We start from the raw sequence: 144,179 nt of genomic DNA, 5'->3' as shown, positions 1-144,179 counted from the left end.
CTGATATTTCATAGATCTATGGGGTGGGAGTGGTTTTGTCGAACTACCAGTTCGTCGAACTGATCTTATAATACGGGGAAGTCAAAGACCGGGCTCGCGAAGCGGGTTTTGGCTTGCCCGGCTATAGACTTCACGTGTATATTTAAAAGAAAATGAAATAAAAAACAATTAAAAAATATATAGAATTCTATACCTATCAACGAAATTTTCAGTGTCAGTTCTAGTCGGGCGCCGCCATTTACAATGTAAGTCAATGATAATAGGCGGGGTATTCCGATAACGGAACAAATCTCAACTTTTCGGATAAATGATAATCGTCGAGTGTTCCGTGTGAAAATGGAAGCGGTGCATATAATACCGAATGACACTTTTAAAACGGAAAGAATGAAAGGAATTTTTAACAACTTCCCCGTTCATAGGCTTTGCCTAATTTCATATTATGAAATAAGGCAAAGCCTATGAATGGGGAAGTCGTTAAAAAATCCTTTCATTTTTTCCATTGTAAAGGTGTCATTTGGTATTTCATGCACCGCTTCCGTTTTCACTCGGAACACTCCACGTTTATTATTTATCCGAAAAAGTTGAGATTTGTTCCGTTATCGGAATACTCCGTCTTTTATCATTGAGTTACATTGTAAATGGCGGTGCCTAACTAGAAGTGACACTGAAAATTTAATTGATAGGTATAGAATTCTATATATTTTTTAATTGTTTTTCATTTGATTTTCTTTTAAATATACACGTGTAGTCTATAGCCGGGCAAGCCAAGGCCAGGCCCGCTTCGCGAGCCCGGACATTGACTTCCCCGTATAATAAAACAGGTAGTGGTTTCGGTGATTTTAATTTATATAGTGAACAATAGCTATTGTATAATGGGCACGTCAATTATCGCGGGTCTAAATGTGTGGTTTATCACACATTTTCATGCAATTAAAGACAAGATGTTGGAAATTTAAACCTATTATTTATTCTTTTCTTTAGCATAATAATGATATTTACATAAAAGCATAACACAATACAAAAGATCTCAGTGAACAAACAACATCATAGAAATATATATACATATAAAAGTACAACCTGAAAAAAACCTAAAGAGTCAACATTTACACAAATTACATTTCACACAAGTTTGTATTTATAATCTATGTCAAACTATATACACAAGTAGTTAAAGCTGAATAAAAAATGCTTTTCATCAGAATAACATCGACATATATACACAGAAAAAAATAAAGCTTGAAATTAAGTTATATGATAAGTGTTAACTTTCTCTGTCATCAATTATAAACAATTGATTTATTTCGTACACCAAGCCCTAACTAAACAATTAATTTTGCAAACAAAATAATATTGTTTGTTTTTTTGTAATTTATTCTTGACTCAAAAATAATTTATCAAATAACGAAAAAATCATTATCAAAATAAGTATAATAAACATACTTCTACAAAATATTATATTCATTAATGATATTTGCGTCATAATTTAATTATAACAAAATATTGATGATAAAAACACTATATATATGAACCACGTCTACTTTGCCTTTAATTACTATATAACATCAGTTCGACGAAACCACTTTCGCACCTCTTCATAAATTTAGTTCGCTGAACCGGTAGTTCGAAGAAACCACCATAATTCTCATAGATGTCTGTCTTTAAATTTTTTGGTTGGGTTTTATGTCGCACAAACCCAGTCTACCCGGCATTGTTTATTTGGCGACATTCCAGCAATCAGAGATATTATATTTCGGACCCTTAAAGATCGTTCAGCACGACATTATTGGTGTGCTTGTGGTATTTCTAGTTTTAACTTTTCGGCATTTTCTAGTTGGGTGGTTCCAATATTCCTTCTTGAATAATGTTGAATCACCCTTTGGATATGCTGCCTGCCTTTTAACTTTGTCTTTTGATGTCTTATCTGTGATATGCAGCCTTCATAACCTCTGATCCCCTTTCAAAATTCCATTTTATTTAGTTCCGCGTTTTCTCGTTTAGGGCACACGCTATTACTTGGGGACCATCGCCGCTTTTGGTGGAATGGCATGAAAGTGTCACATTGAAGGTTCCATGATAACCGCGGTATGAACACATCTGCAGATGTTTCTAAATTCAAAATTTTACCATTTCATGTTTAAATTTTGAATTCTGCTTAAGCCCGTGCTAGGGGGCGTGGGCTGTAGTTTGCATTTGACAGTACCGTCCATCAAAAGGTTCAATCAAACCAAGCCTGCAACATTTTCAATTTTGCCGTGTTGGGCTTTCTTTGGGGATTCAAATTTTCTCTATTTTACTGATGACAGAATATGTCAGGTGCCCATTGTTGCATTAATGATTATTTCAGATACAAACCGGCATTTGAGTAGAAAACACTGATGTCCCATAAACAAACTGAATAGTTCCTCACATGAAAGAATCCAAAGTTCCTGTTGGAATTCAAACTCACAGTGGTGAGGGGCAAGCAGTTTGATGTCAACAACCTTAACCGTTGTCCACGAATACCCCGGTAGCTCTAGTTATACCCCCGCACAACAAAGTTGTAAGGGGGTATACTGGAATCAGCTTGTCCGGCCGTCCGTCCGGCCGTCCGTCCGTCGGTTTTTTTCTTGTCCGCCCAATAACTTAAGATTCCTTTGACCCTTAGTCTTCATATTTGGCATGGAGGTTAGTCATGATTAGTAGATGACCCCCATTGATTTTGAGGTCACTAGGTCAAAGGTCAAGGTCACAGGGGCCTTGACTACGAAAAGCTTGTCCGCCCAATAACTTAAGATTCCTTTGACCCTTAGTCATCATATTTGGCATGGAGGTTAGTCATGATTAGTAGATAACCCCCATTGATTTTGAGGTCACTAGGTCAAAGGTCAAGGTCACAGGGGCCTTGACTACGAAAAGCTTGTCCGCCCAATAACTTAAGATTCCTTTGACCTACAGTCTTCGTATTTGGCATGGAGGTTAGTCATAATTAGTAGATGACCCCAATTGATTTTGAGGTCACCAGGTCAAAGGTCAAGGTCACAGGGGCCTTGACTTCAAAAACCTTGTCTGCCCAATAACTTAAGATTCCTTTGACCTACAGTCGTCATATTTGGCATGGATGCTGATCATGATTAGTAGATGACCCCTTTTGATTTTGAGGTTACTGGATCAAAGGTCAAGGTCATAGGGACTTTGACTTCAAAAAGTTTGTCTACCCATTAACTTAAGATTCCTTTGACCCACAGTCTTCATATTTGGTATGGATGTTGATCATGACTATAAGGTGACCCCTATTGATTTTGAGGTCACTGGGTCAAAGGTCAAGGTCACAGGGACCTTGACAAAAAAAAGCTTCTCTTCTCAATTGCTAAAGAATGTCCTGTCCGCAATGTATTGATTTTGACATTTTCACATTTGAAGCATGTAGAATACATAACTTAGCAATGCACTGGCTTAGTAACCTCAGATTTGGCAGGGAGGTTGTCCTTGACCTCTAAATGGCCACTGTTGATTCTGACAAAGTGGTATGCGGGGGTATTCACGCCATGATAGTGGCAGTTCTAGTTAAATTAAATTATAAGAAAGTTATTTTAATAATTTGTACTAGTTAATAGCCCATAATTATTTGCCCAAAATTTTTTCGACGATAATGTTATACCTGATAGTCCATCAATCTGCCAATCTGTTAGCTGGTTTTTTTTGTCTGGTCTGTATGTTTTGAACCGGTTGGAGGAAAAAACTACTTGGCAGAAATGTTAACCATAATGAGACAATGTTCAGAGCACAGGTTTGACCTTCCACAGTTTAAGGTCAAGGTCACACTTAGTCACTTTGTTTTAAATCATACATGCCATAATGTCCCAGACATCCGGAAAAGTCCCGAAAATAAGGTGTCTGTCCCGGAGGCGTCCTGGAGATGATTTATGTCCCGGAAAAAAAAATTCTAAAATAATCTACTTTGTAGATAAAGATGTTACATTTTTAGCTCGACTATACGAAGTATATGGAGAGCTGTCCTACTCGCCCCGGCGTCGGCGTCCAGATTTCAGATTAAAGTTTTGGTGCAGTAAAATATTTTTTACTATAACTTTGTCATTTCTTAAGGTATCAACTTCAAACTTCAAATATATGTTCCTTATCATCAACCACATCTTATGTAACAAGGTTCATAACTCTAGCACCAATATTTTTAGATTTATCTCCCCTTGAACTTAGAATTTTCCTTAAAAAATACTATTTTTTACTGTAACTTCTTTATTTCTTAAGGGATCACCCTCATACTTCATATATATGTACCTTATCATCATCCCCATCTTATGTGACAAGATTCATAACTCTAGCACCAATATTTTCAGATTTATCTCCCCTTGAACTTAGAATTTTCCTTAAAAAATATTATTTTTTACTGTAACTTATTTATTTCTAAAGGGATCAACTTCATACTTCAAATATATGTACCTTATCATCATCCATATCTTATGTGACAAGGTTCATAACTCTAGCACCAATATTGCAAGAATTATCTCCCCATAAACTTAGATTTTTTTACTAGAAAAATGTTATTTTTTACTATATCTTTTTTAGTTTTAAAGGTATCTACTTCAAACTTCAAATACTTATTCCTTATCATCAATTACATTTTATGTGACAATGTTCATAACTCTTGAAGCAATTTTCACAGCTTTATCTCTTTTTGAACTTAGGATTTTCTTTAAGAAATATTATAACTTCTTTACTTTTTAAGGTATCTACTTCAAACTTCAAATATATATTACTTATCATAACACACATGTTGTGTGACAAGGTTCATTACTCTAGCGTGACTATTTCTAGAATTATTTCCCTTGGTCTTGGAATTTATGTTAACAATTGTTATTTTTTTACTATAACTTAATACATAATAATACATAATTGATTTTTCTTTCATAGTTTTGTCCTCCTTACCGCGTCCAGTATTTTATTAGTTGAGCTTGGCTGTCTCCTGTGACAGCTCTTGTTTTTATATTATTGTCAAGTTATTATTAACTATTCTGGAACGCTAATATGAACAATCATCCCCGTACAGCATATTGTAATATACAGTAAAACTAATCCTTTGATTGGTGATTCTATGTACCCCTTCCAACTAACAATTATCAACAATAATTTTGATCAATTAAAATATAAAATTTTAACCCCCTGTGGCTTCCTGACTGTAATTAACAACTGGCAAACATAAAAATAATCCGCCTGCATCCATTTATATTTTGTGAAAATGTTCGTAAACTAGTGCTACTGATTTCATTATTGCCTTTTACTTATATTGAGAGTTAAGTACAGAATTTACAAGGAAATTAATTTGAAAACAACTGATATATTATTTTACTGAATGTGGTAGATAATGCTGTTTATTTTTTCAAGGTCTTCCACCACCAGTAAAGCTGTAAAGTTGCTATAGGACCTTTTCTGTGTTGGTGCAACTTTAAACCCAACCAAAAGAACATAACCTTTCTCATTGAGCTTTCTATTTCACTAAGTCAAACTTCATACTTTTATTTTACTCAAGTCTCCTTATAAATTAAAGATTTTATTACATTCTGTTAATTGGTAGAAGTAAAACGTATGTGATACAGAGAAAAGATACAAAGAAGAGATTTAGAGAAAAGATTTAGAGAAGAGATGTAGAGAAAATATGTAGAGAAATGATGTAGAGAAAAGGTGTAGAGAAATGATGTAGAGAAAAGATGTAGAGAAATGATATAGTTTGATATTTTTTCAGGATGACAATAGCATTTTTTGCAATATCTGGACTAGATATGCTCAATGCATTAGATGTACTTGAGAAGGAGAAGAATGATATTATAGACTGGATATATTCATTACAAGTCCTACCTAATAATGATGGTAACATACAGTTTGCTTTATTTTATTTTGAAAAAAGTTGAAGTATTATTACAGTCATTAGTGTTGTTTTCCAAAAACCTTTAAACATTGATCAAAACCTTTGTATTTTTAAGATTTAGACACATTTTGATACATTTGTTATTCATTCGTAAATTTGATTCATACTTTGATAAATACAATATTTATAACAAAAACTACCATGTTATATAATTTTAATGTGAACTTGGCCCTTCACCATAATGTTCTTTCCCTTGTCTCCCTTGTGGTGGCTCTTGTTATATGAATAAAGTGACCCAAATCAATTATTATAATTTGATAAAAACATAGAGTTTTAAGCCTTTACAAACAATATAGGGCAACTACATCAGAGCTCCAGATAATTTTTTTGGCCAAGGGGTTTTTACCCCTCAAAATTTAGAGTGAGGGGTAAAATGCAAATTCTGAAAAACTTAAGGGGTAAAATCTGTCAAAAAAGCATTTTGCATTTTTTATAAACAAATTAAACTTATGTCAATAAATGCCTAAACAAACTTAATACTGTGTTAACTCCTACGATGATTATCTGGCACAAATTTCATCAATAATTTCACAGGTTGATAGATACGTGAGTTACCTCCCTTCTGTATTTCCTGCTACTTTCGTTTTTAACATGCGTTGTTGACAACAGAATTTTTAGTTTTCAATGCAATTAAATGGAAATATATTGTATTTTATGCTCAAAACATTTTCTTTCTTATATCAAATGTTTACACTTCTATTCTTTTACGCATAAATTTTGACATACTAGCGTATTTTCATTTTGTTGTGCGTAACTGTGACGCACGAATTTTGAAAGTGATGCGTATTTTAGATTTTCTATGCGTATTTTACGCTGATACGCACGCTATCTGGAGCTCTGCTACATGTTTAGTGTTTTTCTGTGCTGAGTTTACCTACATTTAAATGACACAACCTTTAATTTAGAGAATGAGAGATAAAGTAAACATGTTACTATTTCAGAATCCAACATTAATCACTGTGGTTTTAGAGGCTGTTCAAGTATGGGAAATCCCTATGATTCTAAAAAGGTCAGATCTTTTGCATTTTTATAACTTTATTAAAATTCTTACATAGAAGTTATTTAGTTTTGCAATAAAATATTTGTAAGTTGCCTGTGACACCATTTATATATCAGTGTCCTTTAATCATGAATTAATTGTCCAGGTAACACTCATTGCGGCAGCTATATTGTGCATAGAATTAGTTTTTAGAATGAGCTTGTTTTAGAATAAAGCAAATAAGTTAAAAAAGTGACATTGTTTATAAAAAAGAGCATAATTGGTTTACTAAGCTTGCTTGTATTAGAATTGGTTAATTATGACATATTTCAGAATAAAGAGAAAGGAATTCCATATGATGGTGCTCATATAGCTATGACATATACAGCTCTAGCCTCATTATTGATACTTGGTGATGATTTATCAAAGGTCAACAGAGAGGTCATACTGCTGGCACTGCGGAATTTACAGCAAAAAGATGGAAGGTTTGTTCCTTTAACTATTTCAAGACTATACACAAGTTCTTCTTTTGTACTGGTTTTCCTGCAAACAAGTTGGTTAATAGATTGCGCTCAATCTTTCAGAAAACTTTTGACATCATTAACCATGGAGAATATTGTCCTCGTTTTTACAACCTTTATTTTAGTCAAAATTGCATGTATGACACTGTTTTATTTTGTTGTCGTTTTTCTCACCTATGTAATATATAGATGACACTCTGTGTGAAATTCTGACAGTTCTTAAGGAAGTTTGTTAAATTCCCACAGAACTTTTGTCATCAAGTGCCTTGGAGCATAGTTCTGTGATTTAATTTAGTAGAATTATTGCCCTTCTTTATATATGTACATGTAGTACATTAATAATCTTTCTGTGCCCCACCCCTCATCCATTGATTTATGGATTTCAAGCATAGAACTGGTGCCCTCAAATGTTCGGATGCATAAATTTTCTGGTCCACTAATGAATCATTTAAATTTGCTTTGTCAAAATTTGGCGTTTTTTTCTTCTTCAAAGAAGTGAGATATTTTTTTCTTTATTTGGTTTTTAATGATCGGTAGATAATTTACATCTTAACAAAGAGATATATTTATCTGTATTTCAGTTTTCGTCCAGTGTGTGAACCTTCAGAAGATGACATGCGTTTTGTTTACTGCGCCTCATGTATATGTTATATGTTAAATGACTGGAGTGGTATGGATGTTGATAGAGCTGCTCAGTATATCAAAAACAGTGTGGTATAAACTTATATATCATATCTTATTACACTCAGTATATCAAAAACAGTGTGGTATAAACTTATATATCATATCTTATTACACTCAGTATATCAAAAACAGTGTGGTATAAACTTATATATATCTTATTACACTCAGTATATCAAAAACAGTGTGGTATAAACTTATATATCATATCTTATTACACTCAGTATATCAAAAACAGTGTGGTATAAACTTATATATCATATCTTATTACACTCAGTATATCAAAAACAGTGTGGTATAAACTTATATATCATATCTTATTACACTCAGTATATCAAAAACAGTGTGGTATAAACTTATATATCATATCTTATTACACTCAGTGTATCAAAAACAGTGTGGTATAAACTTATATATCATATCTTATTACACTCAGTATATCAAAAACAGTGTGGTATAAACTTATATATCATATCTTATTACACTTAAATTTAAAGTAATGCAATATACAACATTATTTTTTGGCCAGGTTACACAGGTGCAAACCGGGTTAAGTATGGTGAATGTTTGGTGGCGTGCGGGGAAAAACTTTTCGTAACAGTTTTCTCAGCAACTACTTACCACAGCCTTTTGATATTTGGTATATAGCATCAACATGTGGTCCCATACCCTGGGATCTGATTTCAGGTCTGTCGCTCATCCACATCCTGTTTGCCGACTTAGTTAAATTTACAACATCAATGGCCATGGTAGAAAATTTTAGTAACATCACAGCCTCATCATATTTGGTATACAAATGCAACCTGGCCTTTTCTGTCTTTGACCCATTTTTTTTTACTAAAACATGCAGTTTATTCAGGGCAATATATGATGTATTATATGTTAAAATTTGTTTAGCTATACATGTATTAGTAACTACAGTATATAAGATTAATCACAGGTACACAAATGTTTCAGTTGTTCATAACCACTCAGAATGACTCTGCCATAGTTTTGTTAATTTTCACTTTGTTAAGTATAATTATGTCATGATATTCAACATGTAAAACTTTGTTTTGATTTTTATTCTACAAAAGTGCATGTGTATCTCCCGGATTGAAAATGTAGATTAAATCACAGTTTATGATACAATATCAGATGATGTATATACTGTAACTGTATAAGTGCTTAATTTTGTGACATGGAAATATTTGCGATTTTTGCGAATTGAAATTATGAATTGAATTGAAATAGAATGATTACAATAATGGCATATTCTTGACTTGTACCTGCTTAATAAATATCACAAAAGCAGCATTAAATTCAAGAAATCATATTTTCGCAAATATTTCTGCACACAAAAAATCCACTTTTTGACATTCGCAAATTTTTTGTGACACATAAATATCCACTTATGCAGTAGTTACAATAGAAATAAGAAAATGTTGTAAATAGGAAATAGGGCAGCAAAGTTTATTTGTCCAAAATAACATATAATTGTCTAGGGAAAATATAAATGATTAATGTTTGTATATAACAATATTTAAATAAAATATTTTTCTATATTTAGTCATACGAGGGAGGTATAGGGCAAGGACCTTATCTCGAGGCACATGGTATGTTATTTTATCATACTTTCAACCTAAATGTGTGTATTATTCTTGTTATGTTTTATACACCACCATTTACTATTTTAATATTGTACATATACTCATTATCATACTTAAAGGTGATTACAAATTTTCTTTTAAATATTTTTTTTTTACATTGACTGTGACAAACATGTATGTGCTCTGATCTGATCTGATCAATGATTACACCCATGCTTTAGACTGTGGAACATTTTGGAATTTTTTTATATTTCAATCCTTATACATCTGAAGTTTTAGTTGGATTAGCAAGGATACTTTTAGTTATTTTACTTGTATCAAATGTATATAAAAGGGAAATACAAATATATCTTGTTGTGTAGCTAAGGGAGACAAATCTGCAGTGCATAAAATACTCCTGTAAAAAAAATGGAGAGTTGTCCCCCTTAGAAGTAAAAACCTGTAATTCTATTTTAGTATTTTATGTTTGTATTGTATATTTTTAATTATATGTTTAGTTGTTTACATGTATAGATGAGACTCTAATAAACAATAAATAAATATAATAATTGTATAGATGAAACATATTATGTGATTTTTTAAATTATCCACATACTGCCAGTTTTCAATCACAACCACTTTTCAATCATCCCTAGAAATTCTTTATTTTTTACCTGATTTGTCATGTAACCAAATTGTAAGCACATCTTGCATTTACCTTGACTACATTTATCAGCAGCAATGTCAATTATGGCAATAAAAAAGAAAATACCAGTATTTTAGTTCAAAATATGTAAAATGTGTGTTTTCCACTAATCCTTTATTTACCCAGTTACAAATCGCAATAATTTTCGAAAAATAATTGATTTAAAGACTCAGTTTTTTGTCAGTCTGCAGAAATGAATATTTAGTTTGACAACTGTTTCAATGTCATTAAGTCATAATGTATACTGCACTTCAAAAGCTATAATTTTAATATGTACATATTTAACCATACAATTCTTAATTGGAATGTAATATGTCAGTAAAGTAACAGTCACTTAACCAAGGAAAAACATTCTCTCTGATAACTTTTCAGTAAGCTTTCACTAGAATGGGGTCATATAGACCCTAAGATCTTAAAAATTTCACAAGAACAGGCTTTTTCTGTAATGCACATTGAGATGTACATCCATACCCCAATTGTGACAGCTTTACTACTGCAAATAGATATCAAGATTGAAAAATGGCATTATAAATAGGTTAAAATTGTTTATTACCATTTATCTGAAGTTGAGTTTGTCAAAATTTCTTCAAAATACATAACTGGTTATATTTTAACATTGTATGACAATTTTTATGTGGTACAGTTTATATTTTGTTAACTGATTGAAAAGTGGTTCTGAAATTTTGAAGAACAAGAAAATGGGTCAGTAATGATTTGTCCTCGATTCATAATAATAATTCAGGTAAAATTTTAAAAAGTTGTTGCATTTATTAGCTGAAATGATAATATTTGCAGAATTGTAAGAGAAATTTTATTTTTATAATTTCACTGTCAGTTATTATAGAAAAATCTGTTAGCTGATCGGAAAGAGGCAGTACGGGGATAATTATTGATGTCTAACCCGTCTAAGATTTACACACAAAAAAACAACAACAAAATAACAATTCACTTCATAAAATGTAATATAAATAAACAATATAAAGCACCAACAAAGTGATCTAAATATTCAATATGATCTGAATTGTTACTATTTATAAATGATCAAGAAATGTGTACATAAAATATGGCAGAATTGTGTTAAATTGTTCATATAATCAAGGTCTTATACTCAGATTAAACTAGTCATGTATTTGTCAACAGGTGGATCAACATTCTGTGGAGTGGCATCTCTTGTACTTATGAATAAATTAAATACTGTATTAAGTGAGAAACATGTGAAACATTTAAAGAGTTGGTGTATATTCCGACAACAATCAGGATTTCAGGGTCGTCCAAACAAACCAGTTGATACGTGTTACTCTTTCTGGGTTGGTGCTACCTTAAAGGTAATTTTCCTTTCTCAATATGTTACCTTAAAAGGTGATAAAAGAAAAATGGAAGCACTTAAGGCATTACTTCAATTTTGTATTTAAATCACAGGTCTTAAGTCATAATTGTTCAAGTATTTTTGTGATTTGGGTTTAGGTTTGCTTAGTAGATTGCTGTTATATAATAGATGTGGTGTTTTTCTGTGATTCCTTCAGCACAAGTAATTTATTAAAATCTAGGGAATTAGGTTCTATGCAAATAGATATGCTGCTTTGGATAGTTTTTGTAGAAAATTTATTGCAACATACTTTAAGTTTTGCTCTTTAATCCTTACAACTCTCTTAAATAGACATTAGATGTTGGTATTTACTTGTTGCATGGGCAGATTCTGTAGTCGTTATGGTTAAATATATTGAAAAAGAAAATCGTCTTCCATTTTTTTTGTCACAATTGAGATTTGATTATGACTCTCCATTACTTTACTTAGGTCAATGTAGTATGTTTTATCTTTTCACCAAAGTTCAGTTTGTTTATTTAAATTCAATTTATTTGTCAATCTTTTCTCCCAAATTTTGCAGTTTTACAATATTTTCCCCACTTGAATATTAAAAACTTGGTGCTTATCATTTTTACAACTAAAGTGATATGTTTATATACTTCTTGTGTTACTAATGATTTACATCTATTTACAGTTACTGGACAGTTATAAGTTTGTTAATTGTCAATTTAATCGTGCATTTCTAATGGATACCCAGCAAGAACTTACAGGGGGTTTCTCAAAGTGGCCAAGTCATAATCCTGGTAAGACATTTGTTAACAATTGGTTTTCTCAAAGTGACAATTTTGTTATTAAGATGACTCTTTTTTTTTCCTTCAAAATTACACGTTTTTCTTGTGTTGTACAAGTGACAAGTTTTCTATACATTTTGACCATTCTTTAACAGAGACTCTATACAGTTTGACAGTCTGTCCTACTTTCAGTCCAATAAGAACACTTAAATTTGTAAATTTCTGAGTCTTTTTTGCAAATACTGTCTTCAATAGCATTTATTTAACTGTTCATTTAAACATGTCATATATCTGGAAAAACAAAGGATGTGTATATGAAAAGTAGGTAAACAATTAAGTTTGAGGCTAACCGGAAAGAATTAAATGTCTTAAGCAGCTATAGTCACTCCTACATTGGTTTTTTGTGCTGTTTCTTTTCACAGTGATAATTCAAGTTTATCACTATCATAGCACAAAGCTGAATAACTTAAGTTTATATTGTGTACTTGTTATCGTGTATATCTAATTACAGATGCTCTTCATGCATATTTTGGTGTATGTGGTCTATCATTGATGGGTGAAGAGGGTCTACAGCCGATGCATGCTGCATTAAACATCAGTAAACGAGCTGCCGACTTTCTGACTACAGTACAAGTCACATGGTCTCAACAATCATGATACTCATCTAATCTCTCTAGTCTACCTTACAATATATTCCTACACTAAGTGTGAATAGTTGGTTCCATGCATTTATCATTTAATGTTTTAAACATGATATTTTATTCAAGGATATTCCTACATTATTTATAACATATTTGTTTTTCTGCAATTGGATCATATAGCTCTCTACACAATAAAACTAAAATAAACTCTGTAATAACTGAAGAAAAATGCCTAGAATAGCTAGGTAAATGTAATAAATTTATTTCTACTTAAGTTTGTTGAAATATTATAAATTGTTGTTAAAATCAGGGCAGAGTAAACATAAGTGTTTAAATGATAGGTTTGTAACATTGGCATTTTTAGGCTTGTAATTATTAACCAGAAGTTAATAATTATGTCTCCCCCACCTCGGGGGGAGACATATTGTTTTTGCCCTGTCCGTCCGTCAGTCCGTCCGTCAGTCCGTCCGTCCGTCAGTCCGTCAGTCCGTCCGTCCATTCTTCGTTTCCGGACGATAACTAGAGTTCCTTTTGACCTACAGCTCTCAAACTTCATAGGATGAATGGTCTTATTGAGCAGATGATCCCTATTGTTTTTGGGGTCAGTAGTTCAAAGGTCAAGGTCACAGTGACCGTTGGTCAATTTCTTGTTTCCGGATGATAACTAGAGTTCCTTTTGACCTACAGCCCTCAAACTTCATAGGATGATTGGTCTTATAGAGCTGATGATCCCTATTGTTTTTGGGGTCAGTAGGTCAAAGGTCAAGGTCACACTGACCGTTGGTCAATTTCTCGTTTCCGGATGATAACTAGAGTTCCTTTTGACCTACAGCCCTCAAACTTCATAGGATGATTGGTCTTATAGAGCAGATGATCCCTATTGTTTTTGGGGTCAGTAGGTCAAAGGTCAAGGTCACAGTGACCGTTGGTCAATTTCTCATTTCCGGATGATAACTAGAGTTCCTTTTGACCTACAACCCTCAAACTTCATAGGATGATTGGTCTTATTAATCAAATGATCCCTATTGTTTTAATGGTCAGTAGGTCAAAGGTCAAGGTCACAGCGACCGTTGGTTAATTTCTCCTTTCCGGATGATAACTAGAGTTCCTTTAGACCTACAACCCTCAAACTTCATAGGATGATTGGTCTTATTGAGCAGATGATCCCTCTTGTTTATGGGGTCAGTAGGTCAAAGGTTAAGGTCACAGTGACCATTGGTCATTTTCTCATTTCCGGATGATAACTAGAGTTCTTATCAGTGAGGACATTTAACTATTATTGATATATCAGTGATATATCAGTTGTCTGGTTTTATATACTCTGTTCTTTTATCTCCATTTCCATTCCTGTTTCCATTCACAGTTATTCTCAGCAGTGGGGGAGACATGCGCTTTTTTACAAAAGCATCCTTTAGTTTAATATAAGCTTATTCAATTTTATTACCTGTTGAATATCAATACTAACTGCTCATTTTTGTCCAGTAGTCTATACCGATATTTGATGATCTGTGTCTTTTAGATGAGAAAAGATAATTAACTGGCATTTGCTTGCTTTAATTTGAATTGTTGACCTTTCACATTAAGTCATATTTTTGTTACTTATTTATATTAAAGTAATATTTTCAATGTTTGAAATCACTCTAATAGCCTTCATATTATGTTTCAGTGATTAAAGTAGCGACATTTTGTTATGAATACTTTAAGACAATTACTTACAATACTTGTCTACATGTTAAATGGCTATATGTAACCTTATGGTAAATCTATTTATTTTATGTTCATCTATTCCAAATATGTATATTTATATATGTCTTAAATGATTTATATTTTTGTATTGTATACATTGTTATTGTAGCCTGATATTGATCAAACATTATTTCCATGTCAATGGCAAAGTACATGTATATCTGTATGTATTGGTTACCTTGCTAAATTTTGAGATGGACTTCTGTGTTTTTATTTTAGAGGAGTTTGGTCAAAATGAATGTGCCCAATAAATTAACTGTTTGTAGAGTTGTTATTGCTAGAAGTATACTATTTTATATAGAACTTCACATGTTTTATTCACCAACTACATCAATTGTCCAAGAAAATCTCCATGATTATTGTATACATGTAGCCAAGATTTCAATGTTGTTATCATAAATGTAGCCTGTGTTCAAATTTATTATTGTTTTTATATACAATATTTCTATCATATCTCTAATCTTTACAAGGAAGATATAGTACAGACAGAAGATTGTTGATGCCACATTTTCTGGATTTTAAAATGTCTATCATCTTGTTATAATTTTATTATTGTTACAATTTCTGATGAGACAAGGTGCATAATAAGTCTAGTGTAACTACTTTGTTCATACAATCTGTTTTTACTCTTGTGTAATAAATCTCTCTGACAATAAAGAAATTACTGTATATTTTTGTTATTGTAAAATTTGAATAACTTACATGAACTCTTCTGAAATAAAAATCTGAGTCTTAACTATTAAGCCCAGGTAATATTAATTCTATAGGAAGGTCAACATATGTTTAATAATTATTTAACGATTGATCTAGACAAGTTAATTACTGAACAACTGAAGGACAGCTGAACATGCAATAATGTGTCACAAATGTAGGCTAGCAAAATGTTAACAAAGTTGTATTTTGACCTCCATACAAAATACGAAAACATTAATTATACCAATTGCCAAAGAGCAAAATAAGCAAAAGATAGTTGATCTATATGGCCAATGAGTAACTTTTTGGAAACTGAAACTAGATACCAAAAGCAGAGTTTCGGCGGAATTGGCATTTAATTAAATTTACATGATGAACTTACACTCTGTTGAATCTGAATGTGTCTATTATGGATTTTCAATACCTGAACATAATGAAATAGAGTGACCAACAGTTGTTTATAAATGTATTTTTATTTTAAATATTTATCTAAAAGAAATAAAATACTAGTCATTTTAAAACATACAAGAATTGTCAATTTTCCAATGTATCCATTAATTGTTCTTCTGTCAGATCATCCTCCTCAAAAGTGATCCATGTTACAATGATCACCTGTCATATCTACTTGATCTTTTATTTTATTCTCTTTATCTATCTTACTGTCAGTATTTAACTTATCTACAGACATTGTCACATCTAATTTCTCATTTGTAACACTCATTTGTTTACTGTCTGTTTTCCCACTTGTTATATTGTTGGGTTTTTCCTTCAGAACAATTGTCTCATTTTCTACTGGTTCAATAATCTCTGACATAGCTTGTGAGTCAGTAGAATTTTGGCTCAATCTCTGCAAGCATTTATCAGCATTTTGATCAGATATTTGAACAGAATTACTACAATCATCAATTATCTCAGTATTTTCAGTGTCCATGTTCTCGGTGTCTAGCTGTATACCAGAGTTTGACTGTACTGGGGCACCTGTATGCCAATGTTGAGCATCCTCTTTCATCCCTCCCTTTACACTTATATTCTGACTCGGACCTTTCTCTATAACTTCTGACATCTCATTATCATCATCAGCAGCAGCAGATAGTTCAGTGTTGATATCTCCGGTTGTAACCTTGGAAACTTGTTCTGTCTTTACAGAGTCAGCTGTGGTGATATTTTTACTATTATCTACATCAGTTTGTTTATCTTGTGCAGGACTTGGTGTAAGATTGTTTACAGTTGTCATCTTTGTAGGTGTCTGGGAAGATAATTGGGAACTTCCCAATTTAGAACCTGAATAAAACAAAAACATCCGTAAAATCTCAAAGTTTAAGACAGTAACAATGAATGTTATACACAATGGCATTTTTATCATATGCTATAATAGAGAAAATCGATATTTTACATCATTCAGGAAATAAACCTTGCCAATATTAATTACCAACCCACCACTAGCTATTCTAAATTTTAAAAAATGTAAGTAGATTGTAAGATTTACAGTTATTAATTATCTAACCCTTATCATATTAAATGGACACGCCCAGCTGGACAAAACCATTCATCATTTTTAAGGAAAATTTCAATATATATACCAACTGCAAACAGTGCAGACCACAAAAACAGATGTTATCATATATTACCTGGGGTGAGATGACCCATTTTCTTAAGTCGTTTTTCTAAAGCCAGTTGTTTATTCCTCTCAATTCTCTCCAACATTTCTGGAGTCATACCCTACAATATATAATGGTTGTTATTAGATATAACATATCTCCTAACTTCTTAAATTGCACACACACATATATATATTATAAAGCTAGAACCTTCTTTATTCTTTTTATATGGATAAATTTAAATTCCATAACTGAATAACAATTACCCTCTGTTATGTTTTTAACAGTATCTATCTAAAATATAGGAACAGAAAACATTTTTTCACTTGGTCTGATACTTAGTTTAAAACTAGGGCAATATATGTTTAGCACCCCTTTATTACTGTACAACTTAGTGGTGACTTTGGACCAGGAGAAAGCTAAAATGTACTAGGGACAAGTACCAGGGACCAATATAAAGCTTTATTTTTGTAAAGTCTACTGGATAGGTTTTATTGAAAGACAATGTGGTTCAATTTGTTTATTCAACTCATAGTTAATTTTTGCCTAAATTTCTTATACATACATCAGGTTTTGTTTTCTCTACATTATGTACAGGTGTAGTTGGGATTTTTGTGGCAATATAATCAGCTTGTGAAGAAGTTGTGTGTGCAGTATTGCTGGGTAATGTCTCCATCTGGGACTCTGATATCTCAGCTTCCTCTTTCAGTAACTCGTCCCACATGTCCTCAGCTCGTACTTCACCCTGTACAGAAATATATATTATAACTTACTTCACCCTGTACAGGAATATACATTATAACTTACTTCATCCTATACAGAAATATATATTATAACTTACTTCACCCTGTACAGAAGTATACATTATAACTTACTTCATCCTGTACAGAAATATATATAACTTACTTCACCCTGTACAGAAATATATATTATCACTTACTTCACCCTGTACAGAAATATATATAACTTACTTCACCCTGTACAGAAATATATATTATCACTTACTTCACCCTGTACAGAAATATATATTATCACTTACTTCACCCTGTACAGAAATATATATAACTTACTTCACCCTGTACAGAAATATATATTATAACTTACTTCACCCTGTACAGAAATATATATTATAACTTACTTCACCCTGTACAGAAATATATATTATAACTTATTTCACCCTGTACAGAAATATATATTATAACTTACTTCACCCTGTACACGAATATACATTATAACTTACTTCACCCTGTACAGAAATATATATTATAACTTACTTCACCCTGTACAGGAATATACATTATAACTTACTTCACCCTATACAGAAATATATATTATAACTTACTTCACCCTGTACAGAAGTATACATTATAACTTATTTCACCCTGTACAGAAGTATATATTATAACTTACTTCACCCTGTACAGGAAAATACATTATAACTTATTTCACCCTGTACAGAAGTATATATTATAACTTACTTCACCCTGTACAGAAGTATACATTGTAACTTATTTCACCCTGTACAGAAGTATACATTATAACTTACTTCACCCTGTACAGAAGTATATATTATAACTTACTTCATCCTGTACAGAAATATATATTATAACTTACTTCACCCTGTACAGAAATATATATTATAACGTACTTCACCCTGTACAGAAATATATACAAGTATTATAACTTACTTCACCCTGTACAGAAATATATATTATAACTTACTTCACCCTGTACATAAATATATATTATAACTTACTTCATCCTGTACAGAAATATATATTATAACTTACTTCACCCTGTATTCATCCTGTACAGAAATATATATTATAACTTACTTCACCCTGTACAGAAATATATATTACAACTTACTTCACCCTGTACAGAAGTATATATTATAACTTACTTCACCCTTTACAGAAGTATACATTGTAACTTATTTCACCCTGTACAGAAGTATACATTATAACTTACTTCACCCTGTACAGAAGTATATATTATAACTTACTTCATCCTGTACAGAAATATATATTATAACTTACTTCACCCTGTACAGAAATATATATTATAACTTACTTTATCCTGTACAGAAATATATATTATAACTTACTTCACCCTGTACAGAAAATATATATTATAACTTACTTCACCCTGTACAGAAATATATATTATAACTTACTTCATCCTGTAAAGAAATATATATTATAACTTACTTCACCCTGTATTCACCCTGTACAGAAATGTATATTATAACTTACTTCACCCTGTACAGAAATATATATTACAACTTACTTCACCCTGTACAGAAATATATATTATAACTTACTTCATCCTGTACAGAAATATATATTATAACTTACTTCACCCTGTATTCACCCTGTACATAAATATATATCATAACTTACTTCATCCTGTACAGAAATATATATTATAACTTACTTCATCCTGTACAGAAATATATATTATAACTAACTTCACCCTGTACAGAAATATATATTATAATTTACTTCACCCTGTACAGAAATATATATTATAACTTACTTCATCCTGTACAGAAATATATATTATCACTTACTTCAACCTGTACAGAAATATATATTATCACTTACTTCAACCTGTACAGAAATATATATTATCACTTACTTCACCCTGTACAGAAATCACAACTTCCCACCACCGTTAGGCTACAAAACTGATGAATACAATGATCCCCTTAGTTTCCTAAATATCTAATTGACAACAGTGAGAAGAACTTTTGATAAGAGTGACAAATAAAAGCCAAACATACTTCTAATAAATGTTCTGAGCTGTAATTAAATGTGTTTTCCATATTTAAGACTATTTAAGACTAAGATTTACAATTTATTGTCTGAACAGTTAAACTTTCAGTAACAGTAACTATACTTCTTAAATCATTTGCTAACAAATTTACTAATAAAGTATGACAACAAACCTGAGCACTGGTCCCTGGTTCATCATCACTATGTCTAACTACATCATCATCACCACGTCTGACTACATCATCGTCATCATTATCCTGGTCAGAGCCAACAAAATCCTCCGTTAATATCGGCATATCTAATCTTATTTTCTTTATACAAGTCTGTACTTCCTTCTTACTGCCTAATCTCTCGACTCGTTCTACGACCTCGTCAAACGGCATCTTGGGAAATAAACGATGTGCCCAATGTTCCATCTTCTTCATCAACACGGCCAGGTCATGTGACTATAAACCAGAAACTATTGTCAATACATACAGTTAAATAATTAAATACAAATAAACCAAGTTCATTGGAGTGATACACTGTATAAATTTGTGTTTTCACAAATTACATTCAAAGGCCGATTTAAATTAAAACAAATAGGCAATAAAGGTGATAATTTGTTATGTAACATACTGAATCTAATCCTAGAAACTTAACAATTTTGTCTTGAATGTATCATGTAACATAGACATGCTTCAGATCACTATATTTTTGTAGTGTATTTTGTGTATCTTGTTTAAATCAATGTTACATACTCGAGTAGCTACTTTAAGATTCAACTTGTGATCATTAGAACATCTGAATAATAGATGATATGGTTACAATAATTTACATGTAGCATAGAACATTATAACATGTACAGACCATACATTTCAGTGGAGACTGTATATGAACTTATCACAAAACTTACTTCATGCCCTTTCCCCTTGAATTTTACATCTTTAAATAAGTTAGGTAAGATTGGTATTCCTCTTTCTCCAGTCAGTCTGTGAAAATAGAGAAGCAATTAATGTAAACAGTGAAAATAGAGTAGCAAGAACTGTAAACAGTGAAAATAGAGTAGCAATTAATGTAAACAGTGAAGAGAATAACAATTACAGTTAACAGTGAAAATAGAATAGCAATAATTGTAAACAGTCAAAAAATAGAGTAACAACAACAGTAAACAGTGAAAATAGAGTAGCAATAATAGTAAACAGTGAAAATAGAGTAGCAATTAATGTTAACAGTGAAGAGAATAACAATAACAGTTAAAAGTGAAAATAGAGAATCAATAATTAAAAACAGTGAACATAGAGTAGCAATTTATGTAAATGGTGAAAAGAATAACATTAACAGTGAAAATAGAGAAGCAATAATTGTAAACGGTGAAAAATAGAGTAGCAATAACTGTAAATGGTGTAAATAGAGCAACAATAATCGAATAAATGTAAACTGTGAAAATAGAGTAACAATACCTGTAAACAGTGAAAACAGGGTAACAATAACTGTTACCAGTGAAAATAAAGTAGCAGTACTTGTGAACAGTGAAAATAGAGTAGTAATAACAATTACAGTGAAAATAGAGTAACAGTGACAATAAAGTTACAATAACTGTACTGTGAAAATAGTATAGCAATAAATGTAAACAGTGAATAAGTAGCAATAACAGTTACAGTGAAAATAGAGTAACAATAACAGAAAACAGTGAAAATAAAGAGCTATAATAACTGTTACAGTGAAAATAGAGTAACAATAACAGTTAACAGTGAAAAGGTGTAACAATAACTGTAAACAGTGAAAATAGAGTAGCTATAACAGTAAACAGTGAAAATAGAGTAGCAATAACTGTCGACAGTGAAAATAGAATAGTTATAAATGTAAACAGTGAAAATAGAGTAGCAATAACTGTAAACAGTGAAAATAGAATAGCAATAATCCTTGAGAATAAAGTAACAATAACTATAACAGTGAAAATAGAGTAGGAACAACAGTTAACGGTAAAAAAGTAACAATAACTGTAAAATGTGAAAATAAAGTAGTCATAACAGTAAACTGTGAAAATAGTGTAGCAATATTAACTGTAAACAGTGAAAATAGAATAGTAATAAATGTTAACAGTGAAAATAGAGAAGCAAAATGAATAAATGTAAGACATGTACATCAGTGCACTTTGCAAAAAAAAATTATGTCTTGATCTGAAAGTGTGACCTTAAATTTTAAGCTAGGGACCCAATTCTTGTGTGTCACACATTTATACAAAATGATCTGAAAATTCATCCATAAATGGCAAAGTTATGGACCAGACAAAGTTCAGACAAAAGGACAGACAAACGCTACAACATCTATATGCCTCAACATTTTCTGGGGCATAAAAGTAATCAATAAAATAAGTTTTATTTTGCTGTAAAATTTACCTTGTTGGGTCTAATTTAGGTTGAGGTTTCCTCACTATTTTCTTGGCTGCACCTTTTGACAGATCTTTCAATCTGGCCAATACTTCAGCATTCTCTGAAATAAAAAAACCCAATCAACTAGGTGTAACCTCCATTGTTACACGGCTATAAATATAGAGCATTTTATAAGTAACACTACATGGCTTACATTCATGTTTACATCAACAGAGCAAAACCTGAAATCAAGCAGATATTTGAAGGTAAAATGTTAACTGTACTTAATGATGGAAGTGTGATTTTGGACCTGCCTGTCAGTGGTTTATAGTGTACATTTTATACATATCTCCAAACATCAGCTTTGCTTCTTGTTTTCCTTTGTGAAATGTAAACATACTATATGGTAAATAATTTCATTCTAGCTCATGTCTTCTACTTTGTAGATTTTACACTTTTGGAAAAGCAGCTGCATTTCCTACTCCCCCTGCACAAGATTCTACTTGTAATACAAGTGGAAGAGTGCAATTTTTTAAGTGATGCAGAAGTTATGGTATAATGATTAAGTAATGATACTGAACAAGTTGTAGCTACATGTATGTTATACTTATATTTACTTTGAACTGAGTTTATCTCTTAATGTCAAAACACTGAAATGTAAACAGAACAAAACTACACAGTCACTGGTAGGTTTATTGTGTTAATATTACTGCTATTATTCAGATTTATGGTATAACATATATCTAATTCTTTACAAGCATCTTGCATCTTACCATCTTCGTCATTGTCCTGTGATTGTGTAGGTTCAAGGTCAGGTAAAACCCCAGTGGCACCAATATCCTCATCTATATCATTATCATCAAATATTTCACCCATATCAAGGTCAGTTGATTCCATCTTTACCTGAAAAAAATACAATGAATTAAAACATCTTCTAATAAAAGATAAACCATTACAATATATCTACTTTTGAAATAGATAATTACTGAATACCGTATCATGATAATCCCCAAAAATTCAAGTATAGAATAGATGTGCCAAAATCTTCAAATTAAGTTGTAAAAAACTTTCAAAAGTTAAATTGCTATACAACTATAGGAACAGACTTCATGGAACACAGTGATTAATCTAGATGTGCCACCCACATCAGATGCATGGTGTCAAACTAGTCTATGTTTGTCCCAGTGGATGCATGCAAATCTGGTAGTTTGTAACCCAAAATGTCACGGTTAGTGGTTTGTAAGTACTGCCTTATCAGTTTAACTTCATCAGTTGAATGATTTAATCTCTGTCGATTACAGACACAAGGCCCATCCGGAAGAGAATCACGTTAGTGTCAAACACTATTTATTTGTATTCAATTTCATTGCAACAACAGTGACCAACTTGATTTTTTTTGTTTCAATTTATGAATACACAATACTCAAAGAACATTTAAATATTGTGAATGTTTCAAATATGACAATTGTAATTTTTTAGAAAAACATTTACTTGGCCCCATTTACTGCATGTTTCATATCCTGACATTGGAGCATTAATTGGCTTATCAACTGTAAATTTAGGGACAGGAGGTGTTGAAATACTGTTTTTTGTAATTTTAATGCTCTGATAGAAATTTAAGAAAATAACTTGTTTTTGTATCGACACCATGTTATCATAAAACAGGGCTTCCAGTACGTTTCAAAATTTGGAAGACAGCGACTGAAAATGCCTGACATTGGAATTTGCATTATATAGGTAAAGAAAGAAAATCATTATATTTTATGAAGTCACAAGCCAAATTCGGGAGTAAATGACTCCAAAACTTCCACTAAAGAGGGATTTGAGACACCCGTATAAAACCCAGTTATTCACTATGGTTTTGACTGGATGACATCATGACAAAATAACCTAAAGGTCGGGTTTTATTTTTGCAGATTTAAGATGCACTCATGGCCCTTTGCTGCAAATTTTCCTGCACCATTCTCATTTTTTTTAATGCCAATGATGCAAATTCGGGTCCAAGGCAGATCTCTGGTTAAGAGATGCGGATTCGTACCTATTTAGTGGCTTCTCACTATTAAGCAGGGATAAACAGTGGCTGCAATTCTGATGCCTCAATCCTTAATGACAACCCCTCAGTAAGGCCCCCACGATTACACGTTTAAACGGATTCGTTTCGATTTTTATTCATAAACGTTTACGATATTGGAAAACCGTTTAATCGAAATGACCATATTGTCTTAAAAAATGTCTTAATCATTGCCTGTAATCATGGATTTTATCAATTCTAGTGGTTTATTCCAAAGTAAAGAAATGGAAAATGGGTGTTTACAACCCTCCACACAGCATTACCGTGCAAAATTGCTCGTGACATAATACATATTTGGTAAAAAATGGGGTTACAATGCAAAAAATGTGTGCTGACTCAATCGTGATGACCCTTGCACATTCTTTATTTGTACATGTATTAAAAATAGAAAGAAAGACATCATTTGGCGACTCAAATACATGGTGTGTATAGAACATAGAGGTACCACCGTTTAAACGGTATCATTTCGGTTCTTAGCAGTCGTGTAAACGTTTACAAAAAAATTGTTAACGTGGGAGCCTTACCCCTCAGCCACAAGGGTGTCTTTCAGTCTTATTCTTTGTTTCTTAGGAATTATCAGACATTGAAATATGTTGTATATTTTTCTTCAGAACAGCATATATTACATTTATGGAAATATATGATCAGTGTAAGTGTTGGGATTGATAAATACACATTTTATTGGATTTAAAGGCGTTAGCAGTTCCACACCCAAAGTGTCTCACTGTCACCGTATGCAGTCACAGACACTTGGTGTATTGACCCCGCCCTTCTCCGCCCCTGAATATTAAAAACTAAAAGTATTGTTTATTACAAGAATTAGTTTTAAATTTGTGCTTATATTAGTATGAGACGGTTAAGTGTCTAACACGTGAACAAGTTTGAATAGAATTTCATAACATTTTAAAAAAGTCAATTTTTTACCAACGCTTCAATTTCCTGAAAATACCAAGCTTCGAAATGTAAACACAACTGACCTACATATATTTCAGGTATTTATGCAATCGCATGCCATTTATTTCTGGTGTAAATCAGTCTATGCATATATTCCTTTAATAAATAAATGCATGTTATTATCAGATCGTACCTTTCTTCCAAGCTTTCCACATTTAATTACATTTTCCTAACCTTGTCACATGCTTCTTTACGAATTCACGACGACTGGAATGTTTTTTCCGTAAATTACAGCGGGAAAATAGCTGGGAAAAAGAAATTCAATCGGAACTACTCGGCCCTTTTCATCAGTCTTCTTGATTTGATTTCTGTACTGATTAGGGGAAGTAACCGCTGCGGGGATTTGGTTCTCGGCATGAAAATGACAGCACAAAACAGTGCCGAAACTCATTCCATTCGTCTCACATCAAAGGAAAGCGTACGTTGTTATCTTTATGAAATTATGATATTTTAGATACTTTTTAAACGTGGTTAAAATAGCGGAAAACAAGTTTTATGTTCAAGACATGTGACCAGGTCGTAATACTATGCAAAAATATCCCAGTGTCTGTGTATGCAGTTACCATATGAAAATATTAAAAAGAGGTTATAAAAGTTTTAGAAAAGCCATAAACACTATAAATAGGGATACAAATATATTATGTGGTTGCCAAGCTGCGTATTATACCTGAAGAAAGAACTACACAAATATGCGTCAGTAAATCTGTTTTTGATGGTTCGCGCGTATTTTTCCCTCATAAAAAGCACACGTCGTATGATTTACTATTCGTAATACCGTACCGTTCCGTATTCACTCGGGAGTTTTAGGCTGTAAAGTACTAAATTGTTATTATTCTTTTAGGCGGTTAAAAGAATTCGTACTTACTTAAAAGAAATAAACAATCTCGTTTTTAGATATATTTACTTACTAACATTTGATTAATTTATAGAAAAATAAAGAGTAACACGAAAATGCAGGCTAGAGTTAGGGACACCGTATATTAAGTCACAAATAGACGATATATTCTATAAACACATATTTTCCCAATGAGGTCATTAAGTTAATGATATAATCTTTATGTCTCTTTAGATGACTTAGGACCTAAAAGGAGGCTAAATTTTCTTATTGGAATGTTAATTTGATCATCCAGCATGATGTTTGTTGAAAAGTAAATAATTGGAAAATATATATCTTTTGTATTATTTAATTGTTTCCATGACTTTGTATGTTTGCGATTTTTGAGAGAAACGAGAGCAAAAGAGTTTACAATACGTTTCTTTCAATATTTGTAATCACATACAGCCCTATCTGTACTTTTTTCAATGGACTATATAGAGGGAGATAGACAACCAGCAGCAATCACGTGATATAATGTTACTGAGCATTTTTATCAATGACGTCATAACACACACTTTTTGACATCCACGTGTAGAGGAATTTGAGACAAATTCAATGGAATAAAAATCTCATTTTTGCACAAAATCTTCAAGATTTAAGCAATGACTTTTCCATATTTCGGGAATTTGCAAACTTTGAAACATTAAAAAAATAATCTAAAAGAATATATGATATTAAGAAGGAAATTCAATTTCATTTTGTTTTTCAATCTAAGAGGATAAAGGGGGTATCTGTGGGTCGTTGACTTCCAACCATTTGCAACTAAAAACTGTCTGTTCGATTCCTGTCAGGGACTTTGAATTCTTTCATGTGAGGAAGATATTCATCTGGCTTACAGAATGTCGGTGGTTCTACTTAAATTATGTGCCCGTTCGAGCCTGAAACAATGCACAGTGGGGCACCTGAGGTCTTCCTCCACTAGTAAAGGTGGAAGTTGGTGCGACGTGATACTCAATAACAACAAAAATAATAATAATAAAATAAAGTAGGAAAAATAAAGGAGGATATAAAAGCAATCAGATGCCGGAAAATTACAGACTGTTCCTTCTTTCAAGTTTTTCACTTAAAATCGAGTAATCATCTAGCAATGGGGTTAATCTTTAATTTCAAAGTATAGATCTATCGTAGATAGATACAATGATACAATGATCAAACCTATTCTTTGTTATGGATCACAGATTTGGGGGTATGAATTTAGTCCAACTATAGAATTTTTTCATAATGTGTTCTGTAAGGGTTTATTAAATGTTCGAAAAAATACAAATACAAGCATGGTGTTAGGTGAATGTGGTAGACTCCCACTTTGTATTACTTTTATTATACCAATTGCATCCGTTATTGGTGTAAAATATTAGTTATGACACCATGCCGTTGTCCAAAACAATGTTATTTAATTTTAAAATCACTAGATGAAGCTGGAAGAACTTGTTGGACTAGCAAAATACGAATACTTTTGTACTATTACGGATTTGGTTACATTTCGATTTCTCAAGAAATAGGAGATGTGAATATTTTTGTTAGCATTTTTAAACAACGCATAATAGATTGTTATACTCAAAATTGGCATGATAATATTAACAATGCAAGTAGATGTCACCATTATTGTTATTTTAAAAGCTTATTAAATGTAGAACGGTATCTTCTAATAGAAATCCCTGTAAAACATAAGAAAGCATAATTTTTAGCATATGCTAAATTTCGATGTTCAAATCACAAAAATAATGTTGAAATCGGTAGGCATTTAAATATACCTTTTCAAGAACGCTTTTGCAACTTTTGTCTTGAAAATCTTTTAACTTATCACATTGACTGTGAATATTATGCTTTTTTCATTGTAAAAAATATTTAGAAATAAGAAATACCTATTTACTAAACTGGTATAATTACGGAACTAAATTACATAACTTTTATGAATTACTTTCATCAAATGATGATTTTATAATTAAGAAAATCTCTACTTATATTTACCACCTCATGATCTCTAAAGCACAGTAGTATTCAAATGTAATGAGAATCAAAACTTGTAAAAGACACAACCTTATAATGTTAACTATCATATTTTGTATGACATGTATTTTGGGCTGAATAAATCTTTTGACTTGACTTGACTTGACTTGATCTCTATAGGAAGGACACTCATGCTCTAAATGGTTTGATGCTTTCTTGTTCAGCTGACTTTACATTTGAATACATGTAATGAAGCATACATTGTAAACAGAAATTATCGTAAAAGTACTGTGTGCCAGTTAAATGATATTGAAGATGAATTCCATCGTGTACTAGCTAGTTCAGCATATGATGTAGGTCAATGAGGAAGATATAATGTATAATGATAATATAATATAATAATGTATAATGATGTGAAATATACATATACATGTACATTACATTAACAAAGTATAGCAAATACTTCTTCGCAAATAAGATAATATCATATACCTCCAAAGTACGATGAAACTGTAACTTATTGATAAAGTCTGTTAATTTAACTGTTGTAATTAATTACATAAAGTAGCTGTAAACTGTTAGACAATGAAAAACTCACTTGAGTACCACATCATTACTCTAAGTTAGCAAATGTTTAGTAAATATCTCAGAAATTTCTGTTCTAATGATATCGATCTTTTTTTGGAATTTCTTTGTAAACTATTGTCTACGGTACAATTTTACAAACACAAGCAGGAAAACAGAGTATTTAGAAAAATATCAATATGTGAGTTGACTAGTGTATAAGCAGTTTTATGTTTACATTGACCTATTGTAAATAAATAATTCAACTAGTTAGTGAGATAGTAACGAGAACGTTGAGTCACTAGAGACATCAACTAGATCTATATCATCGCTGTACAATTCCAGTAAATTAACTTTTATATAACCTTCGTTACCATAGCAGAAAAATTTGGATCACTGCACAATGTTACAAACCACGTATTACATGGTACTTTATGTTTTCTCTACTGTTTCATTCAATGCATTAATAAAATATTGATTGTCTAACTTAATACTTGCTATAAACAAGAACGATTTTATAAGAGAAGAACCAGAATCGAAATGTTAGTTGTATTATTATTCTACTGGCTTACTATATCAATTAATCAAGATTCATATATGAAAAAATGATTCATAAAAAATACATGAACACAATACGCGTGGCTTTAATGTCATTTACAGAGTAAAATATATGTGAATAATTTAGTCATGTATGTAAGTATGGAATCACTATAACCGACACGATTTCTATAATTTATTACCTCGATCCTATAAGATTAATCCATATAAAATCAAATCCGCAGGATGAAAGTTGACTTTCCTGTAAAGTATACTGTTCAAACCATTACAAGAAAATCTATGTTTAGTTTGTAGGTTTCAAACATTTTAAAATAGTTTTAAAAGTGTGTTTATGATTGCTATATAATTATATCTGTTAGAATAACATGTTTCTGATTGCTATATATCTGTTAGAATAACATGTTTCTGATTGCTATATATCTGTTAGAATAACAAATTATTGTAATATACACCAACCACAAATAACTGAGATTTTCACTTAAAGGAAATTTTCTGAGGTACAAAGATCTAGAATCTCTTCTATAGAACAATTAATTGGTGCACTTAAAATGTTCAAAATATGCCAAAAATTATTTAAATTATTTACATGCGCTAAATATTTAATTGAATAATTAATACCAAATATGTATTTATGTATCATATAAAGAAGTAATAAACTAATAATGTATGTTGTTTATGCATAATTAATTTGACAATGTATATACATGTAAATGTAAATATGTTTTGCTCTCCATATATGGAGGAAATAAAAGTACAGCTGTATGTATATATCTATATACTAAATACATTATACATATGCATACATGCCTATTTAGTTTATAAATCATTCAAAACACATTTTATTTAGTGTGTGCATGAATCTAAAGAATGTTATTGTTGTTGTTGTCGTTGTAAGAACTCTATAACTCTATAAAGAACGGTTCACGAGGGTAAAAAGAATAATAGAGAAACAAAACATCAACGTACAAGGTCGGATAATGAATATATATATCGTGAATACAGACGAGACCATAGACCCAAAAATCTGATCACTACTGATCTGGCCAGTACTGTTATTTACAGAATTACCGTAAAGACATTAAGTGGTCAGTGTGGCTGATTCACAGCATGGGGGGCAATTAATATCCCATTTCCATCTGATAAGCCCAAACCAGAAACTAATGATGGTACTTCTGTTTACATAAATACTAATACAAATAAATTGCTGGCCTCTTGTTCATATTATTTTGTTGAATAGCAGGTTTAAGTCTGTTTTCTTTTTATATGATAATTGTTTTCATTTTAAAACACAGTGGAAGGCAAATATGATAAGGTAAGATACTTATTTATTTACTGTTCGAATTAAAATGTATACTCAGTAACAAGCATTAGTTTATACATGTCCAGATCGGAGAAATAATTCGGTCATTTAAGATAAAACATACATTGATAGTAAAGTGCTGCATTTGTATTTAAGCAGTTTTGAGTGCTCATTATATTTACGTTAATGAATAGATTTAAGGCTAACAATTAGTTTGAAATTTATTTCCATTGAATTGGCAGTCAGTTTTACAATCAAGAAAAAAGTACATATATAAAAAAATCATTTGTTTAACGTTTACAATTATGTGATAAGAAACTATTGAAATTTAGCCTTGTACAACAACCTATTTTACTGAATCAAATTATTGTAGAACCTTTCAAACTATCTATAGGTCACCGTTTCTATCTAATTTTATTAGAACTTGTTCAGAGTAGGAGCTTTGTTAATAGACCATCTACATCTATTACATTTACCATAAAATATTATTAATGAAATATGTATAAACATTCAATTCAGTCCAATGTCACAACAATGTGTCTGTTGTTAACGGCATCAGTCTATGTGTCCATTTAGGCACTACTTCTTATCAACCATAGGTTATAACAAAATATAAGTTATTGAAAATAGTCGCTTTTAAGTTTTACTCAAACTTTAAGGTTTCTTTTACAGGTTCTCATCAATGGGTTATCATGAAATTTTCTCAAACCTTCAAGATCAACAAAGATCAGAATACCAATGAGAATTTTATATTCATTGAGGATGTTTATAGTGTCCTTAGCAGAAGTGGAGACAATATTCAGAAAAGTAATTTAAAACGCGCTCTCTAATCTTTTCAGGGTGGTTCAAGAACATTTCTAGGCAAAGAATGTGCCACAGTATTGACAGTTTTTAAATATTTATGCCAACATAATACAACCAATTCCTGTAAGAAGATTCTTAGAGATATTGAACAGCAGCTTGTGTCTGAAGAGAGTACATTTCAAACAATGTCATTAGAACTTTACAAACTGATAGCCAAAACACAGATATTAAGAACATCAATATTATTTGACTCTTTAAATATCAATGAAAGTGATATTCCAACATTGGTAGTAGATTATAAGCAGAATTTCAATCAGTTGGAATGGAAACAAATATGCTGGTTTGAGAATGACTTCTCAGAATTCATATACAGTTCAGAGAATTGTCATATGAAGACATAGTAAACCTTAAGTGTTCAAGATTCCAGTCTCTCCTGTCACTGAATGAATGTAGCAAAGAGTGGAGCCGATCCTCACAAGCACAAATTAGAAAAAACATACTTCGATACAAATCTTCAGAAAAAGATGATGAAATAAGAATTGTAGCTGGTCAGGTCCACATTGCGTCAGCAATAGACAATGACATAAAATCACTTTTAGATATTTATTGCCCAGATAGCATAGGAAATGCAGTCAGTTTTGATGTGACAAACTCTAAAGAAATAAACTGCATCTGGGCTGTTTTTGTTCAAACAAGTGGTCTCGAAACTGATTTTCATGATTTGTGCACAAGGGTTTTTTACAGCTTAAAAAGGCGTCATTCAAATGTTTCCTTCGATGATATTCAAGCTATCACCATTGGTAAAAAGGAAGACGCCAGTCAAAAGGCAGGTTTTAAAACGGCTAATCCAAAGAAATGGCTCCCACCACAGTCATCAATTGAAAGACTCGCTGAACTTATGCAGTTACAAATTTCGTATATGGAAACAGTTGGAAGTCATAGCAGTGTGCTACCCAACTTTGTTGAAAGTGGAGTTTTGAAAAGGAACTCATGTGGTGAAGTTGAGTATGACTTTGGGCCTGAAACACACTTTGTGTCTCTCTGTGACCTCCCAAATATTAAACAGAAGAAATCAAAACGTCAGCTTGATGACACACCACAACACGGTGCACGTAGAAAGAGACCACTTACATCAACCCCAAGGTCAAAATAAAAACATCTATAAAACAAATTGATTTTTTTCAATTTGTCTGTATGCTTTACTTAAATGCAGTTATTTTTGTTTCCTGGTTTTGGGATTCATTTTTTCATGACAAATTAAATTCTTCAAAAAGGTTAAAAATGTAAGAATACGAGTCACGGAAAATCATCTCGGTTTTACAAAAATGCTATTTAATATAGCATACTTTCAGTTCTTTGAATTATCTGGCAAGCTTATTTGTGTGGTGGTTTAAGCTGCTATTAATAACAAGCTTAATATTTATTGATGATGTACATGTATTTATTATAAATTCATGATTAAATTCATGATTTTCACACAGGTTGCGAAAATAGTTTTATTGTGTTGATTTGAATTTTCAAAGAAGAATCAATCAGGTGTAGTTGCAAACTCTTCAGACATAGACATTAACATTTGTTTTACTACATTTGTTTGGAATGCGGCATGCAGTACTACTGATTTATTGATTTGTTATATCAGTTTCCTTAACTGCATCTTTGTTTACTTATTCTAAACTGTAAAATACTTACAACTTTCTGTATTAAATCATGCATGTATTTTAAAACTTAATGTAACACTATGACAATTAATGGCTTTGTTATTATATTTGTAATCAGTTGTTAAATCTATATAAAACATATTTCACAGAATCAACATTATTTTCATTCCTTAGACCTTATCTAATGTTGAGGTGAAATCAATCCACACTGACCACTGGTAAATGGCCATATTGTTTCTGATAAGAGTTGTATCGCTAATGCACCATGGACAGTTTATAGTTCACGCCAGTGTTATAATAAGATATCCTGCAGAGAAGTAATTTAGATAAACAGTTACCTTCTACTAGGGAATTTCTGGCAAATGTGGGCCTATATTACAGAGTGACTAGGGAATTTCTGGCAAATGTGGGCCTATATTACAGAGTGAATATATCGATTAATCGCATAATTTAGGCTGACACCCCTGAGACCAGCTCTTTCCAATTAATTAAGCAAACCAGCAGCTATTTATATATAGATGAACAATAATTGATCTCTTACAATTAACCTCATGATTCTTTTATAGTAATTATAACGTGTGATATAGGAGTATCATAGGACTCGTATACACAACAACCCAAATCTTGTTTCTAGGTCAGCTTAATGATTTCAAACTTCTATAAATAAGGCATATCCGTGGTCTTTTTCAAGCTGAACGCCACAATAGTTTACATGTTTCTAAAACATCATATCATATTATATACATGTAATCAGTCTGAAATTCTTCTTTATTAAACTATTCTTCTTCTGGGAAAATCACGTAAAATGTATATACAGAACTTCAACCATTTCACTACTTACATTATTATCTCAGATGTCTCATAATTTCAGTTTCTTAATCTAAATATACTTTCAATGCAAAATATATTCATTAATAGAGTAATTAACAAACATGTGACCTTTGAACTTGCTGTTGTAACATTCTTAATTTTATAGTATCTCCAAATCATCTCTCTGGCGATATTTCATACTTTGAAGAAAGTTATTTAATACAAGGACGCAAAAATTGTTTGTTAAGTTAACAGATAAATTTAGAATACACATTTGTGTAGCTTATATATTGAATATTCACCAAGACACTTATATATAAAGCAATGAATATAACTTTATAGTGAAAACTAAAGGGAGATCATGAAATATCATAAAGAGCCAAAGCCTGTTTTTGACAGAAAAATATTTAAGTTCACACATATATAACACGACAAATATGATATATGGCTCATCACAGCCTGCGTATTATAGTAATTTATGATGTATGGCTCATCACAGCCTCCGTATTATAGTAATTTATGATATAAAAACTAATTATGTCAGAAGCATCTCAAATATAATAACATGTAAGTGACTCTATATAAAACATAAGTTGACAGATAAGTTGTTAAAAGCGCGCCTGAAAAAAGAACAGAGTTGCATAAATGAATTAAGAAAAAAGCGGGATTCGCCGTATAATAAAATTACTTGTGAAAAGAACTCATAATGCTGGAAACTGCTGTACAGTGTCCCATTTATTAGAAACTGATCTGTCTTATAACCAGAGGTCAACTTTTGTAAATCTTAATTAGAAAACGCTTGTAAAAAATCTTGTAGCGCTTATTACTGGAAATCTCTTTCATCTTTAGCTTATCAACTAAGAATTCCTAAATTTTGTAAACATTCCACTGCCATCAATAATTTCATGGTGCAAACTATACTTATACCAACAACACACATTCCTTATAGGTTAATTACATAATTTGTATGACAACATTAGACTCCTTATATTTGCACATTTGCCAGACATCTAAAAAAAAGTTCTATTATTCTAGATTTCATTATACTTCATACATAATGCTTGAGTATCCAGCGTTCAAACTCGAAAATAAATCCTTCGGGGTAAAAGGACAAAATTATTTAATTCAAATGTTTCAATTTAAGCAAAATTGATTTAGTGGAACAGAACAAAAATGCCGCAATAAATAACGATAAGTACAGTTTTACTTACAGTTGACTTTTTGTGCCCCCACTATAGGGGGGGGGGGGGTTTAGATTTACCCTTGTCCGTCCGTCCGTCCTTCCGTCCGTCCGTTCCCTTTTTGTGTCGCACGTAACTCAAAACATATTTAACCTAGTCATGAAACCTTACAAGAATGTTAATCAGCATGTGTTGTTTTGCACCTGGATATTTTCGTGTGGATATATTAAGTATTTTTAGAGTTATTGCCCTTGAATTAGTAAAAATTTCCAATTTTCAACTTGTGTCGCACGTAACTCAAAAAATATTTGACCTAGTATCATGAAACCTTACAGGAATGTTGATCAGCATGTGTTGTTGTGCAACTGGGTATTTTCGTGTGGATATATTTAGTATTTTTAAAGTTATTGCCCTTGACTTAGTAAAAATTTACAATATTTAACTTGTGTTGCACGTATCTCAAAAAGTTTATGACCTGTAGGCCTGAAAGTTTACAAGAATGTTGGTCAGCATGTGTACTTATGCACCTTGGGGTTTTCTTGTGGCTTTAATCAGTATTTGTAGTATTTGTCCTTTACTTAATAAATACTTTTAGTTTTCAACTTGGGCACATGTAGCCAAAAAAAAATGACCTAGAGACATAAGATTGACAAATCGGTGGAGTGTGGGGACACCCGTGTCCTATGAACACATTTCTAGTTTTTTAATTATTTTTAGGTATTACTGCATTATCCCGAAATCCGCTGAATTTGTATAATGGATTCGCTATGCTTTGCATATGGAATAGTCTATTCAAAGTTTTAGGGAATTCATTGTCGAAAATACAATAATTGAGGTTCCGGCAGTATAGAGCCTGGGCAGACTGTACGGATGTGCAAGCTGGCCTGGTTCTTACTGGTGGTAAAAGTTAGTTGCCACATAGTCGACTTCTGTTCCAGCAGGTTAAAGGGTTAACAGTAAGTATATAGATAGTTAGATCAATATGTAATTGCATTAACTGAGACAATATTGATAAGTAGATAATGTATTATGTATGCACGGAATCTGTGTGATCAATATAGAAGTATTCCATCTGGTGATTACCTAGTCGATACTGACACGTGCAATATGTTCTAGAAAAACAATTTACAGATTACTGCAACACAGACTTGTTTGTTGTTGTTTTTTTCGAAAGGAATGAAGAAATTTTATCTCAGTACCAAGAACGCAATGTATATTTCTATATGTTAAAAGTATATATATGTATTAACGACGTTGAGCGCGTGCGTGCGTGTTTATAATATCAAGGATGGTATTAACAACAACATTAGAGTGGCACTTAAAGGCTCCCATATATATCAAGCAAATATTGTTTGTGTTAGTTACACTGTGAGCATTGTCTAAGTGGTACTTACATATTGTTTACATCATTACACTCTATAACAAGCAATGATAATTGATCAATTACAACACTAGTACATTGTAATTCTAATTTTTAACTTCATTTTGACGATACGATCCTGCTGTATTCTATATAAAATGATTACAGTAATTGGAATGTAAGGATATAATGCCAGTTTGGTATCTCAGGTCTGTGAAACAGATATCAGCTGTTGTTCTACACGTGTTGTCAATTATCAAATGAAATAATGACGCGGGTTTAATGGTCGTCAAACTGGTGTTCTTCCTTCGTAAATACCATGTGCTCTATTGTAGTTAGAATTGTACCATTGGTGTTTCGCGTATAAACAAAATGTTTTCTATTTGTAGTATACGTGTTTTCTATATTTGTTGCATATACGCGTATTCTACATGTGGTATACATGTTTTCTATATTTATGGTATACGCGAATTCTACATGTGGTATACATGTTTTCTACATTTGAAACTCATGTTTTCTATTTGTGGTATACATGACCCTACATGGTACACATGTTTCTTAGTGTGGTATTCATGTTTCTATTTGTAGGATACATAATAAACCAATAGAGTATTGTAAGACAGGATGTCATTTTTAAAAATGTTAATACCAAGATGAAACATGGTGATCATTACCCGGATATGGGATAATCAAATAGCTACATGTCTCAACAGTTCTAGTATGTAACATTAAGTGTAACATAATGTATACTTATCAATTCTTTGTTAGTCAGCTTTTAATTTTGGGTGTTACTAAAATATGGACAACATACCCAGCTAGAAGGCATACTTCAGATGTGTTGCGACAACACGTGCAAATTACACACATAAAAGGTGTTCCGAACGGAAACGTTACAGATCTATACGGTGGCAAAGAGGTGACATGCTTGTGTAGGTTTTTATTTATCTGTGCGCATGAGATACTAGGTCGTGGCCACGAGTTCCTAAGTCGTGGCTTCGAGATAATTAAGAGGTGCGCACGAGATACTATGTCGTAGCTACGAATTACTAAGTCGTGGCTACGAGATAATTAAGTGATGCGCACGATATACTTTGTCGAAGCCGCGAGTTACTAAGTCGTGGCTACGAAATAATTAAGTCGTGGGAACGAGATACTATGTCGTGGCCACGAGTTACTTAGTCTTAGGCACGAGATAATTAAGTCGTGGGAACGTGATACTATATCGTGCACGGTGGCCACGAGTTACTAAGTTGTGTGCACGAGATATTTAAGTCGTGGGAACGAGATTCTATGTCGTGGCCACGAGTTACTTAGTCGTGGACACAAGATAATTAAGTCGTGCGCACGAGATACTATGTCTTGGCCACGAGTTACTTAGTCGTACGCACGAGATAATTAAGTGGTGCGCACGAGATACATGTCGTGGTCAAGAGTTACTTAGTCGTGGACACTAGATAATTAACAAATCAGAGTAAAAACAAACACATGTCACCTCTGTGCCGCCGTAATTCAGCTCAAATAATGACAAAACTTCACTTAGATGTAAAGGAAGTTGCAATTTACTTTGCCATTTTTGCGAAATTATATATATATACGTAATTATTTGAATCAGAAGTATGATTGCGAAAAAATAATGAACGAAACGAAACCTTTATTAACAAAAGATAAAACATGAACACAAATCATAACATTTTTATAACCTCTTTTCCGGTTTCAAAATAGTAATATTTCAGTAGTAACTAAAAGAGAAGGGAAGATAGATATGAATTTGAGATTCTGTTTTACAATAAATCTGGTTTTAAAATAATAATTTGGTCTGCATAATAATTTTTCTTGGGTTTTACGTCCACCATCACAGTATAGGTAATATGTTTACAGATGGAGCCGATGTCCCTCCGTGCGCTATTTCAGGCACAAACGGGCACCTGAGTAGAACCACCGACGTTCCGTATGAGTCTGTATAACATAGTGTCTGAATAAATATAATAACATTGTTTCCTTGTTACACACATGTATAATGTAAGACATTGTCCAAAAAAGGATTTTATACACGGCACATATGATGGACTCAGAGTCACGTGATGTCTATGTATAGATAATGGCACTTTTTATCTCACAAAATTGGCTTGATATATTGTACTGATAAGTTTACATGACGGACAGACTAGTAAACAGTGAATCAAACCCTGTACATGTACTGATGATCAAATTAATAACACTTAAACTGAGAAATGTCCATCTAAAGTATGTATAAAACAAAAGACACCAAACTGTCACTATAGTAACAAATGCCCAGAAAAGTATTGCACCTATAGAATACAGAATTAAATCTCTCTCAATATCAAGATTTTGATTAAAATCATAATTATTATCGTCTGTTTGTTGTTTATGTTCATAGAAAGTTTTCAGAAAATTCTCCTTTTCGCGCCATCTTCCTTCAAGCCAAATTACCAGATCGTTGTCACTGGTGTCAGGAAGCTCACTGGCTTTATATGTCTTCACTGTGAACACAATTTCTCTAGGGATATTTCCATTTAGAAGATCGGATTCATTTTGAAGTATATTTTGGGGGTATGCTATTGTAACATCTATTACTTGTTTTAAATTGTTATATAATTTCATGTAACCAAATACAGATGTAAATCCTGTTGTCCTTGGGTGAAGGACGTACTCATACTCCGGAAGATCGTTTTTCTTTGCATATTGTTTACTTTTATTACGCGTGTACGGGGTAAAGTCCGTTCCTTCTGGAAAAAATAACAATTGTGGGTAATAATTTACGCACTGGAAATGTTTCAAAGATGTTTCGATACGAATTTTATCAAGATCCCAATTCCTTTTCAAAAATAGAAACTGCTTTGCTTGCATAGCCCATCCTGCACCTGGTGCGTGACGTAGTTCATCCTTTAATGATATTTTAAACCTCCTTAATGTGCTATATCTGGCTTGTACTGCGAAATAAAACAACCAATCAAGTCTCGTCCGATGGTTCATGATAATAAGAGAACTACAATATTTGTCTATATTAGAAACATCACCATTCACTACAACTTTAACACCATACAAAAGTTCAAAAGCGGCTACAGCGAGCGCAAACCACGTGCTTATAACGGTATCAATTATCCAGCGTGCACTTGACAATCTTAGAACAAATACGGTAATAAACAGCGGTGAAAATACAACAAATCCAAGAAATGCGGTCAAAGTGAGCACCATAACAAACGACACACCACGACACCGCTGTTTCAGTACAGATAAATAATCCATTGCTGTTTCTATTAAACTCATCTTTATAGTAAACACCACTATAATAAGTTAAATCTATTCCATGTCATACAATGTTGTGATGCGAAGTTAATTAAGCGATACTTCTAAAATACAGTATTTATGCACACGTGATACATTCGCTGTACACGAACTTGAAAATGTGTGTATACAGTTTAATAGAGTGAATTAATTAAATCCGTGTCACACACTCCTTCCGGCAATATGTAAACAAATGAACATCCTGCACTATGAATTACTATAACTTGTGTTACGTGTACAAGGTAAATCCCTCAGTATCTACTTGAAAATCTATCTATAACAACCCATCTAACATCATATACACGCCGTACAGTTTGTCTGTATCGGGACGATTTTTTCGTTATCAACAGGTTGTGTAGCGTGTGTATACTTTCCCATGCGATACTTTTATTACATTTTAACTAAAAATAACTGTTTCCTTGGTCGCCAGTTTACCGTATCAATTTCTTAATCGACCATCTTTTACATGAATATCTTGCCAAGTTTAAATTTATCTACAAGAAATACGCAGCGACGTCATAAATTACAATTAATCAATTTTCTAAACAGCAGCTGCTAGACACTGACCTAGCATTTTGTATTCTATAGTTCTGATAAGTTATCTAAGTTTTCATTTAAAGTTATTTAGTATCCTCGTCTGTTGCGTTAAAGAGATAAACTTTTCTCATCTTTGGCTAAAATACTTTAATTACGGAAATTTAATGCTGCAATGACTTAATCTAGAAAGTTCTCAGATTTGATTGAGAGAATATATAACTCTATGAAAATTACGCTAGATATAGGCTAGCTATATTTATTGCTAAAAAGATTGAATGGTTCCTTCATTTGAACTCGACCTGACGACGACTTAAGACAATTCCGATTAAAGTTCAACATTGCAGCATTAACAAATGTCGTAAAATACTTTCAAACAATAACTGGTTAGCGGCTGCGCCAGTCTTGACCAATTTAATTTTGTAAATGCTTACTGATTATCACTAACCTCTGCATGGAAACTGAATATTCTTGAACACACCAAAAGCATTTATCTAAACACTGTATTATATAAAAAAAAATCTAGTGTGCAAAATTTCTCGATACCTTATAAAAGATAAAGATAGAACATAATTATACATATATTTGTCACAACTTTTCATTTGTTGTGATGACGAAATAAAAACTATATATTTTCTGTATTTTTATTTTGTAGCTTTTACTGTGTTTTAAAACATTAATCTGTTGAAAGTTTTGTTTTAAATAATTTAAATTAATGCGAAACACTGACGTGGATCCTACCACGACATATTTTAGACTGTTTATTTTAATGAGGGAAGATGGTCCTGACCCGAGTAGAGCTCGAACCCATGATCCCTGTGTTGTGAGGTAGACACCTTAATCACTTTGCCACCGATCAACTTACATTTTATTAGACGTAGCGTGCACATCCATAATTTAATGATATTAAATTGGTTGTTTCCGTACTCCTAGGTCACTTATATACGTGATAAATCAAACTAAATATTAACATTTAAATTTAGTTAATTGTTTTTCGAAGGCATATTGCACCTTAAGTTATATAATTACATGTGTGTGGATATTGCCGTTGAATAGAAACCGAACAATCCGAAATGAACTTGAAATAAATTAGGAAAGCCGACGTTACTTTATAGTTTATATATTTAGTATCACATTTGTATAATATTATAAAATTACCGCACTTACTTAAATAATTTAAATGTTTTATATTAAAATCAAATTTAAAGTTATATCTATGTCATACACCAAAGTTCATGTATTTAAGAAGGTTAACATCCATTTTCCGCCAGCTATCCTTTTTTATTTATTTATTTATTTATTTATTTATTTATTTATTTATTTATTTATTTATTTATTTATTTATTTATTTATTTATTTATTTATTTATTTATTTATTTATTTATTTATTTATTTATTTGGAGGGGGGGGGGGTAAATTTGAGATATTGTTCATAGGCCAGATTCTCCTTCACTATGATTATACAGACATTATAACATTATGTGACGAGTTAAACCCCGTTCCATCTGTACTTGAAGTTAAAAGAATTAATGTTTTGTTCTATTGCGATGATATGAAAATGAAACTTTGAAAGAAAGAAAAAGAAAAGTAACAAAACTAGGGAAGGGAGAGCGGGTTTTTTGGACGGTATTTCAAGGGAGACAAATACACCATGCATATTTAATTGTAAGTTCATAGTTATCTCTCTTTATTAAAATAACTTGCGGTATATAACAGTAACAGAAATAATTATGTTGACAGTTTTTCATATCATACATGAAAAGTAAACGGAAGAACTATATACTATTTTGAATGTAGTCGGTAAGTGTGAGATACATGATATGATATGACATATAGCTGATAATAAAATGTTCTAGAACAAAATATTGTTATTTGACATATAAATGTTCATACTTAATCAATTTAGAAGTCTATGATTATTTTGTTTTCCATAAACATTTCATAAGAATATCTAAATGTTATATTTCTTTTGTTTTAAATATTTCCACTTTAAATCCATTTTGTATCATGTTTATGTAGCGCTTCTAATGGTCATCATTTCAAACTTATATATTACTTTAATAGTCTGTATAATATCACGGTTTTTATTCAAATTAAGTGCATGCAGCTTTCTATATGTATACAAAATATCATGATTTTTATTTTCTAATAAAAAAACATCCCCCATTTTATCCATTTTTTTCCTCATTTTCTTTACCTCTATGTTCCGGATCTTTTATTTAATGAAACGAAAGTCACTGGGGCGCTAGAAATAGCTCTCGGATGCTGTTTTGAAGAAGGCTTTAAAGCGATATGATGCACTTTTCCCAGCTGAAATATATACATCACAAGGGATTCAACAGCCATTCTTAACCAAAGGTGACAGTATCAGTGTTTGGAAACCCCACCCTACCCCTGGACCCCTTCTACAACCCTGAATAAAATAATTCAACACTCTAAGGCTTACTATAAGATACCAAAAAACAAAACCACATACATTGTATAAAATACATGTAATAATAATAAAAAAAAATTCCACCATCAAAATTATAGTTACAGAAAGATGGAAAGTCTACTATATACTCGTTTGCCAAACAATGCGAAAGACGGTTGTAGCAGGGGTCCAGGGGCAGGGTGGGGTGGGGTATCCAAACACTGATAATATCACCTGTGTTCTTAAAGGGACTCCACTGAGGTTTTTTGAAGTGAAGGGACCGAAAATATTTTTTTCGAGATTTTTGTATAACTAGATGTATGTCTAGACCAATAACTCATGTACAAAATTTCAGATCATTCGCTCACTCCGTTTCCCAGAAATAATCAATTTTATTGTGCAAATTGGCCCAATAAATGAAAACCGTTTAAACGCCTTTCACTCAAATCGGCCAAAAATCGCATAAAAATCGATTATCAATTTAATGCCGTGTATATGTATGTATCATCTATTGCTTGGTTTCAAATTTAAATATACCAGTTGATTTCAGAAAGAATTTTAAAATTTATTATTTTAGGCTATTGGACCTCAGTTGAGTTCCTTTAAAATGGTCACATCGTGTAGTCAGAATATTAACCATGCAGATAATATTTTGTTAATCTTCCCTGAAAGATGATCTTAGTGTTTTAGTACTTGACCAGTTGCCTGTAAGGTGGGAGATTTTACAGTCTATTCTTCTACCACTCCTGTCGCTGTCTCCCGTTTGTAATAATCAATTATTTAATTCTATATTACACTTTAATATATCAGTTTATGTGTGACAGCTTAAACGACTTCTTCTGATATGTCGATATTTTTTGTGAATAATTTGAGAACATTTGTTTCGGGATAGAGGGCTCCAGCCAGGTTGATACCACTGTGCTAGTTGAGCTTCTTATAGAATACATGTAATTATAAGATTTTCATTTGAACTGAACACGTTTTTCTGTCATCAACTATCTGAAAATTAAGTTGTAAGGTTATCTTGTTTTGAAATTATCAAGATATTAGCAGGGTGATTATAGCATACACTATAAACTCATGCATCTAGTTAACCTATTTAACTGAATTATTTCACAAACTGAAATAGTTAGAATGACAAGTTAATGTGATACGCTAGTCACGTTCATTCTCAAAATGTTCATTATTCTGTATAAACACAGGTTGAAAATTGACTGACCGAACTGTTTGATTTGATAGATTAAATGAACAACCTTTCCAGTCAAAATGACACAAGTTTGATATAAGTTTTGTGTTCATTTTTATAATGTCAGGTAACATTTAACGTATCTTTATGACTATTTTAGTCCTATTGTTTAGCCCCTATAAAATAAAATTGTTTCTTAAGGTATTTTAAACCTTACAAAAATGTAATAATAAGAGGATATTTTTTCGTTTGAGTGAAATATGGAATATATTTTCACGAAACATGATAAAATGCCACATATTTTCACGAGCCGGGACGGCGAGTGAAAATATGTGACATTTTATCATGTTGAGTGAAAATATATACCATATTTCACGAAAAACGAAAAAATAACCTTTTTATTTAATTTCATTATCAAAGAAAAATGGTTACGAAACCTATTGCTTGCTACGCAACTGCAATTGTACAGCAAAATATTATTGCGTCTTGTCTTGCACGCGATATTTGGCGCTACATTGTGACGTCACGTAAACAACTGTTTAAACGTCTGTACAGCGTTAATAACTGAATTAAAGATATTGGTGTTCGGATTTATTTTCTTAGTTAGACCATTTTCTATCATTCTAGATAGTTTTCAAAGCAAAATTCAACAAAAATTTGTTTTGTATTTATCAGATTTTTCGAACAAAATGGCGAAAGAAGTCCCTAAGAATAAATATGAGTTTTGACTCCGCCCACTTTCATATTTATATTTCATATTTATTTTTAAAAAATATGAAATATATTTGACTGATATAGCACCATATTTCATGGGAAAAATTAAATAATACCTTGCATTCTGCCTTAAAAAATAACAGAAGTCTACATAACAGTCCAAATAACTGTAATAACTGTAAGGATTTTATTTATGAACATGTACTTACTAGTATATAAAAGACGAATAAAATAATAAAAATATTGTTATACTTACAAGCTCTCCATCATATCGTTTGATTTGTCTTATTGATTGTTTTGTTTGTTTGATTGGGTTTTACGTCACACCGACACAGTATACTAGGTCATATTGCGACGTTCCAGCTTTAGTGGTGGAAGAAGACCTTCCGCACGAACGGGCACCTGAGTAGAACCACCGACGTTCCGTAAGCTAGCTGGATAGCTTCCTCACATGAAAGAATCCAAATTTAAGTCGGGATTCGAACCCACAGCGGTGAGGGGCAAGTGGTTTGAAGTCAACGATCTTAACCACTCGGGCACAGACAGTGTCTTATTGATACATGTAGACATTTAATTTGACAATAGAAAGAGTAAAATGTTTATGTAATAATTTACATTGTTGCTATAATTTGACAGTATATATAGTTAGTATGGAAAGTTTGCGTTATCATTCACATTATCATCTTGGTGTTATCAGTATAATAAGTGCTGAGTGTAATGATAATTATAAATATTTACCTAGTTAAAAACAAGAGGTTGATGACTTTATGTTACCGTATAATCTAGTCAGTTAAATTATTGACCCCACTACCGTGTTATATAAAACAATTAAATATAAAACTCGCCAACCTACATAGATATTTGTTATAATGACTACCTTTGAAGCATTACATTCTTAAAATAGAGATGGATATAACACACAATTATAATCTAGCATTTACAAAACAAACAATTATCATATAGTATTTATAATACACCAAATTATCATATAGCATTTAATAAACACACAATGATCTTTAAGTATTTATAATACAAATAATTATCACATAGCACAACTAAGTACACAATTAGAACCAAATTGAATCTCCGTGTTGGTTCCTCGGGAAGATTGGTTCCACTACAGTGCTGAAGTCTGAATACTGGTTGAGCGGTGCTGGGGGGATATGTTGCATTCCGAACATTATCTCATATGAGCAAACGCAATCAAACTGAGTCTATTAATGATTTTGACTGACCTGGTGTTTATTATTCACGTATGTAATTTGTTATAATTGATGTAAAAATGACATGGTAATTTATAAAAATTAACATAACATAAGTAAACAACGAGCTTTTAAACCTGAAAACATTTAAAAGAAAATACTTTGTAAAATATATAATAATACTGTTTAACGTTGGCGTTCTCTTTGAATGTACTTTTCATATTTTTTTTACTGATATTTTAGTACGATTGGTTAAAAAACAACAAAGTTTTATTTGTTTTCTATAGAGTATTATTTTAATTGTAAAACTATAGTCCCTTTCTTTTTACTATATTTCGACATAATAAACGTACATTGACCAATGGTCATTTACTTCAGATACCAATATTAATATAAAACAACATTTTCATAAAACGCACAGTCAAATTAAACTTTTCACAGTCATAATTATAAAATATTTATAATAAAACATCACCATTTAACAAAGAAGTAAACACGTATTAAATGTTCGTGATAATTTTATTATGCGTAACTACATAATTGCAATATACATATATAACGAATGGATGAATAAATAAATGAAATAAATAAAAATGTTTATGAATTGAACAGAATACTTGCAACAATAAGCTAAACATTTCATACAACAAGAAATGTTCATAATTAGTTCTTTCTTGGTATCGTGTACTATCAACAACAAGCTTGCTTTGTCTATAAATTATTATTCAAAGTTTGTTCCTGTCTTTTCCACACAATATTGTAGGTATGAAAGCAAAGCTCATATGTAAATTATAGTTTATTAAATATGTTGTTGAATCCAACAAATGTACTTAGGAAAACACCTATCACACAACCGAACAAATATGTCATACGGAACATGTAGAAAAACGACAAATAATACAATGTTATGATAGCAAATAATGTCCAAAAAATTATAGCACCAATCATATATAACTTGGTGTCTCTTTCAATTTCTGTGTTCTGTTCTTTTGTATATCCATTGTCATTACTATATTGTTTGTTGCTATAGAAACACTTCAGAAATTCTTCTTTTTCATACCAGCGTTCCTCCAGCCATCTGGTCAGTTTTGGCTCGTTGTCTGTCGGTACTTCATCAATGTCATAACAACGTAACGTAAAAACCACCTCTCGTGGAATGTTTCCAGTCACGAGATCAGTTTCTCGTTGAAGCATCGTGCGAGGATAGGAAATAGTGACGTCAACAATCTGATCAAGGTTATTACAAGTTTTCATATTTGTTACAACTGACGTAAAACCAAGCGTCCTTGGGTGAAGAACATAATGGTAATCGTCAAGTTCATTTTTCTCCGCATAATCTTTGCTCTTCTGTCTACTGATGCCCTGTAAATCAGTGCCTTCTGGAAAGAATAATAACTGAGGCGGCAAACAGTTCTGTTTGAAATGTTTTAACGTTGCTTCTACACGGTTTTTGTCAATATGCCATTTCCTTTTCAGGAATAGAAACTGGGCTGTCTGCATTGCCCAGCCTGCTCCCGGTAGATGACGAATCTCATCTTTGAGCGCTATCTTGAACCGTCGTAGAGATCCGTATCTCGCCTGGATAGAGAAGAAAAACAACCAGTCCAGTCTGGTTCTGTGGTTCATGATAAATAAAGTACATCTGTTCTTGTTTAAATTTCTGACATCTCCTTGAATCACGATCTTCACACCATAAATAAGTTCATATATACCAACAGCAAACGTAAACCATAAACTCGTTAGTGTATCAAATATCCATTGTGCAGACGAGTGTCCAAACAGGAAACCCGGCAAGTACAAAACACTTAGTACAATAAAACCGCTGAGAGAAGTGAACAATAGTGTCAGTACAAACAAAATACCTCCTCCCAAACGTCTGTACTTTTTCCATTCCTCCATAGTGATAATGTTCATTTACACTTATTTCGCAAGTAACGAATATTTTAACCTTGCATTGTTCCACTTACAATGTTAAATTGTTTCATATTCACATATATAGTTTAAGCACTAATACAGTAAATCGAGTAAATAGTTCAACGCAATTGAAGTGCACTATGACCGTTTATTTTTCTCTAAATAAATCATAACGATATAGGAGTGACTAATTTTATCACTGTTCAAGTTATCTTATTGTTAATACCGACCCCTATCAACAGATAAATCACGTGACATCATATATATATACATGTATACAATTAAATCTTAATTCAATATAGTTTATTGTCACGAATGCATGTAATATAAACCATGTACAAATGTATTATATAATAATAATAATAGGAAGATAATTAATACAAATAAATGCGATGCTGTTTATTATTCATAATCTATTAACTAACATGAGATGGCGGACCAACGTGACTTTTGGCAAAAGTACTAACATAGCACCGGTTCAGATGAATGGATTGCCTTGAAATAAAATGCATAAACTCGACATATAGCATGCAAGCTGTAACCGATTTTGTTTGATGTCGCTTTCACTTCTACTATCTTTTTCCAAATGATTCAGTGGATGAAAGAGAGAGAGAGAGAGAGAGATTTCACACAAAGTCTCTCTAATATATAAGTATAACAGTTTGGTTCAAATTGTAAAATAAAAATGTAAGATCAATAAATAAAAACATGAAGAGAGCACATGTCAGTCACGAAAAACAATTACCACACAGGATTAACTTATTTCATTTGATTAAATTACTTCCAGGGGGAATGATTTATCCGTTTATCTTCAACTAGTATATATTAAAGCTCATCATGTGCCATGTTCTTATCTGTTCAATCCTTAGAGAATATAACATTCATTTACTCTAGTAAAAGGTTGAACTTAGGTAAAATTAAAGTTTTCCGACTAAATACTTTACAAGTAATTAAGGCAGCATAGAAAAGCGATGATGTGACAGTGAAAGTGCTGGTTAATGAAGATTGAATTTTGATTGAAGCTTTCAGTGAGAAGCAATTAGTAATATGTAATTAATGTGGCCCTGCTGCTACTCTAGAGACAGTCTTGATGTTTCTACTTCATCAAATAAAAAGCATAAACATTCATATACACAACACAAATTACAAACGTTCTTGGAGTAATGAGCAGATGAAATAATTGAACGTTTTAAAGTAAGTAAAAAAGGTTAAACTAACTAACAGAGGAACAATTACCGGAATTAATTGAACAACAATATAACAAGTAAATTTCCCTAGACATCGAGAACATGCTCGTCTAAAGTAAGAAAGGACTGAATGAACATTTGTGAACATAAAGTCGCTGAAAAGAAAGTTACACGGTGTTTTATTGTATTTTCTTTATCACGGAAATAGCCGCGTAGTGCGTTCCATAGACGATGGTGAGCAGTACAAACGACCCGAGTCTTCAAGATTTACCATTCTTGTCAACTTCCAAATCTATTGGACCAGTAACCTGGGACGATGCTACATGGATTCTTACCAGTTCTTTTATCATATTCACCATGCAATCAGGTAAAAGCATTCTTTTTCTGTTGAAATATTCACTAAAATTTCATGTCAAATTGTTTATGGAACGTGTGATTACTGTAAAAGAATGGCACACTACATAATTCTAACAAATATATGACAACTTCTAGGTGTGTGTAAATTTATTCAATTATATTTCATTCATATTATGGCTTCAAGTCTAATTAAATATATGAATATCAAATATATGAGTATTTTTTCTCAGCTTTGTCGATCATGACTCACGGTACAAAACTGTTCACGGTATGGAAGAACATACGTTAGCGTCAGTATGACTAAGTTTGTAAAGCTGCGGTACCGCGTTCGAGTCCCCGCCAACCTGCACACTATTCCTATCGTGTGACATTTGGCGCCGATCATTAAAGCACGGAGTAATGTAAATTATTTTCTCTCTGTGATAGATGTATTTATAATAAAACTACAAAAAAATCATATCCATACAGCTGGCTTATTGTTATTCAACAATTCATTATATTCCACATATTGTGATCTTAATATATTATAACACAAAATGTATCTATCAGAACTTCATTGCATAATGTTCATGTGTAAATAGCGAGAAATTTTGACATTTCTTGTATTAGTTTGGTAACTTTCTTCTTTTCTCCCCACAAATCAGCTAGGATAATACATGCGCCATTCTCTTCTAAATTCACTTCAATCTTATTGTGATATATTGATGAAATATATTTGCACAAAAATAAAGACTACTAGAATTTTTTATGTTATGCTATCAATGTATTTGAGGTCATAATTAATTTTGTCTTGTAAAAGGTTATAAAAACACATGGCCGCTCTTTTTCATGAGAAATTCACACATTATTCTATTAAACATAACAAATGTCCGTGTCTTTTTTCACTAGAACATTAATTTTAATGGACTTAATCATTTTAGATATGCGTAGAATAATTTTTGTAATAAAGTCGAGATGTTCAAGTCTATCATCATAATTAAATGATTTAATTTTCCGACCGAAGGAAGTCTAAAATCAGTTTGGCTGCCCGTTAAATTTATATAAAAAACGAATTATCATTGGTCATTTTAAAATTACAAACTGAAATCAAGGAATCCCATTGGCCATTCTAAAATAGAAAGGATTTTTTTCATCATTCTGAATTTCTGAAATAAATTTTTAAGGATAGTTTTAAAATAAAATATAAAGGATATAAATTGTTTTTGCCATTATGAAATAAAATGCAAAGGATAGTTCTATAAAATGTACAGGATAGCTCTTTAACAGTCTAGTTAAATTACTCAGCTATTTAAGTTCTTTTTAACCATACTTCCTTCCAAACTTTGTTTAGATCTCATTACATTTTCTAGTAAACAGTTTATTTTACACAAGAACTTACATACTGGGTTATTTACACAAGAACTTACTGAGTATAATAAATTTTACCCAAAATAACGAGACCACCAATAACGTTCACGATCCTGTAAGTTAACTCATGCATATTAAAATAACGGAACTTTAAGGTACCCTCAATTTATGATATTTAATAAGTGTCTAATATATTATATGATCATTTTTGTGTTCAACTGATATAATGTTTATGATGTTCATATAGTTTTGCATAGTAATCACGTATTCATAAAATTTAAATGCCAACTGACTGCGTAAATGTTGGTGTTAGAAATTGGGTTCACTTACACTAACACGACATATTCCTTTATTTTACAGTGTTCATTTTTTTCAATATTAAAAACCATACAAGAAAGTATTGATATGTCACTGCCATTGCAAGCATTGCTAACATTTCTATATGTATGGAAAACTTAGTAATAAAATGTGCAACTTAACCAGTTTCATTTTTTTTTCACAATAGAATAATTTATATTTTGAAAAACGGAGTGTACGAATGATCTGAAATTTTGCTCACAAGTAATTGGTCTACATCAAATGGAACATTGGTCTCGAAAACAGGCCCTTCATGTGAAAAAACCTCAGTGAAGTCCTTTTAATATGGAAGACAAACATATAACGGAATTATCCCCGTTTCTCGTATAATCAAGGTTTCTCATATTATCGGGTCATGCTTAAAACAAATTGAATTGAAACTCCAGGTTCTGAAAAGGTGTCTTTTGCAGTACTGATATATACCAAGTCAACCCTCAGATTAAAACGTTCACAAAAAATATGTTTTATATGAAAATATCAGTGAATGCAGAAAACTGTGTTAAAATTTCAACTATAATATTGATAATACTATAGTTAAGTTTTGTTGAATAATAAAGAATTAACAGTGTTATCAATTATTTGAAATGATGTACAGTATAGATTAAATTATCATATAGCGACCAGCCTCTAGCAACAAATCAAATTCCCATATAATACGAGAAAGTACAAAAAATGGTTCATCCAGTAGTTGAGAGCTTAGTATTAACTAAAACTGTTTTCAGATATGATGTTTTCTTTGTTCATAATGTCTAATAGGGGTATTTTTCTGTGTATAGGGCAAAACATGGCCATCTTAAATTTTTATGTAAAGTTCGTCTATGCCAGTTTAGGCCTTAGCCCCACGACAATACGGGAAAACAGGGTATATGTCATACATAAGTACTAGCACACTTCACCTTCACTAGACTGTGCCTGTTTGTCACCTTCTTGTGTAGCATTGTTTAACTTGTCTTACAAGTAGTTATCACATTTTGATTGAGTTCTTTGCCAACTTTTGGCAGTTATATTATCTATGCGAAAAAAATCTCTTTAACAAATTTGGATATAAATATAACCTTTGCAATGCAAAACCTATTTAACAGATTTGACCGTTCATATAACCTTTGTAATATTAACATATTTACCAAACTAATATCACGTTTTCAATATTAACCTATTTACCAAATTTGACCGTTAATATCACCTTTTAACAAATTTACCAAAACTTGGCCGTAATATTGTTCATATCTTAAAAAAGCAAATTCCTGAATATACTTATTGTTCTTTAATTTACCAGAGTAATATATCCATTAAAGATTTGTATTAAAATGCTTAATATGTACAATGTATTTTATTTTATGAGTTCACAAATTACATTTTGTTTTTATAAGACATGAATAATATTAATTAAATAAGACAATATTTTAGAATGTTTTTGTTAGACATTTAGTTCTCCGTGTAACCATGAAAGGTATTGGAACATTTAATGTTTTTTTCTGGCGACTTAAGTAAATTAGTCGGTGAATGATGAAGAGGTTTAACCTGTCATTCTAGAAATATCCATTACAGGGACCAGTATGATATAATTATATAGATTTAATCAGCTAATACTTAACGGAGAGCCAGATTATAAGATAGGAGAAAGTATGAAAGTTAACACAACCCTCGAGCGAGTTTTACAGAATATACGTGTTTCCATTAGTGACATCCATTAAAACTCTTTAAAACATTATTTGATAATGAAATAACTGATGCTATTTTATTAATGCTGCTTGGGGATATAGCTTTAAATTTCCTCAGTTATGTTTGAATAAGTGTGACTTACATTTAACTATTAATTGATGAAAATTAATTGAAAAATTGTCAGCATATTTTTCGAGCATGCGTGTTATAATAAAATGAATCAATCATCAACATCTTCTAAAACAACGGGATTTAAGAGTCACACCGAGATAACATGGGACGATGCCACCTGGATTTTATCCTGTTCCTTCATGATATTCACCATGCAAACTGGTCAGTAAAATTATTACCTTAACCAATTTATATGATATGGATTATACCATTCTATAAATCTAAGTTAAATTAAAATTTAAGTTAAAAATAAATATTAAAATAAGTTATAATAATTTATCAACAAAAATATCAAATAATCATCTGAACCAAATCTTAAAAAACAAATTCGGAAATGATTTTATTGGTGTATTTGAAGTACCATTGAAGAACGTTTGTTTCACCCTTTTCCCTTTGAAATTTATAAGGCTTAAATTAAATTTACACTGAATCTCCAAAATAAGATATATTATATGCATTTCAAATAACAGTATGCAGATTACTTGACAAATAATAGAATTTAAATTCAAAACCACACAAAGTGCACTAATATAAGTACACTAATATAAGTACAATAATATAAGTACAATAATATAAGTACAATAATATAAGAGAGAATGTGTAAGTTATAGATTTATTCTTGTAAAAACATGCATCCATATTAATTCCCCTTAACTGATTTATGTTTAATAATATATAACGACAGAAGTATATCATTTTGTGAAGACACATGCACAATGTTCATTATTTCTATAACATTCAATTCTCATTACTTATATAACATACTAATTAAGTTCATTCAGTTCTTTAGCACCCAAATACTATCATTGATCATTCTTATTTCTCAAAAGCTTTTTATTTTTCATGTTCTGTTACAGTGTCCAAAACCATCTTTTAATTGGCGACAAGGTTTTGTATTGGCGACAAGATTTAGTATTTTGTTTTGGCGACAATATTTTGTATTGGCGACAAGATTTAGTATTTTATATTGGCGACAAGATTTAGTATTTTGTATTGGCGACGATATTTAGTATTTTGTATTGGCGACATGATTTAGTATTCTGTATTGGCAAAAAGATTTAGTATTTTGTATCGCCGACAATAACTAGTATTCTGTATTGGCAAAAAGATTTAGTATTTTATAATGATGACCAAATGCCTCTTTGTTGACATTTTACTTCTTTTATGTCAAGTTACCCGTCATTCAATGCTGCCTTTTTTCAGATAATAAGTGTTTAACATGATCTACAAACCATTTTATAATATATAAAACACTCATATTTAAGTACCAAAATCAATGCTCAATATTCCTGTCTTGCAGCAAAATTAATTAAACATACAAAATGTACATAATTTGCCAGGTTTATACGGTGAAGGTAAGAAATGACAAAGACGGCAAAGTAGATATAGAAAATAAAGGGCATATGTCAATTTAACTATGGTTATTGTGACAAAGGATGTTTATTGTTTTAGGGTTTGGACTGTTGGAGGCCGGGTGTGTATCTAGGAGAAATGAGGTTAACATCATGGTCAAAAATGCAGTGGACGTTGTTTTTGGTGGCATCACTTACTGGGCATTCGGTTTTGGGTTAAGTTTTGGCAACAGTCCAGGTACAAACCCATTCTGTGGAATTGGGTATTTCTTTGTAGATGCGCCACATGCAGACATGGGAATAATTTTCTCCACTTACGTTTTTCAGTTGTCGTTTGCGACAACAGCTACAACTATTGTTTCTGGCGCGATGGCTGAAAGAACAAAGTTAATAAGTTACATTGTGTTTTCATTTCTCAATACTATAGTCTATTGTATACCAGCTCATTGGGAATGGGCGTCAAATGGATTTTTGAGAACACTGGGTGTTGTAGATATCGCAGGGAGTGGGGCTGTTCATTTAGTTGGCGGAGTGTCGGCATTCGTTGCAACATTCCTTCTTAAACCTCGACAAGGGCGATATAGGGAGGGGCAGAAAGTGACAGACAACCCGCTACCGATGGGCAATCCAGCAAATGCCCTCATAGGAATGTTTATGTTATGGTGAGGGTTTTTTATCTTATGTATTTTTCTTTCATTTCTGGCAGAAGGTATATTAAATGTCAACTCTTTTAACGTTGCCACTGAATTTATGAGTCTTGCCTGTATATTATGTACATTATAATTTATAATGTATTCAACATATTGGTTCTTGTAATACATTGTATTTCATATATAGTTACATTATGTTATAGAAGTTTAGCAACAGAAATTAAAATCACATGGATACATTATCAAGATTGTCATGTACTGTACATGTTTTTCACATTTTTCATGAAATATAGCTCAATCTCAGTTTTACTACTTGTATAATATACACGTGTTGCGATATTGTATTAAATTAACATATAGGTGGGGATGGCTGGCATTTAACTGTGGCAGTACGTTTGGTATATCTGGTGGAAAATGGAAATTAGCAGCAAAGTAAGTCGTCAACCATTTTAACGCACCAGTATATAACTTTAAATATGCTATATTAACCTAAATCAAAACACGATACAAAGCTATAAAAGCAAACTGAAACTTTGATATGCATTGTTCATATGAACCATTGATGACTTGATTGCCAAACACGTTTCTTCTAAGTTCTAGTAAACCATGAGCTTTGCCAAAGCTAAACGAACCACACGCTGGTGATCATTTAGTTTTGGTATACCTCAGGAATATGTAAAAGTTTGATTGTTGGATACTCGAGTGATCATTTTTTTTTGGTATGTCCCGGGAACGAACGACAGTTATCATTTAGTTTTGGTATACCTCGAGCATACTCAAAACATCAGCAAAATAATTGTTATATCTTGTTTGAAAATTAAAAGCGCTATATTTGATCAACTCGTGTTTTTGTCCTATTATAGCTGTGGAATATGAATTAATTATTTTTTTCAGGGCAGCTATAACAACATTGAATGGATCAATGGGTGGAGGGATTGTTGGTATAATATTGTCGTACGTTTTTTATCTTTACCTGTTATAATACTATTTACATTAATTGTTGTTGTTGTTTTTTCAGAATAAAGTATAAAATAATTCAGCGTTAATTCAGCCTATTCACAATGCTCATTATTGTATTCTAGTAATGACGGGATCTGTATATAGAAGCATGCTACCGTTACATTAGAATATTTGGTTTAATGTAAATACATATCTTACTATTTCAAAGTTGACAACCATTGACAAGATGGTTTTGATTTTAAAACTTTGTTTTTATAACTATATCACAAATGATTATTTTATTACAAATTAAAAGTTACTTTATAGACATATTCTTTAAAAAACGAATCATTTGAATGCATGTTAATACATAAATAATACATAAAAGTAAATTACTTTAATTCGCCATTGCATCGGCTATTTGTCAGAATAAACTACAAATCTATATTTAAAAAACTTATGGTTAATCATTTAAATTATATCAAATGGTTAATGAAGATGTTGAATATTTATACAATCTATTCTTTCGTCTTTGCATTTTTGCCCTTCGCGGAATGCGCATGCGTGAAATGCTACTTCCGTTTCTATGGAAATATCATATTGTAAAAGGGTCTATGTTGCTTGGAAGTGGTCGTCGGAACCCATGGGTATTGAATTCGTTGAACAGAGTGAATGAAGTGTATACGTAACGAGTACGCATGGGTTACCAATAATGCTTGGAAGTGTACCTCGGGCATGTTGTTTACCTCTGGACAATGGATCGTTTTGTAAAACATATTTACTGTTTTCTGTTTCAGTTATGTGATAAAAAAAGGAACTTTTGATGTTGGTTATTTGATCAACAGTATACTGGGAGCTCTTGTTGGCATAACAGGTAAAGATGTACGATAATTTCTTCTTGGTTGAACAAGTTGATTATTACGTTGACAAATATTGTGTCGTATAATGATTAATAATTATTTTCTAAATGAACCGTTGGCACAAATAAGCATGCTTTCATTGAACGAATGAACGAGGTCATGACAAAACATTGATAAGATATATAAAATATTTTCATTAAACTATTATTTCTAAAGTCGCATTTATAAGAACTATCCCCTGTTAATCCGATGGTACGGAAAAAGCAGGGTTTGAGAACTTTAGAGATGAATAAATCTACGTGCTGTGGTTCTAGATAGATTTATCTCATTCAGGGTTAATGATTCGATATTAAGTGCAAATGTAAAACTCGCGTATGGTAAGCAGATTTAACATGTTTCTTATATGTAATTCTAAAATGCAATTCTATGTAATTCTAATAGGTAGTTCTAATGTGTAGTGCTCATTTTAATTAAAAAGGTAATAGAATGTATTGGCAATGAAATTGGACTTACAATATGTAAATCAATATGTAAGACACCGATGTCAGCTGCTTATATCTGTCTCCTGGCGATATAAATAACATACCCAAAGATACAAAAAGAGACAAAATTACTTTAAAGATAATTAAAGAATAAGTTAACACATATCATGTTGTTACTATGAAACAGTAAGGCATCATGTATGACTGTTTGTCAATTTTACATAAAATATATAATACAGTATGTGTAATCTTGCTTAATCTAAGACAAATCAGTGTCACATATATTTCTTTCAAATTCCACTAAACGTGAAAAGCTGCTGTGAAAGCCCTCCTTGTGTTATGATCAGGTCGTGGGAAGCTTATACAGGTCTTATTTTAGTTTACGTCGGATGTGATATATAGTTTGGTCATTCAAATCTGTTACTATACGTGTTATTTAAACCGTGATTATAGATGCTTTTTGGTTCCTATTTTATTTTAGCTGGCCAGGCGTAGGAAGTTTTGATTATAGGACTGGTGTTACTAATATTTTGCTTTTATTTTATTTTAGCTGGATGTGCCGTGGTCAGGCCATGGGAAGCTGTGATAATTGGTGTCATTGGGGGACTTTTAGCCATTCTATGTATTATCTTAATCGATAAAATCAGAATAGATGATCCAGTAGGAGCTATTGCTGTACATGGTGTTTGTGGCGCATGGGTCAGTATTTAAATGCATATATATTTCATTTCAATTTCATACTGTACGTACAATGTACGTAATTGGTTAAAAACATGTTTATTTAGGCTCCAATGCTGAACGAGTTCTTGCAACCTAAATAAATCACTTTCGAGTCCGCTCCCTGAAACCAACCAGTACTGGGTGTCATATGAAGAAACACTGTCGTGACCCATAGGGTTCGAACCCATGATCTAAGAGTTAATCACTATAGGCCGCCGCTCTCCTATATAATTATACTGACATCATATAAATGAAATCTTTTCAGTACACTGTTTCTTTTTTTCCATCGCAGAATAATTTTTTTAAATGATATTTAGGGTATGTTGTCAGTTGGGTTATTTGCTGCACATGATCCTCTAGAGAACACAACACAGGGTCGGGACGGGCTGTTTCACGGAGGGGGCATGTATCTTCTGGGTGTACAGACACTAGCTTGTTGTGTTATCATATCTTGGAGTGCTGTCGTCAGTGCCATGTTGTTGTTGGTAATGTTAGCAGTTATTATACCAGATTACGTATCACTGTTTATATGCAATAGAAGCTTTAACATTTATGTTATATGTGGCAACGCGTAGTTCTAATAAAAACATATATTTTCTGTTCCGTTTTATCGATAGATCAAAATAAGAATTAAGCGAGGATATTATATCAAGGAAGGATCTTTATATCAAGCGAGGATCTCATATTAAGCAAGGACATTATATCAAGCGATGATATTATATTAAGCGATGATCTTATATTAAGCGATGATATTATATTAAGCGATGATCTTATATTAAGCGATGATATTATATTAAGCGATGACATTATATTAAGCGATGATATTATATTAAGCGATGATATTAAATTAAACGAGGGCATTATATTATCAACCTCCAAGCAATAGAAGTAATTTTACTACATGAATCCGTGACTAAGAAACGTAATTTCTGTGAATTTTATAAGTTATGTAGTTGTCAACTAAGTTGTCTTTCATTGATATTGGCTTAAGCCGAAATCTCTATGAAGAAAATACGGGCTATAACGGAAAATGCCGAATCTCACAACATATGGACCTTAATTGATACACAATACATAAAATATCAGTTTGTTCAAATACTTCATGGTGATTTCATTTTTCTTAGATTTATCACTCATCTTTGATAAATTTGTTTCTTAATTACAGGGAATTAAATTTACCATCGGTCTTCGTCTGAATGAAGAAGAAGAATTGATAGGAGCCGATTACACTGAGCACGGTATTGGAACACCAAATATTATGAATTATAGTGAACGCGGACTAATGTCACCCCCAGCAGTTACCAGGACACAATCAGTATGTTCTGCTAGATCTATATCAACTGCTACAGTTAAATCAATGACAGAAACTTGTAACAACGATATTAACCTTATCTCACGACAAACAACAAAGCGATTCCGTTCTGACAGAGTTGTCCCTGTAAATAATATCCCTGGTGAAGTTAATGCTAATTTTTCATCTCCAGTTGACAATTTATGATCTTAATGATACAAACATGTGAACTGTAAAATGTGAAATTTCTTGATGATTTACGTTCGTCATGAAAATCATTAACGTATGTAACACTTGCCTACGAGTGTGTGAAAATAAGATGATTCAGCAAATATTTCTCTGCAATAAAGATGGCGTCGGCCAGTTTTATGTGATACATAACAGTGACAGGAGCATGTGGCACTATAGCGGGAACTCCTCGTTTAACCTATTATTATAGAAGATGAACTATTATTTAGTAAAGTTGAAGAGACATGTTTTAATCTTTTCAGATATCACCAGAACAATATGATAATAACATTGTTGTACAGTACGTTTATATGTTATACTTTGTCACGTCGTGTTGCTTTATACATTTTAATATTCATTAGTCGATCGTTGTATCAAATGTTACAGAAAGTTGTTTTTATGAACGTACAATTATTTTCTTTGAATCTGTTCAATATAATCCATACATGTTCTTGCCAAACAAATGTCAATTTCCGAAAGAAAATATATCTAGAAATGATCAGTAAAATACTTTGTGTTGTATCTTCCATAAATATGTAACCCTTTTCCATTTACCTTTTCCATTTACCGGCACAAAATTAACTAGATATAAATTTATAAAAAAAAATATTGCTCGTTTTATAGTCCACTTACTTTTTCTGAACATTTCAAAAGTGCTGGAGTACAGATGAGCAGTCACCCAGCTGACACTGTCTTAAAACTGTGCGGGATTATATATTTATTCGTAATAAATGACACCCATACAGTAATAAAAAATACATAAAATGAATAAAAAAGTGCAACATTGTAAGATATGTTAAATAAATAAATCTTTAATATTGCTATGAAAATAGTGCAGTGTAAGAAAATAAATCTGGTCAAATGAATATCTTTGAATTCATAGAACATATAATATTTTCGTAAATCTTTTGAATCTCTAAATCAGTGTGAGCAGCAATTATAAAAAATGACTGACACATATTTGAAATGTTGTCATACTGACGTGAAATAAAAGATAAAAATATGTTTAGAATGGCAAAATGTCTTAAGTAAAGCAGTAACAGGTTTTGATAGCTTACGATAAATAATATTTTTCACATACTGTTCACGTGAATAAAGTTATAACAAATACCGGTAGTTTTTATTCTTAGGTTAGTAGATATATTGTCCATATATAACCCCAACCATATATAATATTAGCGTAAAGTATCAAGCGTTTAAAATGTCGGAAATATAACTATAGGTGACGCATTCCATTTTGAAACTTTCCCAAATAAAGTCATTGGGCAGTCATTGGGCAGTTTAAAATGAAAGAGGTGTTGTATTAGTCAATGATACAAGATTACAATGACATTTTTAAGAATTTAAATCAAATTGAATGATTAAACAAATTTTCTAAACTATATTTAGAAGTATTCTCCGGAGTCAATCGTCAATGGCATCAATTAGCAGTGACGTCAATTAGCAGTGGCGTCATTTAGCACTGAATGGCTTTTAGAAAGCTCATCTTTCAAGCTTTATATATAAAATATAGGAATGATATAGTCTCAGAAAAAACTTTGGTTGTCACAAAAAGGAAAGTGGCCCATGTTAATCACAGAAACAGTCTATAATCTTGCTAAATATATGTTTCCTTCAAATGTTTACATTCTTTTAGAGTCTGTGATTGACCTGTAGAGTCTGCGATTGCCATGTAGAGTATGTGATTGTCCTGTAGAGTCTGTGATTGTCCTGTAGAGTCTGTGATTGTCATGTAGAGTCTGTGATTGTCCTGTAGAGCCTGTGATTGTGCTGTAGAGTCTGTGATTGTCCTGTAGAGTATGTGATTGTCCTGTAGAGTATGTGATTATCCTGTAGAGTCTGCGATTGCCATATAGAGTATGTGATTGCCATGTAGAGTCTGTAATTGTCCTGACAAGTCTGTATTTGCCATGTAGAGTATGTGATTGTCCTACAGACTCTGTGATTGACCTGTAGTTTCTATGATTGCCCTGTAGAGTCTGTGATTGTCATGTAGAGTATGTGATTATCCTGTAAAGTCTGCGATTGACCTGTAGAGTATGTGATTGTCCGGTAGAGTATGTGATTGTCATGTAGAGTCTTTGATTGTCATGTAGAGTCTTTGGTTGTCATGTGAGTATGTGATTGTCATGTAGAGATGTAGAGTCTTTGATTTTCATGTAGAGTCTGTGATTGTTTTGTAGAGTTTGCGATTGTCCTGTAGAGTCTGTGATTGTTTTGTAGAGTATGTGATTGTCATCTAGAGACTGTGATTGTCATGTAGAGTCTTTGATTGTCATCTAGAGACTGTGATTGTCATGTAGAGTCTTTGATTGTTTTGTAGAGTCTGCGATTGTCATGTAGAGTCTGTGATTGTTTTGTAGAGTTTGCGATTGTCCTGTAGAGACTGTGATTGTCATGTAGAGTCTTTGATTGTCATGTAGAGTTTGCGATTGTCCTGTAGAGTTTGTGATTGTTTTGTAGAGTTTGCGATTGTCCTGTAGAGTCTGTGATTGTTTTGTAGAGTATGTGATTGTCATCTAGAGACTGTGATTGTCATGTAGAGTCTTTGATTGTCATGTAGAGTCTGTGATTGTCATATAGAGTATGTGATTGTTTTGTAGAGTTTGCGATTGTCCTGTAGAGTCTGTGATTGTCCTGTAGAGTCTGTGATTGTCTGTAAAGTCTGTGACTGATCTGTAGAGTTTGTGATTGCCATGTAGTGTCTGTGATTGTCATGTAGAGTATGTGATTGTCCTGTAGAATCTGTGATTGTTTTGTAGAGTGTTTGATTGTCATGTAGAGCCTGTGATTGTCCTGTAGAGTCTGCGATTGTTTTGTAGAGTTTGCGATTGTCATGTAGAGTCTGTGATTGTCATGTAGTGTCTGTGATTGTTTTGTAGAGTTTGTGATTGTCCTGTAGTGTCTGTGTTTGTCATGTAGAGTATGTGATTGTCATGTAGTGTCTGTGATTGTCATGTAGAGTTTGTGATTGTCATGTAGAGTCTGCGATTGTTTTGCAGAGTTTGCGATTGTCCTGTAGAGTTTGTGATTGTTATGTAGTGTCTGTGATTGTCATGTAGAGTATGTGATTGTCATGTAGAGTCTGTGATTGTTTTGTAGAGTTTGCGATTGTCCTGTAGAGTCTGTGATTGTCATGTAGAGTCTGTGATTGTTTTGTAGAGTGTGCGATTGTCATGTAGAGCCTGTGATTGTCCTGTAGAGTCTGCGATTGTTTTGTAGAGTTTGCGATTGTCCTGTAGAGTCTGTGATTGTCCTGTAGAGTCTGTGATTGTCATGTAGAGTCTGTGATTGTTTTGTAGAGTTTGCGATTGTCCTGTAGAGTCTGTGATTGTCCTGTAAAGTCTGTGACTGATCTGTAGAGTTTGTGATTGTCCTGTAGTGTCTGTGATTGCCCTGTGTTGTCTGTGATTGTTTTGTAGAGTGTGTGATTGTCATGTAGAGCCTGTGATTGTCCTGTAGAGTCTGTGATTGTCCTGTAGAGTCTGTGGTTGTCATGTAGAGTCTGTGATTGTCTTGTAGAGTTTGCGATTATCATGTAGGAGTCTGTGATTGTCATGTAGAGCCTGTGATTGTTTTGTAGAGTTTGCGATTGTCATGTAGGAGTCTGTGATTGTCATGTAGAGCCTGTGATTGTCATGTAGAGTCTGTGATTATTTTGTAGAGTTTGCGATTGTCCTGTAGAGTCTGTGATTGTCCTGTAGAGTCTGATAGTCCAGCTAGTCGTACATTCTATTTGGCAGTCTTCAGAACTTTCTTAGGTTTTTAAATACAAAATATATAAATGAATTTGATTGTTTCATTTTAACTAGCTGGTGTTCAGGAAAAATTTACACCGAAAGTAGTATTTTTCAATTAAAGGTATGAAATATATTGAAACATGTTTGAAGATATGCATGCATGCCCTTTCAATAAGTAGAAATTTGCATATATTGTTAACCCTTATGATGCATCATATTTCATGCCAAATTCGTTCTTTTAGATTTCTAAGTTAAAGCATGCACGTATTTAGATAAATTATTTTATTTTAACAGTAGTTTTGGATACCTTCTTCAGTAGATTCCCTATCAATGGTGAGATTCTCTTAAAATCACTTCCGACTTGCACAAATCCACATTCTTGCAGGTAATAAGGAAATATAAACAAAACAAACAATGTTTTCATTCAATTGATATGGATGTTTAATAATCAAGTATTTACTATTTAGGGGTGTTAAGCCTTATAATGCTTTAACCGGAAAGTTGCTATACCGTATTCGAGAATTTATCCTAGTCCCCAGTTTCCGTGACGTAGTACGCACTTCAGTTTCAAGATGGCGGAGGCAGCTGTCGAAAATCCAGATCAAACTGCAAACAATCGATTTTATTGTCACCAATGCTCAATAGAAATAGAACCAAAGCTTCCAGTAATATTTTAACACAACCTATTTACGTACAATATGTTCGAGTTTTTAATAATTCTGAATTAAGTTAATGAAAGATAGCATTAAATATTTCATCATAGTTCTATGAATCAACACTGCCCTGTCAATTCCAGTTCAGAATCTGACAATCTCCTGGGTATATTTGAGGAGTAAAACTTGTAAATGATTAACTAAATAAAACAGAAAAACCTTATCTATATTGCTGTTTATACCCCAGGGTCTATTCCAAGATACAGGAATGTCAATATATGTTAGTCTTGCTTTTAGGTAGTCAAAATATATTGACGTGCCAAAGCTTGATTCTGAGATATTTTCGTTCTGGGGCAGAATCTCGCTTTAACGTCAAAACCAAAAGGAGACCTTTCTGTGGTGAAACGTGGATTTCGATGTAAATGTGAAAATGCAGACAATTTAAACTAAGAATTTATTCAACAATACAATTTTAAGGAATTAACAGCACAAAAAGTGCCAGACTATCAACTTAGAATAAAGTAAACCACGTTAGTTTCATTTCACCGTCTCATTTGTGTAACAACGCCGCCATATTGTGATGTTGCTACAGTAATGTAACATGTACGCTAAAAATCGATATTGTTCGGTACCGTGCGTGAATGTTGTCATTTTTTTTTGCGTGGCTAAAAAAATATGTAAAACTATTAAAAAGTGGAAATTTTTCTTAAATGATGTTATTATTAATTATATTTATTGCTACAATAAAATAAATCGCCAGGAAATTATCTTTAAATATTTTTGTAATTCATGATAGAAATCTTAAAAATGATGCGGGGGAACTTTTAATTTAGTCCTCTTTTTTATAAATATGTTTATTAAAGGTTAAGGATAAGCAAAATACTGTATTTCATTAAAATGTATATAATCATCACTCTGTAGTATTATCTATGTTAGTATAATTATGTTAGTCACAACTTGCTGTGTATTAAAAACAACAAATCCTTGCCTATAGGAAAGTTTTGTTTTTCAAACGTGCATTACGCTATGAAAGAATTCAAATGGTAAATTCTTGCGTTAATTTTTCATTCCTCAACTGTTTTCAGAAAAATAAAACTCTTTACTCCGAGCACCCATTTTTCGTTTGTCTGTATCTGAAAGAACCTGTGTACATGTACCATTTATCCGTGTAATAAAAGACTGTTATCATAGCATGCCGTAATGGCCTGGATATTTCGTGTTGTTTAAGCGATGTTCCAGAAAAGTTTTGCAGAAAAGTTTTGTCCCGGTATAGAAAATATATTCAACCTAATATTTATTTTTAAAATGTGTCAACTACATGCATTCCACAACGCCGACACCGGTACGCTGGCCAATATACACTTCGGAAATGTTGACACTATTAATAATTGATGCGCAGTCCTGTTTCTTCCTTACTTAATTTCTTTGTGTCAACTATAAATTTATAAGATTAAGTTTTAAATAAATAAATTAGATTTTTTTAATTCGAGCCGTGATTCCTTTCCGGAATCAGTTAAACAATTTTCCATGCTGACACGGTTCAAATTGAGAAGAAGTTATTTTTAGATTGTCTTAGTAACATGTATTTATTTTTCAATTTATAATTATAAATATACTTGATGATTTATTTCAAAGACGATATTTTTATGCTTAAATTTCTTTCTATAATACATTTATGAAAGTTGTTTAAACGGTGTTAAGAATTTAAATGTGTTACGGTCCCGAGTTTCCTCAGTACATTTTCCCGGCTTACCAATACGCTTTGAATTTACGCAAGATATGCCAACTTTTTAAGTTTTGAGTTGTGGCATTTAATTATTAGGAACTTTATTTCTGGTTTTCTTTCTAAATTTACTGGAAGGTTAAAATCTTAATTTTCGTTCTTTATCAAAAACTCAAAAAAAAAAAATATATATATAAAAAAGAACTGAGGAGGCGCCGTGATTTATTACCGATTTTATAAGTTCGTTTTCCAAAGCAACACCTTTTATATTTGGGCAGTAACAATCTGTATCATAGTATGTTTAAAATGAGTAATAGTGTTGAATAACCCTTAAATCTTATAAGATTGGACAAGAATCAAAGAAATCACAGAGGCTTGGGGTGTGGAGCTCAAAACGCCTTTAAAATCCAAATGAAATGTATATGGAGCCACGTTTGAATTTGTCGAAGGATTTTGTAAATGGAGTAAAACGGCGATAATCTCGATTTTTATTTTGCCAGTTGCGTTGTTTATATTACCGTTGAAGTTTAAAATTGACCATCATCTTGAAGATTTATATCTTTTGTGTCGATGGACCAAAGGATTTTGTGAAAATATTGGAAACAGAATAAAATACATGGTGTTTTTGACGGCAGGTGTGCGGATTTTTTCCGGCGAACATTTTTATCTTGTGTAATATTATAGACGTTGAAATATATTTTTTTTTTCAAAACGGCTTATATTTAGTTTTTTATATATATATGATCAGTACATGTGCTGGTATTGACAAATATACATTTTATTTGGATTTTAAAGCTCCACACCCAAAGTGTCTGTGAAAGAAATTAGCGGCGCAGCGTTTTGTTTATGTAACATTGTAAAATAACCGCGTTGATTCTTCAAATCTCACCTCGCCATGCATGTATTTTATAAAAGAAAATAATTTCTTAGCATAAAAGTCAATTGTATGGGATAAATATTTACTGTATACCAACATTATGAAAGTCTTTTGCAAAACAAAACAAAAAACAATAACAACAGCAAAATAAGGCGGGGCACCTGTTTCATGAAATAAATTTCCGAGTATTTTTTCTCTGCTACCCCGGTCATTTTAAAACAATTTTCATACCTTCGTTTGTGTGTGTCTTTTTCTTTCTAAAAAACATCTTCAGAAAGCTTTTTGGAGAAAACTATCCAGAATTATGGGCCTGCGTGGATAAGATATAAAAAAAGAAATTTACCTGGAATTTTGTTTTCGCACATACATGTATAATGTCGAGGCACCGCGTTTGACGCATATTCGTTTTGTTATTGATAAAAATTATTTTGAACATTGAAAGTATCGTTTAATAGTTAATCAACCTGATTATAAATAACAGACTGTTAAATTCCTTAGAATGATGTTTTCTCGTAGTCGCAAATTAAAGGCGCAAGGAATCCGTACGTTGCTGTTTAAACATATAAACCTCATATGTTTCTGCTCTTATCATATCCCTATTTCCATCATAATCGTGGAAAAAAATTCTATAGATACCAATAGGTCCCATGTCTTATATTTACTTGGAAAGCTGACCAAAATATTTTTTTTATAAACAAGAAACGGTTTAGTGAGGAGTCCATTTACAGAGTAGCTTTTCTATAAAAGATAATAATGATTTTGATATTTCTAAGAACGCTCTGACAATAACGAATAAGTTGTGCATCTGCTCCAATAAAATAATATTTTCATCCTATCATAATTATTAATTTTTGCATAAATAAATGTCTTAAATATAACATTAAACTTGATATTTTACCAAGAGTGTTTCGTCGTTTCTCAGTAACGCAGTACCGCATACACACCAGTGTAGTTATCAACAGTGTATTTGTCACGTGACATTAGCGGCGATGTCTTTATTTTGATGGTGCGTGTGTTTACTTTTCTATCAAAATCTTTATGTTAGGAAGATTTTCACAAATAAAACATGAAATTGATGTAGAAATGAATAATCTTTAAAGGTATCGTAACAAATTTATTCAAATATGAATTCTAATACGATTTTACACGGTCCAAAGCTTGCGCTCAAAATCCCGGCGCAAATTTCACCACAGAAAAGGTACTTTTTATGTTGTACGTAGAGGCGAGATATTGCCCAGACACGAAAATAGCACAATATCTCGTCGCGCAGTACAATTAGTTGGACTAGCTTTTAGGCTACCGTCTTTATTAAATTAGGTGATAATTTTCTATAACGTGGAAAGCAGTTATGATGTTATAGCGAGCTGGCCCCAAGGGTCTGTTTGTAAAGCGAGCTTTACGCTAACGCATGTTCCTGCTACAAAGTGATGGTTTTGAAAACTTTCATTGAAAGTACTGAACTGACACATTGAAACTTTTCGAATTACAAGATAATGATAAAGACCGCGGAATTCTGATTGAAAACGATTGCGTAGAGTGGTATCCTGCGCACTTTTATAGGAACCATAATGGGACAGGGAACCAGAATACACGGAAGCAGTGTATAAAATACCGATTGACAGATTTACAACGGAAAATGTAAAATAAAAATGATCGATTATTTTATACTATTCACAGTAAAAGTAAATCGAGCTCGCTTTGAGGCTTTGCCTTTTCCATATTAACAAACATAAAATGTTCAATATATGAATCAGATATTTCCCGGACCTAGGTAATAAGTAAATAAACTAAGTTAATTAGTACCGTTCAATGTATATGAATGAAAATAAATTGAATGGGGTATTTCACTGTACTGTACCTTGTTTGCATAGATATATATTTTTTGTTTATTTCAATGTTATTTGAATTTACCTAACATTGTAATTTGTATTTAGATAAATTTTTTTAGCATTGTATTAAGAGTTACACTTTTAAAAAATTATCTGACATCAGTTGACTTATTATTTATATTTATATTGTTTACGACAAATAAGGGTTCAGAATGATAGTGTTTACCACAGACATAAAGCACACCAGTTGCTTGCCCTGTTATATTTTTTGCTGAGTTAATTCACAAACCATTGCCTGATTCAGAAATTCTAATGTTTTGACCTGTATATTAGATGGTATATTTCCAGTTGTTAATAGTTCTGTTAATATTTTAAAATATACTTGTCCAATACGGCTTAATTATTTAATATGTTGAAAATATTTTTGCAGGATTTTACGTGTCCAGAATGTGACAATGGTTTTATAGAAGAAATATCAGAGTAAGTTATAAATAATGACTTGATTTTCAAAATACACATATTTGTATCTGTAATGGAATTTGTTTATCCTTATATTAGTGTTTAATCAAGATTATTTTTTAAAAGAAAGTTGTTATAGATATAAAGCTTCTTTATTACAGTTAATATTAATTATTATTTTTAGATTTTTTTTTTAGTTTTTAAAGAAAATCTTTCAAATACATGTTAGTAAAAGCCTAATTAAGCTTCCAAAATGCTATAATTTTCATTTCTCAAAAGTTTTGTTTTTTCAATACAGTTCATGTTCTGTTACAGTTTCTGAAACAGTCATATTTAGTTGAACCATTGTTTATTTTTATTTTGATATAGAATTTTGCTGTGATGACAAAATAACAATTTGTTCACATTTTGCTACTTTTTACCTGAACATCGTTTGCTCTGTTGCTTTTTTGGTATTTTAGTGATTTACATTGTAGTGTTTTGTATGGAAGTCAGAATTTACAATTTGCTACTTTTATGACAATTTCACATTCAGCGCTAGTTCAAGTGAAAAACTTACATGCTCAAAAACGGTCATTTAAACGTTATAAAAACCATCTTTTGCTTTTTATGAATTTATTTGTTTCTGAGGTATGAATGTAATTTTAATAATCATCAAGACCTTTATTATGACAAATGAAAGCAGTTTGGTAAAGTAGCATTGTTATATATCTAAAGGTTATGTGTAACGAGTATATACATATATACATACAGATGGTCGTTTTATGAGAATTAAACTGATAAATGAAAATGAAATTCTTTTTTTTTTGTCTTGGGTTAAAATTAAGTTGTCTTAATTGGTTTGAATTAGACATTGAGGTTATTTTAGTGAACCTGTATTTGTAAATTTACCAAATTTGATGATCATGTTGTAGGGGTGCAAACACAGCATCTGGTACAAGTAGTAGTACACCACAGCAACAGCCTGTTCCTGATCCTGCAGCAAGATTTGCAGAGGTACATTTGTATTTGGATATTTAATTATTGTTGTTTTATAGATCATTTAATTTTTGATTGTTAACTTTATGACCAAATTCTTGCCACATTTCCTTTTTGAAATATTTTTCTTGTTCTGAATTTCATACAAAAACTTGAATAAATAAACCTGCATATCAAAAAGAATATACATACAAATAAAACCATTAGATAGGTTTTACTGTTCTTATCACAAAATATCAAATTGTTAGTGATAACATAAGAAAGATATTGTGTTAGGGTAATTTATGATAATTTTGTGATAGATACATGTTAGGATCTGCTGTTTCTACTTTTATTCAACAGTAACTACCACTGGAAGTCTCAGAAGTGTACTTGTAAATGCTTGTTTTGGCCAAGCAAAGAATTCATGTTAAAGTTTCATGATTTCAGCTATGGGGTCGAGCATTTTTAGAAAGTTTTAGCAATCATACAGCAGAGCGTGATGAAGGTGTAGCCTGGGCTCGCGACCGTGACTCTGATGATGATGAACAAGAAGGCTCCTCCCGGCGGCAACACAGAGCTTTCCAACCATCACGTGTCTCATTTAGAAGAGCACGACCAATAAGAAACCAATATTTACAAGGGTCAGTGCCCAATGTCTACTAATTTTCTACTATCTTTTTTTGCTTTAAAACAGTATTAATTGAAAATTCTCATGTAGCAGCATCTCAATGTAGAAGATATTTATGTAGTTGAAGTTGATGTAAAATGTTAATGTATAAATAATAACTGATTTATAATTGGAAAATAAAAATGTTATATATTTTATTATTTCAGGTTATTTCAGTACTTTACAGATAGATTAGACAATGAATTAGGTGCCGGGGGTGGGGGTTCTGGGGGTTTCACCATGCAAGGAATTCCAGTGTAAGTTTATACAGCAGTTTTATGTTATTTGATTTTACAATTAGTTTATATATAGCATGCATTTTTATGCATTATTTTCTGTGGCTGCCATTCTTAATATATTATCAACTTCAATATTATATGATCTTTATTTTGATGATCTTTTTTGTACTCAAACACCATCTTTTCATCTGTTTGGAAAGTGTAACAATTTGACAAGGTAAATATTTTAAATTTGAATGTTAAAAGACAAGTTTACTTAAAGTATCGTGACATGAAAGATACAAAAAAAACCTCAGGTAACTTGCCATTAAATTTCCTCTTGTATAAAAACTGAAACATATATCAGAATTAAGAAAGCTAACCAAGAATTATATTTCCTTTCTGTAAATTGATATATAGGTGATTCATGGACAGTTTCAGTTGACCTTACCTTCCCTGATTGTAATTGGATTATGTTATTTTATCTGTTGATGATATAAGGGTATTTATGGCATTAGTCATCTCCAGCTGCAAAATGGCTGCCGGGGGAGGTAATAATGGCTATATGAAAAGCATCTATAGGAATAGCCTCAAGTTGTTCGTCCATCTGTATTATTGTCATGTCTGCTCTGTCAATTATAAACTGCTGTAAAAGTTCTAAAATAAAATGACCATTATGATCATCATTATTTAGAAGTTGTATAAAGAGTAACAATCAAAGGTCACGGGCAAATAAGAAAAAAAAAGTTCATATTTGTTTGTTCTGACAGTTATTTTAAATTGCTGAAATGTTTTTAAATTAATTTTGGTACAAAAGATCATCATGCTGACATGGTGTTCAGAGCCCAACAACTAGACTTTACCCCTAAATTTAAGGTTACAAAGTCCAAATATTAAAAAGTCTGCATTTTGTTTTCACTCACACATTCCTGGTCTATAACGTTTTTGGAACGATTTTTGGGCCAGAAAGTCACCACCCTGACACAATGTGGTCATGATGTGCATAGCACAACAGCCAGGTTTTTCCACCAAAGGTCATGGTCTATCAATGGTTGAAAAAGTTTTTGTAATTAATGCCAAGGGATAAGCATTAGTTGTTTTCAAATTGTCTTACTGTAATAAGTGTATTTACATTTATGAAACCTCAACCATAGCACATAAACTTATCTTTGTATTATCAGTATGCCCCAGTTTAACCATGTTAACAGTTTTGTGTAGTTTATTTGTTTGTTAAAATAATTAATAAATGAATTGAAAATAAATAGAGCCTGTCTTGTAGAGTGGTTAGGTAATTTAACTACTTGTTTGTTTCCTTAGAAATTCTGGATTCTTTCATTTGAGGAAACTATTGAGCTATATTTTTATTTTAATTATTGTTTAGATAAGTCATCGTTACACAATAATTAGTTGAATATATATATATTTTTACAAGGAACATACTACCTGGTATAGTACCTCTACATAGTAACCCTGAAGATTATGCCTGGGGAACTGGTGGACTTGATGCTATAATTACTCAAGTAAGTTTCTCTCTTCTTATTGTTGTTTTTTGTTGCTTAATATTATAGACAACTTGGCATTTTCACTTGACATTCTAAAAGTAAGATTCTTACAATATCATAATTTTTTCATTTTTTTGCTTGACTAGACAAAGAACTTACTATTCAATACACCTGGATGCTGTGACATATTTTTATGCTGTCTTTAATGCATTAAGGATTAGTTACATATATAACAAGGTGCATAACTTTAGGCAACTATATTACAAGAATTATCTCCCTTTGAATTTCAGTTTTTGCATATAAATTATTTTTATGCCCCCCACTTAGCAGGTTTGCCCTTGTCTGTCCATCATGATGCCGTTCTGTTCATGCATATAATGACTAAACAGTGGAATGTGGGGACATCAATGTCCTATGGACACATTCTTAGTAAATGTTACTGTATTATAATTTATAACATAATGGGACTCACTTCAATCTAAATAGTTGCTCATTTTAAGACATAAGTTCATTAGTAGGATAACAACTGTGTTTTTGTGCTGAAATTTTAAGAGCATGTTTATGTCATTTTATATGAAGATTTGAGTAAGTTTGTTCCTTTTTTTCAGCTTTTAAATCAATTAGAGGGATCTGGTGCCCCGCCAGCGCAAAAAGAAAAGATTGACAGTTTACCTGTAGTATCTATAACACAGACACAAGTTGGTGAGTAGAAGTTATTATGGTATGTTATTCATCTACAAGGTGCTCATTGTTACAGCAATAAAGTCATCTTGTAGCATTAACCTATAATCCTACCAAATAATAGTGTTAATTTCACAAGAGAGATATGTTTATTATATTGTCACATTATGTTTATTATATTGTCACATTATGTTTATTATATTGTCACATTATGCTTATTATATTGTCACATTATGTTTATTATATTGTCACTTTATGTTTATTATATTGTCACATTATGTTTATTATATTGTCACATTATGTTTATTATATTGTCACATTATGTTTATTATTTTGTCACATTATGTTTATTATTTTGTCACTTTATGTTTATTATATTATAACTACATTCATGCTATATATTTCAGATAATGTACTACAATGTTCTGTATGTATGGATGATTTTAGTATAAATGAAGAAGTTAACAAACTCCCCTGTGATCACCACTACCACAAAGACTGCATTGTCACATGGTTAAAAATGGTAAATATCTAAAATATATCATATAAACTTTACCCTATGAACTTACTTGATAATGGATTTTTCCGGCTTTGAAATTTGGCTCCGTTTCTCAAATACCTCTAATATTTAATTGAAAATATTTCTAATCTGGTAAGTTATTTAAGATATGAAAATACAATTCATTTCTTTCTATACCAAAAATATATCAGGTGTAATAGTGAAATTATCCCTGTATCTCTACTAGTTTCTTTAATAAATTGTTGAGTAAAAGTTTGCCAGTATAAATCTGTACTTTCTATATAACCTGGAATTTAACTCAAAGTAATCAATATTTTTGTTGCCATACCTGGACGGCAACATAAACAATTAAAAAGATTGATAATTTCTACCTGTACCTGCCTGTCCTTAGCCTATGAAAATGGAGAATTAATTAATTACCTCATGATAACAAAATGGTAGACAAAAGATCCCAAAAAGGCGGAGCCTAAGGGGCTCGTCATCTGCCATGTTTTTGTTGTGTTACATTTACATAGAATTAAAATACAATCTTCATGTAAGAACCTCAAAACCAGTGTGTAGGCCCCTTTGTGGTAAACAATATTTAGAGTATTTCTCTTAAAAGGAGGAACATAAGCTCTGTTATTCAGTCTATTTCACAAAAAATATTTTTTTGGAATTCTGGGCTGAACTGCAGAATTACTAGCATAGTTGGATGCTAATACTTGTTTTATGTAGCATTGAATGAATAAATCAAACTTTTTGTGTGTTGGAAAAGATTGTCTGCACTAACAGTATGTTTCAGAAAAGATTGAAATTATGCTTATTAATTGATGTTTTTATAATACAATAATGATGTTAAATAAGTTTGTTTGTACTTTCAGCATGGAACATGTCCTGTTTGTAGAAAAGATTTAAGTGGTGAGGACACTTCTCTCAAAGACAATATAACACCAATATTAGATGATGATGATGATTCACCCATCAATAATGATCCATCTAACGGAATGACATAAACTATTATATCTTTACTTCTATGTATAATTAAAACACACGCTGCAACTATTTGTTTTTATCCAGGATTTATTATTTAATGATATGGATATCTTTTATCTTATACCAGCTAAGTTTTTTCTAACATGACTTTGATGCTTGTATATATAAACTGGTGAGACAACTAACTCCTAACTGTCATCTATTTTGTATTGTTTTAAACCTTGTTGTTTGTTCATCAATTTTGGAATAGCACTAATACTGATGGATTTAGGAAAAGAAATTATAGAAAATTCAAGAATGTAGAGCAAAATTGAAAGTTCAGGAATGTAGTGCAAACGTAGGGTTTCTGTAACTTTACACTGTATAATTTAGTTGAACTAATGTTATATTCTTTCAGTATACATTTATTTCTGAGTAAAAATAGTTTATATAAAATATTTGTTTGTCAGTGGTAGAAATAATATGTACAAAGCAGCACTATCAAAATAAATGCCACCATTTGGAAATATTAATTTCATAATTCAGAGAGTATTTTACATTTGGTAATAATGTTGAAGAAACAGTTACTATAACATAAACCTTATATAGTAACACGACATGCACTTCTAGTATAAACAAGACATTATTAGCAGTACATATCGAAGAAAAACAGTGGAGCTATAGTCATAACCCACTCATTGGCATTGGTTAACCTTTTCAATAATGTCGATTCAATTTTCTCAGAAGGTATAAAAGCTATTCATTTCAAACTTGGTATACATGTCTATTGTCATAAAGGACACGATTTCAAAAGGGTAGATTAACTGCTAAAAAAAATCTGTAAAGTTAGCATCTTTTTCTATCTTGTTATTATTTAACCTATCCAACACATAAGTATGCTGTCCACAGACAGGTTTTGTTTTCTTTCAATTCTCAAATTCTTTATTAGACTACATGAACTAAGTCTGTTATTTTTATCTGTTTTTGTTCTCAATTCTGTTGAAGGATCTGACTGGCATTTTAACATAGGTTTAAATCGTTTAATATCCTGTATATAAAGAGATAGGTACAGTGTGTTATGTTAACATTGTGATTTATATTAATGACAAGTTTATTGATATTAAATGTTATAACATGACTGAGTGAGGACTGAATCATAATGTATACTGAATAGGTTTATACTGTAATGAAGAAATGATATATGGGTAACTCCGATATATTACAATGTTTATAATGTTTGGTGTACATGCATGAATCAAACAAACGGCTAAGATGATAGATAGAAATACCACAGAAACCTTGTTATAGTTACACACAGATTATTTCTATTCTACCACTGGTGATCAGCTAGCGTTAACCTGTATATTACATGAATTCGTTTTTTGATGCAAAATACAGTTATATTTAATTGTTACATACATTATATTTAGTCAGTACATGATGATTGTGTATTGACAATAAATTTAAAGGACAAATAATTCCTGTGGTTTTGTTAAGATTTATTTTAATCATTTTACCAAATATATATAAGAATTAAATTAATTCTGTGTGTTATTCTGGTGAATTATTTCGCTGTTATTAATTGGGTAAAGTTGTTTAATTTATGTGTGAATATAACATTACAGCAATCAGCTAAAGAAAATAAACCTATCGGGAAAAGCACAGTCCTGCAATATTCTTTATAATAAAAGAACTACATTTAAATGAGTATAAACCAGGTGATGCTTCGTTTAGCATGCTACTTTATCAGTGGTACATTGTACTACATATACTACATTCTTCACTTGTTTAATTAGCTGATGGAAAACAAATATTATGGTAAATTCTTACTTTTATTCTTCAGTCAAAATAGCTTTTCTCTGACAAATATGTTCATATGTTAGAAAATTTGACTGCATTTCTGCTATTTGTAATCAATGTCAATCAAACCATATCTTCATTTATATTTGATACACTAATTGTTAACTCTTTTTTTTTATTAGTCCCCTACCGGTTTACCGGAGGGGACTTTAGGTTTACCCTCCGTCCGTCTGTCCGTCTGTCTGTCTGTCCGTCTGTCAGTCCGTCCGTCCACAAAACTGGATCCCGCGATAACGCAAAAAGTACTGAAAATATTTTAATGAAACTTGATATATGGATAGATGGCAGTATGGAGATTATGCACGTCTTTTTCTTTTCTTCCTATGTTGAAAATTCTGGTTGCTATGGCAACAAATAGACTGAAAATATGGCAAATTTTACACATAACCTGGATCCCGTGATAACCCAAAAAGTACTGAAAATATTTTTATGAAACTTGATTTATGGATAGATGGCAGTATGGAGATTATGCACATCTTTTTCCTTTCTTCCTATGTTGAAAATTCTGGTTGCTATGGCAACAAATAGACTGAAAATATGGCAAATTTTACACATAACCTGGATCCAGTGATAACACAAAAAGTACTGAAAATATGTTTATGAAACTTGAAATATGGGTAGATGGCAGTATGGAAATTATGCACATCCTTTTCTTATCTTCCTATGTTGAAAATTCTGGTTGCTATGGCAACAAATAGACTGAATTTCAAGATTTCTGATTCTAGTTTTTAAGTTTTTTCACTATAAGTTCTTTATTTCTTAAGGTATTTTCTTCAAACTTTAAATATAAGTTGCTTATCATCAACCACATCATATGTGACAAGGTTTACAACTCTAGCACAAAATTTATCAGAATTGCCTCCCTTGAACTTAAAATTTTCATGAAAAAAAAAACATTGTTTTTTTAATAACTTCTTTTTTTGAATGTATCTACGTCAAACTTCATATAAATGTTTCTTCTTATCACTCAAAATTTGTGAGTGTTCAATACTCTAGCAAAACTATTTCCAGAATTATGCCCCTTTTGAACTTAGACTTTTTTTTTGTTGAGAAATTGGTAATTTTTACTCCAACTTCTTCAATCATGATAGGATTTTAAAAATGTTATATTTTGATAACAGGGATGTTTAAAAAATAACTTTAGAGTGTCCTTCAGTCTGTCTGTCTGTACATAAAAACTGTTTCCTGTGATAACTTTTAAATAACTTTTTTAACAAATTTACTTAAAATAGGAACATAAGTGAATGGCCAATGGCCCTTCAGAACGTTGCTTGGGCTCTTACCGGTAGGGGACTTATGGATTGCTTGCAATACTATGATAATTGCTTGTTTAAAAGAAATCATTTGCTATCACCTTACTGATAAAATTGGAAGGGGGATTTTTTAATGGTGTGTTTAGTCTTTCTGGATCCATATCTTGTTCAAATATCTCGAAACATGACAGGAAATATTATATGGATCAACATCCACCCAGAGATTTTTATGTTATGGCTATTTGTTATTTTATATTATAATAAGAAAATGATGCTATAAGGAAATGATGCTCATCAAATCAAATTCTGTTTAAATCCGATTTTGTATATTTAAGTTATGGCCCTTTGTAAGATTGAAATATGTTTAAGGAAAATTTAAGCTTATCTCAATACTGATGTTCTACATTGTAATATATCTAAGCATGAATGTGTATTTCAAGGAAGATATGATGTTGTTTTATCTGAATAGGAATATCTATTTGCTTCACACTGCTTAATTGGTTGGGCTTAGTATCATACATTGTAATAATAAAAGGTACCAAATTATTTTGTACACATATTTTAAGGTACATAATTTTAAAAGTAAGAAGTTTCCACCCAGTGTGCTGTGATGTTCAGTGAGGGATATAGTTTACAAATTTGCTTGTTTTTATTTAAAAGATACCTCACTTCTACAAGTATATTTCATGACTAAAGAACAAAAGACTGATTCAAGTTGCAAAACACTAAAATGCTTGTGCATAATAGAGCTGTTGATGAAAGTTGAAATCTTGCCATACTAAATTTGTAATATAAATTTTTTTCTTACTGTCAATTGTAAATGTGGGAGAATTTGATGTTAAGCTGTTAAGAATTATATAGCCACCAGTATAGAGACTGGTCTGACCGCACAGGTTGCCTTGACTGGTCTGACAGCACAGGCTGGCTTGACTGGTCTGACAGCACAGGCTGGCTTAACTGGTCTGACAGCACAGACTGGCTTAACTGGTCTGACAGCACAGGTTGGCTTAACTGGTCTGACAGCACAGGTTGCTTGACTGGTCTGACAGCACAGGCTGGCTTGACTGGTCCGCCAGCTCGGGTTGCCTGGACTGGTCTGACAGCATAGGCTGGCTTGACTGGTCCGCCAGCTCGGGTTGCCTGGACTGGTCTGACAGCACAGGTTGCCTTGACTGGTCCGCCAGCTCGGGTTGCCTGGACTGGTCTGACAGCACAAGCTGGCTTGACTGGTCTGACAGCACAGACTGGCTCTAATTTATACTGGTGTTATTCTACATTAATTAAGAGAAGTTTTAAAGACATTCTACAAAAAGCGGGTTAATACCACAGGGACTCGACATAGTGGAGGGATAGTGTAAAATGTAAATCTAGAAATAAATATATACTGCAGTCGAGTCCCTGTGATTATTATGTTATGACATTTTTCATCACAATGTTTTGCTTCAATAATTATTGTTATGATATTTATGTTGTTTTTCATGAATGACATGTATTGTAACAAAGGTTTCAGTCCCTGATTTCTGTTGATTGTTATTTTGGTATTACTTGAAGGGTAAAACATCTATGATAAAGAGTATAGGGTATAATTTATATTGTGTCTCTCTCGTGTGTAAGTATTTTGTCAATGTCATTGTAACTGGTGAACATTTTAGCATCTTTATGAAAACTTTTGTTCTGAAAACAATCACATTGTAGAAAAATGTTATACCACTGACAACCACACAACAAATGATAAGGAGACCTGCAAACATAAATCCGACATTCTTTAGTTACTGCATGAAAATTATACACTTGTTTTGTTCTTTTATCAATTGTTTGCTCTGATAATTTTTATAGTTTTTAGGACTTGTCTATTTTATGCCACAATTAATATGAAATTTATTTTATTGAAACTAATTATGTTGGTTTTTATAAAAAAAATATAAGAATAAGTAAAATTTGTTTTTAGAGAATCTTAAAATTTGACATAGGATGTACAATTAGAGTTTGACTTAATTTAATAAGAAGTCAAAAATTTTCCTTTTAATGAACTTAACTACAAAAAAAGTCTCAGAATAATATTCCTCAGTTGATACATGATTTATGTAATGTATTTTGTAATGGTTGTTTGACCTGATACTTGTATATGACATTGTAGTTTGCTAGATGCAGCAAACATTTTATTAACTCTTGTTTATAGTGAAGCTGTTTGTTTATCAAATTTATTATTTGTTCTTGTGTAATGCATATGTCTGGATATTTGTTTGCTATGAAAGTCAAAGGAAAAAAATATTTAAAATATTTGTAGTGTTTGTTTTTATTTAATTTCATTGATATAAAAAATAATAGATGTTATGCGGAACTCGGCAAATGTGGGTTTTTCCCAGCTAATCTGTAGGTACCAACTGTACCGTTATAGCTTCACAGTGCCCTACTGTCACAATATACAATAGATTAGTCAACTTGTTGTGCTTATTTTCGAAGCTGTAACGATAAAAGTGTGTTTGTGCCTGGGAAAAACCTAAAATCTTAATTACTGTGGAAGTCGATTGAAAGACATTAGTCCTGTCAAGATATGCTATATGAAATATTTAATTCAACATTTTTGACATGATTTTGTGTAAAAACCTGATGATATTCTTTACCTAATTATTAATTTCTCAAAAGTTGTTAGACTGCAAATCATTGCATTTTATAAGCAGATGTTCGACCAAAAATCTGCCTCATTTAAGCCACTGTGAGGAGGCACGGTCTCATTTTGGTAACAATGGCAACCAAACCAACATTATTTCAGCCAAAAGTGATTAGTTAAGTCTAATGATGAAAATCAGATCAGGATCGCCATTTTGAATGATGTTATTAGTAAGACTTTCAAACACTACCTTAGTACTCGTCTGTCTGCAAATTAATCTACCAATGGCAAATTTTGTCTGTAAATATTGATACCATTGGCATGCAAATGATCAGTATTTGTAAGCTGACCAAATCTATAGAATCATCGTGTATATATACCTATACATTCCCCAATACACAAAAGTTAAAATATACAGAGGGAATAACGGAAGAAGTCTGTGGTATACAACTGTTGGGTTTTATAAGATGACTATGGTTCCTCTGACTTGTGTGAACAAAACCAAAGCTTCAACTCAAATTACACCAAAATTCCCAATACATGTACTTATATTTTACAATCTGGACAAGTGCATCCTACTTGCAGTCAACTTGTAGAAGCACTTTGAAACATTTCAAAAGCCTGATTATGCTGCCTAGCATCATTTCAGGTAACCCATACAGACTTTTTCTTTCTTTTTTTCTTCTAAAAGAATCATTCACACAAATGGAAGACTAGATAAATAACACGACTTGAGGACTTTCGATATAATTTAGGCAACACAAACCCGTGGAAAAAAAGGAACGTTGGACAGACTTTAGCCAAGAATTTTTGCGTCTAACGTACGTGTTGATTTCACGGATCACCGTCTTTTGTGAAATAACACGTTTTAGGGAATTTTAGAAATATTTTCAAAATGGGGAAACTAAATGTGACAATGCTTAGATATTTGAGTAAAGAAGATTTTCGGGTTCTCACTGCGGTAATTATTTACGCTTCATTTGTCAGAGAAATGTTCAAGATTTACGCGTGAATGAACCTGCATGTTTTCGGATAGAATGTAGCCGGATAAACTTTAGAAATCCGGGAAAGAAAATTTGCGTTTTATTTTTATCGCCGTAATAATAATCTATTATCATTCCAAGTTGTTGTCATGTTCAACTTGTTGGGGTTGGGTTATAATCATTTAGGTTAGGTGACAATGTAGTCCTAATTATAAGACCTATACATAACCTATTTCATATTTATCATTCATTAATCCAGAGATCTGCCGAGGACGCGATTTTGCGCCATTGTCGCTAAAAAAATGAGAATGGCGCAGGAAAATCGGCAGCAAAAGGCCATGGGCGCATCTAAAATCTGTGCCAGACTTATAAGAAAACAATTTACACAACTGTCTGCTGGGTTATTTAGTCATCCAGTCAAAACTGGTACCAACAGCAACATGTTACCCATGCTCCTGTAATTACGCATATTCTTGAGTTTATCCATTCCCCTATAGCTTTTGTCCATGTTATCTACTTGCCGCATTTCTTCTCATAATTCCTTTCCCACACAGATACTCATTTCTACTACCGTAAATTTAATCCAATAAAACAAACAAACAAATTATACAACTACTTAATATTTAAAATGATTATCGGTAACTGAAAAAAAAGTGTTGCTATTTTAAGAAATGCGGTAAGTTACAGTATAATCTGACAGGTGTTCAACTTGATCAACCCTAAGGTCACTCAAGTTCACGCAAGTTTTGGCTGATGAAGTGTAAAAAAAGATGTATATTTCGTCATCAGAATGTTTGACAGGGTGATTAACCAATCAGAGAAACATTGTGCATGACTTTTTTCATGATCAAAAGGTCTGTCGGCAAATGTCTTTGATGTATGCTGTCTACACAGAGGCATACAAGGGGCAATAAAATTTGCCAATATACAGTGGTAAGGGACATTTGGTGCAAAGTAGGAACAATTAAATGGATAATGCACAATATAAGACATTACAAGGAAGAACCAGCAATTATGTGAATAAATTTGCATATCAAATTTTTGAGCAGCCATTTAAAAAATATTTTCATTTTTGCCTGCAATTAATATTAGTTAGAAAGTTACCATGTAGGCATAATTTTTAATTATTGGTAAAGTACTGAATTATAAGTGAACCACTTGTCATAAAATATGATTTAAGTTTTATTACCGGGGCAATTCAATTATCTACAAACTTTTTAACAGTTATTTTGGTCAATGTTTACTTATTTTCCCAAGGCCCATACTTTGGTAAAAATGGCCCATCATTTTCAGACCAAGTGGGCCCAGGGCCCAGTACTTTCAAATTCTTGGCAGATCTCTGTTAATCTGATATTTTACATTTTTCATTTTCTATGTTACATTAGGTCTTAACAGATCTTTGCAAAATCGTGTAGCAAAAAAATTGACATTAGACATCGATTTAGATCTAATGAATTTAAACAATTAAAACAGCGTGTATTTACATTAATTTTGACCTATTTATGAACAAAACTAAAAAATAAATACCTTTTAACAAAATAATTGAACTGTCACATCCGAAAAGTCATGATTAAATCCTCTCATTTAATTAAATTCCTTGTACAGCAGATATACAAATGGCCGCCATACAGTGCGCGAAATCTGATTGGCTAATTCAAATGCAAGCGTTTAAATGAGTCCAGAAGTTTCTAACGGAATATTTTTTCAACGAAATAATTACCCATGCACCGTCAGTGTGTTCGAATATATTTTTCCGTTCAAAAAATTGGAAGCAATCTGTAAAACGCTTTACTTAACCAGTATGGCCGATGAGCGAAATAGACTGATATTTATATTTTAATTTTAATTGATAAGTACATTGTTTGAAAGTTTTTGTTAATGATAGACCATGCAATTGAAAGAACAGAAGATAAGCTGTTGAATAAAGCTTGAAAGGCAAGTCAACAGACATTTTTTTAATTTTTCAAAATGCTACGCATTTATGAGCAATAACTATTAGACGTCAGGCTTGACCAACATAAAACTATAACAAGCCTGTAACATCTAATCTATTGGACTAGTGACAATGATTTGTTTGAATTTTGTTTTTACTTTCAAATTAGTTACAAACCAAGAAGCTAAAGGGTCAACTTGGTCCTATACCAACTTAACACGTGTGCACTTGGCACTGTAATAAAAACCTATTAGGATACAGTAAATTACAAAACAATTATTAAGAGTTAGAATCACCAACAAATAGAAATTGAAAAAGGTGTAAATGTTTTATATTATCATTGTTTAGAAGACATATCAAGACAAGATGATTGATCTAATATGACGTTAGGCAAAGCCTATGAACGGGGAAGTCGGTTAAAAAAATTGTCATTTTTCGTTTTAAAGGTGTCATTCGGTATTTCATGCACTGCTTCCATTTTTACTTGGTATACTCGACAATTGTTATTAATACAAAAAGTTGAGATTGTTCGTTATCAGAGCATTTAAAAAACTATTGATGCTCGTTTTGAAAACAAGGGTCAAGACTGAAAAAAACCCAATAGATATTAATTAAAGATCTGATATTCATTCAGTCATTGTTGACTGTGTTGATAGATTGTATTAAACAGTATTTAAGTTTATATTTTGTTACAGGTTGAGATGGGAATGAAGAATCATGAGATAGTTCCAGCTCCTTTGATTGCTTCTATAGCTCATCTACATTCTGGTGGCTGCCATAAAGTATTGAAGGAACTCAGTAAACATAGACTTGTAGCTTATGAGCATGGTGGCAAGAAGGGTAAATTTGTGCTTATTATATTTTTATGCCCCCATCCCCCACAATTATAATGGCAAGAGGGCATATAGTGTTAACCCTGTCTGGCCATCAATGAGTGCAAAAATCTTGCCTGGCTTATAACTTTGGCATGCATCAAGAGATTTTGAAATAACTTAGCACAAATGTGTAGCATGATGAGTTGGTGTGTCAGGTGCAAGACCTATCCCATAGCTCAAATGTCAAGGTCAGACTTGTTTATTGCCTAGAAAATAAGAAATGTAAAATTTATTAAGTATATCACACGCAAGAAACTAATACATAAAGTCAAGTAGCACAAAAACCACTTGATGTTGATTAATGTGAAATATTAACCAAACATAAAACATCATATTTTTTTTTTCTGCTACAGTTCCAGGATATCGCTTGACAAACTCTGGGTATGATTACCTGGCCTTGAAGACACTGACAAGTAGAGGTGTTATACAGTTTGTTGGTAATCAGATAGGGGTTGGTAAAGAGTCGGGTATGTATACATATTATATAGTTATTAACTTCTTATAGAATATACAAAAGTTATTCTAAAATATAAGTAATGAATGCATAATTTTGTATTAACACAAGTTTTGTACATGGTACTTTCATATATGAATGTATTATGAATCATCAAAATTTTTCTTTTGATCAAGAATCAATACAGATTTAAAAAAAGTGATCTAATTTTGTCTAACTAATGAAATGTCTAGAAATTATGTAAATTGATCAAAAACAGGTGCCCAGTTAAAAGTAACAACTATAATTCTGTTGGTATGAACATATTTGATAGAAGTGATGACAAAATGCTCATTATAATTGTATGCACATATGTGTTTTACTGAAATCTTGATAACAGGTATGAAAGGGAAATAAAAATAAGTAATACTTCATATATCTGTGTATATTTGATATTTGTCATCTGATAATGATATATTGTGCACATATAATATACTTTGGACTTAGTCAATGACAGCTGTAATTTTACATCAACGAAAGCTTGAAAAAATATGAACTTAACATTATTGACTTAAAACCTTACACAATGTATGTTTTCTGTGTAGCAGATATTTAGATTTCTGCGTTGCAGATATTTACATTTCTGTGTTGCAGATATTTACATTTATGCGCTGCAGATATTTACATTTATGCGTTGCAGATATTTACATTTATGCGCTGCAGATATTTACATTTCTGCGAAGCAGATATTTACATTTATGCGTTGCAGATATTTTCATTTCTGCTTGCAGATATTTACATTTCTGTGTTACAGATATTTACATTTATGTATTACAGATATTTACATTGTGGCAGATGAGGAGGAGAAACAGTGGGCACTTAAACTTCATAGGTACACACACACCACTGTCATTTCTTCAATATTTTATAATAGTTGTCACTTTATATCATGTTGATGACGGAAGAAGTATCAGAAATTAAGATTTCTTTTAATGAAGAAGTTCCAGTTTTGGAAATTCAGTCTTTTTTTTTAAACTGTGGTTTTGTATTCAGTATAAACAAACCTGAGAGGTGTGTAATAAATAATAGTAAATATAATCACAGATGATTTTGCTAAAGTTTTAGAAGATATAAAAGAATATCAATGTTTGTTTATTAAGATAATATGTTTAATTTACATTAACATTATTTTAATTACATAATTGTCAAATCTTGTAATGATCATGTAAATACAGACTAGGACATACTTTATTTTGTCAGTTACATTATTGCCCTATTATTATTGCATATATACAGACTAGGACATACTTTATTTTGTCAGTTACATTATTACCCTATTATTATTGTATATATACAGACTAGGACATACTTTATTTTGTCAGTTACATTATTGCCCTATTATTATTGTATATATACAGACTAGGACATACTTTATTTTGTCAGTTACATTATTGCCCTATTATTATTGTATATATACAGACTAGGACGTACTTTATTTTGTCAGTTACATTATTGCCCTATTATTATTGTATATATACAGACTAGGACATACTTTATTTTGTCAGTTACATTATTGCCCTATTATTATTGTATATATACAGACTAGGACATACTTTATTTTGTCAGTTACATTATTGCCCTATTATTATTGTATATATACAGACTAGGACATACTTTATTTTGTCAGTTACATTATTGCCCTATTATTATTGTATATATACAGACTAGGACATACTTTATTTTGTCAGTTACATTATTGCCCTATTATTATTGTATATATACAGACTAGGACATACTTTATTTTGTCAGTTACATTATTGCCCTATTATTATTGTATATATACAGACTAGGACGTACTTTATTTTGTCAGTTACATTATTGCCCTATTATTATTGTATATATACAGACTAGGACGTACTTTATTTTGTCAGTTACATTATTGCCCTATTATTATTGTATATCAGTCTTCGACTTAACCCACTCGACCGACGACCGAGTCGAGTAAATTTGTGGGTGGTCGAGTGAAAATTCCAAGCTGGTAGCCCGTCTAGTCGAGGGCTTTTTTCATTATCCAAATTAAGAAAATGTTGGAAATATGCAGAGCTCCAGATAGCAATGTTTTGGCTTTATGAAAATACAATATATTTTCTGCTGAATTGGATGAAAACTAAAAGTACTATTGTCAACACTGCTGTAAGTTGAAAACGAAAGTAGCAGGAAGTGACATCGAGTAAAAAGGGAAGGTAACTCTTGGGAGTTTCTGAAATGAAATTATTGATAAAGTTAAATTTGGTGTAATCATCATAGGACTTAACCTAATATTCAATTTGTTTAGACATATATTATAATGTTTTTGCTACAAAATAAAGAAAAATGTTGTACTTGCCACTTTAGTTATTGGAGAACATAATTATTTCTCCCTTGCCATCTGCAGTTTTGTACTCAATATTTTCGTACCAAGTTTACAGTTACGGACAATTTCCTCAAAGACTAATTCTTTGTGTATAAAAGTTTTAATTCTATTATATTTATTTTTCATTAATTCTAATTTCAATTATAAATAATCAAAACCAAAGAACGGCACTAAAATGTAGTCTGTAGAAATAGAGTATGAATAAAGCCTCATGCTGACCATGTAGCTGATTGTAAAAGAATGTGACACATTCAAACAACAACATGTCAGCAACAAAAAAATGAGTCTTGTCATTAATTTGCTGTGTAACCTAAACAAACCCTAGTCTAGAGAAGCCTGCCTTAACAGAGCAAGTTTTGTATTATTTCACATTGAATCAATATTTTATTATATAAGCCAGTCTGATTTATGTAAAGAAAGGAACTTTTTAGAAGGCAATGAAATTTGATAACAAAGCAATGCAAATTCTTTTTATAAATTTTACCCCAGAATTTTCATTTTTCTCTAGATTTTAATAGGTAAACCACCTTGGCCCTAAAAGTTATTTGCAGCTTTATTGAACTTAAAATTAACGCTTATGAAATATTATTGATTGTTAGACATTTATTAGGTGTCATCTCATGCTTCCCAATATGTCTTTTCTCTTGTATTTTGAAGGCACTAAGCCAAAAAGGAACACACCAAAAAAAAAGTAATATGAAAAGGAATATAAATATGTTGTCAATGCATGTATCAGCCGACATGGTTACAGTAAACGAGGAGAAGAGTATTTTCAGTTTTTAAACATTTTTTTTCAGTGTCTGTGGATAATGCCACAGAAATATCAAAATATCTTCTTTCCATATGTAGTTTAAACTCTTCTTATTTAAATAATGAAAGGAAAAAAAGTTGATTAGTTGATATTTTAATAATGTTAAATGGTATATAAAACATATAGAAAGTGTTATTTTTGTACAAAATGTATCCAAAAAATAACATTTTAGTTCGGGCTAGTTAAAATGTGTTCGGGCTAGTGAAATTTGTAAGCTGCTAGCCCGACTGGGCTAGTGCTGATAGAAAATTAAGGCGAAGACTGGTATATATACAGACTAGGACGTACTTTATTTTGTCAGTTACATTATTGCCCTATTATTATTGTATAAATACAGACTAGGATATACTTTATTTTGTCAGTTACATTATTGCCCTATTATTATTGTATAAATACAGACTAGGATATACTTTATTTTGTCAGTTACATTATTGCCCTATTATTATTGTATATATATAGACTTGGGCGTACTTCATTTCGTCAGTTAAAGAACAAGAGGGATTATCATAAACACAGAAATAAAGCTTCATGGTTATACCTGTCTAGACTTGCTGCCATGAAAGAATTTGCATTTATGAAGGTATGACAAATTTTATGACCTTTATTTTGATATTGCTCATTATAATGCTCTGGGAAGTTTTTCTTTAATAATTTACCTTTGTTGTTCCTTTTGTCCAGTCACTATTATGATTTCCTTATGATATATTGATGTATTTTAGATCTATTTATTTAGCATGTTTTTACATTGGTATGATTGATAGGGTTAATTTAAATTGATAGAGTAAATGAGGCTAAAAATAAATTTTTCTAATCATACCTCATAGAATCTTCATTTATCGAACAATATTTTTGATATTAAATAAACTACTTTTTTTCCTGGACATCTGCAATTAACGTAGTTTGAAGTTATTTTAGTATGTTTTTATGAAGAAAAAAAATCACAATCTGAATGAATTTATTGGTTATCCAGCCACAAGTTGAGTTATATTTAATAGACAAGTTTTAGACCTGTATTTTATTGACATATTGCTGGGCATATGAAATATGGCTGGTTATATGACAAATGGTTAGTTATATGACATATGGCTGGGTATATGTCATATGTGCTGGGTATATGTCATATGGCTGGGTATATGTCATATGGCTGGGTATATGTCATATGGCTGGGTATATGTCATATGGCTGAGTATATGTCATATGGCTGGGTATATGATAATGGCTGGGTATATGTCATATGGCTGGGTATATGATAATGGCTGGGTATATGATAATGGCTGGTTATATGACAAATGGTTAGTTATATGACATAAGACTGGGTATATGTCATATGGCTGGGTATATGAAATTCCCTGGATTTATGACATTAGGGCTGGGTATATGTCATATGGCTGGGTATATACAGTATGATACTGGTGATTGATGATAAAAGGATTCGTCAAAATATTTAAACATTTATGAATATAATAAAGTGAATATTATATTTATTTTATTATTATGTGAATAGGCTCTGTATGATAGAGGATTTCCGGTACCTCAACCACTAGACTTCAACCGTCATGCTGTTATAATGGAGCTACTCAGTGGATATCCAATGTAAGATCTCTCTTTATTTAAACTTGATACACTGTATCTAAGTTGTAAATAAATTCTTTTTGAATTCAAAATAGAATTAATTGTCATTTTACGATTTTATACATGTATGTTTTAATTCTGCTTTAATTCTAATCAAAGTCATTGCTGGTTACTGGTATATAAACCTATCTTATGGTTAGTAAATATGGCGAATTTATAATTAAAGGTACATACTCAAAATATTTGACAGTTTTACACAACAGAATTTGTTCACTCGCTGGGTTTGAGATGTAATTTCTTAATGAATGCTGTACTATTTCACATATTAGCAAAAATTTTGTTTGACAAGTAAAACATTTTTTTTTGTAGAAATATCATTTAAGTATTAAATCATGACTTTGTTTTACAATTGGCAGGTGTCAGGTACGTGAAGTGGGTAATGCTCCCAGTATATACAATGAATGTATGGAATTACTGGTCAAACTAGGGAACTGTGGTCTTATACATGGTGACTTTAATGAGTTTAACCTGATACTAGATGACAACGAGCAAGTTACAATGATAGACTTCCCGCAGATGATTTCTACATCACATGAAAATGCTGAATGGTAAATAAACTTTTTGTTAATTAGATAGAGTAATTGTAATAATTTCTATATGAAAAATTTCTGTTATCATCTAAATTCTGGAGTAATAGTGGTGGTAAAAGTTTTATATATTTAGTGTAATCAGATGAATCTGCACATTAAAGCTTACAAATTGCAACAGGTGAAAAATGTTGGTGGTAGGTTGATTTTTTTTTTAATCTTCGGACAGACAGACTAGTATAATATAATGTTGATTTGACACACACATTAAGCCTGAGAAATAAATAAATTTTTACTTAAGAAATGGCTAACATGAATTTTTTTACTGTCTAAATAATGACTTATAGAATGTTAGATGCTTGTTACCTGAAGAAAATAGCAATAAATGTGTATTTATTTGTCAAAAAGTAGCAAAATGGAAACAATGTAGTATTTTGACTTCCTTACAAAATACTAATAATCACTATAACTGTACTAATTGCCAAAAAGCAATATAAGACAATGAATGTTCAGATAATTGACTAATGAATAACTTTTTGGAACTTATAAAAATGCACCAAAAATAAAAAAGTTTTTGAGAAATTAAATTAAAGAATTTCTGAGGCTTAATGGGCCTTTAATATAAAACAACAACAAAGACTTTACCACTTCAGTTTATACATCATACCATCAAGTTATTGTAGAAGGATTATTTATACATGTTATAAACTTTCAGGTACTTTGATAGAGATGTTACCTGTATAAGGGATTTCTTTGTGCGGAGATTTCATTATGAAAGTGAATTTTATCCTAAATTCTCTGATCTGAGGTAATGATAAAGTTCTATATTAAATCAAAATATAATTTAAAACATTTACTTGTATTACTTAAATAAAAGTATGTTTTCACTTAAATGTATTAAATGTATATTTTAAAATACTGTATATTAAGGTTTAGTTTTATCTTAAAACTTGTAAAAAGTGTAATGAAAATCTTGAAACAAATCAGTTATCATTATTTAATCATATTTCAGTTGTAGCAACTGATAATTTTGATTACATTGGCAACCAGTCAGTTTAAGACTGTGTAAATTACGTTTGATAGTTATAATCTTCAAGTTTAATGTTATCTCCAATGGTTAATTAGTTAGCTAAAACATAGCCCAATGATATTGCTTTAAAAACGGGAAAATGTAACAACAAGGTAATTTTCTTGGCATTATTGTAACATTTTGCTTATGTCTGCAAATGTACAATTGAATTCTCTTTATGACTGAAATATATGATGTTGGTTTAGAAATGTTTAAGTTTACTTTCAAGTGTTGATTATCATAAAGTAAATTGCCAGCTTTACTAGGAAATATTTAAGGTTGTTTTACACCAATACATACATTCAGTAATAACCTCCCTTTCATCTACCTGTTACAGGAGAACTGGTGACCTTGATATAGAGGTTGCAGCGAGTGGTTTCACGAAAGATCTCGCCGCAAAATTTGATGAGGCAGCTGAAGAATACAACATTCTGGGAGGTCCCGACAATCCTAGAGCAGAGGGTGATGATGATGATAGTGATGAATACAGTGATGATGATGATGATGATGAAGAGGTACAAGAGGAGGGTGAAAGTTTACCAGACATAGACGTGAAACATAAACATAGAGGAGAAGGAAAGGGAACCAGTGTTGGCGTTGATAAAAATACTAATGAAACTGGTAATGAATGTAATGATTGTGGGGACATAAAGACTGACGATATAAAGGAGGACAATAGTGATAAAGAAAAAGAACATCATGAACATGTTGTAGAAGAAGTTGAAGATGGTGAGATGTATAATATCAGTGCTCAGAATAAAGAGTATAGACCATTTAGAAATGAAGAAAGTAGAGCACATATTAACTCTCACATGCACATTGGTAGGAGCCGGAACTCGGACAGTATGTGTTCTACAAGCACAGTGTCTAGTATAGCTCCAGAGGTGATACGAGCGAAGGTAAAGAAACAACAGAAGAAACAACAACAAATATTGAAAGCTCGGAGGATAAGAAAAAGTGGGGAGGCTTCGTTACAGACAAGACAAAGACGTGATACACAGCTTGATATAAAGCAGAGTACCTCAGATGTCTGGTTCTAACAATATTATATCATAGCAATCATTGAATAACATTTATTCAACACACATTTTAAATGTATTTTTCAGCTTTCTTTATCTTCATAATGTCATACATAGCTTGTGTTTGATGATGTGATAATCTAAAATGTGAATGTGATGGCGGAGAAAAATTTTCAAATAGCTTCTTGGAAAATGTTTTTATTGTTATTGTATATAAACTATTGTTAAAGAAATAAATGTATTTGTGCTAAAGTGGTATATCATGGGATGTATAGAGTTTATAACTGTATTCATCACTATTATCAAACCTTGAGGGTGAAATCAGTACAACATCTATACAACAACCACCCTTTAGAAGTCAAAGATAATGGTTGTTACTGAGAGGTGTCTGCTCTACAGAGGTTTTATTTATTGTGAAGTCTTACTTTGGGGAAAAAATAATCAGGCTTCCACGAATGGAGTTATTTCCTCCTTGATTTTGGCTTGTGACTTCCAAAATATAATGCTTCTCCTTCTTTACCTATATAATGTGACTTCCATTATTAGACATTTTGCAGTCTCTGACTTCCAAAGTTTGGAACTTAATGGAAGCCCTGAAATAATACTGTTAAACCAATGATTTACGGAATGTTTTTAGTGATATAAAAATTGCCCTTTACTTGTAGTAAACCTCTTATTCTGGTATATTGTGCAAATTGTGCTTATTTTTGATTTTCATTTTCTGAAATAAGGCGATTGCCATAGTCGATTATTTGATATTTTTACACATATTGATGTTATGTACAAGTTACTTTGAGTTATTCTTGTAACATAATTACAGGCGTTTCAATAAATTGTGCCCATTTTGTGCCCTATCTCTTGAAGAAAATACTGTTAAATACATTATGATTTTATACCCCTTCAAATTAAATGATTAATATAATATCTTGTATGAACTTTTGTTATAGAATAAAGAGAATTAAATTGATTTAAGATTGAATGTATGTTTTTTGTGTATTCTTAGTAAATCAGTAATGAAGAAATCTTGTTAAAGCTTATCTAGGTACACGTGTATAGCTCACCAATAGAACTGGACATCACAAAAGTGGTAAATGCTATCACAATATCTAGTTATCATGCAAGAGTTTTTTATTCAGAAACTCCAACCTTATTTGTTTGTCACACAAGAGCTTTCATGCAGAAACAAGCTAACTCTTACTTCCCCAGGGAACTTTGTTTTACTTCCCCAGGGAACTTTGTTGTGAATGGTAATATGACAAAGTGTAGCAGTTGCGTAAATTTTGCATTTACCAGTCAATTACCTGATTGAGTCTGATAATAAATATTGAAAGCAAAAACTAGAACACACTATAAATTATTTTATGTTTTTATTAAAGAATAACACTATAAAAGCAACAATGTAACACAACTAAAAATAAATATATTTTATGTAACAAAATGTGGCTCGAATTGAAGTTTTTATAAATGTTCAAAAGCATCAAAATTAATTATTTAACAAGTGTATTAAATACTGGTACATGTAAGTTAATGTATTTATGGTTAGCTTGAAGACAACAAGCAATGCTGGTAATAAAAAGTTGAAATAAAACAACCTCGAATAAAACTAAAAATATATATTTGTATACATGTAATGAAAAAAATCACAGATTTTTTGTTCAGAACACAATCTTTGTAAATTTTAAGGACAACTATTAAACAACAGTATCAACCAAATGAAGTATAAAATAGTTTAAGTTACTTGGTTACTAAATATGTAAAATAAAGCCCAACATTAAACATGTGTGTAAATGATACATGAAGTTTCTGTTATAGCATGTATGACTATACTATTTAAATTATAAATTTGTCGTAAAAGGATAATGATTACTATCTTTATTGATATAATTCTAAATGATGATTCAAGTATGAAAATATGATAAATATGAAAGTTCTGTATAGTTATATTTGTTTAAAATATTTGATTTTATATTGATCCCATTACAAAATTAAAATGTTCAGAGATGCATTTCTTAGAAAATCCTACGTCTTAAATCTGTCTTAGGACCAAAACTAAGACCAATTTGTATTTCAAGGCAATTGCTCTTTATTATGACTCCTTTAATTTCTAAATAGCAATACAGTTGAACATTAACACATAATGAATTAGATTATGTGCCATTGTATTTCTTATCTTTTCTTAGGAAGGTGAATGTTAAAAGTCTAAAAGTCTTTGACTAAAGATAAAATATTCATTGAAATGGTCTTATGTTAGTCCTAAAGTTGGTCCTATGTCCTAGAATTTAGTATACGCTGAAGACTTTCAATGGAATGCAACCAGGACTTGTCTGTATATTTTAAAATTAAATAGTCATGCACGTGAAATATCTGCCTGAATTCAGCATATCTGAAATAAAATTTATGTCTTTCTTCCTACAACAGACTAAGCAGTAAGCTGTTAAAATGATATGTTACAACTGATAAGATAGATCTTTTGACCTGACAGTAAATGTTAATAAATAAATAATTAACAAATGTACAAACTGTGCAAATATTGCAGTGTTATAACTAGTCGTTGCCCGTGTTTTAACATTGTTTTTCATTATTGTAACAAATTGTTTATATTTTATACATTGCTTTTTTATATAACAACAAGGTGTTGTTTGTGTTTTAAGCATCATTTTTGGGAGGTTTTGGTTTACAGCTTTTCAAGTGTACAGGCAGCCGGTCTGGGTTGAAGGTGCGGCCACAGTTTGGGCAAGGTGCCAAGTTTGACATGGCGCTCTGATAGGCTGCCTCATTCATTGCATCTACGTCGTAACTGCCAGAACCTACAGTTATAGTTGATAAAGTATCAATAATATGTGTTTCATTTCTAATTCACAAAAAAACGTAAAGAAGATTATGGCAAAAAGAGGTTAACAATAGTAAATCTGACTAAATCTTTACCACATGTATCTATGTAAAGAAACTCTTAATCTAAAAGTTTGTCTTTTAAATGAGTTTTAAAGTTATATCAAAGAGAAGCATGTATCTTTTCATATCTAGAAACAAAATCAGAAAATGTGTATTTGTAGAACCAAATATTTTGAACATTTTGGTACATTATCCTTCACAGATACCTGCTCATAAATTATTTTATATAGGATAGCATGTTCTTAGAGATAATGTATAGTATCATACTTTAATAAATCAATAATGTTTTTACATACCTCCAATTTTTCTAACTTCAGGTTTCTTTGGTTCTGGTCTTCTTTGACCAGGAGGCATTTTAGCATTCTGTACCCTCCATTTCTCCAGACATTGTGGTTCATGTATAGATATAGACTTGGTACCAAACTCTCGACCACAGATATAACATACCATAGATGGTGGTTTCTTTATCACAGGAGCCTATGTATGATAAACAATTAACATTGATAAACAACAGTCAAAACTTTTTTCTGATGAATATAACCTTGTACACTACATAGAAGATTAAATAATTCACCGAAGACCAAAATTATGGGGTTTATAATTAAATTAACAATTTAAGACTAAGATTTAAATTGTTTTTAACTATATAAATAATAATTGTTTATAATTAAATGATTAAAGACTTAAACAAAAGTGATATAAACGTAAATAAATCATTGCTTCATAATCAACCTTAAGTAATTATTATTTGATCATGATAAAAATTTATGGTACTAAGTTAAATATAAGTTTTCAAAAGTATAAATGTGTGCAGTTAAATAATAGAGACATATATCTACCGGAGCAGAAGAGCCAAAGCCACCACTAGCACCTCCTTTAGGGGCGGAGCCACCCTTGGGTTTACAGGAGCGCTGATGGACAGGTAATCTGTCAGGTGCAAATCTACGACCACAGTTATCACATGGTAGAAGTTGAGCCTTAGCGTTCTCCCAGGCTAGATCGTTCATCTCTTCCCTGTAAATAATGTAGACAGCTGATAACTATAACTTATCACACAAACAGCTGATCACAAGAACTGTTATTACTTAAACAACTGTTATTACTTAAACAACTTAGAGTAACAGTCTTAATAATATTAAATGTATACTCTTTATATACTCTTTAAGACAACTGATCATCTTTTACAAACATTTTAAAAACAGACATTTAATTAAGCTGATGAAAACATTGCCCACAGGTTGACATTATTAAAAATGATGAAAACATTACTCTGATAGATAAATATAAATTGTAGTAAATTAACACTAACAAATAATCAAAAATACTTCAAAACATAACTAAAGAAATTTGTATCAGAAAGACTTCTTTAGACATATTCAGATTGGTGGAAAAAAACTTTTTTATAAAAAAAAGTTTTTGAAGCCAGAATCCCTGATGCCTGCTTCTACATTAACATGTTCACACAAAGCTGTACCCATTACATTTTAATGAAAGTTAAAATATATGACTCCTTAAATCATTTACTTTGTCATGCCGCCAGTTGGTTTTTTAGGAACAGGTCTTCTCTGTCCTTTTGGTAGTTTGGAATTTTCCACTTTCCATTTCTCCAGACACTGTGGCTCGTGGATACCTATAGACTTAGATCCGAACTCTCTTCCACAAATGTAGCAGACAACAGTACGTGGACCACCTTTTGCTCCTTCTTTTGGTGGCTTTGGTCCACCTGTTAAAGAGTAACAAGATAAAAAATTTAAGCTTATCAGTTTTTTATAAAACTTATCCCAAATGACTACTTAAGGTATCGTTACTGTTTTAAGTATGTCTTAAACCTGAGAACAGGTTAGTATCTTTATGACTGCCAGCTCACACAGTCAATGAAAACTTAATCATTTCTTTTTTTTTAATTACTTGTTTAAATAAGTAAATACTTGAACATTATATCCTAGCACTACAAAGATAAAAGATAATCTTGATTGAACCAAAGTGAACCTTATAGGAAAGTATATGTACATTTTCAAGTTCGCATTATGTTAAATAAATCCACTACTATTAAAAATATTTCAAAACCAGATGACCAAATTTCATCACTACATTTTCTTCTGAGTTTACCTCCAAATGACCCTGAACCTGAAGTAGACTGTGTACCACTGGTACTTGGTTTAGGTGCTGACCCATCTTTAGGTTTACACGCACGTTGATGAACAGCCAGTCTATCGGGAGCAAATGTTCGTCCACAATTTTCACATGGTATCAACTGGGCTTGAGAACTTTTCCAGGCAGCTTCGTTCATAGCATCAACATCATACTGACCGCTACCCACGGCAACTTCAGGTTTTTTTGGAACTGGACGCCTCTGCGATTTAGGTAATTTATCGTTTTCTATTTTCCATTTTTCTAAACACTGAGGTGAATGAATGTCTATTGATTTTGTGCCAAATTTCCTACCACATATATAACATAGAACAAATTTTGGACCTGGTGGTACGATAGACTTTGGTGGACTAGGATTATCAGAGGTATATGTTCCTTCCCGTTTTATACCTGGACCATCTACAAACTTCTTAGAAGCACCACTTCCTCCTTGTTGGGCAGGTTTTGCTCCACCTTTACCAGAATTTTTACAAGCTCTCTGATGAACAGCAAGGCGATCTGGTGCAAAAGTTCTGCCACATCCATCACAGGGTATTAGTTGAGACTGTGCACTTCTCCAAGCTGCCTCATTCATAGCATCCACATCATATTTCCCACCTGACTGTAGCACTTCTGGTTTCTTTGGCAGTGGTCGTCTTTGACCTTTTGGTAGTCGGTCATTTTCAATTTTCCATTTTTCCAAGCACTGAGGTTCATGAATAGCAACAGATGCTTCTCCAAATTTACGTCCACAGATATAACACAGTACAAACTTAGGTCCAGCTGGTGGTTTCATCTTAGACTGGTTACTTGAGGCAGTCTCTTTCTTTTTAGTTGGAGACACAGTCTGTTTGGTATTTGTTGGTGTTCCGGCAGACTGGTTAGAGTCCGGCCTATCACCTGTCCTAGTTGTTTGTTTCTCCAAAGCAACACTGTTCTCTTCATTGACAACTTTTGGATTAACAACTGTTGCTGTTTTTGGGCGGAACTCTGAGTCATCATTTTGCTTTACAGCAGCCGTATTTTGTTTACCTGTATACAGAATAAATCAACCTTAAACAGTACTCAATAAATTTAGACATAAAATCTTACCTAATTCACTTAGTCCTAACATTTTACCATTCACTTTAATAGTTCACAACTAAATTTAATTATAACTTGCTTGAATTAAGCCTAAAAGATATATAACATGTAGATATGCATAAGTAAAAAGGCTTCTGTGATTTTTATTTCATATCTAGTCAAGTATAGCGACCAAATATAAAAGTAAATATTGATCTCATTTCCATTCAAATAAAGCCATTATTGATCGCAGGAGTTTACCCTATAAAATCAATACTATATATTAAGATATTGAACATTTGAATCAACAAATAAACTACCTGCCAATACATGCCCTCTATAAATATTTTATACATTTAAACTGTCACCTAGAAGCCAGAGTTTAATATACAGTTTATTATACCACATCTTAGAGATAATTAGATTTATAATAAAATTAATTATTTTTTCAAGCTAAACAATTACAATTTGTTAACTTCCTTTATATTTTGTAGTGAATTATTCATTAAAGCTGGCAACAATAATGCCTGTTTTACATGGGTTATTTCCCTGTTTTACAGTTACTAATTTGAATTATTTGATATAATGATATTGTTACATGTTATGACGTAAGATAAACATCAGTTTTTTTGGTGTTGTTGTGTTTTTCTTTTTTTAAAGAAAATCTATTTTTTTTCTCAATAATTCAATTTAATTCTAATTTTTTTTTAAGTTCTGAGGTCCTTTCACAAGTTAACAATTTTTAAATGATATATCTGCCTATTATGAATATTAAATAGTTAAATCACTGTAAGGTTTTAATCTATTTAAATAAACCATGCTGTTGATTAAGAGAGTTATATAACTATTAAGAATGTCAATGTTTTCTGCTTTAATCTCAACTAAGTTACAACACAAATCAAGTATATTGATGTAGTCAACATTATGCTTAAATCATAAACTTTGATTAATTCTAATTTATATTTTCAGCGTAAATTAAATGAATGATAAAGTAATATAGCAACAGTAAAGCTCTATTAATTCATTATTTCAGGTACAATTTAACTTGCATCTGAGATTTAAAACCAATTTATATTATATTATCTATCTGGATAGCTTCACATGAATGTATTTTAAGTCCCTGTCAAGATTTATACCCAATGACAGTAGACAAGAGATATTACATTTAAAGTAAACATATCAGCTTGTAATTTATTTATATACGTAACTAAAAGGTAAATATCAAATCAGTATATTATATAATATATTGATGATGGCTTATGAAATATGATGCATTTTCCATGTACATATATACAGATTAGTATTTAATACTATGATAAAACTGATGTGGCCAAACTCAAACAATCATAAATGAAGAAATTTTATGTTTTAAAGTTGGCCTAAAAATGTGGTGTTGGTCTTGTGGTTATGCAACTTGTGTTAACAATAGTGAGTTGAACATCATCAGAGTTTGAATCCACCTGGGGTGATAATCATGTTTCTTCACATTACACCAGTACTGATTATTCCTGGAAGTTTGACTCGAATTTGTTCTTTTAAACCTCAAGCCTTCTTCACAATCTTACATAGCTATTGTTTAACTCAAAATCCTACCTGGTTTACAAGACCTTTGATGTATTGGTAATCTATCTGGATTAAATGTTCTCCCACAATTTTCACACTGCAGTAACTGTCCTTGAGCACTTTTCCACGCCGCCTCATTAAATCTTTCTATATCAGAATTATTTCCGTTACCAACAGATGGCAAGATCTCTGGCCGTGTAGGTGTTTTCCTCCGCTGAGCTTTAGGAAGTTTATCATTTTCAGCTCTCCATTTTTTCAGGCACTGGGGTTCATGTATTGACAAAGATGAGGAACCAAATTCTCGGCCACAGATATAACATACAACAGTTTTCTTCCTGCCAACAGCTGGAGGCATGATGTGTTGGTATTAGCATGAAATCTTCAAACTTGTGTCTGTACATTAGGAAAAGAAATACAGATATTTAAATTAACAGTTAGTTAAGTTAATCAAGATAAAGCAGGTGCTAGTTGGAATAAGAAATGTTACACTTATATGAATTGACCGAGTCAAAACAAGTCTAACTTGATGATCCTCATCTCTACAGGGAATCCCCCTTTTTCCAGAATTTTTCTCAAAAAAGTTATATTTTATTTTCTTTTGTGATAATTTTAAATAATTATGAAGCTTATGACACATCTGTTTCTGGAGGACAGGTTATTAAACATATCTGACAGGTCACAGTTCATGTGTTTTGTAACTCGTCAAATAATTCAGACATTTTGGCAGAAATTATATGATTTCTGCTGAAACTCAATCAAGTACAGCGTTCTGTCATATTTTTTCTCAACTGTTAATTGGTTGAAACTACTAACCATCTCAAAGTATATAATTAATACCATATAAACTTATGATGCCATTCAACAGTATTTCAACTTCCCTTATATCTCAGGTTAATCTTACACTAAAGATAAGGCAAATGTAAAACATGATCTTCACTTTCTATCAATTTAAATATAAACCTTAAGTTTGATAATCTAACAAATTGTATAAAACAACAAAAATTTATAAAATATCAAATTTTTTAAACAACAAGATCTTATTTGTCGCCAAATCACAATTATAAAGGTCAAACATTCTAAAAGTTTCCCTAATATAGCAAAATATGTCAAGGGAAGTAACTGTAAGACAACACTAGAATGTTTTGACAATTGAATTGTTTCCCTTTGATACCAAGTATACAAACTACTCTATAAGATTTAATAGCTGTAACTACATGTGCAGGACTTCCAAATAAAAAAAGACAAATTCTATAAATAACAACAAGATCTAATTTGTCAACATATCATAATTACATGTATCTCTTTCATTTATTAAGGTCAAACATTCTAAAAGTTTCTCTAATATGACAAAATATGTGAAGGGAAGTAACTGTAACTGTACTAAAATGTTTTTACAACTGAATTGTTTCCCTTTGATAACAATTATCAAACTCTAGTGCATAAAACCATTACAAATACATGTATAACTGTTGTAGAAATCTACAAATTGATGCTACGTACCAAATATCTAGGCTCTGGGTTTTGCAGTTTTATACATGACTTAAATGTATTTTGCTATATAAGTCTTGTTTTGCTATATAAGTCTTTATAAATCAATTGACCCTTGGACATGCCAATATTGACCCTAGGGGCATGATTAATATCAGTTTTGCAGAGGTCAACAAGGTTATGCTGCATGCTAAATATCATAAGCTCTTGGCATTATAGTTTCTCACATATAAGGATCACTTCTCCGTAAAATGTCTGTTCATCTGTCAATCTGTCTGTCACATAACTTGTCTGCACTACTCCTCAAAAATAATTGGTGCCATTTTATCCAAAATGTACAGAAATGCTCAGTACTAAGTCTAGTACCTGGCATGGCCAAGTGGTTAACAAGTTGGACTAGTAATCTAATGATCACTAGCCGCATGGATTCAAACCCCATCACGGGCAAGTCATTGTTTCCTTGAGGAAGAAACTTTACACTCATTGCTCAGTACTGGTTGGTTCCAGGAATAGATTGGAAAGTGTGTCTATAAGCATATCGCTTTCTATACAATTAAACTAAAATGAATTCTGTATAAACCAAGTCTAGTAGTTCATATCGTTTGCATTTTCCGGCTCAATGATTTTTGTCAGAGTTATGGCCCTTAAATGATTTTAATTTTTAAAAATTGTCTGGATAACTCCTCTTATATACTACTTGTGCAATTTCAGTGAAGCTTTACAGGATTGATCGGTAGCTAAAGTACTTATGTATATTATACCGGTTTTCAGCCAACTTGGGGAAGGATATGTTTTATGAGGTAACACATGATCACGGATCGCTCTTGTTTCAATTTAAGTCTATATAAATCAAATTACATTCGAGCCAGGCTATATCTATCAATTTCTGGATACTGCCAAGCCCTTTCTCGAGTGTTACAGGCACATCTGATTGTAAGTAAAGGTGAAAGAACAGCAAAATAGTCCAAGTATTATAAACATGCTTAAAAGGTGTGACTGAACATGTTTTCAAGTTATGGTTAAAATGTTAATCATGAAAGAAGAAGATAAAGGATAAAATAGTTACAAACACTGGGAGCAAGACTAGTACTGCAAACCCACCACTGCCTGTTTGACTTAAGTTTGGCAGGGTGGCAATGTAGCTAGGGAGTTTACTTTATTCCTAGAAAAGATTTCGCGCATTTTAAGTTAGCGGTTTTCGAGGTAGGCATGATTCCGCGAATCTTTATAGCCGCGAATATGTCACTTATAACAAATCCGCGAACATTTCTAGCTTCAACCAAATATAACATAAAAAGTGCAGAATATTTATTATGATCTACTTACACAAAACAACATATAAACACAGGTTTTAGAGAAATGTGTAAAGACTTATTTATGTATGTTATTGATACCAGTTTTCACGTTGAAAAAGAAAATATCAATTATTAGTAATTAACATGCTTATTGACGTTATTTGCTTGAGAAACGCATTTACAGTTTGCGAACATTGAATGACTTGGATTTCATTTGCTTGGAGTAGGTGTAATCCTTTGTTAAAAGTACAATAGCGATCAAGTGCTACATTGATAAACAGCTGTTATGTTGTTAAATGAAAGCGATGTACAGTCCTATAATGTGTAAAAAAAATACTTATCTACATTTTGGAGATAGAGTCAGTTATTATTCAAATGAGAATAAAAGCTAACTGGTCTGACTAAATCTTACTTAATAACATAATGAAAAAGGTAAGGAAATATGAAGGTGTTGGCGGAACAACCGTCCTTGTTCGAGTAGTCAATAGATGAAAATGTATCGAGTAACCTTGCGCTTTAGGGGTGACTTGAAATAAAATAATTAAAGCACCCACCAGGCAAGGTCATGCATGAAAAACATAACCTCCAAAAACTGTAATTTAGGCCGTAGCGACTTAACATTCGCGGAAATCGCGGTTAGTACATATCCGCGAAAGTTTGTCTCCGCGAAAATGCCGACGTTGTAAAAAACGCGAAATATTGTATCCGCGAACATTTCTAGGAATTAGGGTTTCTTAATCGGACAAAAATCATAATCGATCATCGAAAATAATCGAACAACCCTTTTCGATCAATCATCGATTATATAATCGAAACATTTATGATAACAAAGTAAAAAAGTATAATGTACATATCATGCTTTAATATTTATAAGAATTCCATTTCCATGTGACCACCACTTTATCAACTGAAATAAATTAATTTTAAGATATACTATGCTCATCCTTGAGTAAAATATTTTAATCAAATAAATTCATTAAAATCTATGAAATTATTATGTCTCACTTTCTAAAAAGGAATGAATAAACTATGTATGGGAACAAGTTAAGTTGGTCGATCTGTTCTTAACAAAACTGCCAGTTTTTTTTAATGACACTATATATTGATATTGCAACCACCTATAGTGAGTAGAATAATTTTATACATAACATATCTTTTTGTGTGAAGTCAAAACATGTTTATTTTATATTTACAAATAGAAGGTATAGCAATTTTAAATATTTTCTAATGTCAAATTTGAGCATAGTATACCTTTAAAATAGCATGCCTGATTGTCAACTATTAACTCAATGGTCACCAGTATGCTTTCATATTCAATTGAATGAAAATTATTGTTTCAAACAAAACTGGCTTTAATTTAGAGTGTTGTTATAATACAGTTAGTCACTTAAGTAACAGCAAGAAAATAAATTGCCGATGATCGATTATTAAACTTTGTAATCGATCATCGCCGATAGGTTCTATAACCGATCAATTTTCGATTATCCTCGATCATCGTTTAATCCCTACTAGGAATACAGTATTTCAAAGTATAATGCTGAGGGAAGAAAGAGTACTTATGGTAGTCGGAGGAAACCTGTATTTGGCGTAGGGATAAGGGATGCATATGTCTGGTTAACCTATGTGGGGTTTAACCATATGGTGGATGATTAATTGCAACCATATTATTTTACATGTATAGCTATAAACATTATCAGTCTACAGTCCAATCTGCGATGTTCAAGGGATCGCCAGCCCAGTTCTTTCTGCATGGCTGTGACACTAGAGAGAGGGGAGTAATCCCTTTTTACCCATCGTATTGCAAGTCTCTGGATCATCTCAACTTTGTCAATAAATAGTTGAAGCATATTCAACCTGTGGCCAGACCAGGGACTTGTATGCTAGTTCTTTCACTTGTTCATTTTTAGTAATTACATTCTTTTTGATAAAGCCAAGGGATCTGTTTGCATTCGAAGTTATTAGATATATATATATGTGTTACATTTAAGGTCAGCAGACAGATCTTGTCCGAGATATTTAAACATTTGAGACCGACTCTAGGACTTGGCCATGGAGCATATATTGGTGTTTAATTATGGTTTTGTTTTTGATGATATGGATAACTTGGCACTTTGAAGGGTTAAAAGACATGTCCCACTGCTTCTCCCACAGATCCAAATTGTCTAGATCATGTTGGAGTTTTGGAGGTCTGAGGATGACTTGATGGTTACATGTAGGTATACAGCAGTATCGTCTGCAAATAATCTGACTTGGAATTTAAGGACAGAAGATGGTAGCTTGATGATTTATAGGAGGAAACAGAGGGGCCCTAGGATTGATCCTTAGTAACTGGAACTTCAGATGAGCAGTCACTATCCACAACTACCGTATGTACTCGGCCAATAAGGTAGGACTGTATTCATTTTAAAATTTGAGGACAGACACCATGTTCTTGAAGAGTATCTAATAGTTTAAGAATTAGATGGTTTACTTTATCAAAAGATTTACTGAAGTCAAGTAGTATGAGATCTGTTTGCCATTTGAAAGGTTGATCACAAGGTTATCAGTTAGCTTAATGAGCTGTGTCTCACATGATCGTCTTTCTCTGAATCCGATCGACTGATATATTGATGCAAGGGCCCAGATTAAAAATTAACATCAGTTTTGTTGAGGTCCATCAGGAAATGCTACATGTTTAAGCTCTCAATCTGCATTGTGGTTTCACACAATACCACTCAAATAAGTTCTATCGATTCAAAAGCAATCTCATTGAACCATATCCTAACTGTCTCTCCACTACCCTTCACCTGCGAACCCTTTACCCGCGAAGATAGTCTCAATATTTCGACTGCAAGACCGACCAATTTATAATCTGATTTTTCATAGATGTCTGTCTATACGAAGGGCGACCATTGTCTATATAATAAAAAGCCCTAAAGCGCACAATATGTTGGGCTACCCGCAAAGAGTAACTGAGAAAGGGATGATCTGCTTTTAATGAGATAGGTTCAGGTTCATTTTATGTATTTCGGCACTGTATTTTGGCACTTTCATAAATTCATATTTCTTTGGTTGAAACTGGCAATTATTGATCTTTATTTATTAAGGTGTTTGTTAATTTGTGTCCTTTACAGGCATAAACGCTGCCATTCTTTCATAATTTGAAGAATGACCATATACATCAATACAACTACTTATGTACTGTTAATGTTCTAATGTGACTGTCTTTTGTATATTTGTTCTTTAAAATTTTGAATTCTTTGCCAGAATCTGGCAAACTCTGTGGTTTTCATCTGTCTTGGAGGACTAAACAAACTGTGCAGAAGATAGGCTGTTTAAAAATGATAGATCGATCTATAGTTTCAATTTTATATCCTCTTTCAGCTTTTCATTAACACAACAAATTTGATTAAATTACTCACAAACAAATATTACAAATGAACTTAAAATATCTACCTGTCTATAGCATGCGTTCCTTCACGGATTCACGTAGGAGTGTTGTGGAGGCAGCCATTTTTAAACAACTTTTCCAAGCTTGGCAACGACTTTCAATTTCAAAGTATTTCGTGCAAAAGAATACATTACAAAATATAGATTTTTTAAGAAAATAAGAAACAAAATCTCTGTAAATTCAGCTAAATTTGCGCAAGATTTCAATCAAACCAAGAACACATGCAACAATTTTTTTGACAGAATGTAAACACGGAAGTAATTTTGACTCTCCAGAAAGGAAGGTAAGAAAGTGCAACGCGGAAATGGCGCGTCCGTCATCTGCTCGGCCGTCATCAGCCTGTAGATCTAACTCACTATCAGTTGTACCCAAGCTTAAAGACTTTGTTTTTACTGAAAAACTTGGAAGTGGGACATACGCTACTGTGTATAAAGCATACAAGAAGGTATAGCATTTAATGTACATTTGACATATGTTTTCGCGACAACTTTCGTTTTGATATTTTTTTATTATTTTTATTTCAAGTAAGTTTGTGAATACATATGCATATATTTCCTACTTTTCTATTCTAAATTTCAGTCAAATAACATACCCTTTTTTAATAAATCCAACAACATGATACATCTTGAATTTTCTTTTTTCTCAAATTGGCTATATCCTGGAATAGACCCCGGGGTCTAAACCGGTGCATAGAAAAACCGGAAAGCACCGGATAGCACCGAAAAACCGGAAAGCACTCAAATTTCTCATAAAAACATATGAAAACGTTAATTAATCGGTTTGAAAGTGTTACCAATCGATTTATTAGATCAAAATCTTTCAGACAAGTCATTTTTATAAAAATATATTGATAATTATTACGAGTATTTAGGAAAATAAGATATATCGTGTGCTTTCCGGTCCTGCTAAGATACATGTACATTACCGGATAGCAATATTGTTTATAAAAGTTATACATGGATACTTTATTTTATTGGTTTGAAAGTGTTACCAATCGATTTATTAGATCAAAATCTTTCAGACAAGTCATTTTTATAAATATATATTGATAATTATTACGAGTATTTAGGAAAATAGATATATCGAGTGCTTTCCGGTCCTGTTAAGATACATGTACATTACCGGATAGCAATATTGTTTATCAAAGTTATACATGAAAACTTTATTTTATTGGTTTGAAAGTGTTACCAATCGATTTATTATATCAAAATCTTTCAGACAACACGTTTTTGTAATTATATTATGATTATTTTTACGATTATTTAGGAAAATAAGATATATCGAGTGCTTTCAGGTCCTGCTAAGATACATGTACTTTACCGAATAGCAATATAGTTTATCAAAGTAATACATGGAAACTTTATTTTATTGGTTTGAAAGTGTTACCAATCGATTTATTAGATCAAAATCTTTCAGACAACATGTTTTTATAAATAATATAATGATAATTATTACGAGTATTTAGGAAAACTGATATATCGAGTGCTTTCCGGTCCTGCTAAGATACATGTACATTACCGAATAGCAATATTGATTTGTTTATCCAATTAATACATGAAAACTTTATTTTATTGGTTTGAAAGTGTTACCAATCTATTTAGTAGTTGAAGATCTGTATATCATGACGTTTTTATAAATATTTTATGTTTCATTACGCGATTTTCAAAGTTGTTACAAAGTTGTATTGATTGCTTTCCGGTAATGCTAAAGTACATCTACTTTACCGAATAGCACTCGAATATTTATATAAATCACACTTATCCTTCATATTATTATGTGAAAGTGTTATAAATTGATTAATTAAGTTGAACTTATTTCATTTATAAATATTATGATTAGTTACACGATTTTTCAATCTTGCTCATATCAATGTATCATATTTCTAATATTTTATAGGTTGTGTGAATGACAGAAAGAGGATGTGTAAAAAGTACCAATAAGTTATTCAAAGCATTAAACCATATTTTTTATAATTATATTTTTATATTATGTAAAATAAAGAAAAACTTATAAATGTTCGTTCAGTTATGTCTTTATTTTTACCATACTATGTGTACCGAAAAGCAATGTGGTCATCAGTGGAGGACAGTAGTTGTTGTATTGTTTATCACACGTGCTAATCCATGCTGATTAAAGACCTTGTATATTGTAGCACAAAAAGGTGATGATTTAATCAATTTGTACACAATTATGATAATTGAGAGTACCGACCTGCACATCAAAGTTGCATTAATTAGACACTGTCCTTTACATGCACATTAAATTAGATAATTAGAAAATGCAATTAACTACACACTCTTTTGATATAAAAATTAATTTTGTTTAATGAAGATTATTACGGCACTCATGAAAAGAAATGTTTGTAACGGATATATACGAAATCTCTTAGAACTTTATATCAAGGTGCTATTAAAATTTACTCTTATTTGAATAGAATTGTATATAAACCTCAACACGAGTTGCCGAGCTTGCTGACTATTTGCCCTCTGACCCCTTTTTAAATGAATTGTTTGAAATTGACGAATCTTCTATATCTCATCTTGATAGCTATGTAATACTTGAGAAATTATCAATTAATCTTGATAGGAAGTCAAAAGATAAAAGGTGTAACTCCCATGGATTAATGCTAATTGATTTATGTAGGAATAATAACCTATTAATTGTAAATGGTCGCTATGGCAATGAAGAGGAGCATCTGAGTTCCCCCACAATCGGATGAATACTTATATATATCTATTGTAAAATTATTGTATCATTCATGTTATAGATCTGCTTTTTATATATATTTTTTATGGAAAATTCGAGTGCTATTCGGTACATATACTTAACAAAACCGGAAAGCATTCTCAATTTATTTAACATTCATAAATCTTTTAAATAATCATAGAATTGAGAATAAAACATGAAATAATACTGTATCATACCTAATAAATCGATTGGTAACATTTACAATACAATTAAACAAAGATCTTATGTGATTGTTTGAGAAATTAAATTGCTATTCGGTAATGTATATGTAACTTCACAGGACCGGAAAGCACTCGATATATATATCTATTTTCCTAAATAATCGTTATAATAATCATATAATAATTATAAAAACATGTTGTCTGGAAGATTTTGATATAATAAATCGATTGGTAACACTTTCAAATCAATAAAATAAAGTTTTCATGTATTACTTTGATATTGCTATTCGGTAAAGTACATGTACCTTAGCAGGACCGGAAAGCACTCGATATATCTTATTTTCCTAATCAAACGTAATAATAATCATATTATAATTATAAAAACATGTTGTCTGAAAAATTTTGATATAATATATCGATTGGTAACATTTTCAAACCAATAAAATAAAGTATCCATGTATAACTTTTATAAACAATATTGCTATCCGGTAATGTACATGTATCTTAGCAGGACCGGAAAGCACACGATATATCTTATTTTCCTAAATACTCGTAATAATTATCAATATATTTTTATAAAAATAACTTGTCTGCAAGATTTTGATCTAATAAATCGATTGGTAACACTTTCAAACCAATAAAATAAAGTTTTCATGTATAACTTTGATAAACAATATTGCTATCCGGTAATGTACATGTATCTTAGCAGGACCGGAAAGCACACGATATATCTTATTTTCCTAAATACTCGTAATAATTATCAATATATTTTTATAAAAATAACTTGTCTGCAAGATTTTGATCTAATAAATCGATTGGTAACACTTTCAAACCAATAAAATAAAGTATCCATGTATAACTTTTATAAACAATATTGCTATCCGGTAATGTACATGTATCTTAGCAGGACCGGAAAGCACACGATATATCTTATTTTCCTAAATACTCGTAATAATTATCAATATATATTTATAAAAATGACTTGTCTGAAAGATTTTGATCTAATAAATCGATTGGTAACACTTTCAAACCGATTAATTAACGTTTTCATATGTTTTTTATGAGAAATTTGAGTGCTTTCCGGTTTTTCGGTGCTATCCGGTGCTTTCCGGTTTTTCTATGCACCCGGGTCTAAACCAGGAGTATATATAAGGTTCATTCCGTTTTCTTTAGTGTATTATATACAGGTTTTACTTCTGAAATATACATGTGTACATAGGGGTCTAATCCAGGAGATTGCCCTCAAATTTTGCCACAGTCAATTTGGGTGTGGAGCTCAATACGCCTTTAAAATCCAAATAAAAAATGTATATTTGTCAATCCCAGCACATGTACTGATCATATATATATAAAAAACCTTAATATTAGTCGTTTTGAAAGAAAAATCATGATATTAACTTCTATAATACAGGGATTTACCAACCTTTTTTTATTAGGGGTGCATTGGATGCAGGATCTATAAAAACAGGGGTCCACCACAAAATTTTGTGGGTCCAACCTCTTTACTCTTTAGATCATTCACAGCTTAACTGGCAGTTGCAAAATTACAACGCATTCTCAGGACCTGAACACTATTTGTGTGGATTTTAAGATGACACATTAATGTTGGGTTTTGTAAGTTTGTCAACCCTCCATAAAAGGGTTTGTCAAACTTTTGGTCATAATGAAAGTGTTACAAAACATCCATATGTTTGCCCTGTAGCTCTAGATAACCATGAATTTGTATCTAACTAGACAGACCGGAATGTTCTGTCATGTTTCAGTTTTGTGGACTGCTGGGATGATGTACTCTCTTTAGTAACAGCTAGTCAACAAGACTGGCTCATAGTCATCTAGTTTTTTTTTTTGAACCACCCAAATTAAGTCAGCCTGTTTTGCCATCGTGTAAACAGAAAGTACTTTCATAGATAATGGTAACAACCGAGCGCTTCAAATAAAGCATTCCTGACAATAATATCCTGGATACGCAAGTGCTCACTAATGATTGGCCGGTATTTTAAATGCAGACAGTAACTAGCCAATAAACTGACTTGTTACTATAAATTCGCAGACCCTGCCTTTGACTTCCCCGTATAAAGTCCAGGATTGTTGATCCCTGACAAGCCCCCATATTATGAACACAGTAATTATATAAATCTGGGACATAATAAATTAATATAATGTGACAGGAATCTGAACTTATGTGCTGTGTTATCTCTTTGGCACCCTCAGGTGTCTTGTTGAGTGTATTTTTTGTCCATACAAAAATAGTGTAAAAGTATATAAGAAGAATTTAAGCAAACTGGTGTAAAATTTTGTCAGTCCTTTAAATAGTATTTAAGTTGTCTTTACATGATTTATAAAATTCATCTTTCTTATTTTCATAATAATGACATCAATGTAGGAATTGACAACTATGATTAATGATAGATCGGGTATCAATTGAAAGCCAGTTCATATGACGGCTTAACTAGTAGGTGGTTACTTAATTAATTATGTCCCAGCATAAATCAAGTTAGGTATACACCAAAGGTGTTGCATGGTCACATTGAACAATTGAACTAAATTAAATAAAAATCTGGATTATTGAATAATGTTATTGATCTTTCAATATTATCCTTTTACCCCATGAGCATATTGCTAAAAATGGCCGTTTTCATTGAAAAGCCTCTTGTAACAAGTTCAAACTGCTATGAAACTATGAAAAATGCTTCAATACTGATGAAACATGGCACAAATGTTGACTACACCATAGCCTCTGTAACAGCATGCTCAATCGTAAATTTCATGTTACAATGGCAACGGGGGGACGCCTCAAAATTGCCAGAAATCACTATTTTGCATTGTTTTTTCCATCAAAACTGTTTTCAAAGTGCTGCAACTTCTCAATGAATTGAGATAGAGTAAAAGGCTTTTCAGCGTAGGTTACTTGTTACCCTAAGATCGACCTGAGGCCATTTTTAGCCTGTCACATGCAGACCTGGGGTAATCACTAATCGTAATCATCGATTTTTTAATTGATTACATGATTACACTGTAATCATCATGTAATTGATTACCTTGCTGAAAATTGATTACATTTATTGTAATTAATCAATTACAGCTTAAATTCAGTCTGTAATTATGATTACAATTTGATTGATGTTGATTACTTTCAGATTTTACATGAAACTATTGAAATTCAAATGATTTATTTCACATGTTACAGTTTAACTAAGGTAGTAAAATATCAAGTGAGACATTTTAAGACATCACTCATAATGAAGAAATAAGTTTTCATCCATACAGTTAACCAAATTCTAACTGAAAGATAGACATCATTGTTTGGCTTGTATTCTAACCAAAATGTCAAATCATTGGATTTATGATGTTTTTGAATTTCCTAAAGAAACATCTGGAAATGTGACAGCACAGTGTAAATTGTGCCCGAAGAAGATAAATGGAAACACTATGTCACATTCAAATTTCATTACCCACATAAAGGTATGTTAAATTTTGTTTCACATATTTTGGTTTAACCATGTTTTAAAAAATGTTTTAAACAATGAAGATAACTTCTTTACTTTGTATATTCTAGAGTTTATGTCAGATGCATATTACCATATTTTAATTATATGCAACAGTTATTTTGTAAGGTGATAGACAATGTGTCTATATTATAATGGAAACTGTTGTACCATTGAAGTGTTTGTAAAAAAATTGATAATTTCTTTGTAAAGTCTATTGTCTCTTTGCATACAAAAAATTATTTTTTTCACACCTGTTTTAACACATGTATACAGCATACTGTACAATTGACACTTTTCAAAATTTCTGTTGCAGAGAGTTCATTATGAAACCTACACCAAGAAGACTAAGGACCATTCCTGCATCATCAGCCCCTGTAGAGCGTTTGCTTAGTGTTGTTGGTAAAATTTTTCGTCCTGATACTGATAGATACAGTCTGACTGACAGACGGTTTCATGAAAACTTATGATGCTAAAATGCAATGCTAAAATATGATAAAGTGATGTGACAGGAACTAAAAGTGTGTTAAAATGATGACTGTTGATGAGCTGGAAATCCTTTGTGTATATAATGTATATAATGTATAATAATATTAAATAGCATTAAGAAACTTTTGTTTATAGTTATACATTGAATGTAATCAATTATCAATCAATTACTTTCTTAAAGTAATTGTAATTTAATTGATTACAGAGGCAAGTCTGAGTAATCAATTGTAATCAATTACAATAAAATCTGAAAGTAATTGTAATTAAATCAATTACTGATCAATGTAATCATCCCCAGGTCTGGTCACATGTCCAAAAATTTTTTGGCGATGAGGGGGACTCCGCCCCCCTTCAAATCCCCCAAACAGAAGGGGGCACAACCCCCTTCTGGCACCCCACTGATGTAACATTTGGAAGGGGACAGCGCCGAAAAAGTGGTCACTTTTTTTAACAACATTTCTCAAACAAAAACCAGTGTTTGGGGCCTAAATAGGGCATTTTTTCACTGTTTGAGGCCTCAAAAAGGGGGGGGGGATAAAGGATTATATTTTTGGATGAATAAATCAATTTGACCAGCACTTTTAACTTAATGTGCAAGCTAAACATAACAATTATGATATTTACATGGTCACAGTTGACAGTGAGTGGTGCATAAATAGTTTATGCATCATAACAGAAACTGTAAAACTATTGCTAAAAAACGTGGCAATGCAAAACAGCATCTTAAATGTCAAATTAAGTAATTATTAAGATATGAAGTAATTCTGTCTCACTATTTGCAGTCTGGATCCAGAGAGGTGGCTGCAATAAAGTGTGTACTAAAAAGCAGTTTGAATAAAGCATCAACAGAAAATCTTCTCACGGAGATAGCTCTTCTAAAAAAACTAAAACATGAAAACATTGTTGAACTTAAGGACTTCCAGGTATGTTTATGTATTTTAGTATCTAGACAGTTCATTTATTAAATACATTTTAAAACATATCATTAAAATCTACTTTTTTTCAAAGTATGATAATGCCCAATGTCAATTATTAATCATATTTTTAAACATATCATTAAAATCCATTTCTTTTCCAAGGATAATAATTATGACATCTGCCCAATGCAATGAATTATAATTAATATTGGGCATTAAAAAAAATACATATATTAATACCTTAAAAATTATACAACTTTCAAAATTGAGTATTGAATCATTGTAAAAAGTTTGAAAATTCTAAAATGCCTGTATATATAATTAATAGACAATATATATTGATGTGTTATAAAGTGGGATGACACGTATATCTACCTCATTATGGAGTACTGTAGTGGTGGAGACCTCTCACATTTTATACGCAGTAAGAGAATGCTACCAGAACACATTGTCAGAAAATTTCTACGTCATATAGGTAAACACCATACAAGACTTGTTTATATGTCAGAAAATTTCTACGTCATATAGGTAAACACCATACAAGACTTGTTTATATGTCAGAAAATTTCTATGTCATATAGGTAAACACCATACAAGACTTGTTTATATGTCAGAAAATTTCTACGTCATATAGGTAAACACCATACAAGACTTGTTTATATGTCAGAAAATTTCTATGTCATATAGGTAAACACCATACAAGACTTGTTTATATGTCAGAAAAATTTCTATGTCATATAGGTAAACACCATACAAGACTTGTTTATATGTCAGAAAATTTCTACGTCATATAGGTTAACACCATACAAGACTTGTTTATATGTCAGAAAATTTCTACGTCATATAGGTAAACACCATACAAGACTTGTTTATATGTCAGAAAATTTCTACGTCATATAGGTTAACACCATACAAGACTTGTTTATATGTCAGAAAATTTCTATGTCATATAGGTAAACACCATACAAGACTTGTTTATATGTCAGAAAATTTCTACGTCATATAGGTAAACACCATACAAGACTTGTTTATAAGCCAGGGGTGTAAAATTGCATGTATTTCATAACAAATGATTATACATACAGGAGAAAATTGATTCATGTGTTAAATATAGGGAGATGTGATCTCAATTTTTTTAATTTATAGAAGAATGAAACTGAATAAAATCAAGAAACTGTGCCATTATTACAAACATTAACAGTATATACAAACTAATAGAATTCAGCGGAGCCTTGGCCTAGTGGTTAAGGTGTCTGCCACTCAACCCAGGGATCATTGGTTTTAGCCCTCAAGACCTGCTCATGTTTCCTGATTTAACACCAGTACTGGTTAGTTCCAGGAAGCGGACTCAAAAGTGATTAATATAAGTTGCAAGAACTTGTTTTGCAATCAAGCTAAAATATATGTAAATATAAATTATTTAAACTAAATTAATAGAAAACTAAAAGATTACTTTCAATATGAAGTACAATGCACATTTTCATATTTATATGTCTACCTAGTAAAACATTAGAATAAGCTTGTTATACAGTTTCAGCAATGAAGTTTCTCCGAGACAACAGTGTAGCACATATGGATCTCAAACCACAAAATATTCTATGCTCTTCATCAACAGACCCTGTCCTCAAAATTGCCGGTAATTATCTTGAGTTGTAAGAGACTTCTTTATATGATATGATATTGTATATATTGGACACTTATTGATAAAAGGAACAATCTGGAAAAAAAATCTCTAGAATGCAATGAACAGTGCAACTTTAAGCTTTGTCATTTTGAACAGTTTAATACTCTTTTATGGCTTGTATTTATTTTATTTCTTTCAAACATATTTACAATACACGCATACCGGTAAGTGTTTAAGAAAAACTGGCAGCTGCTCACCATTTAGTAGTGTACATTTATTGAATAATTTGAAGTTTGAAAGTAAAAATATTTATATATATAAAATGCAGGATTCCTCTTCAATATTGTAATGAATTGTTGATTTGAAAAAATATATCTTTTGTTTCTTGGTAAAAAATTTATCTTGCTGGAAAATGGAGCTCTTATTTTTTGTTTCAGATTTTGGTTTTGCTAAGCACTTGTACCAAGATGATAAGCTACATGCATTAAGGGGCAGTCCCCTATATATGGCACCAGAGATTATATGCAGAGGACGATATGATGCTAGGGTAGATCTCTGGTCTATAGGTGTTATATTATATGGTAAGTAATAAAAGTAACACTGAGTGAATACAAACTCGGGTCAACAGTTTAAATCTACTTTAAATTATTAACAAATTAGCCAATGGTATGAGAGTTTCAATACAGTAGCTAAATATTGGAGTCTTTAAAGTTCAATCTTAAATGTTGAAAACTTGAATGTATATCTGTAATGACATATTTGTATGAGAAAATTATAAATGTAATGAATTACCTTTTTATAGAATGTTTGTTTGGAAGGGCACCTTATGCCTCAAAGTCATTCAAAGAATTGGAGGAGAAAATCTGGGATCCTAAACCTGTAGAGGTAATGTTAAACATCCTATATTTATAGAGGTAATATCCAAATATCCTAAACCTGTAGAGGTAATATTAAAATATCCTAAACCTGGAGATATCCTAATCCTGTAGAGTTAATATCAAAATATCCTAAACCTGTAGAGTTAATATCAAAATATCCTAAACCTGTAGAGGTAATATCCAAATATCCTAAACCTGTAGAGATAATATCAAAATATCCTAAACCTATAGAGGTAATGTTAAAATATCTTAAACCGGTAGAGGAAAAATCAAAACATCCTAAACCTGTAGAGTTAATATCAAAATGTCCTAAACCTGTAGAGATAATATCAAAATGTCCTAAACCTGTAGAGATAATATCAAAATATCCTAAACCTGTAGAGATAATATCAAAATATCCTAAACCTGTAGAGGTAATATCAAAATATCCTAAACATGTAGAGGTAATATCAAAATATCCTTAACCTGTAGAGATAATATCAAAATATCCTAAACCTGTAGAGGTAATATTTTAAATCTTAAACCCATAAAAGTGATATTGAAACATCTTAAATCTGTACAGATTTATGTTACATTTATAACAAGTATATCCTGAACTTGTAGAGGTAATATAAAAACATGCATTACAGTTACCATATGGTGTAGAGATATCAGATGAATGTAGAGATTTGTTGTTGAGATTACTAAAGCGAAAACCAGATGAGCGGATCTCATTTGAAGAATTCTTTGAACATTCATTCCTTGATCTTGAACACGCACCATCAGAAAAATGTCTTCCTAAAGCAGTAAGTTGAAATTAGAACTGATATTTAAAATTTCTAAATGTCTATAGTACAAGGTACATGTATGTACTTTTTTACCTTCCCGAACTATGTGCACTTTAATAACCATGGCAATGCAACATTTGAGCACACTTCTTCAGCTTCATACGATGAAACTGTTATTAGTCCCCTACCGGTTTAACCAGAGGGGACTTTAGGTTTACCGTCTGTCCGTCAGTCCGTCTGTCTGTCAGTCCGTCAGTCCACAAAACTGGATCCCGCGATAATGCAAAAAGTACTGAAAATATTTTTATGAAACTTGATATATGGATAGATGGCAGTATGGAGATTATGCACATCTTTTTTTTTTTTAGCTCACCTGTCACAAAGTGACAGGGTGAGCTTTTGTGATCGCTTTTCGTCCTGGCGTCCGTCCGGCGTCTGTCCGTCGTCCGTAAACTTTTACTTTAAATGACATCTCCTCATAAACCACTAAGCCAATTTCATCCAAACTTCACAGGAATGTTCCTTTGGTGGTCACCTTTGAAAATTGTTCAAAGAATTTAATTCCATGCAGAACTCTGGTTGCCATGGCAACCAAAAGAAAAAACTTAAAATATTTTCTTCTTTTAAAAAACCCAAAGAGCTAGAGCTTAGATTTTTGGCATGAAACATCTTCTGGTGAGTGTCTACCAAGTTTGTTCAAATAAAAGCCCTTGGGTCAAAATTGGCCCCGCCCCAGGGGGTCATTGATTTTCCCTATATGCATATAGTAAAAACTTAAAAAATCTTCTTTTAAAGAACCAAAAGAGCTAGAGCTAAGATATTTAGCATGAAACATCTTCTAAAGGATGTCTACCAAGTTTGTTCAAATAAAAGCCCTGGGGTCAAAATTGGCCCCGCCCCAGGGGGTCATTAATTTTCCCTATATACATATAGTAAAAACTTTAAAAAATCTTCTTTTATAGAACCAAAAGAGCTAGAGCTAAGATATTTAGCATGAAACATCTTCTAATGGATGTCTACCAAGATTGTTCAAATAAAAGCCCTGAGGTCAAAGTTGGCCCCACCCCAGGGGGTCATTGATTTTCCATTTATACATATAGTAAAAACTTTAAAAAAATCTTCTTTTATAGAACCAAAAGTCAAAATTGGCCCCAGCCCCGAAGGTTATTCATTTTCCCTATACAGTTTGTATGTGTAAAACTATAGCAAAAATTGAAAAATCTTCTTTGAAAAAACTCAAATAGCAAGAGTTTAGATATTAAGCATGAAGCATCTTCTAGTGAGTGTCTTCAAAGTTTGTTCAAATAGAAGCCCTGGAGTCAAAATTGGCACCGCCCCGGGGGACATTGATTTTCCTTATACAAGTATAGCAAAAACTTAAAAATCTTCTTTTAAAAAACCCGAATAGCTAGAGTTTAGATATTAAGCATAAAACATTTTTAGCTCGACTATTCGAAGAATATGAGAGCTATTGTAGTCGCCCCGGCGTCGGCGTCGGCGTCAGTGTCCGCGTCGGCGTCTGCGTTGTTTAAAGTTTTTTGTAAAGTCAAATATCTCAATTATTTCTTGAGATATTCAGTTGAAACTTACAATACTTATTTATAGTAACAAGGTACATCAGATTGACAAGTTGGATAACTCTGCCTACAATATTGACAGAATTATGCCCCTTTTTAACTTAGAAATTTTGGTTAAAGTTTTTTATAAAGTCAAATATCTCAATTATTGCTTGAGATATTCAATTGAAACTTACAATACTTATTTATAGTAACAAGATACATCAGATTGACAAGTTGGATAACTCTGCCTACAATATTGACAGAATTATGCCCCTTTTTAACTTAGAAATTTTGGTTAAAGTTTTTTATAAAGTCAAATATCTCAATTATTGCTTGAGATATTCAATTGAAACTTACCATACTTATTTATAGTAACAAGGTACATCAGATTGACAAGTTGGATAACTCTGCCTACAATATTGACAGAATTATGCCCCTTTTTAACTTAGAAATTTTGGTTAAAGTTTTTTGTAAAGTCAAATATCTCAATTATTGCTTGAGATATTCAATTGAAACTTACAATACTTATTTATAGTAACAAGGTACATCAGATTGACAAGTTGGATAACTCTGCCTACAATATTGAAAGAATAATGCCCCTTTGGAACTTAGAAATTTTGGTTCAAGTTTTTTTGTAAAGTCAAATATCTCAATTATTGCTTGAGATATTCAATTGAAATTTAAAACACTTTTTTATAGTAACAATGTACATCAGTTTGCAAAATTGCATAACTCTGCCTGCAATATTTGCAGAATTATTTGCCCCTTTGAAACTTAGAAATTTTGGTTAAAGGTTACAGGTCTTCAAAAATATTTACTTGAAACTTTACACATGCACTTAGGGTCATAATTGGAGGGTCATAATTGTATGTCACTGACCAAGTTCCATAACTCTATCTTGCATTAAGGCTGATTCATATCCCCTTTTCTACTTTGTCTCTTGGTTATTGTTTACATGCAAGTTATACATATCTCAATAACTATTAAAGATATTTATTTAAAATTTCACATATGCATTTAGGGTCATAATTGTAGGTCACTGACAAAGATCCATTATTCTATCTTGCATTTATACTGATTTTTCTCCCCTTTTTCAACTTAGAAATTCATGGTAAAGTTTTGCTTGTAAGCTGTTATCTCAATAACTACTGAAGGGTTTGTGCCTTTTTTTGGGACAAATTTATGCATTCATAATGATAAAGCAGTGATTTACTTGATAAAACATCTTAATAACAAGCCTCTGTACCTTTTCTGTCAAATTTATGTATTCATAGGTAATTAGTATTATTATACTCAATAAAACACCCTTGTGGCATTACCTTCCAAATAGTCAAGCCAATACTGTATAATTAGACTCTCTCTAAGGCCTATTACATGAATTTATAAAAAAAATTAGCCCTTTTGTGAACTTAAAAAATTTAACATTATCAAGGCTCTTTTACTATCAAGCACTTAAAATAGTCGAGCGTGCTGTCCTACTGACAGCTCTTGTCTAGTAAGTGTCTACAAAGATTGTTCAAATAAAAGCCCTGGGGTCAAAACTGGCCCTGCCCCAGGTGTGTCATTGTTATTGTCAGGATTTAAATACTTTAAATTCCCACATCGTAATAATATGACAAGGTTGTATTAACATAATTTCCTTACTAGGCATGAAAACTTAACACATTACAGTGATATAGACAAACTTAGAACTCAAAAGATTTAAGTTCATTCATGTCATTCATTCACTGGTAAAATTGACTGGCCAATGGCCCTTTAGAATGTTGCTGGGGTTCTAACCGGTAGGGGACTTATGGATTGCTTGCAATACTATGATAATTGCTTGTATAGTATGTATAAACTACAGCAAGTCAAACTCATATACAAAGGTCAAATGTTCAAATATACCTGTTCTGTTTTACATTTACACAGGATTTTCATGAAACTTTATTCAAATGTTTAAATGATTTACAAAATGTATAAATAAGATATAGCTGTCATTGGACTACATGGAAATTAATACCTACACTAAATAAAATGTAAAATGGTTAGATTTAAAACTTGGTTTTTGGATGTGTTGTTCCAGTACTGTCAAACACTGTTTAACTTGATGTCAAATATTCTAATTGTTTTGTTTTATTTTAGCTCTCCCTAGTGCAAAGTGTTCAAGGATCGATAAACTTGAAGCGTTGGTTAGTTGTCTGGTGTCTGTTTTCCACTCTGTTAACATTCTTAAAGTAACAGTTTGTATTTGACTTTGTGATGATATTATTGGTTTAAATACAAGTTTAATCTTGTGTTTTATATTCTAGACACAGCTAGTCACAGAAGCTGTTGAGCTGGACTCAAAGGGAGACTACCCTGGTGCTATAAAACTGTACTGTGAAGCTGTAAGCTTTTTTCTGCCAGCAATAAAATGTAAGTAAAAGTGATATATTAATGTTATTAATTAATTTTCATATCAGTAGACATATTGAGTTTGGAACTGTTTCACAACTTTGTTCTCAAAATTCATAAACCAAACATCAGAGATAAAGTATAAAATTCTTCATGTTTATACAACAATTACTAAAGCTGAATACAAACCCCTCTAAAACAGAGAAACATTTTAAATGATGTAAGATGATATAATTTTATCAAATTCTGTACAATTTCTATCTCTCAGAATCTAGTAATAATTTAACTGTGTTTTTTTCTTTTTTAAGACGAGAAAGACTCAAAAAAGAAAGAGGCACTGAGGAAAAGGGTAAAAAATCAATACTAATTTCTGTTTTAGTTTATGTAAAACTTGATTTCTAGAGTACTTGTAAAGTCCTTAATCTGGAGGTGAAATATTGAGTCTGAAATATTGTTTTATGTAAATTGTAAAGCCTAAACAAATGTTTTAATAATTTTTCCACTGAAGAAATACACTTGTGTATAAATATTTGAGAAATTATTTGACATGTGTTGAAGGAAGAATTAAGGTCTTTTATTGCAATAAAAACTGACGATACTTGAATATCATATCTTATACAAAACCACAACAAAAATGAGACTGAAATTTACTAATTACCCTAAAAAGTAAAAAAAATAACAGCATAAAACATTGTGTACTTGGACAGAAATTATCAATATTTTGATTTAGACAAAAGATTACATAAATAGAGCGGAGGAATTAAAGACACAATTAAAACCTCATCGTGATCCTGGTAATACATTACAAAGATCTACGTCTAGAAATAACGAGGAAGAACTAGGTATATTAACATTTTATCTTTATGGCAATCATGTATTGAAATTTATACAAGTTTTAAATTAAAAGAATCGAGTAAAATTTTTATTATTGCAGGGGTGTCAAAAGTCCGGATTAATCAGGATTTCCGGATTACCCCGCCAAAAAGTCATTTCTGAGATAAGTGCAAATTCGATAAAAAAATTCGATGGGGAGGGGGGGGGGGTAAGGGTTCAGTTGTTTTAAAAAATCCTCAGTGATTGACGGATACAATACTGTAGTTAACGTGAGTATCATGAAAAAGAAATCGACGAAAAACGGTATAAATGTGACCGGTACCTGTACGAAATGTATAGGTTTTAGCATCGTGATAAAAATCACCAGGCGCATCGCTTGCAAGCGTCTACTGATTACAACCAAAGATCGAAATTCTCAAATTGTCTTTTTGAGGTTGTGCTTGTTTTAAAAGTTGTTTTATCTTTTATTGTTTACACTCAACTTTTAATACTCTTGATTAAATGCATCACATACGATAAAAGTTTTTAGACTATACTGTCAGAGGAAAAAAATGATGTGACTTGGTCAGAGTGAAAATGGCAAAAAATTATGACAATTACATTTAAAAAATATTGGTGAAGTGTCTGGGGAAATTGTTTCTAGTGCATCTTAAAATGCTGAAACTCAATTTTTCCTGGGGGGCAAAACTTGATCCCCCACAGGGGCTTTGCCCCTTGACCCCAATGGGGACCTGCGGCCCTCAACCCCCCGGCTTTTTCAGGATTTTAAATTTAGACTTGTTGACACCCCTGTTATTGAAACATTTTAGAAATCTTTGGCTATATATATTTTTAAGAGTTAAGTCCCTTTTTAACTCAATTGATTTAATTGATTATTTATAGATTTATTGTAAGAGTATTGTGATCTGAAACTTGTATTTGACTTTAGTGTATTTAACTAGGCCCAGATCTGAAAAGGGGGAAATGGACAAAAGCCCTCCCGGACAGAAGCCCTCCTGTCAAAAAGTGACAAGGCGGACAAAAGCCCTCGCGTGAAAATGACAGGGCGGACATTAGCCCTCCCGTGAAAATTTTGACGGGAAGGCTTTTGTCCGGGAGGGCTTTTGTCCTACACTCCTGAAAAGGTGCCGAGTGTGAACCATACTGTTATCTGTGATTGATGTAATAGATATTACTATATATGTACAAAGACATGCTAAACAAATTTAATGTTTCTATCAAGTCATATTTTATAATGAAATAACAGTATAATATAATATAGCAGTGGAAAATACATTATTATTCTAACACACCACCCCTCCAGCCATTGCCACCACTATATGGTTTACGTCCATATTATGGGTATTTTGGAATTTTTATTTTTTTTCAGTTAATCTATACACAGGTTGTGATGAAATGGTAGCTGCTGTAAAACTAGTCAATGCAGCTGTCATTGAGGTGTGTATATTTTCATGTTCTTGTATTGATTTACATGTAGGTTCTTCATAAACGTTGCAGAAAATAAAAAAAATTGACATTCTTAACTACTTTTAGATTAGATTTGTTTATCCATCTCAAACACATGGACAGAGTGACATTCATTTATTATAAACTTTTTTTCACCATTTGTTATGTATATTCTTTATCTGAGTTTCAAGCATTATTATATATGTATCATTTATTATCAAATGTTATCATTGGTGTTATTTGATATCATATGTAATTATTGTTATCATGTGTTATCTTATTATATGTTATGATATATTATCATCAAGTGTAATAACAGTTTGACATGACATCATTTAAGTTATATACAAATTCATAGCTTAAATGGGCACTAATATTAGCGAAACACTTAGGGGCCTCAATGAAAAATGACTCTTTTTAACAGTTTACCTTTATTATTTTTAGTTATGTGATTAATAGAATATTCTATTCCTTTATATTCAATACTAAATTTATTGAACAAGTTGAATAAAACAATATTATGTTCGCTAGAGGCTTGCATAATATGATTTTAATCAACTTATTCAATAAATTTAGTATTAAAACTACACTCATTCAATACCCTCTATTTATAATATGTCATGATGTATTACAGGAAGACAAGGAAGAATTTGAGCTGGCATTAAAACATTATGAACTAGCTCTAGGTACAGCAATCAAATATCTTAAATGTGAGTATAATTATGTCCCTTGTATCATTGTATCTTTTCTTGAAACATTTAAAAATTTCAGTATCATAATTTTATGATGTTTAAGACAAGTTACTTTTAATTTTAGGTTTTAAGATCACGGTCCTATTAAGTCACCATAGGTCGTTGTTGTAGAAAATGAGCAGCCAAACAGGGACTTGAGCAGCACAGAACTTTTGTTATATTGTACCACAGCTCTTCTAACTATTCTTATGGCTGCTTACACATTTTCTTCCCATTACTGATAAATTATATACCATGAAAGTTCAATAATTGACAGCTGAAGGAAAAGGAAGGAAGAAAGATTTACTACGAGAGTGTTGTGATAAATGGATGAACCATGCTGAACGTATCAAGTCATACCTGGCTGTTAGACAATGTGGTAGTGTCGAGGAGAAACAAGAAGAAGAAGATGAAAACGAACAAAGCTTTCTTAAAACAGGTGAGAATATATATATATTCTATAAGTTACTGTACTCTCAGTGTACATAACCACATGATTTGGTTGAAGTTTCATGTTTATCTTTCTTAATCATAGAAAAGTGTCATGTCATATAGGACATTGGTAGTTAATTTTATTTTAGCACATTTTGGGGTGTTGTTTTTTCAACAGAATACTGGTTGTTAAATTGATGCTAGCAGGCTGATTGGAATAAACAATTTTTCCTATGCACAATTCCTCCTATATTTTCCAGTTAAGTAAGCTATATATATATAGAGGCAGTTAAGATTTTTCAAGGAAACTTGTTTCATTTCATTGTCATGCCAAGTGTTTTATTTTAGTGCCATCTCAAGTGTAATATTTGATAAAAAAAGAACTTGGTTTTATTTCAGTGCCATGTCGAGTTCAGTAAGATGTTAGAAAGACGACTACAGAAGTAACCTGTGAAAGACACCTTGTGCAGAATGGAAAAATGGGTCCTCTCAGGAATTTATGTGTATTTGAATAATTGTGTGTAGAAACGTGATGAAGGAGAACATATGTATGTTACTGGGGTTTGTTTTGGCGCAGGACTTATCCCAGAAATGAAATGGAAATAAGGCAAAGAGCTTTAATATAATGAGGGGATTACAAAATCACATATAAATCACCATGCTTGTATATGTTAATGCAAGATAGAATCTTTTAAACTGATTTCGTCTTGTGTACTTATTTGTTTAAAAAATTTTATGAGTTATTGTTGTCATCGCATTATTTAACTTTTATTTGTTATGTGAATTTGTTATTATATCTTTTTAAAAGAAATATTCCTTATCTGTTTTATTGTATTGATAGATTCAAGTTCTTTATGTGTTGTACTAACATTTTTGATAAATATCTAGCAAGATTGGTTTTAGAGTAATATATTAAATTTTTCTGATATTTTTTTTTATAAACTTTGTTTGAACTATAACCTTTGAATGCCATGAGGATTTTCAGCTGATAATTGCTAGTTAAATTACATGATAATATTCACAAAGATCAATAATATTTGTGGTCAGAATTTAAACACTGACATTAGATAAATGCATGTTTTGAAATTTTGTTTTAAATGTGTTTTGGAAAAACAAGCATAGTAACAGTTTCTTGTAAACAGCTATAAAATTATCATCACTTGATTGCTGTAACTCTATAGCCCTTCAATTTAAATAACAAACTTGTTTTGCTATGTGTAGGAACTGAAGTGATTCTGTTTACAAAATTATAAAGTTGAGTACTAACAGTTAAAGAGCCTGGTCTAACTGACTATTCTGGTGCCATATGTAGGTCATTATCTCTGCTAACATTAGTAAACTTCTTCTCACTAGTATCTGGATAAAAATGTAGATATATCCAATCTTTCATTACTGTTTTCCTACATTGTCCAATTTTTCTTGTTACATCATCATTTAATATTGTATTGCCCTATACTTTGTTGGTATATTTTTAAAATTGTAGGCTTTTTTGCATTGTTTACATTTTGTGTGCCTTTAAAGCTGCATGGCTCCAGATAAGCCAAACTATTCCAAGGAAATCAAACTTGAGAAATATGTACTAAGATTTTAAAAAAAGGTTCAAGATTCAAGTATTAATTATTAACGTCTGATTCTGCAGTATTTTATTACCACAATTCTACCACATGACTAACACAGTAAAGGCTATTTTTGTATATATTGACCTCTTTTTGGTAATTAACGTGGATTGTAGGAGCTGTTTTCAATTTGTTATAAGTCCCCTACTGGTTTAACCAGAGGGTACTATAGGTTTACCTTCTGTCCGTCTGTCCATCCATCAGTCAGTCCGTCCACAAAACTGGATCCCGTGATAACGCAAAATATACTGAAAATATTTGTATGAAGCTTGATATATGGATAGATGGCAGTCTGGAAATTATGCATATCTTTTTCTTTTCTTCCTATGTTGAAAACTCTGGTTGCTATGCCAACAAATAGACTGAAAATATTGCTAATTTAGTGCATAAACTGGATCCAGTGATAGTGCAAAAAGTACTGAAAATATTTTTATGAAACTTAAAATATTGGTAGATGGCAGTCTGGAGATTATACACATCACTTTAATCTTTACTATAGGAAGTATATTGAGAGCTGTCCTACTCACCAAGAGTTGGCGACCTCGTTGATGTTTCTGATTCAAGTTTTTACGCTTTTTTTCACTATATGTTCCTTATTTCTTAAGGTATTTACTTCAAATGTAAATATATATATTTCTGATTATCAACCTCATCAAATGTTATATGACAAGATTTACAACATAAATGATCAGAATTACCCCCCTTGAACTTATAATTTTCATTAAAAAAAGAAGAGTTTTTTTATAACTTCTTTATTTCTTAATAAAATTTCTTTATACAAACTAAAATTAGAACACTCCGATAATCTAAATGGATGTTAATGTAAACAAAATTAACTTTGATCCATTACGTACGTGTTTGACATTTCTTCAGTATTTTTAAACTTCTCCGTTGTATTTCCTTGTCTTTAACACGAAAAACCTAATAAGTGAAACATTTTTCTGTTGTGCATTTTTCATTTGATATAAACAAATTACATCTAATTGTAACAATTAATTTAATTGCTGATCAAGTTCAAGGTCAATTCAATGCAGTCTAAATATCAACAGCGAAGCGTATACACCATTTCAGTAGGGGCAGAGCGTTGCATAAATTCATAGGTCCATTAATACACCAGTTTTTAAACATGTTAAATCTTCTGTAACTAAAGGTTCATTTATGGATAAAAATGTTTTGTTATCTGATTTAACCTTTTTAAAGAAAAATGTTTCACAGCATATGATTTCTACAAGCCAGGGCTTGCCTTAAACATTCCTGTCTTTGTGTTTTAATCAAGCATGTCATCTCTTTATATCAGCTATGTTTGAAAATAAAGTTTTAAATGAGTCATGAATCTCCAGAGTACTGCATAATGATTTACTGTAGGTCTTATTTAATAATGTTAAAGTTTCAAGCAGGGGAAAGATTTTCATTTTGTTGGTTATTATGTCATGTTATTTAGCTGGTCTATTAAACAATATTGTTACAAGGTCATCTTTGTCATTGTTATTGTAGAATTTTATTTATGCTTTTACTTTTGAATTGATAAATACATTCATGTAATGATCACCATTTTGTGCTGTCAAATAAAATATGACAAACATTTTTTCTATATTTAAATATCAAAAAAGAAATGCCAGTCTCCCTTATACATTATATACATAAACACTGTAATATTTTGCTACAAAAATGCAGCTGTTGATTTTTGTTTTTACAGCAAAAACTTGCAGATGTTGGCGACTGTCTTACTACAAATCCAGAGTCGAGAAACTTTGATCTCCTGTTAATTATGAAACTAAGGCCACATTTATAATAATAATAATAATAATAATAAAAGATTTTATTTAAAGAGGCAATACTGTTGGGTGTGCCCAGTTTTCCCTATGAGCCTCTTTAATAAGAGTGAGGCCCGTTTAATGAAAAACTGAGGTCCTGTTTATCTTAAAAGCAATGGCCTGTTAATTATAAAACTGAGTACCTGTTTATAATAAACTGAGTTCATAATTGAGCCATGCCATGACAAAACCAACATAATGCGTTTGCGACCAGCATTGATCCAGACCAGCCTGCGCTTGGTTTTGTCATGGCACAGCTCAAGTATTTATCATAGAACAAAGGTTCTGTTTATTAGAAACCTGAGGTAATTTACTGCAAAAACAAGTTAAGAGCTGTATTTAATGAATCCTCATTCACCAAGTTTAGCAGACCAAAGTTCATTTTCACCATCAGGGAAGTCGGGGAGAACTGTGCTCATTATTAGGCATTCATTTGCTTTTGTATTGATGTCTCAAATAATTGTTTGTTGTTTCCTTTGTTTTGAACTTTTGAACCACCTTTTTTTACCAGCATGAAATTTTATTTTGAAATATTTTAGAACTAAAGTTTGATATGTGTACCTTAGAGAAGAAACTGTTAAATTACGAGTAACCAGTAGGTAACGAGGATAGTGAAATCATCTAAACAAGGGAATATTACATGTTATGTTCTATGTATGCTTCACTTATTTTGATTTCAGTGAAACTGTGATATTTTAAACTATTTATATTTTGTTTATTCATTGTTTATCTATATCAAAAGTAATAAATGTATGTTACAAGGTTAAATTGATGCTATGTTTTGTTGCCTGTATGATTGTGAACTAGAAAAAAACAAACAATATTTACATGATATTGGATGTATTTTGAAAGTTATTATTTGGTGTTTTTTTTATTAAAATATTTTAAATATTTCGATATATAGTTGGTTATTTTATGTTTTTTAATATCTTTACCTGAAATGGACTCAGTTGACAAATTATTATGTTCATATATGTACATGACTATTATACATGTAGAAAATTAAAAAGGCCATAATTCCACCTGAACATTTAAATTAAAAAAAAAAAAATGCTCACAATATGTGCCATGGCACTTGATGAAAAAGCTTCTGTGAAATTTTAATGTTGAAAACCTGGTTATGTCGCATTGCGATGTATCTTGTTATGTTCTTGTTGCATTGTCTTCATATTTGGCCACTACACACCTTGGTACAAGACCTTCAAGTACACCAGACTAAACTTGACCTACATTCATAAATGACCTTGAACTTGAAGGTCAAAGTTCAAGGTCACACTTAGAGGTCATTGAAAAATGCTTGTCTGCAACAAAACTTCTACATGCACAGAGGGATTTCAATATAACTTGGCACAAATGTTCACCATCATGTGGCAGAGTGTCACATGCAATATTTAGGTTTTCTCCTACACATATGGAGGGATTCTAATGAAACTTCACAGAAATGTTGACAACTATGAGAAGCAGTGTCATGTGCATGAACCAGGTCTCTAGGTCAAAGGTCACACTTATAGGTCATTTAAAAATGCGTGTCTGGAGCAAAACTTCTACATGAATTGAGGGATTTCAATATAACTTTCAGTTTGCACAAATGTTCACCATTGTGAGGCTAAGTATTGTGCACATAATCCATGTCCCTGCAACCAAAGTCAAGGTCACATAGAGAGGTCAAAGTTTATGTATAAGGACCATTTAGTCATCATTTATTAATGGATTGTAACACAAATGATAATAATCAGGTCTCGACATAAGCGGTGGTCCATTGGTCCGAGACCACCTGATTTTGGCAAGGACCACCTAATTTTACAGGCAACTGGTCCGTTAGACCACTTGAATTTTTCAAATGGTGCAGGGCTCGTCTGGGAGAATGGTTATTTGGTCGAAAAACGTGTTCTATAATTATTGTTTAAAACCATTTCTCTGATGTACAGGTATATGTTCATTCATCTCATTAGTTCAAAAAGATCTTAAGACATCCATAACTTTTTATTAAATTGCTAACAGTGTAGTTAAAAAAGTAGAAAATTATTTTAATAATTAAAGTATAAAATGCATTCAAATGTCTCTAGTACTGCATTGAATTTATAACATTATATCACTATGGGATATCAGATAAAGTTCACATGAATAATGGTGCAAACAAAGGCAAAGGAAAAATTAAATATCTAGTAATCTTTGGCTACTTTTTTAAATGATCAGAGATCCATTTTTAGCTCACCTGTCACAAAGTGACAGGGTGAGCTTTTGTGATCGCTTTTCGTCCGGCGTCCGTCCGTCCGTCCGCACTACCTTAAAGGGATAGGGGGGCATCTAACTGTAAACAGAACAAAAGAGAACAATAGACTTCATTCCGTAACAATAGAGTAAGGGGCCATTGGCCCTCTATTAAACAATAGAAAATAACGAAAGAAATGGCCCCTTATTCCATTTCGGCCGGACGTCCATCCGTCCGTAAACTTTTACTTTAAATGACATCTCCTCATAAACCACTAGGCCAATTTCATCCAAACTTCACAGGAATGTTCCTTTGGTGGTCACCTTTAAAAATTGTTCAAAGAATTTAATTCCATGCAGAACTCTGGTTGCCATGGCAACCGAAAGAAAAAACTTTAAATATCTTCTTTTAAAAAACCCTAAGAGCTAGAGCTTAGATGTTTGGCATGAAACATCTTCTAGTGAGTGTCTACCAAGTTTGTTCAAATAAAAGCCCTGGGGTCAAAATTGGCCCCGCCCCAGGGTGTCATTGATTTTCCCTATATGCATATAGTAAAAACTTAGAAAATCTTCTTTTAAAGAACTCAAAGAGCTAGAGCTAAGATATTTAGTATCAAACATGTTCTTATAGGTGTCTACCAAGTTTGTTCAAATAAAAGCCCTGCGGTCAAAATTGGCCCCGCCCCGGGGGTCATTGATTTTCCTTATATGTGTATAGCAAAAACTTAAAATTCTTCTTTGAAAAAACCCAAAAGAGCTAGAGTTTAGATATTAAGCATGAAACATCTTCTAGTGAGTGTTTACAAAGTTTGTTCAAATAAAAGACCTGGGGTCAAAACTGGCCCCGCCCTGGGTGTCATTGATTTTCCTTATATGTGTATAGCAAAAACTTAAAATCTTCTTTGAAAAAACCCAAATAGCTAGAGTTTATATATTAAGCATGAAACATCTTCTAGTAAGTGTCTACAAAGTTTGTTCAAATAAAAGCTCTGGGGTCAAAACTGGCCTAGCCCCAGGGGTGTCATTGTTTTTAACTATATGTGTATAGTAAAAACATAAAAAAGTCTTCTTTTAAAAAGCCCAATGAGCTAGAGCTAAGATGTTTAGCATGAAACATCTTATGGTTGTCTACCAAGTTTGTTCAAATAAAAGCCCTGGGGTCAAAATTGGCCCCGCCCCAGGGGGTCATTGATTTTCCCTATATGCATATAGGAAAAACTTAGAAAATCTTCTTTTAAAGAACTCAAAGAGCTAGAGCTAAGATATTTAGCATCAAACATGTTCTTATAGGTGTCTACCAAGTTTGTTCAAATAAAAGCCCTGGGGTCAAAATTGGCCCCGCCCCAGGGGGTCATTGATTTTCCCTATATGCATATAGTAAAAACTTAAAAAATCTTCTTTTAAAGAACTCGAAGAGCTAGAGCTAAAATATTTAGCATCAAACATGTTCTTATAGGTGTCTACCAAGTTTGTTCAAATAAAAGCCCTGGGGTCAAAACTGGCCCCGCCCCAGGGGTGTCATTGTTTTCACTATATGTGTATAGTAAAAACTTAAAAAAATCTTCTTTTAAAAAGCCAAATGAGCTAGAGCTTAGATGTTTTGCATGAAACATCTTCTTATGGGGGGGGGGGGCTATATACAGGTGAGCGACCTCAGGGCCATCATGGCCCTCTTGTTTCTTATTTAAAGTACTTTAAAAGGTTATAAATACTTTGTAAAAAATTAATAAATTTCAACAAACAAGCATGTATATGAGGGTACTGCCTCGTCTGGTGTATTTATTTTAAAGAGGGCGGCACTAATCCAATTTAAAAAACCTTTCGGGATTATCAGGAGCTCGGGCCCCATATTGGGGGGGTTTTTTCCGGTTAAAATGTTTTTGGCCCCGAGTTAGGGCCCTTTGATAAAAAGGTTTTTTTTTTGTGGTTGCCAGATATCAAAAGTTTGCCCGGAAACCACCCTAAAAACTAGGGGCAATTTTACCCAAATTTTTTACGGGAAATGATCAGTCCCAAGTGTATTGTCCATTGTCAGTTTTTCCGGTTCAATGTTTTTTTAAAAGATTTATGGTTTTAAAAATTTTTTTTTTTAAAAAAATTTTGGGCCCGGGACTATTTCTCTTATACCACAAAATGAAATTTCAATGAAATTTTACGGGTTTGATTGTACCCAAAGTCTTTGTGAAATTTTAACGGGTTTTTCCGGTTGAATTTTTTTGTCCGATTAAAAGGGCCCCTTTAAATAAAAAGGGTTTGGTTTTTTTCTTTGTTAAACCCCAAAAGCTTTTTCAAAACAAACCCCGGAAAACTAATTTTTTATAAATTCCCCCGGGAAATGATCAGTCCCAAAGTCTATTTGTGCACTGCCCTTCTGTCTGTCTGAAAAACTTGCCCCGGAAAATAAAATTGGCGATCATGAGGCGAATATTTATCACTGATTCCCTTTTTTTGGGTTTAAATGATTTTTGGTCGATTTATGGCTATCAGAGCGACAATGTGATCCCCTGTTTCGTTCTTTTTGTTATACCTAGTTATCTGACATGTTATGATTTTTAGCTTTGACTATAACGCAGCAGAATAATATTCAAATTCTAATGTATTCCACCCAAATTTGTCAGCGTCGGCGTCCCTGTGGTTTAAGTTTTTACGTGTAAGAGCTGGTGGTATCTCCATAACTACTGAAGGGAATGTGATTGAAACTTCACACACCTGTTCTCTGATGGATATTATCTAAGATGAGTGGCTTTATGTCCCATAAACTCTGATTTGCTATATTTTATATAATATATTATGCCCCTTTTTTTGGACTTAAAAAATTCTTTTAAGTTTTTTGCGTGTAAGCTGGTATCTTCATAACTACTGAAGGGAATGGATTTGAAACTTCACACACTTGTTCTCTGTGATTATCTAACATGAATGGGCAACAAGTCCATAACTCTGATTTTCTTTTTTGCATAATAATATTTTATGCCCCTTTTTTTCGACTTAAAAATTCTTGGTTAAGTTTTGTGTGTAAGCTGGTATCTCCATAACTACTGAAGGGAATGAATTGAAACTACTCACACTTGTTCTCTGTGATTATCTAACATGATTGTCACATGTCCCATAACTCTTATATGCTTTTTTGCATAATTATGCCCCTTTTTCGACTTAAAAATTTTTGGTTAAGTTTTTTTGGCAAGCTGGTATCTTTAAATAACTACTGAAGGGAAGGATTGAAACTTCACACATTTGTTCTCTGTGATTATCTAACATGATTGGCACAAGTCCCATAACCCTGATTTGCTTTTTTGCATAATAATGCCCTTTTTGACTTTGAAATTCATGGTTAAGTTTTTGCGTGCAAAGCCGTATCTCCATAACTACAGAAGGGAAGTGGATTGAAACTTCTCACTCTTGTTCTCTGTGATTATCTAACATGATTGGCACAAGTCCCATTACTCTGATTTGCTTCTTTTGCATATATTTATGCGCTTTTTTGACTTAGAAAATTCTTGGGGTTAAGTTTTTGTATGTAAGCTGGTATCTCCTAACTACTTAAGGGAAATGAATTGAAACTTCACAAACACTTAGTTCTCTGTGATTATCTAACATGATTGGCAACAAGTCAATAACTCTGATTTGTTTGTTTTCTTTTCATAATCATGCACCTTTTTCAGCTGAGAAATTCTAGGTAAAGTTTTTGCTTGTAAGCTGGTATCTCCATAACTACTGAAGGGTTTGTGCCTTTTTTGGAACAATTTTATGCATTCATAATAATAAAGCAGTGATTAACTTGATGAAAAAAAAATCTTAATAATAAGCCTTTGTACCTTTTCGGACAATTATATGTATTCTTATAGGTAAGCATTATTATACTCAATCAAACACACTTGTGACAACTTTTCGAATAGTTGAGCGTTACTGTCCTCCGACAGTTCTTGTTTTAAAAAGACTTTTCAAGTTACAAACAAGTACTAAAATAAGCATGAAGAAAAAGGTTTTTTATTAACCCTGCTAATTTATTTATTAAGCACTTTTCTGTTATTAAGTAATACAATATTTCTTAAAACTATATTACATTATTCTCAAATTTCTTGTCAATTAACAGCTTCAAGAGCAACCCTCTCATTTAGTTAATTTTGAAACTTGAAAATATGATTTGACGGCTAATTCTTCAACATATTCATTGGCTTTGTACAATATCTATGGTATTAAACACAAGTGAATAAAAATAAACCTAATTAATACATTAACATCATGGAATAAAAAGAATAAAAATGTGTTTGTGGAACAATATACATATCACTAAAGAAATAAATATTTGAAATTTGTTTATTTTGCTTTGTGTATAAAGAGCATGTATTGCACATATCTCACCTATGTATACATTTTTCTCCTAGATCCAAAGCTTATAAATTCAGGTTTGATTTAAGACGAGCAGTCTCATCATTCTGCCTATGGGCATGTCTTGAATTATAAAGCTCTGAGAATGGTAAAATAACTATCCTACCTCAACTGATATTTTATACTTTCCATACAAGGGTTTGGGCTGAATTGTTTTTTTTCACATTTCAAAGTGGGGAATATAAAAAGAATTCCCACATTTTATAAAAAACGGGAACTTTAATGTATAGTTTGTATGTTTGTATAAAATTTGCTGCCCTTTAAATCTAGTTGTTTTTAACTCAATTTTTCTATATGTCCTTTTATTGTATTTCCAAACATTTTTTGTCGTACCTTTTATGTCCTTGCATTTATCAATACAGATAGGAGTGTGGTGAATTGAAAATCTTTGCAGCATTGTTTTTCTTCCCCTTATATTAAGTGACACAAAATAACCACTGTAAGCGGTCTCCAGCCTCTTACCTTTCTTGTTCCATGCATTTTCCAGAAAAATATTTAGAAGCTGTTTCCCCGATGTCCAAAAGGTTTGGTTCTCTTTTTATGGTTCTGATTAGTTTGAAGAGCGCAAAGCTTGTTTTTTCGTGGTCATGTCCTTTGCCAAGATGGCCCAGTAAACTTTTGGGTATTGTAGAAAAGTAGAGGTAAGGAAGGGAATCTACCAGAGCATAAATCCATCCCATTTTTGTCATTTCTGTACGAAACATTCTTTTCCTTTGTGTAGATCTTAAACATTTTATTTCATATCTGAGTTCAGTTGGTACACAGTGAATTTCACATGGCATAAATGTAACACATGATGCTGTTGTATACTGTAAGACTTCTTCATTTTGATTGTCACATAATTCACTGAATTTTTGTCTTAATGGTTTCTTCTCAAATCGATAACAACTACAGACAGGCTCAACAATTTGTAGATCATATCTTCTTTCAATCTCCCTGAGTACTAGGTCTGCTTTTTGTATTTCTTGAAGGCAGTATAAGATTGAAGCTAGTTTAAGTTTACTTGATGCAACATCTGAATTCAGACCAAGTGAGATGAGTTTGAGGGCATCTGCTGATACAGTGTTGTACTGATTTATGTTGATGGAAGCCAGGACAGACCCAAGTTTTGTACTATACAATGATAACAGAATAGCACAGGCTGTCTTATCCAATCCTTCATGTTGAAAATCGAATGTTTTTGATACAAAGTTCTTTAATATTTCTACAGTTTCAAAAGGACTTCTGTCCTGAAGAAGGAAATGATAAGTATCCGTCAGTCTCTCAGATATAAATAAAGCCAGATTCAATAATAGTTCTCCTGAAATGAGATCACTTGTCTTGATTGGACATAAGTTATAAAACTTGAGATGAAGCCTGTAACCAAGATCATCACTTTTATCCCAAGTAGTGACACTCCATCACTGCTGATGATATTTGTTGAGCATTTCCAGGATATATGGTTTAACTGGCAAGTGAAATTTTTTTGCCTCATTAAATTTGTTCCCAGGTATGATAAACATGTTGGACAATTTTCATTATATGATATTGTTGTAAAGGAGATATAAACACAGTGATAGGCAAGAAAGTAAGTTATTTTCTCTCCCAGATGTTAAAATTGTGTATTGGGAAATACAGTGGAAGAGTATAGTTTTACACATGTAAACTTGGAAATAACCATCTTTAAACAACTGGATTAATAAATTTTTTAAGATTATTTTCATCAAAACATAACAGCGAATCTGTGTGTAATATTCAGATTGAACATTAAGCACCTTTTCTGCTTAGATGTTTGATATTCTCCATTCAAGTTTGCTCATGTTTCACTGCCTTTACATCCAACACCAACAACAAAGCATCCAGTTCTGCTGCAATATTGTTTTATTTCAGCAGATGGCCATTGACCTTCACCTTGTTGTTCCAACCATTGTCTAGCTTGTTGGGGCCATGTTGTACAATTGTAAGCCATTACATTATCGTTATCACAGCAGCCTTGTTGTCCTTGAATTACACCTGCTGGTCCATGTATTTCACTGTCTCCATATATATAAGATACTATAGAATTTTTTAAAAGTAATTTTCCTGTTCTGTCCTTGTAGAAGTATTGATTAGATTCACAATCAAGAGGAAGAGGAGCATCACGTCTCAGAAGTTGAAGTAAACAATATCCAGGAGATACAGGAATTATCTTGAATCATCAAATGAAATTATATTACCACCAGGTTTTTCAGTCACTCCAGTCTTGTATCACAGCCATTTCTTTTTTACAAAAAAGTTGATCAATGTCTGAAATTAATTCCTGACCTGTTGTTGTACCTTCTGATTGAACTCCCAAAAAAGTATGTTATTAAAATAAGCCCGATTTTTATCATGTAGTTTGTTAAATTTATATTTTTGTTATTGATTCTCCCTCAGAAAGCCATGTTTTTCTCCTTTTCATCATTTCTCTCATCAAAACACTATATCCAGCCCAGAACCTCTGATAGCTTCATTGACACAGTCTCGGTGTAATTTGGGTACTTGACTACATTCTGAAATATCATTAATGTTTCCTAAAATATTATAAAGTTAATGACATATTTAATTTCTTTATTTGTAATTTCCCCTTTCTATGATCACCACAATCAGATATTGTTTATTGTTAAATTGTAAAATTTTCCTTTATAGAAAATTGTTTCAATTAAAATTTTATCACCATTTTTTATCAAATTTTTTTATTTTATAAGAAAAAATGTTTAAAATGATTCCCGTTTGATGATATTTGAAATTTTATACGCTTTTTTTTTTTATTTCCTATAAATGAAAAATTTTAATTTAGAAAACCAAACCCTTTTTAAAAACAATTTTAAAAAAATATTTTTAGAATGGTTTTTAATAATAATTAAAATTTTTACCTTTTTTGGTTAAAACTATTATGAGGGCACTAAAATTTTCAAAAATATCTTAAAGAAGAAAAACAAAATATTTTGATACAACAATTTGGTTTTCTAGATTTATTTTTAACTTCCTCTTTCTTTTTCAATCTTAAGAAGATAACTCTGTTGAGCAGTTATTTCAAATCTGACATTTGTTGTCTCTCTTTGTTGACAATGATTGTTTTATCATAAACATTATTTTATAAAAAAGGATAAAGGATTCATCATTAAACCTGTTTTGTACATGCTACGTAATAGTTATAGTATATGAAACGAGTTAGTTACGAGGGTATAACACTGGCTGGGGCGACATCAAGGGGTGTTTCTGCTAAAAAATGGCGAGGCCGTTAGGCCGAGACATTTTTTTGCAGAAACATCCCGAGATGTCGCCCCAGCCAGTGTTACACCCCCGTAACTAACGAGTTTCATATACTATAACTGTTTTATCGCAATGGCATAATGTTTTCTTTTTGTATAGAAACAAATAAATAAATTAATCGTTAGCTACATTACAGTTATTAAGGCAGTTTTTCAAGTTGTTTTCGCTGCCGCAAAAAAAAATATACAAAAGACATCCAATATAAGAGGCGGATTATATACTGTTACCAAGATTGATTTAAGATTAAAGGGCTTTTTTCATTTCATTAATTATCTTTGTTTATATTTTTCATTGTATTTATATATTTATTTTATTTTATTTTATTGATTTCATTTTTTTATTATCTTATGGGGTTTTTTTTTGCTACTGGGAATGGTCGTTACCACTGCCCATTGGAGCCTCTATGAAAAAACTGTATTGATATATACAAGGTGCGAAAAAAACTAGACCGATATATAACAGTACAGTTTTTTTCCTATATGAATCAATGAAAAAACTGTACTGTTATATATCAATACAGTTTTGAAATGCTCATTGAAGTGTACTGAGTATAATGGGTTGGAAAGAACAAAGGAAAAGCTCACAGCCATGCGATAAGTACTATATGTCTTGCCTACCTTGTAATCTTTTTTATGTAAGATATGCAAGATCTACCTTGTGAATGTGATATTACAGTGAATGGTGATAGATCTTTTGTTTTTGAAGGTGAATTTTCAGTTTCCATTCATAATTTCCCCAACAGTTGTACATATTCAACTCAAATTTAAAAGATGAATACGTCATAAAAATACACTGGTGAAGTTCGAATGTGGTCATGCTTTGATGATTATTGAGTTATCCCTCTTGAACGGTGGAAAAAATAAGAAATTTTTAGTTTCTGTTCATTATTATCTTCACAACATTTACATTAACATGAACATTTAAAACTCAAATATGCTATATATATACATCTTCAGAATAAGCAGTTGGTCATGGTTTGATGATTTTGGACAAAATTATCTCTCTTGAATGTTGGAAAAAAATTTAAAGTTTCAATTTCCACACTCTTACTTTTGTGGAAATGTATGTAGACATTATCTAGGCTATACATATGCAATATGCTCTTTGCTAAAGGTTAACACTGAATAGTTTCATGGCCTTGAACTTTATATAAATATGTTTTGTGTTAACAGTGAATAGTTTTAGGGCTTTGAAAATAGAATAAAAAAAATAGTTTGCAGTAAATATTGTCTTAACATTTGAAATTTTGGCTGCATGCAGGCCCGGCATCCGAGTGTGACAATATTAACACATTTCTAGTTTAAGATTAATGTTCCTTTTGATGTTTTTCTACATCATTAACTTTTGTTCCAAATATCACATCACTCCAGGAGTGTAACTTTTCCAAAATTACAGAAAAGTTTGTTTAAATTGTTGTTTATATTGTGAAAAATGACACAAAATAGTTACTAAATTACTACACTTTTCACTCAAATTAAGCTTCTATTCTTTTGCATATCTTAATTTTATTAGTACTCTAGCTGATCTATGTAAGAAATTCAAATTTTATATTTTTAGGCTTTTGAACCTCAGCAGAGTTCCTTTAATGCATTAGTTTGAAGAAAAAGTTTATTTCACTATGGTCACTTTGTATAACAATTTATGTCAATAATTTCAAACAGATACATTGAAAATCAACACACTTTTCTTCATTAAAATGAAACAAGGTTAGGGTATTAAATAAATACTCCTTTTCAGTCAAAATAAATACTCCTTTTCAGTCACTGTTTGGAACAGTCCACCTTGATCTTGATTAAATTATAGCCAGACAGCACAGCATCTAATTGATTATGAGTATATGACTGACATAATGTAACAGGGAATCTTGTTCGTTCAATTTTAACATTACACATGGATCTCTCTTTTTTGTTAAGTTAGCATTGTTTCTTGTTTATGCAGTCAAAAATGGTTGCAACTTGACAATAACAATTACACGTTATACCGATAGTACAATTGGGTTGAAAATACTTGTCCCATTCATTTTTTGACACTCCTTTTGACAAGGATTATTAAATAAGTAACAGATTACCTGATTTATGATTTCTGCATTTACAGATTATGAGGGAATGTGTCGCTCTCTGACAGAGAAAGAAAGACAGTTAACAGAGCTTAGGGAGAGAACTGATAAGAAAATAGAACATCTGAAAATAAAACCAAACATGGAACAGGATAGGACCATAACTGTACAAGAGAAAGATTTAGCCAAGTAAGTGTTTATAACCTCAGTATACTGAACCACAATCAGATTATTATTTTTTATTGTTAAATTGTTATTTTTTTCTTCTATAGAAAATTGTTTCAAAACAAATTTTTATCATCATCTTCATTATTATCACATTTTGTTATTTTTAAGCTATGTATGATATTATGTTTAAGATGATTATTGTTTTTTGAAAATCAATTTCTTTTTTATATAAAATGAAAAATACATATAAAAAATTTTGACTTCATTTTGATTAACACTTAAGTCAGTAGTGGAGAATAATAATTAAATAATTACCTTTTTGTTTATATCTGCAGAAGATTTAAGATCATGAGGTCACTAGATTTTCAAAATTTTAAAGAAAAACAAAAATTTTCAGAAATTTTCCAAATGTTAATATCTAGGATGTTGGGTTTTCTGAAATGATTTTACTTCCTCTTTCTCTTTAAATCTTAGGAAGGTAACTCTGATCTTCAATATTTGTATGTCTGACATTTGTTATCTCCCTTTGATGAAAACTGAATATTTTGTATTATTTTTCACAATTAAATTCTGATCTGCCTTTAAGGTTCCTTTTAATCTATTAACTTTGGCTGTAATTGAGGATTGATTGGCAAATACATGTATGTGATTTTGATATACTGTTGTAATTAAGTCACTCAAAGCTGTACAGTGTACTAGAGTTATGCTCTATTTATGTTAATCCAAAAATGTCATAACAGTTTGAAGAAAAAGTTTATTAGGTTACTTTTGTATGTCAATTTCTTTTTATTCATAGTAAAACTGACCTATAACATCCAATACAATAAAAACAATACAATAAAAATCAACAATTTCTTTGACCATTCTTTAGTGAGAATTCTCCATCCTAATGTGATACTAATTCTAAAAGAGAACTGTCAACAATGCTGATATTCAAGTTTTACGTTATGTTTCGTTGAATTGGGTCCTATTAAAAAGGTAGCACTATTTGATCATTATTGTTAATACATTTACAAGTAAAAACAGTTACTGATTTATAGCATTATGCACATGTTGAAGGTCATAATGTAGTGAGTTGCCATGTGATTTGTAACATCAAATAAAAGCACAAGGGTCAAAATTGGCCTGGCCCCGCCCAATGGGGTCATTGATTTTCCTAATATGTATATAGTACAAACAAGAAAAAAATCTTCTTGTGAAAATTCGAAAGCGCTAGAGCTTAGATAATTTTGGCATGAAACATCAGAATCTTTTAGTGGATGACTACCAAGTTTGTTCAAACAAAAGCCCCCAAACCCTATGGTTTTATGTTTATTTGCCCTGATGATTATAGAAACTGATAGGCAATAAATTAAATTGAGAAAATCCAGTTAATGTCAGTTTCTTTTTAGTGTGAATAAATATATATATACATGTGTCAGGGTAATTTGAAAGACCCTGGTTGGCAGAAATTGATCAACTCCAAAGGCCAATGAATCTTGTGCAAAGAATGGGTCAGAATTGGTAAATTTTCTATTTTTAGACCTTCTTATCACTCATTTATTTAAGTATTTTATTAAATTAGTGTCATAATTTCATGCCAAAAAAATAGAGAAAATAAGAATCCCTAAAGAAGGCCCAACACGGCAAAATTGAAAATGAAAGCTCGGTTTGATTGAGCCTGTTCATGGACGTTGCTGTCAAGTGTAAACTACTGTCCACCCCACTAGCAGACCCACAACCCTACAATGATTGTTTACTGTATTATTCCGCTTTATAGTTATGTTGAATAATTACGTTAGCCTTAAGTTGCAAATATCATATTTTATTCAGCAAAACTTCCAATTTAGAAAATGAATATGACATGAATATACGGAAAGAGAAAAATACAATTATTGGACAAGAAAATAACAAACAACTAAATTATTTGTTAACATGTTCTACAGTAACAAGCTATCACTGTTCTTTTGGCAGCTTATGTATTTTGCAGAAATGTGAATTATTAATAAACTAACCCATACCATGCTAAATATCTTAACTCGACTCGTCCTTATTTCAATCTTGACACATATATATTTATCATTTCTAGAGAAAATTTAAAAATAAGTAGTTCATGAAAAAGTAACAGGGCAGACCATAATCAGATAATACGGACAAGCCGGCTGATCTTGTTTGAACTGGTTTCATAGGTAGAGTTTGTTGCAGCAAGCAGACACCTGGGTAAAGTTTATCAAACAAGTGCATCAATTTACAAATTTATTCCTCTATATAATACATTTTATTGAAAATATCACAAAGCAGTATATGACATATTCCCTGAAATAAATGATCACAGAATGATGACAATATGCTATAAGTTGGCAGTCCTCCGTACCCACGTTTTAATAATCTGATGAGCTACTGCTTGTTCTGGTGGTACAAACAGTCCTTGAGGATGTTGATGTGTTAACATTTGAACAACCTCGGGGCGCCCAAACCAACGTGCATCCTCCATTTCTTCAGGATCAAGCTGTAAAACAAACAATTTATCATTTCTAACTATATGAATTATATCACATTTTACATATTTGCCTTTTAATAATATTTATTACACCTCACTAATAAATTTTAATTTATTAAGGACAATTAATAGCTGTGTGATGCAAATAGAATCAACTTGCAATATCAAATACTGGACAAAATTGAAACATACTGACAGGTTGTCATTTTTACGAGGCTGGAAATGCTGTCATCAATGTTATAAAGAAACATAATATAAACGGAAGATATTACTTTATCAATTATTTGTTTTAGTAATAAAAAGACAAATACCTTGATTGTTTCTGTAGTAGCATAAGCTATACAGCCGAGCATTAATGATGCAGGGAAAGGCCAGGGCTGACTGGAATGATACTCTACTTGGTCCACAATAACTCCACTTTCCTCCTCAACCTCGCGTCGTACTGTATCCTCAATTGTCTCCCCTGAAATATCAGTTATTTATAGGCGCATGAGAGAATACTGTAGTGAATTATAAACTGTGAATTAACTTCATACAAAGGCTTACGTTGAAATTGTGATATTACTTAATAAAAATTCACATTTTATCGTTTAAATTTTATGGTTAGAGTCACAGGGGCGTGAACGGTACTTGCTCATTCCGTACTGTCCGATGGAAATACACTCCATAACAGAGCCTCAACATTTTCAAATTTGCATGCTGCTCTCTAGGGATCGTTTACTCATTAAATGTGAAGGTATGATGAAAATGGCTTTCCCCTGTTGAAATAATCTTATATCATTGTGATCTATACAAATGTATCCCCCAACCCCAAGTATGTGATATATACAAATGTGACATCCCCACCCCCATCCTCCAAGTATAATAGAAGAACTCACTGAATATATATCAATCTTTATTCTGCTGAATCTGTATAATGAGCTTGACCAACATTTTATTTAAATATCAATAAAGAGTGCAAGATATTTCAGTATAAAAATTATAGAAGCCACACAGACTGACTAGCCTATAGTAGTAAAGTTATGTGACTGTTATTTACACAGAGCCGGTAAAGAAAATAAAATGGTATCTATTCAAAACAAGGGAATTTCAAATATTGGTAGTTTTTCTTGAATCAAAAACATGAAATTTTTCAAGTCTCACTCTTAAATGAAGAGAAAAAATATCAACAGTATAAACTAGCGCTAAATGGCCAACAGTTGTATATTTCTTTATCCCTAGAATCTTAGTTGTTAGTAAGATAAAATGTGAAGTGCATACCAGGTTCCATAAATCCAGCAAGGCAAGAATACATTTTAGCAGGAAATCGTTTAGCTCGTCCCAATAAACATTTCTTCCCATCAGGAGAGATAACCAGCATTATAGCAGACGGGTCTGTCCGAGGATAACATGTGTTGTGAATTCCTGGAACGTGTAATAATGAGATATTTAACTACTTTTAATTAAAATATAAAAAAAAAACTACATAGATATTATATAAAACTAATTAACTTTGTACATGTATATTGTTCATAAGACTAAAACAACAAATTGGTACAGATCATGTTTCTGTGTTTTAATGCTTTATGATTTTTTAATTTTTTATTAGACACATGAAAATAAATTACAAATTATCACATAGCTGTGTGGCTTTTGCAACTCTGTAAAAATGGTATTGTAATTTTGATGTTATGTCATAAAAACAGAGCATTACGATGCCCTAAATGATAGTGCACTCATTAAGTGCATCAATGAAAAAGTGATTTTTTTACTGTAAAGAGTTTTAATTTTTGGATGTGTGATAAAAAGATTATTATTTTTGTGTAGGTTCATTACTAAATTTATTTAACTCTTTGAATAAAATATGCGAGTCTCTATAATTTTATTCAACACGTTCAATGAATTTAGTATTGAACCTTTACACTCATTCAATATCCTCTATTTATGCTTTGAGGACAAGTAACTGAGATAGTAAGTAGCAGTTAGGTATGTTATGACAGTATAAGAAGTAACATACCCTGATGACTGCGACATTTCATATTTTCACAGACACGTTTATAGCCTCCCTCTTCTAGCCTCGAGGCTGACCCACATGTCGGACAATACTGGTATCTGTCATGCCAGGCCAGCATTGATCTGGCCTCGGCAAATATCCCAGCCTCGGAGGGTAGTAGTTGCATCACTGCCGGATATCCTGGTACAAACTTACTCCCGGGAACCAGGTCTAGCACCTTCGATTCTTCCGTCCCACTCATATCTACAGCATACAGTGCTGGTTCCTCAAATGTCAATGGAACATGACGATCTTCTTGAATAAGACCAAGGAAAATACATACAGGATTACTGGCCATGTATTGTTCTATATCCTTCATTTCAACTCTAGCTAGTTCAATCTTCCACCTGTCTTTTCTATGATTTAAATCCACACATAAAACACCTAACTCGTGAAAC

The 144,179-nt window shown here is 31.7% G+C and overlaps 10 protein-coding genes across 11 annotated transcripts in view; 5 read left to right on the top strand and 5 right to left on the bottom strand.

Moving 5' to 3' along the window:
- The window catches only part of LOC132727697 (geranylgeranyl transferase type-1 subunit beta-like), a 14,368-nt gene extending 1,082 nt beyond the window's left edge, over positions 1-13,286 (top strand). The window contains exons 2-9 of the mRNA XM_060713264.1: positions 5,738-5,862; positions 6,862-6,929; positions 7,233-7,384; positions 8,002-8,134; positions 9,651-9,696; positions 11,516-11,700; positions 12,376-12,484; positions 12,984-13,286. Of these exons, the coding sequence (XP_060569247.1) occupies positions 5,738-5,862; positions 6,862-6,929; positions 7,233-7,384; positions 8,002-8,134; positions 9,651-9,696; positions 11,516-11,700; positions 12,376-12,484; positions 12,984-13,129 (964 nt within the window). The 3' untranslated portion in view covers positions 13,130-13,286. The remainder of the gene's footprint in view (positions 1-5,737; positions 5,863-6,861; positions 6,930-7,232; positions 7,385-8,001; positions 8,135-9,650; positions 9,697-11,515; positions 11,701-12,375; positions 12,485-12,983) is intronic.
- A 2,725-nt stretch (positions 13,287-16,011) lies between these two features.
- On the bottom strand, positions 16,012-26,094 carry LOC132727696 (probable serine/threonine-protein kinase kinX). Its single transcript, XM_060713263.1, has 8 exons — positions 25,974-26,094; positions 23,055-23,184; positions 22,309-22,402; positions 20,823-20,898; positions 20,101-20,373; positions 17,716-17,895; positions 17,181-17,271; positions 16,012-16,833 (listed from the first exon to the last, which is right to left on the bottom strand). Exons 2-8 carry the CDS (start codon positions 23,176-23,178, stop codon positions 16,136-16,138), a joined length of 1,536 nt encoding a protein of 511 aa, XP_060569246.1. The 5' UTR covers positions 23,179-23,184; positions 25,974-26,094; the 3' UTR covers positions 16,012-16,135.
- An 11,905-nt stretch (positions 26,095-37,999) lies between these two features.
- LOC132727698 (lysocardiolipin acyltransferase 1-like) lies at positions 38,000-40,135 on the bottom strand. The gene has a single exon (XM_060713265.1). It carries the CDS (start codon positions 39,651-39,653, stop codon positions 38,514-38,516), a length of 1,140 nt encoding a protein of 379 aa, XP_060569248.1. The 5' UTR covers positions 39,654-40,135; the 3' UTR covers positions 38,000-38,513.
- A 6,066-nt stretch (positions 40,136-46,201) lies between these two features.
- LOC132727700 (lysocardiolipin acyltransferase 1-like) lies at positions 46,202-47,794 on the bottom strand. The gene has a single exon (XM_060713267.1). It carries the CDS (start codon positions 47,632-47,634, stop codon positions 46,510-46,512), a length of 1,125 nt encoding a protein of 374 aa, XP_060569250.1. The 5' UTR covers positions 47,635-47,794; the 3' UTR covers positions 46,202-46,509.
- Positions 47,795-48,858: 1,064 nt separating this feature from the next.
- LOC132727702 (putative ammonium transporter 3) lies at positions 48,859-59,800 on the top strand. 2 transcript variants are annotated; one of them, XM_060713268.1, is made up of 8 exons: positions 48,859-49,188; positions 54,168-54,729; positions 55,078-55,149; positions 55,612-55,671; positions 56,454-56,530; positions 57,549-57,697; positions 58,036-58,203; positions 58,884-59,800. In XM_060713268.1, exons 1-8 carry the CDS (start codon positions 49,053-49,055, stop codon positions 59,214-59,216), a joined length of 1,557 nt encoding a protein of 518 aa, XP_060569251.1. In that variant the 5' UTR covers positions 48,859-49,052; the 3' UTR covers positions 59,217-59,800. The 2 variants fall into 2 exon arrangements, with proteins under 2 accessions (XP_060569251.1, XP_060569252.1); XM_060713269.1 differs by lacking the exon at positions 48,859-49,188 and adding an exon at positions 52,666-52,877.
- A 3,714-nt stretch (positions 59,801-63,514) lies between these two features.
- Positions 63,515-76,001, top strand: LOC132727695 (E3 ubiquitin-protein ligase RNF115-like). The gene is made up of 9 exons (XM_060713262.1): positions 63,515-63,642; positions 68,490-68,539; positions 69,433-69,514; positions 69,926-70,119; positions 70,313-70,402; positions 71,796-71,883; positions 72,474-72,567; positions 72,954-73,069; positions 73,930-76,001. The coding sequence occupies exons 1-9, from the start codon at positions 63,550-63,552 to the stop codon at positions 74,059-74,061; spliced, it is 939 nt and encodes a 312-aa protein (XP_060569245.1). The 5' UTR covers positions 63,515-63,549; the 3' UTR covers positions 74,062-76,001.
- Positions 76,002-80,551: 4,550 nt separating this feature from the next.
- LOC132727693 (serine/threonine-protein kinase RIO2-like) lies at positions 80,552-93,559 on the top strand. Its single transcript, XM_060713258.1, has 9 exons — positions 80,552-80,705; positions 83,356-83,500; positions 83,889-84,002; positions 84,806-84,860; positions 87,652-87,772; positions 88,697-88,785; positions 89,181-89,372; positions 90,067-90,159; positions 90,758-93,559. Exons 1-9 carry the CDS (start codon positions 80,640-80,642, stop codon positions 91,458-91,460), a joined length of 1,578 nt encoding a protein of 525 aa, XP_060569241.1. The 5' UTR covers positions 80,552-80,639; the 3' UTR covers positions 91,461-93,559.
- On the bottom strand, positions 92,790-105,443 carry LOC132727692 (zinc finger protein 474-like). Its single transcript, XM_060713257.1, has 7 exons — positions 105,305-105,443; positions 99,117-99,479; positions 96,441-97,493; positions 95,856-96,054; positions 95,171-95,345; positions 94,628-94,808; positions 92,790-94,246 (listed from the first exon to the last, which is right to left on the bottom strand). The coding sequence occupies exons 2-7, from the start codon at positions 99,439-99,441 to the stop codon at positions 94,086-94,088; spliced, it is 2,094 nt and encodes a 697-aa protein (XP_060569240.1). The 5' UTR covers positions 99,442-99,479; positions 105,305-105,443; the 3' UTR covers positions 92,790-94,085.
- Positions 105,444-105,596: 153 nt separating this feature from the next.
- Positions 105,597-128,071, top strand: LOC132727694 (serine/threonine-protein kinase ULK3-like). Its single transcript, XM_060713261.1, has 14 exons — positions 105,597-105,744; positions 112,965-113,105; positions 113,454-113,574; positions 114,631-114,735; positions 115,161-115,304; positions 115,526-115,608; positions 116,231-116,386; positions 120,219-120,324; positions 120,612-120,652; positions 121,034-121,145; positions 122,507-122,574; positions 123,218-123,293; positions 123,592-123,753; positions 124,146-128,071. Exons 1-14 carry the CDS (start codon positions 105,604-105,606, stop codon positions 124,163-124,165), a joined length of 1,476 nt encoding a protein of 491 aa, XP_060569244.1. The 5' UTR covers positions 105,597-105,603; the 3' UTR covers positions 124,166-128,071.
- Positions 128,072-141,516: 13,445 nt separating this feature from the next.
- The window catches only part of LOC132727699 (NAD-capped RNA hydrolase NUDT12-like), a gene marked incomplete at its 5' end in the record, with an annotated part of 5,424 nt that continues 2,761 nt past the window's right edge, over positions 141,517-144,179 (bottom strand). Inside the window, 4 exon segments of the mRNA XM_060713266.1 lie at positions 141,517-141,758; positions 142,061-142,212; positions 143,010-143,153; positions 143,746-144,179. The exon segment at positions 143,746-144,179 is cut by the window's right edge and continues 231 nt beyond it. Of these exon segments, the coding sequence (XP_060569249.1) occupies positions 141,600-141,758; positions 142,061-142,212; positions 143,010-143,153; positions 143,746-144,179 (889 nt within the window). The 3' untranslated portion in view covers positions 141,517-141,599.

The sequence above is a fragment of the Ruditapes philippinarum genome, unplaced genomic scaffold (genome assembly GCF_026571515.1).
Source record: "Ruditapes philippinarum isolate M1 unplaced genomic scaffold, ASM2657151v2 ctg5199_1_1_1_1, whole genome shotgun sequence".
NCBI classification, from domain to species: Eukaryota; Metazoa; Mollusca; class Bivalvia; order Venerida; family Veneridae; genus Ruditapes; species Ruditapes philippinarum.
This window is presented reverse-complemented; position numbering and strand designations above follow the sequence as displayed.

Bases quoted from the DNA above. Each gene is read 5' to 3' on its own strand.
- LOC132727692 (XM_060713257.1), bottom strand. From the start codon at position 99,441: ATGCCTCCAGCTGTTGGCAGGAAGAAAACTGTTGTATGTTATATCTGT. The intron at 95,346-95,855 runs GTAAATGATTTA...CATTATTTACAG, and splicing joins CCAACTGGCGGCATGACAAA to GGAAGAGATGAACGATCTAG. The intron at 94,809-95,170 runs GTAGATATATGT...TATCATACATAG, and splicing joins GCTTTGGCTCTTCTGCTCCG to GCTCCTGTGATAAAGAAACC.
- LOC132727693 (XM_060713258.1), top strand. From the start codon at position 80,640: ATGGGGAAACTAAATGTGACAATGCTTAGATATTTGAGTAAAGAAGAT. The intron at 89,373-90,066 runs GTAAATAAACTT...ATAAACTTTCAG, and splicing joins TCACATGAAAATGCTGAATG to GTACTTTGATAGAGATGTTA. The intron at 90,160-90,757 runs GTAATGATAAAG...TACCTGTTACAG, and splicing joins CCTAAATTCTCTGATCTGAG to GAGAACTGGTGACCTTGATA.
- LOC132727695 (XM_060713262.1), top strand. From the start codon at position 63,550: ATGGCGGAGGCAGCTGTCGAAAATCCAGATCAAACTGCAAACAATCGA. The intron at 69,515-69,925 runs GTACATTTGTAT...TCATGATTTCAG, and splicing joins CTGCAGCAAGATTTGCAGAG to CTATGGGGTCGAGCATTTTT. The intron at 70,120-70,312 runs GTCAGTGCCCAA...TTATTATTTCAG, and splicing joins AGAAACCAATATTTACAAGG to GTTATTTCAGTACTTTACAG.
- LOC132727700 (XM_060713267.1), bottom strand. From the start codon at position 47,634: ATGAACATTATCACTATGGAGGAATGGAAAAAGTACAGACGTTTGGGA.
- LOC132727702 (XM_060713268.1), top strand. From the start codon at position 49,053: ATGGTGAGCAGTACAAACGACCCGAGTCTTCAAGATTTACCATTCTTG. The intron at 49,189-54,167 runs GTAAAAGCATTC...TTATTGTTTTAG, and splicing joins CATATTCACCATGCAATCAG to GGTTTGGACTGTTGGAGGCC. The intron at 56,531-57,548 runs GTAAAGATGTAC...ATTTTATTTTAG, and splicing joins AGCTCTTGTTGGCATAACAG to CTGGATGTGCCGTGGTCAGG.
- LOC132727698 (XM_060713265.1), bottom strand. From the start codon at position 39,653: ATGAGTTTAATAGAAACAGCAATGGATTATTTATCTGTACTGAAACAG.
- LOC132727694 (XM_060713261.1), top strand. From the start codon at position 105,604: ATGGCGCGTCCGTCATCTGCTCGGCCGTCATCAGCCTGTAGATCTAAC. The intron at 113,575-114,630 runs GTAAACACCATA...CTTGTTATACAG, and splicing joins AAAATTTCTACGTCATATAG to TTTCAGCAATGAAGTTTCTC. The intron at 120,653-121,033 runs GTAAAAAATCAA...ATTTTGATTTAG, and splicing joins AAGAGGCACTGAGGAAAAGG to ACAAAAGATTACATAAATAG.
- LOC132727696 (XM_060713263.1), bottom strand. From the start codon at position 23,178: ATGGAATCAACTGACCTTGATATGGGTGAAATATTTGATGATAATGAT. The intron at 17,272-17,715 runs GTATGTATAAGA...TATATATTGTAG, and splicing joins TAGAGAAAACAAAACCTGAT to GGTATGACTCCAGAAATGTT. The intron at 16,834-17,180 runs GTAATATATGAT...TGTTTTATTCAG, and splicing joins AATGGGTCATCTCACCCCAG to GTTCTAAATTGGGAAGTTCC.